At 38.0% G+C, this 122,051-nt stretch overlaps 4 protein-coding genes across 7 annotated transcripts; 1 reads left to right on the top strand and 3 right to left on the bottom strand.

The window, feature by feature from the left end:
* Nucleotides 1-1,193: 1,193 nt before the first annotated feature.
* On the bottom strand, nt 1,194-13,853 carry chkb (choline kinase beta). 3 transcript variants are annotated; one of them, XM_022679552.2, is made up of 12 exons: nt 13,663-13,853; nt 12,340-12,678; nt 10,149-10,257; nt 9,944-10,057; nt 8,825-8,958; nt 8,079-8,183; nt 7,281-7,369; nt 6,146-6,233; nt 5,910-6,018; nt 4,484-4,578; nt 4,230-4,311; nt 1,194-3,194 (listed from the first exon to the last, which is right to left on the bottom strand). In XM_022679552.2, the coding sequence occupies exons 2-12, from the start codon at nt 12,633-12,635 to the stop codon at nt 3,138-3,140; spliced, it is 1,278 nt and encodes a 425-aa protein (XP_022535273.2). In that variant the 5' UTR covers nt 12,636-12,678; nt 13,663-13,853; the 3' UTR covers nt 1,194-3,137. The 3 variants fall into 3 exon arrangements, with proteins under 3 accessions (XP_022535273.2, XP_049339485.1, XP_007233903.2); XM_049483528.1 differs by having other exon boundaries at nt 13,672-13,853; XM_007233841.4 differs by having other exon boundaries at nt 7,311-7,369; nt 13,663-13,852.
* Nucleotides 13,854-18,499: 4,646 nt separating this feature from the next.
* On the top strand, nt 18,500-77,869 carry mapk8ip2 (mitogen-activated protein kinase 8 interacting protein 2). Of its 2 annotated transcripts, none has more exons than XM_007233847.4 (13): nt 18,500-18,966; nt 47,724-47,829; nt 58,280-58,513; nt 58,763-58,841; nt 59,360-59,452; nt 59,842-62,175; nt 63,055-63,130; nt 63,510-63,682; nt 64,027-64,136; nt 64,247-64,369; nt 64,509-64,579; nt 65,358-65,456; nt 72,428-77,869. In XM_007233847.4, the coding sequence occupies exons 1-13, from the start codon at nt 18,902-18,904 to the stop codon at nt 72,498-72,500; spliced, it is 3,636 nt and encodes a 1,211-aa protein (XP_007233909.2). In that variant the 5' UTR covers nt 18,500-18,901; the 3' UTR covers nt 72,501-77,869. The 2 variants fall into 2 exon arrangements, with proteins under 2 accessions (XP_007233909.2, XP_007233908.2); XM_007233846.4 differs by having other exon boundaries at nt 59,360-59,554.
* On the bottom strand, nt 33,604-40,966 carry LOC103027414 (gastricsin). Its single transcript, XM_007233845.4, has 9 exons — nt 40,858-40,966; nt 39,042-39,186; nt 37,789-37,906; nt 37,535-37,653; nt 36,449-36,648; nt 36,065-36,181; nt 35,785-35,938; nt 34,991-35,086; nt 33,604-34,122 (listed from the first exon to the last, which is right to left on the bottom strand). Exons 1-9 carry the CDS (start codon nt 40,911-40,913, stop codon nt 33,964-33,966), a joined length of 1,164 nt encoding a protein of 387 aa, XP_007233907.3. The 5' UTR covers nt 40,914-40,966; the 3' UTR covers nt 33,604-33,963.
* Nucleotides 77,870-78,437: 568 nt separating the features above from the next.
* On the bottom strand, nt 78,438-93,574 carry arsa (arylsulfatase A). Its single transcript, XM_007233848.4, has 8 exons — nt 93,065-93,574; nt 84,215-84,455; nt 83,900-84,118; nt 82,801-82,970; nt 81,663-81,787; nt 81,408-81,535; nt 81,174-81,276; nt 78,438-79,345 (listed from the first exon to the last, which is right to left on the bottom strand). The coding sequence occupies exons 1-8, from the start codon at nt 93,343-93,345 to the stop codon at nt 79,035-79,037; spliced, it is 1,578 nt and encodes a 525-aa protein (XP_007233910.3). The 5' UTR covers nt 93,346-93,574; the 3' UTR covers nt 78,438-79,034.
* Between the last annotated feature and the right edge of the window lie 28,477 nt (nt 93,575-122,051).

Genomic DNA, 122,051 nt, shown 5'->3' with positions numbered 1-122,051 from the left:
TTGGATTCTAATAAGAAAGTTATAAGAAAACTTAGCAATGTTTAAAAATAGTTCTAAGAAGGTTACAGAAATAAAATTTCAGGAATGTTCTGAAAATAACAAAGTTATTAGAACTGGAAACACAACCTTCCCAGCTATCTAAACTAACATTCCCAAAACTAAAAAAGAAAACATTGATACAAGTGACGTTTTTTTGTTGTAAATGTTAAATAAAAACACTCTAAGAACATTAAGAAAACTTGACAGATTGAAATTGAATTGAACTGTAACATTTAACCAAAAAGTATTATCTGGGTCTATAGGTTGGTTTCCCAGACAAAGATTAAGACTAGTCTTTGACTACACAACATTTTGAAATGAGATTTTATATTGAAATGGATATGTAGTCTAGAACTAGGCTTAATCCTTGTTTAGGAGACAATTTACATTTCCAAATGGTCTATAGGTCAGGGATTAAACCTAGTCATAGACTATAGTTTCCTTTTAATGAAGAAATGCTATTCAAAATGCTGTTTGGTCCAAGACAGGGATTTATTTAATTGATTTCACATTTGGAATTCAAAGAGTGTTTAGCTCTGGGAAATTGTAAAAGATCAATAAATAAGGACAAACAAAATTACACAATTATGTATTCACCACAAGAATTGGTCTGTTCATTTTTTAGACAGGAAATAAGGCTAGTCATATACTATATTTTCTAATCAATGGAAAAATTCAATTTCAAAATGCGGGAAACTGCCTCATATGTTGAATGCATTATTAAATATTTTAAGTTGACTCCATGTGCAAATGCATGTAACAAATAAAGCTCTGATCTATGGAACACTTGAACCGTGTTCTCTGGAATGACGGTGCAAAATTTAATATTTTTGGAATGAATTGGAAATGAGGTGTGATCAAACAACATCCTAACCTCACCAATGATCTTGTTGGTATATGCATTCATATGCAATCATATTCTTACAGCAATTCTTTAATATCTAGTCAACATCTAGTAGAAAGCCTTTATTTCCTATAGATATATAAACTAACTTTGTTTAGTAGCTTGATTTCAGAAAATACTATGAATAATCAAGTGCCCCAGTAGTTTTGTCCATATAGTGTATCTTTGGAAGTATTATATCTGCATGCAATTTAATATGAACATGTGAACAAAAACATTTATACAGCAGACACATTTAATAATGACAACATTTTGCTTTCCTATTTTATTGGGGATTGAATGCCTGCTGGCAAGACACATGGATTATATGAAAAACAGAAACAAAAATGGCAAAACATTTCATTCAGACAGCAAAACAAAATATTATTAAACAGACACTATAAACACAAATAAATATCCAAAGCATATCTTCACCCACTCGACCCAAACCAATACTCACATGGTCCCTTCTCAGTATGTTTGAGATATGAATAATGGGGTCAGATCAAGCCAGTGTCATCATGAAGGTGAAGATAACGTAGACATTCAGTCATTGAGAAAAGGGACCAATCATAAGAGCATTAACAGAGCCAAATACTGTTAAATAAGCATTGTCTATTAAACTAGGTTGCTTTGTATTAGTTTCCATTCATAATTGCAAATCTTTACTGATACATCTTAACATTTTGTAGATCTTGAGTTTTAAATTTTTGGTTGTGCAACATTTAATTGACTTCACATTTGGTATTCACAAAATACTTAACTTTGGAACATTGGAAAAGATCAATAAATAAGGACAAACAAAATTACACAAAAGTATGCATTCACTTCAAGAATTGGTCTGTTCAGTTTCTAGACAGAAATTAAGGCTATACAGACATATAGTATAGTCATATAATATATTTTCTGATCAATGGATAATTTCAATTTAAAAATGCTGTGTAGTCCAAAACCAGGGTTAATCCTTCTCTGGGAAACTGACAACATAAATAAGAAGATGGCGGCTTAGGTCTACAGATGAGCTAGAAAACTAGCTGAACACATGCTTCTCACACATTAATATAGGCAAGCAAACAGGCTTTGTATTATTTAGAAGGCATTAGAGAGAAATTACTGTAAACAGCATTCATTAAAGCATTCATACTGATACATATTCTCATACAGATCTTTTTTTCAGATGTTTAGATTTCAACAAATTCTTTTTCAGATATTTGGTGGTGGTACACCTGAAAGTGTTAAAGTTGTATCTTCAGTCTAACTACAGCTCAAAGATGTTTGCTCAGTTCCACAGTTTTAGGCCCAGTATGAACTACTGCAGGCTAGAGCAAAGAGTACTGCTTAAGCAGAGACTTACTGATAATACAGTAATAAAATATTGTTCCTATTCATGTCAACATATGGATGGTGGTATACTAACCAGTATGAAACTGCAAGGATATTTTTTTTTTTTCTCAAGAATTACTTATTAGTAGGAATACAAATTAAGGTAACAGTCAAATCAGGAAGAAGATGAAGAAACTGAACATGACTAGTGACTTTGGTACTGTGGTAAAGTATTATAAAGTGTGTGCATGGTCCTCATTTTCATCTGATCAAATTCTTGCACTACACAAAACTAGCACAATTAACACAGTGTGCTTCTCAAAGCCTCTGGTTTGCAGACTAGAGGCAAAGCAGACATACCACAGCGGCTAAAACCAGGATATAAACATACCAATACCAAGTTTGGACCCTTCTGTTTATACTAAACTAAACTGAAGGATTGGACAGATGGATACAATTCGAGTACAAAGCTTAAAAGAACAAACCTTCCTCTCACATACACCTTTAACACACACACAGTTAACATGTAAGAATGTGGAGCTTTCGTTAAAAGCCCAGAACTATTAAAATAAATAAAATACAGTGACACGAATTACAAAAATATTTTAAAATACATTTTTGCATATGCTCATGACGACAAGTGCTTCATTTTGGATCATCATTAGAATGATATGCTTCAAACAGGTAAAAGAAATGTATTGAAATGAAATACTGCAGATCAGTACGAAATCATCTAATCATTTTCCATATTCTACACTGGAACCGTTTGCAGATTATTTCAATGCCAAGTGAAAACAGAAATAAAAAAAGGAAATGAATTAAGAGAAATGAGGTATCAGAGGCACTCCATTGGAGCATGATCCTTCTGGAAAGCTTTACTCTGAGAGCGGAGTTAGGCTAAGAGCTTTTTCTGCTTGAAGTAGGAGTCAAACCTGTGCTGGGCGTAATCCTAAAGAGGGAACACACACACACAGAACATGTCAATTTATGCCAGCAATGAGGGTCATTTTTTACTCATCTATATAAGTCACAATTATGTTTTTTTTTTTTTTGTTGTTTTTGCCGGTATTCACTTTTTAGTATAACGTGAATCTGGCAGTTGTATATAAAAGACTCAAAATGACTTGTAATAAAATATTTTACACTGATTTTCACTCAAAGTTTGCTTCTCCTATGAAGAAGTTGGCATTTTAAAGATACAAGTTATTTCTTATAAAGACATTGACAGCTGCACCAGTAGTTCATCTTAATAACTTTAATAAAAGAACCGATTACACAAACTAACTGAATACTGAATATCCTGAATAAGTTCTTTGTTTAGCTAACAGTACAGCTGGTCATCATAACTTTTAAGATACTGCCACATAATGCCACAAATATATTGATAATATAACAGTATAATAATCCAGTTACACCATTTTAAAAGGTCTCATTTCATTGTTTTTTCATACATTTTAAAATGTCTAGTTTGGTGTCTGTAGTATGAATGAATGCTATGTGAGCAGTTTTTCGTGGTGATCTGGTTTAACACTGCTTTAGTTCAGTGGAGAAGTAAACGGGAGAAATTATAGGATTTTTGCTCTCGCTCATGAATATTCATAAATGCAAACATATTGCCTCTGATTGGCTAACAGCACTGCAACACCAGTGAGATGGACAACAGTCCACTTTGTGTGTATAGTGGTGCCGTTATTCATGCATTAGTCACTGTGCAACTAGCTAAAATAATATGTTATATGTTTAGAGGCCTATTCATATCAAATCTAAATGCACGGTTTACTACTGTTTTTCCTATGGTTAACATTTATTTTAAAAAATAAATAGCGTTTAACCTTTCCTCAGATGCCCACGAATGTTCCACATACACTGTGTAAAAGGTGCACTTGCAATTGAAATGAGCTTGAAATGCTCTGATTTGACGAAAAAAAAAAAAAAAAAGAAAAAAAAAAAAAAGAAAAAACACCATTATTTCCTAATAACTCACCATGTATCCAAATTCAATTTTGGAGATTCTGGCTTGAACAATGGACCACAGACCCCAAAGGAAATGAGAAGCAAGGGCATACCTGTGGATGAGAGAGAGAGAGTGTGTAAAAGTGAATGTAGAGCTTAAGAGAAGGAGATTTCATTACCATCCATATTCAATGAGTGAATGAAAATGTAAGTGGAACCAGAGGATCCACCAGAGGAACACAATGTTCCAAGTCTGTTTAGGCACTGAACAAAACTCAGTCCCACCTGTTTGCCTCAATAATAATATCCTCCTCTATCTTGGCTTGGTCTTCAGGTACATTATCTTCACATTCTGACAAGTAGTTTCTGATGAAGTGCAGCTGAAATTCAGACAGACAGATAATAGTTAGAAGAACGTAAATCCACTTTAGGCTGCTCGGGGTGATGTGATTCACTGGTAATGCCTCATTTCTCCTCATAGTTCTGCTGCTCATTAGTACAGACTAGTGTCAAGATGTAACATACAATATGCTTGATAAGCACGCACACAGCAGTGATACAGGATGAGGGGTTCAAAATATCAATGCCCACGGTATTTCCCATTTACTCCAATAGATGGCATGATTTCCCAAAGATAGAATACACAGCTATATACAACGCATACTGTCCAAGCTGTTTCATATTATTTACAGTAATATTAACATAAACTAAATTTGCAAAACACAGTCTGATGCTATAAATAAGTAGTGTGCTTATAATAGAACAGTTGTACATCTTTACATCTGTTTAAATACATTTATACTTAAATTTTATACACGTTAATGTCAGGAAATTATTACAATGTCCTTGTTTTCGTCTCCACTGCATATCATATTTGTAGTTCTATATTTACAATCTGTAGTTCTGTATACTATTATTATCCTCTTTTCACCCTGTTCTTCAACAGGGTTTATACACTTTTTAACCAATACATTTCCATGATTTTTTTCATGACTTTTACATGCCTTCATGGCAAATTTTCATGATCATACAATTTTTACCATCAGTGCAGAGACATGAACAATAAAACCAAATATCAACTTATACTATAATCAAAATTATTATTATTACAGTAGGTCTAAAATGAATCTAATAAAAATGTTGAGACACCTTCTTTAATAATAAAATATGCGTCAGATCCTGAAAGCTCCATTGTGTAGGGCTAAAATACTAAATTAACTCTAAGCAGACGTATTTGTTAGCTCAAAATAGATTTTCTCTGTTGACCAAATTGCTATTTTCAAATTCCATGACTTTTCCAGGTTTTTCATGACTGTACAAACCCTGTTCAATTTATCCAAACCTCACAGGACCACCACAGAGCTGGTATTACTTGGGTGGAGCTTCTGTGTTGTAAATGGACCTGATACAGTTGTACAGTGAGTGCAGAAACAGGGAGGTGGATATATATTATTCTGTTCTAAAGTACTAATGCTGCTTTGGAATTCTTATCCACTCACAAAATCCCATCTGCGCATCATTTCTAGAGCTCCATTTCTCTCAAATGACCTGCTGAATTAGAACGGCATGGGTAGACATCAAATCCTCTAACCCTAAAAGCACTTCTGCATAATCTCAAAAGCTTAGAACGCAAATTAAACGATTTTTGGAGATTTTATGTTTTTTTTTTTTTTTTGGTTTGTTTTATGTGGTTATCATGGCAGTGACTAACCTGCTGTTGCCTGTTTGGATAGTTGTCCAGGTTCGCCTTAAAAAAGGGCCACTGATCATGAGTGTAATCATACACCCACTCACAGAAATGATTCCCAAAATCAAAACCCCTGCATGAACACAAATAAGCAAAGAAGGAGTCAACAAGGTCAGTGGTTTTACAATTATGAATTGAATAATTTATTTTTTGGTGCACAGTAGTGCATTTTGCTCTGCTAGCACAATTAAATACAATACCTGTAATTGTAGCTGCTGTACTCAAAGTCTATGAGCATCAGCTTATCGGATGAGTTCCGGTCTCGGCCATCCAGCATCAAGATGTTCCCTATATTAAGCAGTAAGACACAGCCAGAGCTTGAGCATTACTACAGAAACTGTAGGCTGGAGGGTAAAAGGTTTTGTGTGTCTGATGTGTTGTGAGACACCTGACAACTGCTATTAAGTTAATTTAATATATGAAACATTAAATATATATATATATATATATATTTATATATCTTACAACATGTATATGTATATCTTACAACTACAAATTCTTGTGTGAATTTAATGATGGTGTTATATTGATTACAATATTAAAATAAAAGGATAACATTATTGGGGCAAACTGTACCACTGAAGGAGGCTCTAGTGCTCTGTTGGATCAATTGTCAGATTCCAAACAGAACCTAGATTTGTTTTTTAGCAGTCAAAGTTTCTTATTTCACAATACCACTACAAACTAAGGCAACAGTGTTTCTGGATGACAAATGACCACCCTTCTTCTCTCAGTCCAATAATGCACCTCGGCTTAAAGTCTGTCAATTCTAGCAGTCAGTGATCTCTCACCTAGAGGTACAATGCCAAAAAGTAGCCAAAATAATAATTTACATATATTCCTGAGACATAACTGTGTGACAAGTGTTTCAGCAATTCAACAGGGTGTTTAATTGTGTTGTTAAAGAGTGTATATAGGTTTTACAGAAGTGCTATTTGAACTAGGGCTGCAATGATTAGCAGATATAATTGACAATGTTGATTTAAATTTGTTTCATTGTAGACTAATCGTTAATTTGTATCTGCATTACACAAAGTGCACACAGAAGCACAATGCGAGATGAGTAAATGGCTCACTCACACAGTTTACACTCAACTTAGTCTGAGTCTCCAAAAGTGCCCAAACATAACAGATTAAATATTTACTCACTAAACAGTAGTCTCATGTTTGTCTTTTAAATCTCTTGTTCAGTGGTTTCTATTGTTTTTGGAGATAGAGGACAAAAATAATCATTGACTAATCGAAAAAATAATCAGATTAGTCAACTACCAAAAAAAATTCATTAGTTGCAGCCCTAATTTGAATAGCCCCAAACATCTGCTTTTGCACACGTACATAAGGGTGAGTGAGTGTATATACACTCACCTTCCTGAACGTCATTGTGACAGAACACCACGGGTGAAGGAGTCGCTGCCAGCAGTGCTCTAAAATAAAAATACCAATACATTATTTTTATCATTTTATTAATATTAGATTTTAATCCATGAAATAAGTGTGTATCTCCAAATTGTCAACAAGAGAATAACTTATTAAATATCAATGCAAGTCCATATAAAAATATTTTATTTCTGTATTAAAAATTAGTATAAAGAATAACGGTCAGATTTACATGATGTCAAAAAGTAAAAAAAAAAGTTGTTACAGCATTAAAGTTCTATCCCTCATTAAAATGACACACATTCACTCAAACACAAACACAGTCATGTTTGCACACTATTCTCTCTGTCTATGAGAAAAGTCTAACACCACTGTGTGTGTGTGTGTGTGTGTGTGTGTGTGTTCAGCGTGTGATTGATTGAAAAGGCTGAGCATGTGCAGAATGCTTACGCACACACATGCCAACCTCTGATCTCTCCCATTCATAGACCTTGAACTAAAGTGTTCCGTATGCCAGAAGAGCTCACTTGGCAGTACCTGTGTGCCACTGACTCTCACACACACACACACACACACACACACACACACTTTTTATTGGAGTTCCTTAGTAAAACATTGTTAACCCCTGACCCACTTCAGTGTTGCTCAACTGGCAAAAGGGACAGTTCAGCTGCATTATTCCTAATAAATGATCCCTTTAAACAGCAAATTCAGAAAAATCAGAGAAAAAAATAGCTGTTTTTTCCCTTTTCTTACCTCAGACTTGCTAGCTCAGCAGGAAGGTCATACTTCATCAGCTTCTTGAACTTCTTGATGTGAGCCTCACGTTCAAATGTAGTATTCATTATTTTTTTCATGTACCTGAAGAGCGCGAGAGAACAAAAATAGCTTTTTACATTCCGTTCCATCCAGTAAAGCGGGAAGCTCAATACAGTTAAGTGAAAATGAAAACCAACGTGCACTGGTTAGCTGGGCACAATCACTACACCTGGTATGAGGTTTCAGCTGTAGAACATTTACAGTGCTAAAATAGCCTCACACCTCGCATGGAATTCTGATATATGACCATATATGCAAAAGACTGAGCAATGGATTTTAAAATATACACATTGTATAAATATGTTAGGGATTATAATGGACACATTCATATGTGGATCATAGACTTTTTTGATGGGTATTAATTATACATATATACAGTTTAGTACTAATTTTGATATGTATACATAGTACAGACAGACAAGGCAAGTTTTGGTTAAACAGTTCTTGTAATTATCTCTTACCCTGTAATTATTCTGGCATACATCACATGTATTTTATGGATTTTATTTGTATGTATTTGAGGGAATTATATTCTAATAAATGTATTCATTGAAAAGTGTCATATATAAAACCTATTGTCAGATATCTTATAGGCTTTTCCATTAATTTATTACTTTCATAATATAAAGACAATGTCAACAATTAAAGGGATTTTTTTTTATTCATTTCTGTGCAGATCTTACTTGTCGATAGTTGCAAAGAGCCATCTTGGTTCCTTATTGACGGGCATGACCATGCGGTGGAAGCGTGCCATCTTACAGGCTATTTCAGCGGAGATGTCTGGTACCTGCAGGTGCTCCGTGTGCAATCGCTTACTCTACAACAAAGATACGTTTAAATTACCATACAGTATGATGATAAAATGTATCGTATAGATAGGATACTGCCAGCTAAGCACAGCAATAAAAGTCTGAGTACACCACATTTCTAATAAGTTAGCAGAACAGTGGTGAACAGACAATGATGTTCTGTTCATTTGTGTGTAGGTTTTGGCTGACACTTTTTGCCAGAGTGACTTGCAGAATGAGTTACAAACAAAGAAGAATAGGTTTAGTGTTGAATCTTGCTCAATGACTTTTATTGGTGTAGCATGGTGCCCAGCCAGGGAGTTATACGCTGTTCTGCCACAGAAATGGCAGTGTATATGAGAATTGTCTTAAAACAATGCCTTATGCATTAGGAAGTATTGTAACAATCAATAGAGCTGTAAATGGAACTTCTTTTAAGAGCATAAAGGCCTTTAGATGTTTGATACTATTTACCAGCACTGGTAACTGTCAATTCTGATTCAGGGAATGGAGCCTTGTACTACATGAATTCTTGTTCTTTTAGCTTACTACTAAAATTAGGGCTATGTATTGGCAAGAACTCAACAATATAATACATAATACAATACAGGGGTTACAAGTCAACATACTTTGTAAAATATTGCACTACTATAAGAAAGAATTTTCTTACTATGAATGATTACATTTACAAAATCCATCATAGTATTAAAAAAAAACACACTTAAAAATGAGTGGATAAGTGGGACCTATTGACAGAGCAAAACACTTGCAATCTAGTGGTTGAAGTTCAAACACAACACACAAAAGGAACCACTGTGGCAACAAACTTCACAAACTATTAACCACTAAATCAATACTGTGTTTTTGAATTTCAATACAGTATTGTAAAATGAAAATATTGCAAGATTCCAATATATCAGTATTTTCTTTCACTACTAATTTAGAAGCAGAGAAGCATGTGTTGTGTCTTGTGTGTGTGTGAGAGAGAGTTTACTGGACTGCTCTCTGACTCACAGGAAGATACTCCTCCAGACGGCCCTCTGGGAAAATGCCGTAGAGACGAGGACCCAGCTTTCGCTCCGCTAGAATGGCAAACATCACGCTCTCAGACACCAAGGATTCCACTTCCTACACACACACACACGCGCACACACAATAACATTTTTTTTACTTGTCTACCTTTTTTTTTTTTATTGAAAACAGAGATGAGCAACATTACCTGTAAAATGGCTCCATAGATACGGAGCAGCACTCGTGAGGGCTCCACCCCAACCGGCTTAATGTGATCAGGCAAACTACATTTGTAGAGCAGATTGCTGAGTCCTCCACTGCCAACACACACAACATAAACAGTTACAATTTTGTAACATGGTATAAAACAGGGCAATGTGATTTGTTCAAGGTGGAAATGCTGTATTAAAGGAGAACTCTGGTGTGAAATGACAGCGCCCTGTGATCTAAACAGTGTTTTCGATAAGCTTCTTGTGCACTTTTAAAGTTATTAATTCCTCTTTTAAATGTCAGGGCTCTCCACATTCTACCAATCAGTGTGGAACTACTTTGATCCTGGATAACAGTGTAAAAAGCGATTTATCTGCAGGGGCAAAATATGTTTGGGAAAACTGCACAAAATTGATGGATTTTGGAAAGCTGCGGGAGAACCGAGGTGTGCTATTCAACAAACGTTAGTACTCTTAATCATGTTTTACTACATCAAAAGTCAATTTCACACCGGAGTTCTCCTTTAAACTTTGTCAAAATAAAATCAACTTTTTTTTGCATATACAAAAACATGGTTCATCCTGGTCTTTTTAAAATGATCCATCTCTAAATCTTGACCGAATGGAGTGCGTTAGATATGGGTTGGACTTGCAAGAAACCTGAATCTTTTAGAGTTCTCCTCCTGTGATTTTATAGTGCTTTGTAGAAATACATTCCGGTGATACATCTCCAGCGGTCAAAATAACTTGAGTTTGATCAAAATGCCCAAACTCATGGGTCTGCAGTATGTAAAATGATCATTAAGTGTTACCTCAGGGAACGGCTTGGGAACACCCTCATCTGTATAAGTTCTAAGGTGTTATCTTGTTAGTAAGGCTAAACATTAGCCAGCATGCTCAAGGTAAGGCAATGTGAGTTATCAGAGTTTGAGCGTGGCCTGACAGCAGGTTTTAGATGGATGTGACCTTCTTTTTCCAAAGTTGTACAGGCAATCCACACGGTCGTTTGTGTAATGTACACACAGTGGTGATCTTGCCTGCCAAGAATTATAGTCGGTCGCTGGTAGGGCAATGTTATTACCCACTTGTCTTAGAACAGCCATAAAATCATGTATCAAATGTAAGGAACTAATTAATCAGAAATTGTGCCTCCATAAACACAGTGTGGACTTTGACAGGTAAAAATCAGCATGCAGTTGAACCAAGAGTTAACTGACAAAGTTTAACCTTAATCGTGTGAATATTACAGATTTCTACAGGATCTGTAGTCTTCCACATTGTGTATTCAAGAGATTCTCAGATATTTGAGACCTGTATTCCAGTGAAAGGCAAACCGAAACTTCTTTTGCCTTGGACACGTGTCGCATTAGGAATCACAGACATGTAAAAACATGTAATCAGTTTTGTCATCAGTTGACATATCTGATATTAAAACACTTAACCGGTATGCTAACATTGCTTTCGTGTATCATTTATGTTGAATATTTAAACACTTTTGTATTCCAATTTCAATTTCTCAATGTTCTTACTTATCAAAAGTTAACTGCTCTTTCAAAAACGTGTGATTACATTATTAATGTTTTTAGTTTAAACTTGTAGCAGTGGCATAATACAGTCTAAAAATTACTATTATATTATTTATTTATTGGAACATTCTGGGACTGAATTTCATAGAGCAGGGCAATAAATCACATGACATGTCTCTCCAAACCACCACTGATTGTGAAAACTTCACACTAGACCTCAAGCAGCTTGGACTGTGCGCCTCTCCACTCTTCCTCCAGACTCTGGACCCTTGGTTTTTAAATGAAATGTAAAATGAACTGATGACCAGTGATGGTTGGAGATCCATCTCATCTGCTGTTGTTGGTCCACTGTGTTAAATAAAGTCCAAAGTCAGTGCGGTGTTTTCCCATGAAATCTTATAGCACTTCATGCTTCCCTCTGCTGACAACTTTTATGGAGATACGGATTTCATTTTCCAGCAGGACTTGGCACACTGCCCACTCTGCCAATAATATTCTAAGACATTGATTTTTGGGTTTTAATCATCTGCAAGCCATAATCATAAACAGTAAAAGAAACAAACCCTTTTTTAAATTAATTTCTTGAGATGCACTAGTATTTATTCACATATTTAATAAAAACAGTGAAATTCCCCTTTAAGCCCCAGTCTGCCTGTGTTATTACCTCACTATGCTGATCTGAAAGTCCGCCTCTGCGATACTTTTCCACGACCCGGAGAGAAAGTCTCGGCACCAGGCGAAAGCCCGGGCCCGGGTCTCGCGGTCCACTTCACCGGTCCGTCCGTCTCGGTACGACTCTGCCTCCGAGTCCTCGTCCCCGTTACCCTCGCGGAGAGCGGACACCCTCAGGTTCAGCTCCTCCGGCTCCTCTTCGCCGCATCTTGCACCGCATTTAGACGCGGTACTAGCGCTCGGAGCTCCATCACCGGCGCTTCTTACCAGACCGTGGACCGCCTGCATACTACCCTCCCCCGGCTTACGTTCTTACGAGAAGCGGGGACCCCTGGAAGCGAAACAGAAGCCGATAGATAGAGTTAGTTAATCCCTTGTAGCGGGTGTTACAGTTAGAATAGAAACAGCAGCAGGGAGGAAGAGTTCAGCCGGGTGTTCTGTCGGGTTGTGCTACCCATTAATATGTGCTTCCTAAACGCACTGCGCATGCGCTGACCTACACTTTTTATTTCTCGTGTTTTTTTGTGCATTAAACAACCTGGACTCACCGTCATTGCACAAAAGCGTAAATGGAAATCAATAATAATAATAATAATAATAATTCCAATAATTATTATTTAAGAAAAATACAAAATAAATGTATAAAAGGGTCAGTGTACGTTTAATTTTCTGTCTGTATCAAGCTAAATTTGAAAATAAAAAAATGGTATAAAAATTCATCATTATTATTTTTTTTTTTCAATTCAGTATATTGAAGAAGCAATAGGTTTATCATTTTTTTTTATTATTTAGTTTTTCATTTCAGTCTTTCCCAAACAGAAATTCAAGAAAAATGAAAAGATAAATCCTCTCTTGATTTTCAGGTTTGTCAATTTTTGTATCTTTTAACACAAATCTAATGGTATAATCTAATTTGAAAAAATGGAAAATCCCCCCCAAAAAAAGTTTAAAATGAAAAAACTAAAACTGAAAACATAGATTAAAACTTATTTCCTGTACACTGCACTACATAAGAATATTTTTTACATCTAATTTTCTATCTTCGCATTTAGCCTCAAAACTAAGAACATTTGCCATACATTTACCACGATACTGTAAATTATTCTATCCAAATATATTAACGCTACATCTTCTGAGATTTCTACTGATAACAAGTTCTAATATGGTTCTTCTTTTGTATTTTTACAGTAAAATATACATTGTGGTAGGCTACCATTGGTAGCACGGTTTGATAGGGTAGCATAACTCGACGGAACACCGGCACGCAGGAGAAACAGACATGTGGCAAATTAGCCGCTCATAAACCCACTCACACCTTCCTCACTTTAGCTGCGCAGAACTTCCGCACCGCCCCGTCCGGCTCTCAGCTCCGCAGACTGTCAGCTGGCTAATCTAGCAAACTAAACCCGGTCCCGGGTGGCTCTTCCGCCCTTTCTAACTAACCGACCGCTTTAACAATACGGCCTTTCTCCCGTTTCCGCCTTACGGTCCACTCGTCAGCCGCTATCATGTCGTCAGATTTTGGTGCCAATGATTGACGCGCAACCCAGCCAATCACAACACGCGAACGTTGACTCGCCAGAGCATGCTGGTGATTGATTGGATGTGATTGGAGACGCAGCTCCGCCTTCTAAGACGAGGACTGCAGATTGGCCTGTTTAAGCTGCAGCTTGTGATTTGTGGGAAATTGTGTTAAAAAAAAGCAAAAGCACAATAAATAAATAAATAAATAAATAAATAAATAAATAAATAAATAAATAAATAAAAATAATAATAATAATAATAATAATAATAATTGTTATTATTATTATTATTATTATTATTAAAATTGTTACTTTTTTGTATATTTGAATCTATATCATTTGGGCATGGAATTCCACAGGACTTAAATATAAATAAATATAAAAAAAGGACGACACATCTGGAATTTAGCGTTCTTTTTTAATGATCTGCATTGTAGAATAAAACTAAAGACATTAACACTTTAAAGAAAAACATATAGAATTATTTAGTTACCGAAAATATTTAGTAAGCAACACAGAATATATATTTTATCATTTTTATTTCTGATTATTTCCCATTTTCTCCCAATTTAGCTAGGCCAATTGTTCTACCCTTTTAACTGCTACTTAGCTATATATCCCCATCACTAGTGATGCCACAGCACAAGGAGGGTGAGACTAGCACATGCCTCCTTGCTGAGTAGCATCACAGTGCACTTGGAGAAAAGCGCAGCAACTCGATTCCCATACATCAGCTCACAGACATCTTGTGCTGATCAATATTACCCTAGGAGGGATGAGGGGAAAGAGTGCCATCTTCCCAATTAGAGAGAGCAAGTCCAATTGTGCTCTCTCTGGGCTCCGGCAACTGATGGCAAGCTGCATGACTGGGTTTCGAACCAGCGATCTCCCTATCATAGTGGCAGAACATATGTTTTATATTTTAGATTCTTCACAGTAGCTTTTCACATCTTGGCTTTATAAGGTAGAGTCACCTGGAATGGCTTTCAGTTAACAGCTGTGCTGAACTTGTCAAGAGTTAATTACTTGAATTTCTTGCTTCTTAATGTGTTTGAAAGCATCAGTTGTGAAGTGGTAGAGTTGGTGTACAGCGAATAGATCTATTTGAGAACTATTCTAATCCATATTATGGAAAAACTACTTAACTAAGTCAAGGAAAAAATCCTTAAAAAAGTAAGGTCAGTCAATTTATTACATTTCAAACAAGCAGACATGCACTCTATTCAGTATAATTATTCAATTGTATATAGGCTGGAACTAGCTGATTAAACAAGTAGAATCGAGTGTGCTTCTGATTTATTGGAATGAAAATCTGCAACCACACCAGCCCTTCATGGATAAGAATGGTGGCCCATGCTTTTGACCCTACTGTGCCCTAACTGTGCTAACTAACACACCTGCAGATTGGAAACATCAGATCCTATTACAGTTAGGCAGCAGTAAAAATTCCGGCTGTGTCCCAATTGCATATAACATACTAATAATATTGGCTATATACTGTATACTAATCTTAATAGTGTGGGTTTGGCAGGTTAGTGCACACAATATTAACATTGACAAATTTCCATGACTGATAAAAACAGTAACAGATAGCAAAAATACCTTAGATCAGCATTCAGTTTTCTAATTTATTAAAACAGTTTGGATCTCTGACATCTGAATTCACGCTCACACACACACACACACACTCAAACACACACACACACACACACACACACACAAATACTGACAAGTCTGCACATCTGAACATAAAATTGCTCACACAGGAAATACCATGGCCTCATACGACCTTCACTACATTTAAGGGAACACCTTGTTCCCCTGCCCCCTCTCACACTTGCATCATATTTCCTATTTCATGACGTCATTACTTGTCCATACAGCAGGGGGCTCCACTTTTCTACATCCCTAACATTCCTCTCCATGAGATTTCAGCACCAAACTGGTCGTGAACAGCTCCTTTCTTTATGGCTGCCTAACTGAGACTGCAGGGTTAAGGGAATAAATATTGTGTGTCTTCTTTAAGGGATAATATATGAAGGCCAAAAAGCCTGTAGACCCAGGCCCTGTACATCTACAGCTACATTATGTTGTCTGTTTGGAATCTGTGTGAATTTCCTGTGTGATATCAGCCAAAACACAAATGCCACCACATCTGTACAGTTTGTCAATTTTTGTCAAACATATTGTAGATACTATACAATATTAGTGTGCTCACCATAATTTTCTTAACCATGTAGTACACAAGGCTATGTAGGGAGCAGGGTGCTATTTGAGATGTGGCCTTACAGATGACAAATCGTATTATGTCTCCAGTGATCTGATTGGCGGTGAGATCTTCCTCTGAAACTGCAGTGCTTTTCACGCTCTGCCCACACGCAGCAGCATCTGACGCATTCGTGGTGGGGACAGAGACCCATCTGTCAGTAAATTCCAAATGGGGTATGTTTTTTTCTCACACCCATATTCAGACTAAGCCCGCCTTCTAGTCCATGGATCGGCTGTTATAGGAGCAGAGAAGCCTAAAAACCAGACTACACCAACTGGTGGACAAACAGAAACACACACACATTTGGTTGGTGTACATCTGTTTGAATTTTGAGTGTGATCTAAATGGTTAAAAAAGCCATCCCTGAATTCAAAACAATGACAAAACTGATCTACCTGTTAACCTGCCAGACCCTTATTTCAACTACTTTAGTGCTGGACAGAAATAAATACATGAAGACTTTAAGCTTTTAACCCTCCTGTCGTGTTCACCTCCTACCCCTTACTTTAGTGTTCCCGGTCAAATTTGACCGGTCAGTTTTAACTGCTCTTAAATTAGCCCATAAACCATTTTTCACCACCAAATTTTTATACAAATTTTTTTTAGCTGTGAACAATGTCTCAAAGCAGTGTTTAACCTGAATTTATAGAATTATACATAAGATAACTGCAGTGAAAGTACAAATAGGCACTGAAAATGTATTACAAAATGAACGTTATAAATAATACATTGAAAACCAAAGACAAAACTCAACATGAAGGTGTGTGTGTGTGTGTGTGTGTGTGCATGTGATCTCATGCACATGAGTGGCATGTGACACTCAGGTCAGAGTGGGCCTTGCAAACATAGGCATCATATTTGCAGCACCTCAGGCCTGTTTTGTTGTCTCTAAGGGCACAGAGCTTACATGGGTATTCCAGACATAGCTGCTCCTGGCATCACTTGGTGCCCAGATCTTTATTCCATATTTCCCTGTTTTCCATTTTGTGGCCTCATTGTATGGGAGATATACTCCTGCTAAAATCAACAGACCTATGTAGGCTTGGAGGTCTACCAGGTCGATTTCTCTTCAGGTGTCACCAAACACATGCTTCCCTGTTTGTCATCTCCAGTATAATTCCCTCAATGAACTCTGATAAAATAGTTGGAAGCTAAACTTGATGTCATCCACATGAGATGACTGAGTGAGTGAGTGTGTGAGTGAGTGAGTAAGTGAGTTGGGGTGGTATGTATGAGGATATTTTCTGTCTGATGAAAGAATATATTCTGGTTACCCACTGATTTCCTATGCCGGTCACATTTGACCGGGAACACCACAGAGTGTTGAATAAAAGGTTGAATAAAACCCTCAAAATTCAATGAAAGTGGTGATCATCACTTTTATGTGTTCAAGTGCATAGTGTGGAGGATATCATAACGCCTTGAGGCAATCAGATGTAAAACACAATATTTATGAGTGTTTTAAGTTGTAAATCGGTCAGATTTGACCCGAACACGACAGAAGGGTTAAAGGTACAGAGCTATTCACTGAATACCAACTCTTTACAATACGACTGATGCCCTCAAACACATTTAGAGGGAAAGCAATTCAAGTAAGTATCTCTTCACGATTTCAGCACAACTCTTAACTGAAAGCCATTCCAGGCTTTCCATCCAGACATTCCATTTTTACTACCTTCTTGCACTTTGAATTTTAACATTTAATTACTCTTTTATTATTGTGCTCTTTTTGTTTTGGTTGTTGTTTTTCTGGTTTTGTATTTTTTTCTTTTGTTTGTTTTGTTAATTTAGCATTTTATATGTTTAATTCTCAATGGGATGGTGTTCCCCTTATTATTACATCAACCATGTAAAGTTTTTTTTTCTCTTTCCACTAAAAGCAGGGATAAAAGTGGTTTTGACAATTTATTTTTAGGAACCAAAGCAATTGGTAAGACAATTTAATTTTTCTAAATATATTAAAACAGTGTTGCTTTGACCCAATTCCACTGCATAAAAAAATAAAACATTGATTTTGTCATTGGTATATTATTATCCCCCACAACAAAATAAAAATAGTAAAATAATAATTAATACCATAGAAGGATAAATAAAGCTTTTTTTTAGTATATATTAATTATATATTATATTTGAGTAATAATCAGTTTCATTCTACGCATAATAACTAGTAATCCACTAGTAATCCATTGCTGCGTGTAGTTAGTTAGTGACTCACAAACAGTCCGTCAACTCTGCTAGCCAATCGCAGCGGAGAAGGGGCGGGGCTTGTCTGAATGCGGGTGGGAAAACGCGCAGACACGCTTCCCAAATCGGCGCACAGCGACGTTACGCCCGCCCCGCCCTCTCCAAACACCCTCCTCATCCCTCCCATCTCCTCCTCACCGCTGGCACCAGCTCAGCCTGCGCGAGCCGCCGAGCATCCCAGCGTCCGACAGTCCGCTCTGCGCGCGCGCGTGTGGATGGCAGCATCTGAGGGACCGCAGCGGTGATCCTCGCGCGCATCCTCACTGCTGTTCGGGTGATTTGGGCATCGTTTGGGAGGGGGATCCGGTTGGATGGCAGGGAGCGCGCGCGCGTGATCCAGAGAGGTTGAGGCCACTAAGCTCTAGCATCTGCAGTGAGAGAAAGAGAGAGAGAGAGAGCGAGAGAGAGAGAGATTGAGAAAGAGCTGCTGGTGTTGATCTACCTCCCCACCGTCTGTGGATGGGCTGCGTTCAGTCCGCCCCTGCAGTCGCTGCTTAGAGAGTCCTCTGTGGAAGAAGATGGCGGACAGAGCGGAGATGTTTTCTCTCTCCACCTTCCACTCCCTCTCTCCTCCGGGCTGCAGGTAAGAAACGCAGCATCCCCCCGCTCCCTCCATCCCTCATCCCTCCCTGCATCAGCACCCAAAAGCTCCCCCTCCCTGCCCCAGCTCTGCTCCTCTAAACGCTGCTGCTACTGGAGCATTCCTCAAACCCCATGTTTGTTCTAGCCTCAAGGCTGCATGTTGCATTTTGCTGGCTTCTCCCGGCTGTCCTCACTCTGCTAGCTAGCATTTGTGAAGGTTCTAGGCTGGGTCTAAGATGGGGGAATGGAGCAGGATGGGAAGATGCGGATGAAAGGATTGATTTTCCCACTATTTTTGGTTGAACATCACATAAGTCCTTGGCGCAGGCTCAGTCAGTTTCCGTAAGGAGAGGCCCACGCCCTGCAGGGCAGTGATGCAAACTGCAAACACACATCCTCATCATACTCATGTATACCTATATCATCCTATACAGCCTTGTGTCTTAAGCTGGTTAAGATGGTTGACTAGCATTGGGTATGTTTTTGTTTTGAGTTTGTTGGTTTTAGCTCCTCTACAATCATGACAAAACCTGACAATGCTAAATAATCAGTACACAGCTTCAGTTTCTCTAGGGTTCTCTAGGTTTCTCTGAGTAAACATAACCTTGTTGTTTTATTCTATAAACTGCAGACAACATTTCTTCCTAATTCCAATAACAAAAAAAGATGCAGAGCTTTCAGACCACAAATAATGCAAAGAAAACAAATTCATATTCATAAAGTATCAAAAATCAATATTTGGTGGAATAACCCTGTTTTTTAATCACAGTTTTCATGCATCTTGGCTGGTTCTCCTCCACCAGTCTCACACACTGCTTTTGGATAATTTTATGGCACTCCTGGTGCAAAAATGCAAGCAGTTTAGCTTGGTTTGGTGGCTTGTGATCATCCATCTTCCTCTTGATAATATTCCAGAAGTTCTCAGTTTGGTAAAATCATCCTTTTTAAGTGGTCTCCTATATTTTCCAGAGATGTATATGTCCAAGCTTGACCAGGCTGGTCAAATAGCATGATCAAGCAATTATCAAAATCAAATGCAGTATACATTTTGCAGGTCAAGAGCTGGTTAATCAGCTAGCTTACATATAGGTATTTACAATGATATTGGAATTATAGTGTGAGATGTTTGTTTTTTTTAGAATGGCCAATATTTAAAAAAAACAATACTTGCTGACTTATTTATTGTATGTCAGAAAAGAACCAAGCGATGTTTCGTGCGCTACTTCAGTTGGCCGACACTGACCACACTACTTAAAAATTATTTGTTGTAAGCTAGTTTTTACAATTTTAAGTTATTCCTGGGTGTCTAGTCTCTCTGCAAGTTATAAATGTATAAATCGTCATCTGTATTGGCAGATATGAATATGTATAATATTGGTGTATCCTTACTTCCATGCATAGAGTATGTGTTGATCAGCATGACAAGCTTCCTAACCATTAAAGACCAGCAGGGAAGTAGAAACGTCTTTGTATTTTGGGTTAATATTAGATACTTATTGGAGTTCTGGAGGTGAAGTGCACTCCATTTTCATGCTCTCAAAGCTGTTTAGACCTGTGGCTCTCAGTCTTCATGTGTGTCAGAGGCCTTAAACGTGGTAGGCCTCACGTAGTCCAGAAGAGATGATTAAAAGGTTTCATTCCCCTGTTTGAGGAGGATGCTCCCTTCAGGCACTGGACATCAGACATCGGACTTCAATATATGTCCAATGCTGAATAGATGCTTCTGTGTTGGGTTGTGGTTACTTAAGGCAATAAGGCTTAAAAACTTCAACATTTTAACCTCTAATAATGTTAGAATGTCATGTCTAGTGCGAAGTAAGCTTACCTAACACCCTGAAAATATCTGTATCTGATGATGTTTGAATGCCACATCTAGAGTACGTTAAATGGCTATTTTGATAATCGTATTGGTAATGATTTTCAATGTTAATATGCCACATTTGGAAGATGTTGGATTTTGGTTGCTTGTTGTATGTTGTCAGAAATTTTGGTAACTGAAAGGAACAACATATATTCACTGAGATATTAGCATCTATTGATGCTATCTGGGCCTTTTCACTATATACTTACACAGATAGATACAAATATGATGACTATGATAGATATGAAAGTGAATATTCTCAAAGTTGTAAAATGTATAATTGTTTCCTGTACCATAATTAAGTCCAGTCATGGACTATATTGTTTGTTTTATGAATAATTCCCATTCAAAATGCTGTGCAGTCCTGGGATAAGCTTATAAAGCTCTGCATAACATTATAATACATGCAGATAAGCACAAATACAGTAAGCAGTAGGCAGATCATGTTGTTTTTTTTTTGTAAACACACTGATACAGCGTTTTAGTTGCTGACGTCTTTGTGAACTCTAGACACTTTTAGGATTAGCTCAGATCCACCTGCAGCTCACGTGACTTACTGTAATGTAGAATTGATTAGATTAACCAGGCCTTGGTCTAAATCGGCACGCTGCTTTACCACAGTTTTAAGTGTTTTAGACACGCTACATAACTATAAGAAATTGCATTAATTTTATTATTAAGTTGTATGATTTTAGATTTTGCTTATACGGTGGGGGTGGAGTTTTAAGCTTGTGTCAAATAGCACCCCACACCTTTTCGATCAGTATTTGTGTCTTCAAGGAAAGCTCTTAAGATGGGAGCAGTATGGGGATGAGCATTGTCCTGTTGTAATAGTGCACCAAAGTGTGCCATAAACAGCAAAGATTTCTAATATATACTTATTTACACAAATAAACTACACATGTAATTTGACCAGGGGTGCCTAAACCTGCTCTTAGACAGTGTAATAAGAAAACAGAGCATCTTATCTCTTTACCACGACCTTCAGTTCATCATGAAGATCTGCCAATCAATCGAGTATGACAGGCAACATACTGCATGACCAGAGTCTGCGGATCAGAGAGAAACAAATAGTAATGATTACTGCAGCATGAGTAAGTGGGTGGGAAGAGATGAGAAGACCACCCTAAAAAGGAAATGGTGTGTAATCAATATAGTGGTCTGAAAGCCTTTGTAAGCTGATGTAGGGCCTACTACTCTCTCACTCCTTCTCTTCATCATTTAATCTTTCACTCATCCTCTCCTCACTGGCTCTCCTTGATTGTAATATTTATGTTAAGTTAAAATTCTCATTTAGTTCTTCCCACTCAATCTCTTTGTCTATTTTTCTGGTGTTGTTCTTCTTTGTTTGCAGCTTTTCTATAAGTCTAGAACTTCTCTCCTTCTTTGTCAACTACCTTTTTTACGATTGAAATCCAAATCCATATCCTCATCCTCTCTCTTTCCACCAGCTCTGCATCTGAGAGGGAGAAATAAAGCTCTGCCCTGCTTTCTCTAATGCTCTAGGATATGAGTATTATAATGGATTGTGTTTGTGTGTGAGAGAGATTCAGTGTGTGTGTGTGTGTGTGTGTGTGTGTGTGTGTGTGTGTGTGTGTGGTGATGCCTTATACAATGGCTGACTTTCTGCAATATGTTTTTTTGTGCTAAATGTAGCCCAGCATTGCTTAGTTAATGCATTTGGTCAGGGTCCAGAATTGGTCTGGTGTTCCGGTGAAAAGAGAAAAAGAGAGAAAAGGAGGTGCATCAGGTGATACAGAACAATAAACAATAGAAGATAATGGGAAGACTTAAGAGGTACACTCAAGGCATTTGCTTACTTCTATTTTTTTCTTTAAATTGAAATCAGTAGTGTTCCTGGGTTGGAAGGGACAAACTATTTTTATTAATAGAATCAATGTCTTGTGATTACCAGCCCCGCAACATCTAATATATTAATTCTTAAAACAGAATGGTCTGGTAGGTGTGCTGGATGTAATTGCTCTTTACATTTTGACAGCATTTTACAAATGACCAAAAAAACAATATATTTTAATGCTATGCTTTGTGCAATAACACATTCTCTTCAAAGTGCTTTTTAAATCCCTAAATACCCAAAATGAAAGACTGTTGTTTGAAAGAGACAAAAAATATACGTTGTAATGAGTTTTATTAGAAGGTCAGTTCATTTTACTATACAGCTCTGGAAAAAAAATCACCACTTCAGTTTCTGTGTCAGTTTCTCTGATTTTGCTATACATACGTACATACGTAGGTATATGTTTGAGTAAAATAAACATTGTTGTTTTATTTTATAAACTACGGACAACATTTCTCCCAAATTCCAAATAAAAATATTGATATTTAGAGCATTTATTTGCAGAGAATGAGAAATGGCTGAAATAACAAAAAGATGCAGAGCTTTCAGACCTCAAATAATGTGAAGAAAACAAGTTCATATTCTAAAGTTTTAAGAGTGGAATAATACTTTTTTATTCACAGTTTTCATGCATCTTGGCATGTTCTTCTCCACCAGTCTTAGACACTGCTTTTGGATAACTTAATGCCACTCCTGGCAAAAATTCAAGCAGTTCAGCTTGGTTTAATGGCTTGTGATCATCCATCTTCCGCTTGATTATATTCCAGAGGTTTTCAATTTGGTAAAATCAAAGAAACTCACACTTATTTTTTTCCAGAGCTGTATATGTACAGCTCATTTTTCAGCACTATCAGGACAGACACTACCGTGATTTATTTTCCTTTTACTTTGCTTAATTTACTCTGTGCCTAGATATAATATATTTTTTGGATATAAACCATATATCTTTACAACCAATATAGTCTTAATATTGTCCAGGCCCAAAACAGTTCTCTCTCATCATGGAACTGCCTCTATGAGACCTATAAAGATGCTCTGTGGTATCTGGCACCATGTCTAACATTAGCTGCAAATTTTTTAAATTCTGTAAGTTGTGAGGTCGGACCTTCATGAGCTTCAGTGAGCCTTGAATGTCCATGAACCTGTTAAAAGCTGATTTACAGGCTGATCTTGGCCTGATTCCTACACATTTTTTCCTGCTTCCAACACACCAATTTCAAGAACTGACTGTTTACTTGCTGCCTAACATGTTAATCCATTGATAGGTGTCATTGGAGCCAGAAAATCAATGTCATTCACTTCACCTGTCGGTGGTTTTGATGTTATGGCTGATTTATGCTCTGGCAGCATAATAAATGAGTAGGTTGTAAATTGTCTGGTGGTCTATGTAAGATGACATCTCATCATAAAGGAACATAAAAGAGGTTATATTTCTTTTATTTGTGGGGCTGTTTTTCATTTACAAAACATATGTCTAATTAAATGTCTAGACAACCTTTTGAACCAGAAATCCAATGTGTACTGTACTGCAGGAGAGTTGGTTGAGTGCACTCTGAGAAAATAAAAGATGAGAAACTGAAAAAAAAAAACCCAAACACTCAAGTGTGCCTGATTTTCTTTGCAATTTTCTTTTTCTTTTCTTTTTATTGTTTTTAAACCATCTGTACTCCATGTTTCCTCCAGTAGTGGTAGTGAGAAAGGATGCTAAATTGCTGCATAGAATGAAATGAAACAAGCCTCACATGTTTGAAAAATGCTTTGGCAAACAAAATCACCAGAGCAATCTGGCAACCCTGGTATCAGAGTACTGCCATATACGATTCTGGCAGGGAACTGAAAAATGGCAGGTTTACTTCTTCTATTTTCACTCAACTCATGTAGGAATTACATCAAATTAAGCATTTAGCATCACTTATCATGCTTGGTATCATGTTACTGTGTTTTTCTTCCTGTTCACAACCTCGCTGTTTTCCAGCTGAATGATATAAGCTGTACAGGGCTAGGATAGTAACATTATCAAAAGTAGCTTAGCATTCTTAGCATTATGGTGTTATAGCATGCTGAGAAATTGAAACCGTGCCTGTAGTTTGCCTGTTGATATGTGGCATCGGTGTCTGGCATCATGATTTCCTTAACATAGCTCTCCAGCTAATGTAGCATATAACGTAGCAGATAATGTTCTCAAAATGAATCCACCTATTTCTTGTCTCTTTTCTCATTGTCTTCTTTCTGTATTCATGTTTGAAATTAAAAAACCCTCTGCAGAGCTTTATAATTGCAATTTAATTATGTTTGATAAAATTCTAAAGCAGCAATGGCATTCATTGTGCTTAAAGTAGCTAAATGCTATATGCTAATATATCTAAAATCTTAAAAACCCACCACTCACTCATTACAGTGTCCTTTGTTGTTTCATTAATGTACATTTAAAGCTAAAAACATGTTTTCCTTCTCTTGCAACTGTACTAATTTCAGAGATACGAGTGTTTGCTTTAGTAGCTAATAAATACAATCCAGATAACATTTCAGTACTTGTATTTCAGTATAATGTCATGCAAAAACATTGTATTTGTAATTTTCAAAAAAAGTCGAAATTCTTTTATTCCAGTATATTTTGGAGAATTTCTATTGGTCTATTCATATTGACCTTTTGGCACAATGTGAAGAAGAAAATCCAGAAATACCTTAGATCAATACATGAAAACGGCTAAAAAAGGGGTTAAGGTTTTTATGTTACAGCAGTGATACGCTCAAGTACAGTATGAGCACATCTTAAAAACTTAACCTCGTAATGATCTCAGAATGTCCACACTGTTGTTAGGAGCTCAAATAGGATTCCTGACCTGAAAATTGCAGGTTTTGTAATCTAATAACAGAGGTAACCGGGTGCAGTGTGCATGCTGAGTGTGTTAGGTGAAATATGAAGCTTCATCAGCGTCCCACAAGACCTTGGTGCCTTGGTGCCTCAGCTCAAAGCTACAAATCCAGGCGTATGGATTAGTGCTGCAACACACATGAAAACACACTGTATGTTGGTTCATACACTCATGGAAAGATGAAAGCTTGGTTGGGCATAATCTTCCTTACATAATTGTGTGTGTGTGTGTGTGTGTGTGTGTATTTGTGTGTGTGTATGTGTATGCAGCTGGATATTCAGTCAGCAGCACTCTGTCAGTCTTAGGCAGTCAGTTCCATTAAATTTTAATCTGTAAAGAATTTGTTTGGTGATTGATGTGGTTTGTATTGATTGACAGAAGCTGTACAATATTACGCTTTTCTTTGACTTTACCTCAGTTGTCAGTTCAATTGTCAGCGCTGTCGCCTGTGACGTAGACCCCTGTGGTTTTCTTTTTAATCCTAATATTGTATTTCATATGATTTTTTGAGGGCAGCCACAGCCCAACCCCAGTGGACTGAAGAATAAGCAGCTTAAATCAAACGCAGAAATTCATTTTGCTCAGAAGTTGATTTTCCTGTGGCCTGTTTTTGTGTTTCATGTCCTGATTTGTTTGTTTTATCATAATCTAATGAGAGAAATCCCTGATGTTGTATTTTTTTTGTTTTTTATACTTAGTATTATTTTAGTTTTTGGTTCAATGACGTGTATGTTTATGTGTTTTCTTTTCTTTTTTTAATAATTGATTTTTCTGCCCCTTTTAGTAAAAGGTATATTTCGACTGATGTAGACTTACTGAGAGTGTTGAATAAAGGGTAATGACTCATCCTCACAATACGGCACTCTGTTTAATCACATGACCTATTGTATCATCTTGAGGAATGGTGGTGTGTGAGTGTGATAGTGGTAGAGTGTGAGTGTGTATCACAGAGAGATGGAGAATAGGGTACAGTATAAAGGATGAGCATTTTAGCAAGCTGTTGAAGTTTAAACATTTCCATTAAAACTATTTTAATAAGAGATAGATATCTAAAATATAAAACATGTATATTAATTATTTTGTAGTAATAAAAGAATATCATTAACAATTGTACAATTATAAAACTAAATATAAGACTTTTTGCATATGTGAATAACCCAAACTTCTCCTGGCTCTGATCTTATTCAATATATGCCAACAACCTGGTGATCCTTGCAGCTTCTCTATAGATCTGATTGTTCGTGAACACCATTTTTAATAGCCTTGAATTTAGAAGAAACAATGAAAGATCAGATGCACCAATACTTCTGTCTAAATAGTGTTACAAGTTTCCAATATATGAAGTCCCCTACCTTGCTAAGTGGTCCCCCTGTAACTGTTCTCAGTACAGTTATAGAACTGTGTGTATAGATTTAGAGCAGTCATGCAATAATCGTCTAATACAGTTGGACTTTTTTGAAACCATTATCAGTACCACCATCATTGTAATCTGCAAATTATTGATTTTTGTTTCCGATCAATGAAGTTGCCTATTAAGAAATCTCGAAAGAGCGAATTATAGTGTCTGCAGTACATCCCCTAGAATCCAAGATTAATTAGGTAGCTATTATTTATAATGCTTATAATTGTTGTGAATTGTGGAGTTCCACAGGGTTTTGTTGTAGGGCCTATGAAACTGATGTTAAAAACGATAGTACTGTAGCTGAGAGTGAAGAACTGAAGGTTCAGGATGCAGGATGCTCTAATGTGTTTAGACAACTAAACAACACAAAAAATATAAAATTTCGAAAATTACACATGGAAACATAATAGATTTCTGTTTTTTTTTTGTTGTTTTGGACATTCAGTACATTTTCTGAGGCCATCTGGCATACCAACTTGGGATACTTTGTGTACCATCGGTGGTACCTGAACCACTGGTGTAATAAAATGCGATAAAAGCAGACCTCAGCAGTAGTTGATGTAGTGTTGTGCATTGCTGTGTGTCATTTCCATTGACAAGCGCTACTGACTTTCCTGATGGAGTAACTGACAGCATTTGTATTGCAGTGAGTGATTTGACACAAAGTCATGGTTCATACAGCTGAAGTGTAGAAATCAAACACATACTGAACATACGGTGGAAAAGCTTTGTGTTGTTTTAAATTAATTTCATGTTCTTTGGCCATTGTTACTTGTATTACACTTACAGATTAAAAAAGCATTTTGTAGAAACATTGTATTGTATTTACTAGGGGTGGGCAATATGGCTCTAAAATAATATCACAATATTTCAGGGTATTTTTGCGATAACGTTATACTTGGCGATATAGGAAAACTAAAATAATTAATTAATTTCAGGAATATAGTATAATAGTATAACAGAATAATCATAATGTGGCAAAATAAATAATATAGCATAAAATAATATAATGCAGCAAAAATATTGCAGAATATGTAGTGCATGCATATAAACTGCAAACTAAAACAATTATATAATAAATAAACCTAAAGCTTCACAGTAAATAATAGACTAGTTTTAAGACAGAACATCCCTGTTATCACGATATGGATTTTTAATATCATGATATTTGTGTGTCACAATATATTGTATACGATATAATATTGCCCACCCCTAGTATTTACAGTGTGATTTTGCAGTGAATCAGATATTCAGTGGGTTTTGCTGTTGAGATTGGACCTGGCGTCTCACCAGGCTCACACTCGCAGCTTGCTTACTGGACCTAAGTTTTGCTGTGCATTAACAAACTGCTGCAGATGCCCAAAAGCCAAATTTGTGCTGTCCTCTCATGCTGGGTTGCCAACTCTGTCAACTGCAAGCGCAGTGCTTTGAAAATTACCTTGCTGTTTTTTTGTTTAAAGCACTGCGTACACTACACAAAAAGTATTAGCCTGCTTTTAATCCAGATTTGCCTTTTGAAACTGATTTTCACCATCAGGTGATGGAAGTAGAGGTTGTCCATTATTTTTAAATATGGTTTGTTGACTCAGAATTTCAAAAAATGCTGGTGTCAAACATTTCTCTTTTCCCTCTTTCATTATCTTTTATCATCTTTCTGTCACTCACATTATCTTCCTGTCCTCTTATCTCACCTATCTTTTCACATTTAATTTAAGCAGATACACCCAGTGCATTGCATTGGTTATTTTCAGGCTGTGTGTTTGTGTGTGTTTTGATATATATTGGACACACTCTGCATTTCTTCATTACTGGTGCTGTTTTGAAATCCTTTGCTCTGTTGATTGTGCTGTTGTCAAGGGAGAGAAAGAGAGAGAGATAGAAGGAAGGAAGGAATAAAGGAGGAGTGCAGGGAGGGAGGAGGTTGGGGAAGCCCTGACCCTCTGACGTTAAACCTGTGTTAAAGCCTGGATTTAGAATCACTGCAGCATTAAAGCTACTGAACCAAATGAACACTGGTAAAACCATTCTAGAAATCTCCACAAAGCAGTTCCCATGTGTTTCTGCTCTCTCTCACTTTCTCTCTCTCTCTTTCTCTCTCTCTCTCTCTTTTTTTAACCTTTAAAAGTCAAGGCTCAATATATCTTAATTGGCATGACTGTAACAATCACAATATTGCTTCTTTGTAAAAGGATATATACATATTTAAAGGAATAAATACATATAATAAATACACACTTTTAATGCTTTTCTTTTATTTTCTCTCATGATCTCTATCAATCTTTCTTCATTTATTTCTCCCTCAGTTATTTTTTCTTTCCTTCTCCATTTTTGCATCCTTTATCTGCCCCTTCTCTATCTCTTTGTCCCATTCCCTCACTCTTTACACTTTATCTGCACGTCTCTCTCTCTACATCTCTTGACCTTTCCTTACACCTGTCTCCTTCTTCCCTCTCTCCTCATCTCTTTTTCTCTAGGGTTCTTTCTAGACTTTTCTCTCTGTCACTCCCTTTACCTTCATCTTTAATTTTCTCTCCCTTTCTCTTTCTCTCTTTTACTATACCTACCCATTATCTCTCTCTTTTTCTCTCTTGTTCTCTCACACCCTCCCTCTGTCTGTCTCTTTTTTCTGATTCTCTTAATCTCCTTTTTATCTCTTGTTATTTATTTCTGCCTCTGTTTCTGTGTATCCTTCTCACTTACTTTCCCCTATATTGCTTCTTACTTTTTTGTCTCATTCTTTCATCATTTATACCAATATTCTCTCTCTTCTCTCTCAGTTTATTGAATTCTTTTTTTGTTTTTTCTTCCCTTTTCTTTCTATCTCTCATTTTTCCTCTCTCATCGTTCTTCCATCTGTATTTCTCTTTATTTCTCTCTGCTTTCTCTCTTTATCACTTCCTTTATCTCATCTTTTCTCTTCCCTTCTCTCTCCATCACTCTCTTTTCTCTGTCCCTATATCTCCTCTATCACTTTCTATTAAGAGTAATATTTATGTAATAAAAAAAAATCTAGTTATATTCTGCCTTGATTATGTTTAATATTTGCCTTGATTATGTATTTAAATAATTAATATTTGTAATAACAGTGTATTATCAAATATAAAATAAAGCAGATACAATTTCTGATTTAAACCACAGCCTTCTGGAAACACAAGTATCATGAGTCAGAGAATCAGACTGAACTGTGTCAGGGTGACGTGGCTATGGTGGTTATGGTGCTGGTTGTGGTGGTGCTGGTGGTGATGTCAGTAAAGGTGACCTCACCCTGCTTAACCTGGCTGAACCCGCTGGGAAATGCCTGCTAATGGTGGGGCATCACACCCTCACAGCACCAGCTGCTATGGCAACAGCGTGTGAGTGGCAGCTGATGTTCCTCTCAGGAGATCTGAGCAGACACCGCCCTTTGTAATAAGGATGGATGGGATGGGGTTGCCATAGGAACCACGTGGTCAGGGTGGGGTTGGAGAGTGACATCATTCTAAATCTTACCATCTACACTGTTTTATAATACACTGTTACTGTACACCAGTATAGATTTATTATAGTGTAATTATATTGTTATTATGTCATATACATATTCACATTTATATGTGTTTGTACAAGTATATAAACAGGAGTGAAAGTAGTGTTAAATAATGTTAAATACAGATTTCTTCACTGCATTGACTGGAGGGTTGAGATCATTAGACCTGAACCACATTGACCCACATGAGTAATAGTTGTGGTGACTTATGACCAGTGACCTCATCTTTTAGCCCCATGTCCGTTCTCCTGAAGGGCTTTTTTGATTGACTTATTGATTGGTTTTAGAAGATGATACTGTCCCCCAGTGAGGCCAGTTCTTTCATTTTTGCTGTAGACTGAAAACATTAGAGTTTGACATTAAAATATATATATAAGACAAAAAAATCAACATTTAAGCTTTTATTTCCAGTTATTTTTTTTCATCTGAATCTGTTACACAGTTCAGAAAATAGCATTTGTTGTTAGTGTAAGATGTGTTTTGTTGCCCAGGTGTGTCCAGTTTCATTGACTTCTCAAACAATAAACAGTACTGAATGTCTACATTCATTAAAATCTCTAATTAATTTATAATTAGAGAAGTAAACAACACACAAACCAGAGAACTGGCCAATTGTAAAGCTAAGAGACAATGGAAAATCAGTTAGAGCCATTGCACAAATATTGGCCATAACCAGTACAACTGCTTGGAATGTCCTGAAGAAGAAAGTCATCACTGGTGTGCTAGGTAACAGATGTCGAACAGGTAGATCAAGGAAAATCACCGCAGTTGTCTGTTACAATACTTTTGCTCACCAAAAAAATGTTGATTCGGATAAAAGGTGCTATCTTTTGAATTGTGTATTAGATCCAGATGTAAATACCTAGGAAATGATCGTGAAATGTTGATCTTTGGTCTCATATTCGTATTTTAAATACTATTACACAAATGTTTTCAGTTCTGAACATAAACAAAGGTTTACGTGATATGTTTTGGCTTGTAGTAGCTGCTGTGCTTGCGCAGATCTCCACATTGAGTGGAGCTTTCCAGTATAAGCAGCAAGCTGATTGGCTCTTTTTGTTGAATGCTGGACTTTGCATTACAGGAATTCATGTTAATGTTTAAACGAGTGTCTGGTTTCTTCTTACGAATAAGGTCTCTGGGTTCATGTCAATTTGCAGTTTGAATCTTTTTAGACTGGTCTTGCTTTCCAACACACGTCTGTAGCAGATACTCTAATGGTCTTAAAAGCAGGAATGCGATAATTTATGACAACAGTTTTCCAGCCCAGCTGTGAAAGTTAAAGCTACTCTGTGTGAACCCCATTCATTATTGATGCTGCTCTGTGTGCGATATCATTGGTTACTTTCATGTGAGTAGAGTTTGCACCAGAGCTGTAGGTTAAAGATGAATGTGAATGCTGTGCTCATGGTTCAGTTCTAATGTGCTGGATTTTATGGGGATGAGGATGAGGAGGAAAGACGAAGGATGTGTTTTGTGATCCTGTAATCCTCTGTCCTGAGTTCAGGGATTTCACTGCTACATGTTCGGCATTTCACATTGAGCTGAACATGTGCAATATTAATGTGTCTGAGAAATGCACAGTTCACTGAATATTCACCCAAAAGCCAACACGAACACCCATTTACACACAAGCACATGCTTTCGTTTATTCCTCTGCTGCAAGTGAGTTTATAGAGTAAAGGGTTCATTAGAAATGCTTCCATCTTTCTACTTAGAAAGTAAGATCTCCCACCCACCAGTATTAATATTTATGGTGCTCTAAGGGTGGAAATTTCAAAACCGTGCTCTTAGCCTAAGGCTAAGAGTATGGGCATCCTTATATGGATCCAGCGGATTGGGATTGGGCCGATCCAGGCATATTATAGTATATAATAATACTGTTCCGATCCTTTGTTTTTACCACTGTGTTTTACTAGAGTGCCCTATGCCATTCTGTGTTCAGCATTAATGTACAGTATTATTCTCAGCTTACAGCAGGCAGGAGCATTCTCAGAAGGTTTAAACAAAACAGTTTACACTCTGCAGATGGGATTTATTTTACCAATACTCGGCATCAGTGTAGCGTAAAGGTATTACATTGTACATTAAGAGAGAGAAAAACATCTGGATCGGGACATCCCTATTTTATTGTAGTACCAAAAAAAGTTATATGACAGTTATATTATATGATTATATGATATATGATATTATTTTATAAAATGCTATATTAGCAATAGAGGGTGTAGAAGTTTAAGGTAAAAAATAAAATAAAATTTAGGCAGGGCCTAAAGGAGGCCAAATGGAAACAGTAGGATAGATGAGAAAAGGAGAGAGAAGGAAATACAGTTAGAAATAGTTAGTGTGTTAGAGGTGTTAGGAGAGTAAGTGCTCTTTGAAGAGCTTTGTCTTTAGGAGTTTCTTAAAGATAGTGAGAGACCCTCCTGATCCACCATTGGGGAACTAGTCTGGATTGCTTATAATATTATTACACGTACAATATTATTTAAAATTAGGCAGTCTGGCAGTTGCTTTTAAAGCTCATTATTAGTAGAGCTGCAGCAATTAGTCAATATAATAGACAATATTGATTATAAATATATGTCGCCTTTAAATTTCAACGGTGACTATGTGCTACCCTAAGTGCTGGGGACAAAAACTTACGTGCTGTTGCCAGAAGTGACCAAACCCAACAGATTACATATTGACTTTATCCAGACTTAAATGTCTTCTGTGCATTCAGATGGTGTTTTAATCCCACTTTCAGTTGGTTTGGTCATTTTGAAGCAATAGAAAAATCTAGGAGCAGGAGCTGTGCCCACAGGAAGCGGAGATCGATTGAAAGACTGTGATTAACTGACAATCAACAAATTAGTCGACTACCAAAACAATCATTGGTTGCATCTTTTATTATTAGTTTTTTCTTGATTCAGATAATTTGCATCAACCAATCAGGACTGGACTAAAAAAGCAGTATTTTGCTGTGTTCATGGTGTTTTAATCAGATCTAAAGAAGACTGGCTCGCTTCTGATGACACATACCCAGTGAAGTCTTGATGCAAATTAAGAGACAAACCTGTGGATCCAGCATGCTGAGAGTTTAATTAATCATGTGAAATCAAAACAAGAGACAGCACAGTTTGCTCTTTATTCTTATTTATTGTCTTAATGCTCCAATAAACAGTCAATGAAACATTGTTTCAACACTTTGAATGGGGAATTTGTGTTTAAATATACATTTCAATTAGAGCTCATTATTGAGTTTGTCTAAAACTAACAGCGCCAATCTGAGAAAAAAAAAACAAAAAACAGGAAGTTCATTAAACTGCCAGAGGTTGTTTTTCTGGGCTTGGCACAGCCTACGAACAAAGATGTTCCGATGTTAATGCAATTAGCTGCGAGTATTATTGATGTTGCGAGGGAGGCTGTAGCTTTTGTTAGAGAAGTGGGTGAAATGTGTGAAGTGTTTGAGCTGTTAGGAGTATGGTGCTGGTGGTGTTTATGCAGCGGTGGCAAAGCCCACTTGGTTGTTGGCGCGGTCGTACACAGAGTAGTACACCCTGAGGAACACGTCTCCGAAGATCCAGAGGGGCTGGCCGTTCTGGGAGGGCAGGTAGGTGGGGGTGATGTTCACGGTGCAGTAGCCGCTCTGGTTCTCCTGGGAAACGTAACAGGTGAAAGAATCAGGATTAGTTTTTTAGATCTCAGGTAATAAATGGGTGATATACAATAGCTATAGATCCTCCATACAGTAATAAACAGGCAAAATCATTTTGCTGTCATACAAAAATGTTGTATCTTATTTTTTTGGATCTCTATATGTTTTACTTCATTTGACAAATTTTGAATTAGGTGTTCTTCACATTGTCTAAAAAAGAAATTATTGGAGGAGCAACAGAAATGCTCCAAAATTGTAATGTGACAATATGAATAAAGTTTTTTTTCATCTCCTATGAAGTACTCACATTTTAGAGTTGCCTTCGCTGACTAATTAGTCTGTATTGTAGTGATCAGTCTATACATCCTAGGCATGTTCTGTTTTAGCTCATGTTGTGCTAATTTTATTAATTTTTTTCAGCTCAGTTTTTTTCTGCTGAAAGCTGAATTTGAAATTCTCTATAAAAATCGCATTTTTTCATTTTAGATGTATTGTATTTATTTTCAAGCATAAAGTAAACAGAAATAATGGAATAGAAAAACTGCTACTGTATCAGAATTCTGCTGTTTTGTACTTGTGAAGTATTTTTTTTCAGCCAGTTACTTTCAGGAACCATGTACATCTATTTTTGCTTTTTTTCTCCAGTTTGTGACATAATTTGAATTTGCCAGTTCTATAAATTTGGACGGATTCAAATATCATGATTAATTGACCAATGTTAATTCTCCAATGCTCTTTCTTCTGTAGAGTTGCTAAAGTATTTTGGAGATTTATATGAATTTTGCATGAAAGCAACGTTATGCTAACTATGACCAAGTACATGCAGTTCTACAGGTCAGTCTGTTAACAGCTGGGATCAGTACGTTACCTGGATGTAGGCGGAGGGAGGCAGAGGGAAGTTGGTTCCGCTGATGGTGAAGGTCAGAGTGGGGAGGTTGCTTACCTCGCTACAGGACACGTAATACTGTAAAAGAGACGATTCAGACAGACAGGCAGAGAGATGTGAAGATCAGAGGAATTCTATGTAGGCTTTAAGGTCAGTTGGCTGTAGTAAGCAGCAGCTGTTACAGTGTGTGTCTGAGCAGAAGCCAATTCTGTCTACATTCAAGAGCTTCTGATCACTGAGGAGTTGTTGGAAGTGTAGTTAAGACTAGGTTTGTCACAATACATACATTATCGATGTACCAGAAGCTTGGATACCTTTTTTGTGTCAATGTTTTTTCAATGTGAATTGAGTAGCGTTGCTGAGGTAAATTCATGATTTGAAAAGCACTTCTAAGGTATTGCAGTGCAAAAATACATTTAGGCTGTGTAGTGTAGTAATTTTGGTGAATTTAATCAAAACCAATTTACTTAATCAATCATTTTTGCTGAGCGCAGTATTTCACATTGTAGGTACTTGACAACAAGAACCTTTTCTGTATTAATGTAACCACATATTTAATCCAATTGTAAATTAGTTTTTCTAATGATTGAAAGTGCATTGCTCTATAAAAATGTATAATTGCTCTATTGCACTAGCTTTAATACTATAATTAAATCAGTGGCTTGGAATATTCTTTCTTGCTACTGTATCTACGGCATGCATATACTGTAGCTACTGGGTGATTCAGTAGTAACAGATAAGTATCAGTGTTCAGAATCTGTTGGACGGTGAATTACCCCTCCATAACTGTCCTGAGTTGCTCCAATAGACTGCATCAGACTGGCCAGGTAAGACTGGGGGGCAGTAAGAGCAGAGGTTCCAGTGTCCACAATAGCCTGGCAGCCGCTGGACTGAGAGCACCAGCCAGTCTGCTGTCCACCAATGGCAAACCTGGTACGAAGAGAGGGAGTTTTTTTAGTTGTAGTTAAAGTAATTAAACCAGTTATTCAAATCAATGAATAACACATTAAAGAAGTGGAGATTAAGACTAAGGGTACATATGTTAGTGGAGCTCACTCTTGAATGCCAATCTGCCAGTAGGTCTCAGAGGTCACTGGTGTCCAGTAGATCTGACCCTGGTACATGTTGGTGTCCACGTTACCGAAAGCAATCTCACTTCCAGACTCTTCATTCCTGAAGCATATGCAATATAATATGTTACTTTTTTTGTCCTAAACATATCAATATTTACAATATACTGCCCAGCCCTTGTATTTGCTTTACGTCGGATGTCCATGGCTAACATTTTATTAATTCTAACATTATTGTGACTATTACATAGTGTGTTTTTATTCTGAACATATCTAACATCATTTTATACATCACTTTCTGCAACCAAACTGGCTTTATTTTATTGAAAACATTTATTTCTCATGCTGATAAATAATGTATGCTGCTCACGGGCTCAGGTAGACACCGAACAAGTTGTACTCAAGGAGACCCTGATTAATCATGTTGTCCACGACGGGTGTCTGTCCGCCGGCAGCAATGGATGGGTAGGCCAGACCAAGGATTCCAGAGAACTGAGCCACCACAAAGTTCTGACCAGGCTCGTTGGTGCTCAGACCGATTTCCTGACCAGTGATGGTGACGCCAGAAATCTAGCAAAGAAAAAAGAAGGGTTGGGTTTACCATTACCAGAACCTTTTCATTTTCATAAACGCACATTTATTCAGAGAGAAACTTAAGCATTCATTGTTTTATAGCTTACTTGAATTTTTGCAATGTATATGTGCAATGTATGCAACATCATACACCTCTAAAACTTAAGGTACTACAAAGTGTTATGTAGCTAGTGCCATAGCAGAACCAATTTTTATTCCAGAAATAATAAATAATAATAAATTTTTATAAAAGAGATAGATCAGTAAAGATGCATTTACGGTTTAAACGCATAACGAAAGCTTTAGTAAGACAAACAAGGAGGATCATATTGTGATCTGAACTACCTCACCTCAAAACCTCAGCCTTCAAGCTGAAAAGCATACTTCAACCATCTTTTAATAATTGGCTCCTGGCATGGTATATTTGCATATGGGTGTGTCTACGGCCCCTAATTTACCATTTGGGTATTGTCTTTCCCCTGAACTTTCTTATGTTGGGTGTGTATTTGCATTTTATATATCGGACAGCTACCATGCTTTAGTGTTTTAGACTGTAAGAACAAGATACAGTTTCTCTGTGTTGCTCTGTGACTATGTGTTGGCCTGGCCTGACACACTGGTATATTCATTCCTGTGCTACCACAGGATCATGCTGTCAGTGTTGGCACATTTTTACAAATGTAAGAAATATAGTTTAAATTTAAAGTTTAGCTAAATTCTTTGAACACACAGTACTTGAAATACTATATAAGTTGAATAGATTTAAAATGTTGTGGAGCATCCCTAAAACTACCCATTATAACACCTTTAGCGTTAGGAGTGCTGCATATAAAACATACAACATCTTATAGAGCAGAGAATCTAACTCTTTTGGCAAACTCACAGTGACAGTGTCATAACCAAAGACGCCATCGAGAGATCCAGCTCCATAGGGCAGGTAGAAGGTAGTAGAGGTGGACTGGTAGGTGGAGGAATCGTTGGGGTTGAACTGGGTATGAGTGGCTGAAGAGAGAAAAATCACAGTAATTCAAGATCATTTTGAGACCTGTATACAACATGCCTGGGTATCTGCATTGTGTGTCTAATACTCTAAGAGGTTATTTGAGGAAATGCTGGGGTGTGTAGAGCAGGACTTACTGCAGGCCTGGGTGCTGCAGTAGACAGAGTCGACCCACAGATTGGAAGAGCCTGTGTCGAACAGAACTTGGAAGGACTGGGGAGGAGTGCCAACACTGATCACACCATAGTAGGAGCTCTGAAACAGACGTTAATCATTATCAGTGAATTATTGTTGATAACGTGTAAAAAACGATAAAGAATTACAAAGCTATGATAATATTAGCTCTAATGTTGCTGTAATACTCGTGGAACCTTTTGCAGACTACTCTGGACAACACGTATAATACAACTGTTAATAAGAAACTTTCATCTCATTTTAGTTTTTATTTTTTTTCAAATTTTTACCCCATTTTCTACCCAATTTAAGAGGCCAATTACCCAACCCACTTATTAGGACTCCCCCTATCACTAGTGATGCCCCAACACCAGGCGGGTGAAGACTAACTCATGCCTCCTCCGATACATGTGAAGTCAGCCACCGCCTCTTTTCCATCATGTCATCACACTCTGGGGATACTGAAACGGCTTTTTTCAGATATATCAGCCCACAGGTGATGTGGGGAGATAGGGCCATCTACCCACCCAAAGAGCAAAGCCAATTTTTCTCTCTCAGGGCTCCGGCAGCTGATGGCAAGCTACATGAATGGGATTCAAACCAGTAATCTCCTGATCATAGTGGCAGCGCTTAGTCCACTGGAAAACTTAGAGCCTCTTTTTTTTATGGCAGATGGATTTCATGAATAATTGAGCAATAGAAATGCTCTCCAAAATGACCGGGACAAAAGTCTTTTCACATTTACTTCCACATAGATTTTTGAAGGTTTTTGTAAACTTAACATTTTGGAGATACAAGGTTTTTGCATAATAGATAGTAAATACACTAAATGTGCAAACATGTGGAGACCCTATTTAAGGAATTTAAGCTGTCTGTTTAAGCTATTTTAAGCTTGCAGTGATGTTCAAATGAACACACTTTAGCCCCTGTACAAAAGTATTGCCAGTAAAATATGACTGATAATCATTGACAGATAATCATTCATCTAATAGCACAATTCCTTAATCCTGGACATGGAGCAGTGGAGGAACTGTGTCTATGCATTTGGGATGAGGTGAGGTGGTAAACATCCAACATTAACTCTCTATAGCATTTCTCTACATTTACTAGTAGGCCTGTAGGTCTCCAACATACAGTGTCTATTCAGGTAAATCATTTAAAAACATAAGAAGATTTACTGGGTGATTATGGAAACGAGGCCTTGGGTTTAACTTACGTCAGCGTAGTTGGTCATGGGCTCGATGGTGGAGGTGGCCAGGACCTCAGGAGGCTGGTATTTCAGGCCGGGGTCACTGTAGGGCAGATGAATTCCCTTCTCCCTCAGAGCCTGTCTGATGGACTTCATCTTCCTCAGGGGAACCCTGCAGCAAAGAACCAAGCAAACTTTGGATTAAATATCACACAAAAACATTAAAACCTGTTCTTGTGTTCTCATGACTGAGAGCAGCAGAATTATTAACTCTAAACTACAGCAGGTGGAACACATTTTAACAGCAGTATTGGAACGTGGCAGACAGATAGTGCTACAAGCTGGCTGGTGTGAAGAAAGCTGAAAATTTTAACTCTTAAAAATAGTCCTTATGTCCTGAAATGACTCTTGATGTAATTGTACTGGTGTAGTTGATGTAAAAACTTTATAATATGAGGAAGATTTAAACTTTAAATTTATATTATTAGCAAAAACAATTCTTGAATGACAATAAACAATTTCCAAATGCAAAATAACACATTTTAGTTTTCAAATAATTTTGCCCATTTTTTATTTTATTTCGAATTCTTCTTATTTTTCTTACTTAAAAGAGTACAAAGCTTGTCGCTGGGGCTGTACCTTATGTTGAGGTACAAAAAAGTACCTTTCAGTGAAAGTCCTGTTTTGTACCCATGGTTTTTGTGCCAGTATATATTATAAACATTATAAACATCATCATCAACTAAATATGGCTGAAAAACTTGATGCTCCAAAATTGTCTGGCTTTCAAATAAAAAATGTGCAATTAAATTATATATTGTTTGTTAGTACAGTGATACAGAATACTGAATGTACCCTTTGTCTGGTTAAATGGTACAAATTTGTACTTATTGCTGTTAGAAATTACTTTGTACTTCAGAGGGAACAAATCAGACCCTGTAAAGACCAATATTGTACCTTTGAGGGTACAATTATGAAGAGTGTACCTTTGAGTACAAAAAAGTACTCATATCGTACCTCTGTTTTTTAGAGTGTATTTAACTCCCCCGAATGCAAAACAGAAACTTTTCCTGAAGGATGTATACAGAATACCTAACACAGTTTTTGCAGGTTTTATTACTTTTATCACTTAATTTGTTTTATTTTTATTATTCTATTTTTCCCAATTTTTTTCACTTTTTTACACTTATTGCAACTTCGTAAACGGTCCTAATTTTAGTCCTATTTTCTCCCCAGTTACTCATTAACCTCCCCTGCCCCTAAAACTGAACCAAATGAAACATTTGCCTAAAGGTCAAATATTGAATAGCTAACTCATAATTTTGTAAATTTCTTAGATTTCTTTTTCTAATTGTACCTCTTTTTTCCTTAAATTGGAAGCCCAGTTACCCAATGATCTTCCCTGTACCTAAAACTGAGGTTTTTGTTAATTTTGTCTCTTAGTTTGTTTTATTTTTCTTAGTTTACTTCTATTTTCTCCACTTACACAATCCACAATCACATGAACACCACCTATCACTACAGATTCTTTCAACACTAGGAGTGTTTGGACAAGCACATGTCTCCTTAGATATATGCAAAGTCAGCTACAGCCTCCTTTCAACTGCCGCTGATGCAGCATCACTGGGTAGCCAGCTTCTACCCACCCAGAGAGAGCAAGGCCAATTGTGCTCTCTCAGACTCCAGCTGCTGATGCAGGAGCAGCATGATTTGGGATTTGAATGTGCAATACTACAATAATTTTGTTTGCCTCCCACATGCATTTAAAACAGTGTAACTATTCTGGCATCTGCCTCCACACTGGCATACAGTCACTGTGAAAACCAAAGAAAGAGTTTGTTACCTGATGGCGGCCTCAGAGAGGACCAGGCATGCCACGAGTAGAACCAGACACTTCATTGTGCTTCCTGTGCTCCGTCTAGCTGAATGAACACATCGGCCCTTCAGACAGCATGGCCTTTATATACCCAAGCCAAGAGCTTCATATCTCTCTGTTAGAAACATGCACACACAGACGCTTTTACCTGAGCCAGCACTTTATTCTCTGATGGCTGTAAGCCTATAAAAACATTTGCCACGCTCCCTTACTTTCTTCTGATAACACCGATAAGGCACAATGCTGATAGATGGACTTCAAAAGAGGAATTAAACAATGTATTCTAATTTGACAATCAAATATTGTATTTCCTATCCATACACAAAAGTTTAAAGGCCCACCTCTATAAAAGTGTCTATAATAACTGTGTAGTTACATAGTAACAATACAAATAAAAACAAAAAAGTATTCATTGGTACAGATTTATTACAGATTTACAGGTTATGTAATTGCACAAGTGTGATAAAGTAATTTTTTTACAAATTGTATTATTGCAAGTGTTTTTTTTTCTTTACAAATTTTAATATTGCAAGTGCTATGTCTAACTGGCTGATACACATGTGTATCAATTACATAACCCATAGGACTGTAATAGGATTGAAATATTGTGAACTTTCCCAGTAGTTATTTTATGTATTGTTAATGTGTTACTAGAAAGTTACTGAAGACATTTATCATAAAGTGGGACAGTTCATAAAGTTGTAATAAGAACACAAATTTCTTCATAGTAATGGGACCGTAACTTGCCCTTTAACACTTGACAAAACTTTATTTTTATTTATATATGAGCACTTATCTTTAAAATTCAGCTGCGTACACTATATGTGCAGTGGTCACCTGTCTTTGAATAAAGATCTATACTGTCCAGACAAGGCTTTTTACTAGATTTTCAAACATGTGAGCATTTTATTAAATGTATTTATTATTAGCAATGCAGTTAAGCTTTTGAGAAGGGTAGAGGCACAGTGAATATTATCATTTATATTACGTTGATGGTTTACACAGATATTTTTGTCATTTCTCTAAGTTAGAGCTGCAACTAATGATTGCTATGGTAGTCGACTAATCGGATGATTATTTTTACGATTTGTCGATTAGTCAATGGTTATGTCTGCCATGTCTTCCATCTCTAAACACAATAGACACAGCTGAACATGAGCTTTAAATGAGATTTAAATGTCAGGATGTTGTTTAAAAGTGGAAAGTGTTAATATTTATTGAGTAAATACGTAATCTGTTGTGTTTTAGCACTTTTGGAGACACAGACCATACCCATCTCCCATTGCATTTCTGTCCCCAGCACTTTGTGTAATGCTGTACCGTTACAAATGAACAATTAATCAGTTATGAAATTTAAAGTCGACAAATGTATATAATCAGCATTGACGATTATATCGACTAACCGTTTTAGCCCTACTGTGAACCAGCTTTATTAGTGCATTTGACACTCTAATGTTTATGGTCAGCCAGTTTCTTTATGTAGTCATGTATTTTATGTAGTGCCCATTTGAGTAGAGTGTAAATAATAGACAGGATAAACAGTAGACAGGCTGATTTCTATGACAAGAAAATGAACAGATGTCAAAATGGGTTGATGGGTTTTGTGGATGTTGGTGACATTAATGTGTCACATAATTATTGTGTCATTCTGCAGATTCAGACTCAGATACAGGCAGAGATATGGGAGTCTCTATTCCTGCTGGCATTATAGAAACACACTCTAAAAAATTACCTGATTGAAGGAGCAGCTTTGCTTTTTTCACCGAAACTGTTTGTAAATTTTGTTTAGCTTTAATTCTGTCAAATTGAACAGTATTCTTTACATAAAACTACTTCAGACGATTGATGCCGTATGAACATTATTTTGTTTTACCTTGAAATAATTAATTGTTTTCTGGAGCATAGAGTAGATTCAGTGGTTGCAAATACAGCATAAATTTCTGAACCGTTAAATATCTTGGTGGAAAATAATTGCATGTTAATCTTGCTGGTGTTATCACAAGAGCTTTGTCAAGGTTACACCTATCTCAGTATCATTGGATAACTGTGGAAAGAAAAGGAAATATAAATATGTTTTACTTATCTAAAGTGTGCAGCCATCATCACAAACAACGCAAACCTAGGAAACCCAAGGTTATTAATGTATTGTTATGGTATGTGTATTTGTATTTCTGTTATGAATAAGAACAGCCTTACAATTCTGAATTTAAGACTAATACACCCACAATACAAATGTAGCAATACTGTAGTAAAATATAAAGTCTTTTAAATGAAATAAGGTGAAAATGCCTCATAATATCAGTTAAACAAATCATTTTAACACAAGATATTCAAGTTCTATTCACTTGAAATCATTTTATTATTTCCCAGATTCTAATAAGAAATCTGAACACTTAAAAATGGTACTCAATTAATTTATGATTTCAAAAGCACAGACAATTCATGTATGACTTCTTATATATATATATATATATATATATATATATATATATACACATTATACACAATATAGTTAATTATTAAATTTCAGAAAATAATAAAACAGCTATGTTGCTGTCACACAAATAAGTCATATTCCCTAAATCAGAAAGTTTACAGAAGCAGAAAAACCTACTTAATGTTCAAGAATGTAGTCTAATGCATTTTAAAGCATTTCTATTAGTCCATTCTACATGAAATTTTAATATAATGTAAGGAAGTGCCAGAAGCACACTCACACTCACAGCTTGTAAATAAGTATTGCCAATAAAATAGGACAGTCTTGAGCTAAAAAAAGAGATGAACCCTCTGGTACCATGTCTAATGCAGAGCGTGGGCTTGAGGGGTATAAAGACCCCCGCATTGATCTGGAAAGAAGTGGAAATATGTTTTCTGAAATGCAATCAGATCCTCGCAGCAATGCTTTAAAATCTATGAGAAGGTCTTCCCTTTCTGTAATACACCTAATTTCTGAAAATAGCAACTAATAAACAGGTGCCCCAATACTTTTGTCCATAAAGTGTAGTTTTTATTTCACATAGGAGAGTTAACGTAGTGCTGTGAACAGTGCTATGAAGCTCTCTCTCACTCTCTCTCTCTCTCTCCTCTTGTATAGATTGCAGGGATTTGTGACTGACTTCTTCTGGCTCTGAAAAGCTGCATTGCAGCACTCCTTTGGAGTGGGGCAAGGCAGAACTGGTGCCATCTCTGTGATAGCTGTTAATGTAGCTCAGGCTTAGGGTGCTGTGTTCTGCTGCTGCTGCTGCTGCTGAGCCGTACCAGACTCTGTCCCCATTTAGCTGCATGCTAACCCACATATCTGTCAGCTAACAGGGACAGTGGAAGATGAGTCCCTGCTACTGTAAATGCTGCTGGTGGATATCTGATGAGGCGAGAGAGAGGATATCAGCTCAGTCGAGGGCAGACCAGTTGATTACCGTGGGTCTGTCATGGGGCTGCACAATATTGGAAAAATTTTACATTGCAAATGTTCTTTTTTTCTGTGATATATATCGCGATATTAAACAATGCAGGCTCATGACGTCACCAGCCCCGCCCCCACTCACACGCTGTCTCTTGTCTGGAACGATCAAGAGCTGAGTCAGCACCGAGCACTCAAAACTCAAAACATGCCGTAATCAGCCCTTTAATCAGGCATTTAAATAGCTTTTTAAAAGGTAAATAAAAGCGTTTTTTCTGAGATTAAAAGAGTGAAATCAGCTGTAACTGGAAATATTTGCACCAAACTGTACTAGACTGAGGTGTACAACTTTCGACACATGCGTTTACAAGCACATGAAGCGAAGTAACTGCATGGAAAGGGAGGTAACCGCATGGCCTTCGCCCACATGGCTGGACATGTACGTTTACAAGCAGGTGCCCAGCCATGTGGATGGAGGCCATGCGGTTACCTCGTGTTTACTCCTGCCTCACCCAGCACCCCCCCCCCTCACGCTCCCCCTCCCCCTCGCGCTTCACGCGCAGGCAGCAGCAGCCTGTCACTCACACAGACACAGAGACAACACTGTGTATCTACTTCTTGTGTCAAGAATCAAAATATTGCAGCATAACGTGTTTGATTTTATTGCTTTAAGTGACATTGCACGTGCTACTATATGACTATTGCGCATGGCACATCACGATGGCAATGCTTAAACAATATATTGTGCAGCCATAATCTGTCAAATAAAGTCTCAGTCATGGCATTGTTTGGTTGTAAACCTGGTGTACAGCGTACAGAATGTGTATACAATTGAAAAAGTATGTGTGTGCTTTTCATTGGCCCTGGGATGTTGCTAGTTTGCTGGAACATCATCTGATAGATCATGACAGCTCGTATTTCAGCTCGGGTCTTCCTGAGACATGAACAGAGACACAGACGTACACTCTCTCTCTGCGCATTTTAGGAATTTGCCAGCCCACTGAACAGTGACTTAAAACTAGAGATTAACTGAAATGAAAATGTTTGGCTGAAATTGAAACAAAGCATTGATTGCATTATAATAACACTTGGCGAAGGCCCAATATCCAACACATTTTTTGCAGGATTTTATTTCTCACCCTTTAATAAATGAAACACTTAACCTTTTTAATCTCTCAGCAGATGTTTCAACAGAGCATTTACCTCAGAACTGCTGTTATAATCATGAATGTACTTCATCAGTGCCATTCCAGTCAGAAATGACCTTATTAGTGATATTCTAATCATGAATGTATTTCATCAGATCTATTCCAGTCATAAACTACTTTAGTAGTGCTATTCTAATCATTAATTTATTTTAGCATGTTCATTACAGTCATAAATGACCTTATTAGTGATATTCTAATCATTAATTTATTTCAGTACTGCCATTCCAGTCATAAATGACCTTATTAGTACTATTCTAATCATGAGTTTATTTAACAGTTACGTTCCAATCATAAATGATCTTTTTAGTACTATTCTAATCATGCATTTACTTCAGCAGTGCCATTCCAGTCATAAATGACCTTATTAGAACGATTCTAATCATGAATTTACTTCAGCAGTTCCATTCCAGTCATAAATGTCCTTATTAGTACTATTTTAATCATGAGTTTATTTCAATAGTTCCATTCCAGCCATAAATGACCTTATTAGTCCTATTCTTATCATGTATTTACTTCAGCAGTGCCATTCCAGTCATAAACTACTTTAAAATTTACATTCAGCTAGATGTTTGATAAATAAGCAGACACTAAGGCTAAATTATTTAGCTAATGTTAGCTACTATCCTAGCTAGCCCTGTAAAACTTGCATATCACTAATAAAAAATGTGATAAATGATACTAAATGCTTTATTTGGTTGAATTTATGCAAATTGAGCATAAACATGAACTTAAGCCTGCAGTTTTTTTTACTCTCCCTGCCAGCACTGCCAGGTGCTGGAGAGGAGGGGTGGGGTTGGAGTGTTTTATTCAGTGCTTTTTTGCCATTTTATGCTGAATATTTTGGTTGCCAAATATTTAATGCACCCCTGCTTTAAAAAAAAACACGGTGTGTTAATATATTGTGTCTCATTTAGTGACATAATGTAAGTCTTGTTTCTTGTTTCCCAATATGACTTGCAGTTGAAATATTTATGCGTTCACTATGACTTTAACTGAAAGTCTTTTTACCCCATAGCATATACCAAAACAATGGCCAATAACTAAAAATGCACTAAATATAATTATTGTGTGACCCTGATTTGATAAGTGTGACTTTTTCCTTTAGTTGAGTGGATGCCAGAAAGCAGGTAAACTGTTTGTAATGTGATACAGGCAGCTGATAATGGGAAACAAGTGGTGTAAGTGGTGCTATTCAGGACCATTATTGCAGCTGATAGGCAGTGATTAAACAAGTGAACAGACACAACAGCTTTATTTGAAGTCTGGAAAAAGCAGTGATTATTAAATATGCTATACTTATTAAAATAACCGTTTATGAGCATAGCACACATTTAAACACCACATAAATGTTTAAATAACAGCATCTGTTTTTGCAAATGAGCTCTTTATCTATGTTCAGATGTATGTACATATATTTACTAAAATGCATTAGTTAAAATTATCTGGAAAAGGTCCCCAACTTTCCCGTGTAATTCCCTTTTTCTGAGCCCAGTGATCCAAAGGGTTTGGGAATCATAGGGCATCATGTTACGATGTACGATACACTGCCCACGATAATGATGATACCACAATACTGTAATTCTGTGATACTTAATATATATAAGTAGACAGTTCTCTATAATACTTCACAACTTCCATCTGTGTTACTGAAGAGGATAAAATACTCCTAAATGAGCAAATACCAGAAATTATTTGTGCGGCACATGTTTACCTTATTATTTAATTAGCACCACCATGTGGAGTATTAAACCAATATCTTCAAGTCAAATTGGGGATAGAGTCTTAGGGAGTTTAATTTGTCTATGTTTTAATAATAATATTGATATTTTGATGCCACGTAATGATGTGTTACGAATGAAAGGATACATTATATATTGCAGTGTATGTACTGTATAAATACAGTGTAACTACTGTAGGGTTCAGAATGTAGATTAAATTATATTTATGTTGAAATATGTATTAAATCACACACAACACACACACACACACAGCTGATGCTGCTCTTTTGTAGCATGTTTCATCTTCTATCTGGCTTAATCCATCCATTAATCTGTATGACCAAAACACATAATTGCTTGAAACCTCAAATACATTTTTGGTAAACACAGATGCAGTTAGGAACAGATGTGTATCTGGAAATGCTTTACAATTATTTGGAATAAAATGGGAATTTGAAAGTTTTATGTCACAAACTTAATATGTTTTTTCTTTTCCTTTGTCTGCAGGCCAGCTCATGATATCAGTCTGGAGGAGTTTGATGATGAAGACCTGTCTGAGATCACAGACGACTGTGGCATCGGCCTCAACTACGACTCTGACCCTTACGAAAAGGTACCCCCCACCACACACGCTCACACACACACACACACGCACACATGCACATGCAGGCACACATCAAGTGTTTTCCATTCTGTATCCTCTAGATAAGAGGTGGCAGTCTGTACTATTTAGCCTTTTAGACTGTAAGACTTCTCTTCTTGTTATAGTAAAACTTAAAGACAAAGTAAGAAATGTGCCTTATGTTAATATGTGGATGTTATATCAATTTTACATTTATATAACATTTTACAAAAATTAAGGCTGTCAGAATGTGTTACAGGCATTTAAAAGGCATTTTGAAGCAATAGAGAAACGTAAGATCAGGAGTCCCACAGGAAGCAGAAACACTCTTCAACCAATTGGAAAATTAATTGGACAGATTAGTTTGCAGCCCTAATAATAATATTTATATCCTGACTAAACTAAGCTAATAAGCTAACATACAAGTCACGAAACACCAAACTGTAAGACAATTTGTCTTCCCTCTTGTCTTGCTTCTTTTCTATTTGGTTCTGCTCTTTTTTCTCCCTTCTCTTGTTTTTTTCTCTTCTCTTTATCAGTAGTAAACACATTATGTGTCAGTTGTAATAATGCACTAAAACCAGCCTGTTAAGTTATTAACAAAATGTATGTTGTTATTGTGTGACTAGCAGCGCTTTGATTTATGTGGCCAGTTTCAGTACGTAAGTACGTTAGTATGTAAGTTAATTTAATTAATGAGAGTTTAATAATATATACACCAAAATTGTTCTGAATTCTAATTACAGAATAAGAAGCAGTAGTCTATTTAAATCAGATTCAGTCTGCTGCATCATTCTGGGTGTTTCAATATTATTGTTTTTTAATAAAAATGGCTTAATACAATTTTATGCCACTGCTCAAATGATAATGATAATGTTGTCTACACACGATGCTGACGAAACAGCATTAATTCTACATGACTGGGTGGTAATTTTTTTATTGAGTGTTACAGATTATAATGCAGACCTCCAAAATATGTAATACTAATAATACTAGGTATTAGTAAAAGTAATAATAAATAAAGCTTAAATTAATAAAATACATTTGTTTAATTCAGACTATAATATGTCTCAATAATCACCTAATTTGTATTCCTTCAAACATTTAAAGTATAGTCTTATAGCAGCTTCAGCATACAGTACTTTGGGACTCATGGCTGAATAATCAGTCTGCACTATAAAGGGTTAAGTGCTTGGTTTCTATTTTCTGTTCTGTGTCCCACTGTGTGCTTCTTCGCTCATCGCTGCATCACACACTTGCATCTCAGTCATCTCATTTACATCTTAATGATCTGTTGATATGAGGCTCTGAGATATTCGCATATGTGTGTGTGTCCTCCAGCGTACAGAACAGGAGAGATGTTGGGGGGCTTCAGGAACGTGTGTGTGCTTTGTGGTGTGCTGTGGTGGGCTGATTCAGATCTGATAGCTCAACTCTTCATTTCCTGTCATTTCCTCGAGAGCTGACTAAGCCTGTAATGTGTTAAACACTGCTTTATGCAGCACGAGTGTGTGTGCTGTGTGTGAGGGTGTGTATAATATGAGTGTGTGTGTGTGTGTGTGTGTGTGTGTGTACTGTATATAGAGGGTAGGAAAATGGTTGGGTGGTTAAATCCATGGGGTTTGCTTGTGCAGGGTTTCGTGTCTGTGTGTGTATGTGTGTGTGTGTGTGCATGTGAGTGTGTGTGTGTGTGTAGCTAGGGGTTGTAAATGTTTTATTGCGGTGGCTGTGTGCCATGGCTGCAGTGGAGAGGGATGGTGACCCAGTGAGGTCTCTTCTCTTCTCTTCTCTTCTCTTCTCTTCTCTTCTCTTCTCTTCTCTTCTCTTCTCTTCTCTTCTCTTCTCTTCTCTTTTACTTGTTGTTTCCTGTCATTTCCCTTTTCCCTTCCCTGTCTTAATGTCTCTCCAGTTCTCTTTACTTCTCTTTTTGTCTTCTCATCACATTTCTTTTCTTTGCATCTGCTCTTCTTTCTTCTCATTTCTTCTCTTCTGCTCTCCTTCTTCTCATTCCTTCTCTTCTGCTGTTATTCATCTGTTCTACCATTTCTCTTATCATCTCATGTCTTTATTATCTAGTGTCCTTTACTTTTCTCATCTTTTCTTATTATCTGTTTTTTTCATCTCCTCTCTTAAAGTCTCTTCTCTTTTATCGTAAGTATTATATTATCTTTTCTTCTCTTTTGTTCTTCTAGTCTCTTGTCTTTTTATTATATGTTCTTCTCTTTTCTTCTGTCATTGTCTCTTCTTTCTTTTTGTCCATTTTTCTTTTCTCATTTCGCGTTCCTTCTCTTCTGTTTTATTATAATATTTACTCTTCTCCCCTGTTATTTATTCTTCTCATCTCATTTTATTTCTCCTACAGTCTTTTTTTCTGTTTTCTTTGCTTATCTGGTCTTCTTTTATCCTATATTTTCTTCTTCTATTTTTTCTCCTCTTCATTCTTTTAATTCCCCCTATTCTGTTTTGTTATCTTTTTCACCCTTCTCTTCAGTTCATCTCATTTCTCCTTTAGTTTTCGCTTTGATTTCTTATATTCCCACTTCTTATTCCATATCTTTTCTTCTGCTCTGGTATCTTCTTTAATGTTTTCCTCTGTTATTTTGTCCTCTCGTCTAGTCTTACTATCTCTTCTCTTCTCTTCTCTTCTCTTCTAAATATTATGAATACACTCAGATTTCACTCAAATGTTTCACTTAACCATTGAACATCATATAAGATCCAGTTAGCACAGATTTGACATGACTGAGAACATTGCAATAAAATTTTGTAGTCCATCTATCCATCCGTCCATCCATCCATCCATCCATCCATCCATCCGTCCATCCATCCATCCATCCATCCATCCATCCATCCATCCATCCATCATCCATTCATCCATCCATCCATCCATCCATCCATTCATCATCCATTCATCCATCCATCCATTCATCCTTCCATTCATCCATCATCCATCCATCCATCCATCCATCCATCCATCCATCCATCCATCCATCCATCCATCTATCCATGTATCCATCCATCATCAAAGCCATTTTGCAGTCCTTGAGTATATTTGACTGTATTTGATCACTTTTACATATCAAACCAACCATATGACATCAGCCCTGACCGCTGATTGTATAAAATACGATACATTTTTTCATGAAATAAAAACATGTTTTAAGGGCAGAAGCTGCAGCTTATTTGATTTTCTGAAATATTCAGATCAAAATGAATATTTATAACTCCCAGAGACCAGCAGACCTGAGTCAGCCTCAATCTGTATGTTTATTCACGCGCTAACGGACTGGAAAACGCTTTGCCTCATTTTCTGCCCTCAAGGTTAGTGTATTTCTGCTTAAGTGAGATGATTCAATCCTCCTGGTTGCTCTGGCTGTGGGCTTTAAACTTCACTGTGGTGACCTGACCCTAGTGATTGTCCACTTCGTAGGCAGAAACAGTAGGTTTGTTGATTCCGGCAGTTGATTGGTCGGTTCGCAGACTGGGTGTTTGATTGGTTGGATGGTCTGTGCAGTGCGTCAGAATTGATATTCCGCTAAAGGCAGTTATACCCCCTCCTAACATATACTCATGCACACACACACACACACACAGACCTCTGCTGCTCCAGCTGATACATCCTGGAAGAACTGCTGCTACAGTAGGGCTTTATTCACAGTTCACCTCAACCCTCTGACTGTTTAGGTTTTGAAGGTTTGCTTCAGTAGTCTGATCTACTATTGTAGATCAGACTACATAGCCAGCATCGTTCTCTTTATTTTAACATTAATAGGCTAATCAGTAAAACACAGCTACATGTCTGCTTTAATTAATAGGAATGTTAAACTCTGGGGTGCACATGTACATAGACACAAGTGTTAGCCTAGCAATATGTTATTTATATGATTTAAAAGGTTAAGACTATGTTTGAGTGTAGCGCGCAACGATTAGCTAACACACAGTCTCATATAAAGTATTGGAACAGGGAGGCCAATCCATTTATTTCTGCTGTAGATTGAAAACATTTGGGTTTGACAATAAAAAATGAATATGAAGGGCTTTGAGTGGTTCAGCAGACTAAGGCGTTCCCGCTATAATCAGGAGATTTTCCTGTTCGAATCCTGTTTATGTAGCTTGCTATCGGCTACCAGAGCCCTGAGAGAGCACAATTGGCCTTGCTCTCTCTGGGTGGGTAGATGGCGCTCCCTCTAGCTTAAACTGATCTGAGCAGGGTGAGCATTACAGTTTCTATGAAATAATACTTAAATCAGTCATATTCAGATACCACAGAGTCAGGGACACACATCTCCCTGCACTGGGTTTACAATAAATTTCAAAAAGCTATTCCTTTCTTCCCTCCTCCTCCTTCTCCTCCTCTTCATATCGCTCCCTCTCTTTCTCTCCCACTGTCTCCCTCATCTTTGTCAGTGCTTTCATGATTTATTCATTCAGTCTGTCAGATCTAACACCTACTGAGCTGCGGTTCAGGGCTGCATTTAGAAACTTTACAAATGTGTTGGTGGTTGGAGGGAGCCATGGGTGGCTGATTTGGTCGTTAATGGTAAAGCGGCTTTATGAGAGCGGTGGTGTGTGCTGGTGAGTAAATCTGTTTTTAAAGTGTGTGTTTTGGCGTGTAAGTGTGGAATAGGCTTTGCAGTGTGTAATCTGGGGTATTAGTATCCATCCAAGACAGAGTCATAACAAGAGATCAAAGACTGGGGCTGAGCTGTCTTCACTCTAAATCTCTACCCTAAGAGAAAGAGAGAGAGAGAGAGAGAGAGAGGGAGGGAGAGATGGGTGAAAGCAGATGTTTTAAGCATTTTGTAGCCATGTTTCAGGCATAAATGAGATGCCCAAATTCCCAAAAATGAGACATTACCTGTCTCATTTTGCATGCATGGACTCTACAAGGCCTATGGAGATGTCCTGTAGTATCTTATCTGTACAGATCACCCCTGATGGTTCAGCACGCATGTTCATCAGAATACTAAAAGAAGCTGTTACCAACTGGAAACTGGAGGAACCCAATACAAACCTAATTTTTAGGGCTGGGTATCGTTTTTTTTTATTTTCTATACCAGTACCAATACAATACTTTGAATTCAGTACAGATACCCAAACAATACTTTTTTTTCAACACCAAAAAAATACAAAAAACGAAAATTATAATTGCACAATGTATTTATTTAACAGCAGACTCCATTTAACAACAGACTCCATCTCTCTTGATCTTGTTGGAACAAACAGTGTGGCACTATATTAAGAACAAAAATCATTGCTTCTGCTTAAACTACAAATATTTTCCCAACACATATTGTTTTATGCATTTCAGATTTAAAAATATTTTTTTTCGAAAATATCAGAACATTTAATTACACAATTAAATTCAAATATATTAGTGGTGTTAATCACTTAAAAATTAATTAAAATCTTAAAAAAAAATTATGCTACTAATTCCCTGTGTCTTTGAGAGCGGGCAGTAGTAATAGTGTAGTGTGGTTTAGGTCAGGCAGACCTAAAGTGTTTTTTTTACTGTGTTATAAAATGTAATTACCGCGAACATGCTCACCGTGTTTCTGCATGCACTCTCCCCTTGTGTGCATCAGGGTGCCTTATGGGTTGTTTTTACCTTGCTTTGTGTCCTCTCTGCATTTGGCATTACTCCATATGGTGGCGCTAATCATATGAAGAGGGTAAACCTGCAGTGAAGAATATTGGTTGCCAAATTATGTAAAACTGACTCCGATAAATTCACCCATAATTCCTGGTATTTGCATATTTAGCAGTATTTTATTTTCTTCAGTAACACAGATGACGTGAAGTGTCAAAGAGGATTGTCTTGAGATATATCAAGTATCACAGAATCACAGGTATTTTATATCATTATCATGGGTAATGTATTGTGTTAATATCATATTGTGAGATGCCTTGTGATTCCAAAACCCTAGTAGGCACTCATCACTACATTACATACCTGAAACACCACACAAGACCTGCCTGATGGTCGGCGAAAATAAGTCCTAAATGCATTCTCTGCCTCATGCATATGCATTTGCAGGAGAATCCCATGAAACCTGAAGGAGATGGTTGAAAAAATGGATAAAAGCATCTCCTGGCAGACAGTTTCGCTGCCACATGGATTCTCTGCTCACTAAAACCAGGCATAAATTAGCCGCGGTGTTAAAAAAAGGCACGTTATTAAGAGACTTCCATTAAGAATGCAGCAGACACAGCGACTAGATAGAAACACAGGCCTGTACACGTGCTGAACACATGCTGATAGTTATATAATATTAACAGAATTACACGGCATCAAATCCCATGCATGATAACATCACAATATGTTTTGCTGCTTGATACAAAAGCAAATTTCACACTATTCTCATTTTACCTTACAAATCTAGATGGAGGCAGATGATGAAGAGTGCTTTCTTCTGAACGGTGTATCAGATGCATATATAAAACATCAAAGCTGATATGTTGATCTTTTGTCTCATTTTCATCTTTTAATGTCACACCCAAATGTTCTCAGTCTATATCAGTCTATATCAGACGTATATCAGATCAGACGTATATCAGACGTATATCAGATGATCCAGAACGCAGCAGCACGTCTGGTCTTCAACCAGCCAAAACGGGCACATGTCACCCCGCTGCTCATTGAGCTCCATTGGCTACCAGTTGATGCTCGCATCAAATTCAAAGCTCTTACAATCGCCTACAAGGTGATGACAGAACAGGCTCCTTCCTACCTGCACTCACTCCTGAAGGCTTACGCTACCTCCCGGCCGCTGCGCTCCTCCAGTGAACGTCGCCTCGCTTTGCCAAACAAACATTCAGACAAAGCAATCCAGACTGTTCTCATACAGAGTTCCCCAATGGTGGAACAAACTACCTTCCACTACCAGATCAGGAGAATCTCTCGCTATCTTTAAGAAACTCCTGAAGACAGAGCTCTTCAAAGAGCACTTACTCTCCTAACACCTCTAACACACTAACTACTTCTAACCTCATTTCCTTCTTCCCCTCCTTCACTCCTCTATCCTATTATTCCCCTTTGACCTCCTTTTATCCCTATCCAAAGATGTTTTACCTTTAAACTTATTTTACATTGTACTTGACTATTGTAAGTCGCTTTGGACAAAAGCGTCTGCCAAATGTAATGTAATGTAATGTAATTTAATATAAAGGGATTGGCTTCTCTGTTTCAATACTTTTAAAGTGTATATGTGGTTTTAAAAACCACAGAAACTTTCACCTGATTTATCCAGAAATCAATGATCCAGCACAATATCATACAGTACATTGTTAATGCCCTCTGTGTGTCAAAGAGTAAAATCCATAATTTTGGGATAATAAAGTCTCTAGTGCATATCTGGTAGATATGTCAACGTGAATTTTCATTTTGTATCAAGCAGGAAAAAAAGCATTATGAGTTTTGACAGTAAACAACATTGCATGTCCTGTAAATCGACTATTGCATATGTGCACATTGTGCTGACTTGGCTAAAATGATATATTGTGCAGCCCCATTCTTAACAATTGTGTAGATTTACTGAAAGGCTTCAGTGTGAGTGTAACAGGCTTTCCTTACCCAGTTGAGTTATTTGCCAAAACACTTTTGAGAGTGTAGATGCAGCTGAGCATCTATATAAGCTCTGGAACTTCTCTGAAACTTCTGAATTTAAAACATTGCACATTTAAGCCTGTAATTTATAATGGAGATATTTTAGAGATATTTTAGTATCTAAACCGTTAGTGTACTGAAATATTCAGCAGGGCTGTGTGTGTGTGTGTGTGTGTGTGTGAGTGGACCGTGTGAATGTGTGAGCAGTGATGTTTTATCACTGCCAGTGCTGCACATCCTCTCTGCCCCCACTGCAGCATTCTGCTGTCATCTGATACTGCTTTAGTGTGCTGTGTGTGTGTGTGTGTGTGTGTTTGTGTGTGTGTGTGTTTGAGTGTGTGTTTGTGTGTGTGTGTGTTTATATATACAAGTTTATTAAATCTTCCTGCAGATCTTGCTCCTCCTCTCATCTTGAGGTCAGAGAGAAGATTAGAAGGCTCATGTTTGTGTGTGTGTGTGTATGTATGTGTGTATTTGTGTGTATGTGTGTTAAATACAAATACCTATAAATAAGAATACGAACACCAGAGCTAGCCACTATAATTTATTAATAATTAATCATTAATAATTAATTGTCTGTTTACACGGTGATATATAACAGATATTTAAAACAGAAGCTTTTAGCCAAAGAATTTGATTTTGACCCAAAATTAGCAGATACTTTTTCAAGCATTTTAAAACTTAAGCATTTTCTCAGTCCTTTTGATTTCTTAACATTTTATTCCTTTCTCTAGTACCTTCATTCTTTCCTTTTCTCCATACACTTTTTAAGTTTTTTTAGCCCTTCCACTTGTCTTCTCTCTTTCTGCTGCTTTTCTCTCTTTTCTCCTGGTCTGATCTGCTGCTATTTCTTGTATGCGGGCCGTGTCGAAGAGGCCGCATTCATTCATGAGTTCTCTGGTGAGTTGGGCCGTGTCAGCAGAACAGTTCTGCTGGCGTAAGGCTGACTCGTTCTCAGCAGAGCAGTGGAGGCAGGTCCGGTCAGGATGCTCAGGCCTCGTCCTTGAATATGAGAACACCCAGGCAGAAATCCTTCATCACACACCAACCTCTGCACTGATACACACAGTGTGTAGGCAGCAGTGTGTGGTATCTTTCTGCTTTTTGCTCTGTCTGATGTGTAAGCAGTGTCAGTAGTGTGAGTGGAGGGATGGTGATTGGACGGCTAGATTGCTGGTGGTTAGTGGTATTGATTGGGTCATGGAAGCACATTGATTATGGATTCGGGCTCTGGCTGTGCTGCTGGTGAAAGGGCTGTGTGCGTCGGCCGCACTGTGGGACTCGTTTCAGCTCCTCGTTTGCAGCATAATGAAACTGCAGTGCAATCCTGAATAGGCATAAATTAGCATTCTTAACTATCGATTAACTGAGACACACTTTTATGCTGTAGGCTTTTGTTTTTGTAGTACTTTTTATTATTATCCAGTCAGGGGGAATCGACAGCATTTCTCTTCATGTAAATAGATGTTGTATTTAAGCAATAATACACTCGAGGTCCGTGCTATAACATGTAATATTTGCACTGCTGTGCTGATCTACAAACCACCGCACAGCAGTGCAAATATTACATCCAATATTACACATTATAGCACAAACCTTGAGTGTATTATTGCACATAATACCACAGTTCCATTATTGCTGTTTATTAAAAGATTTTGAGTTAAAGAGGACGAGAAAATACGATCTGTTTGGTTTTAAACACTCCGCGAGTTAAAATAATTCCATTGCTGCTCTATTTGTAGCTGTGCTGTTTGGTTTGTAAGCGCTGCATCATTGCTAGGTTACCTGTATGTGGCGAAGTAATACATAGAGAGCTTTGGTTACAGTGCATTACCGGCTGATAACGGCGCTCATAGAACGCCTCTCAGCCAATCACATTGCAGAGTTGGAACTAACTGTGGTAAAATAAAAAAAAAAACACACACACACAGAATTAAGACAATGTGCTTGTGCAACAACAGGCAGTAAGGCCTCACTGGTACTACTGTTCACTTACTGGAATCTTGTGCATGGAAACCTGAGAAGCTTTACTATTGATTTCCCTCTTCCTTTAAGTTTCTCTCTCTCTCTTTCTCTCTCTATCTGCCTATTTATTCACTTGCACTTTCCTCACTTTTTTATTTTATTTTTTTTTGTCTTTTCTAGTTGGAGTCTATGTATAGACGAAACTTGGTGTCAGTCCAGATATAGATTTAATTCAGAATTTATATACAGTAGTGTGAAAAAGTTTTAGACACCTAATCACATTATTTAAAAGCTTTTCTCTTATTAAAAATTGAACATATTGATCGGGAGATTGCTGGTTTGAATCCTGTTCATGTAGCTGAGGGAGCACAATTGGCCTTGCTCTCTCTCTGGGTGGGTAGATGGCGCTCTCTCTCCCCACATCACTCCAAAGGATGATGTCGCTTAGCACAATGCGTCTGTGAGCTAATGTATCGAAACCGAGTCGCTGCTCTTTCCTCCGAGCGCGCTGTGATGCTACACAAAGCTTCACATGTATCGGAGGAGGCATGTGTTAATCTTCACCCTCCTGGTGTTGGGGCATTACTAGTAAAAGTGGGAGTTCTAATGAGTGGGTTGGGTAATTGGCCTTGTAAATTGGGGAGAAAATGTAAAAATTCCATTTTACTGTAAAAATTTCACATCACATTATTATAACAGGGATATCTTGTTTTATATATTACTCTCCACAACATATTCCTGAACTGATACATTTGGCATATTATCGGGGTGTATCACAGGCAACATTTAGTTTTCACGCATTGATCGAGGAGGTCTGAGCTCTGCTACGTGCCCTACTGTACTTAAACAAGAACCTTTCTGTGTCTTCAGGACTCCCTCATTCTGGAGAAGAATGATTTCCACCACCCAGTGTGTTCATTCCAAGATGATTTCCAGGAGTTTGAGATGATTGATGATGAAGATGAGGAAGAGGATGAGGAAGAGGATGGAGAAGCAGATCCTGATGCCCCGCCTTCTCCGTCTGCATCTCCTCCTCCATCCCCTAGTCTGGGCTCCCTTAAAAGCCGTCCCACAACTCTCAACCTGACCACGACAGTTTCACAGGTACATCATCACACTTATATATAGGTTGTAATGTTTCACTGAAAACCTTGTATGTCCGATTTTCCCAGTTTTGACTTTCTGATACAGTGTGAATCTGACAGTTGTTTCTCCATTTAATGTCAAATAATAACTTTTAATGACATTGAATTCCATTAAAAGTTAATATTTAACATTTTGGAGATTTACAAGGATTTTGCATATTTATAAATGTAAGACACTTATATCTTTGATTATTCTTTGATATTGCAGGACTCCCTGAACAACAACAGTAGTGTGTCTCCCCGAAAATCAAGCTGGCAGGATTCTCTCCGCAATCCCACTTCACAAGGTGACTATTGCTATCACTTAATTTAGCTTAAGACTTAGCATTAAGCTAACACTGTCCCAAAATCAAGTAAAGTAAAGTAAAGCCCTACTTGAATTGTAGAAACAGTTAGTCCAACAAAGACAGGATTAACTATTTTTATTACCCTTTTTCATTTAGGAAAAATTATGAGTGAGTATGCACTCTTTTGTCCATATAGTGTACTTTTAGCTGATAAATTGACTACCTGTGTTTCAGAATAAGTAAAATTCACACTTTGCTGCACTCTGCTATGAATCAATGTATTGCCGCTAGTTACAATAGCCCTTAAATGTAGGGCATACTATGTATGTAAAATGTATGTCACGTTTTTAGACATTTTTAAATATAAAACGCTGGAATAAACATTGAAACTTCAAACTTTTAGGCACACATTGTACTCAAGAATAAAGAACATATTCTCAGGTCCTTTTCTTTTCAATTTCCTTTTTTTAACGCATCTGTGATGGATGACTTGTTCCTGACTTTCCTGTTTGTCTCAGGCCGTTTATCTCCTACCCACACTTGCCTTGAGGATGGTTCCCACGTAACTGGCACATGCCCAGGGGCTCCTGGCACCGCAGTCTCTGCCAAAGGTACACCCCCTAACCCACCTGGGCATTGTGGTCTCAATCAGTCACCCGGCAGGCCGCTGCTGTACGACTTTGAGGGGAACAGACGCGAACGGCCCGAATACGGTAAAAAATGTCTGACCCGGTTGCTAGAGGCCCATCAACATGAACATACAGTCATAACCCTAAACGTGAAGTTGTCAACTTACTCTTCTCAGTGTTTTCACCATCATTATCACTCTGTCCGTCTGTAAAAAGTTTTGTTTTACTAACCGTAGAAATCAGTAGCTTACAATAAATACCTTTCAGTGTATGCATCTTTCTTTTTATCTTTCTTCCTATCTTTTTCTAATATCAGTCTCTCTCCTCTGTCTTTTTCTGTTTCTTCCTATGTTCTCCCTTTCTCTAATTAGGTTCTTTTGGTCAGCATAACTCCTCTGGTGGCCACGAAATCACTGAGGTAAAGTCCACTGTTGAGGTGACTATTGAGGAACACGTACCCTCAGGAGACGACTGCATCTCCCAGTGCTCTGACACTGAAGTCGACCACGACCTCAATGGCCACGCCAAACACCGATTGTGCCATCCTAGACCTAATGATACATACACTATCACCACAGAAACTGTTGATGACCCCGAGCTCGAGAACGACATTACTCTGGATGGCACCAGTAAGTGCCTGTCCTCTACGGCACCACTTGGCAATGATGCAGAGACCCCGCTGTCAGACGAGGAGCTGGACAAGGAGTTTGATATTGACTTCATGACTAAGGAGAGCTACGATCTAACCTGCAGGGATGCAGAGAGCTCATCCTATGTGGAGTTTCCCAAAATAGAACTTGCAGAGTTGGCCTCCGCCTCTAGTCACATGTTGTCTAGGCGGTCAGATGTTGATGCGGCAGAGGAGGCTGGTGACTTTCCTCATAATCAACCTGCTGCTGCTGCCGCAAATGACACAACATCTCCTTCCTCTGATCCTGGCATTGCCGACATGAATGCCAAGCGCTATACAGAGTCAGATCAGCACAGCGATGACCTCAGCTCTCCTGGATCTGACTCAGATATTGAGGGTGAACTAGAGGCAGCATTCACCTGTGATGGACCACTGGCCAGTAATATGATATCATCTATTTCGGAGACAGAGCTGGACTTGACTAGTGAGTCCAGCAGTGGAAGGTCCTCACACTTGACCAACTCTATTGAAGAGGCAAGCTCCCCAACATCTGACCAAGAGCTGGACCAGGAGCTTGATGCTGAGCAGGACAGTGGCATTGTTGGTCTGAAGGCATCTCTTCTTCTAGGCCAGCCTGAGCCCATCAAACAAGACCGTTCCCCAACACCTCTCGATGATGGACAGGCTCTGATGGGGCTACAGAATGTGGATGATGAGCAGGATTACGAGCACCAAGCTGATCCAGATGAGACTCTACCTCCTGCTGTACCTTGCGAGGATAGTGAAACCCAGCAACTACTGCTGAAGATTGAACCAGACCACAGCCTGGAGAGCTTCAAACGGTCTTTCTACCTACCTGTCGGGCCAAGGCTCATGCCTTCAGTAGATGACTATGATGGGAACAGTGAGGGAGAATCCGAGTCAGAGTCGGAGGATGAGCTTAGCGAGAACTCTGATTCGCCATGGCTGCTCAGCAATCTAGTCAACAAGATGATCTCAGAAGGATCCTACCCAATCAGCTGCCCAGAGGAGTGTCTCAAGCGCTCTGCCTCCATCTCCGACACCATATCACCCTCTTCTGACCTGGAGACGGACGCCTTCCAAGAAAGTGAAGACCACAAGACACAAACACCGAAAGCTGAGGAAGTCATGGTGGAACAGTTACCCGAAGGCTCAGAAGTACAGCTAGGTGGAGACGAAGAAGACCGGAAATCCAGCTGTGGATCAGGAAAAGATCAAGGAGATAACACAAGATTCAGCTCTTGTCTGTATATGAGCAACCCCACCAATGATACCATCACCCCTGTCTACTTGGAGAGATATCACCCCAAGAACACTAAGGAGGATGCCGCTACATGCCAGAGACTGCAGAAAAATCAACGGAAAGAAGAAGAGGAGGAGCCAAATAACGACTTGACAATGGAAAGGATGAAGGACCTGGACTCACCCAGCTTAACTGAAAGCATCATCAGTGACAAGGATGAGGGAAGGGAGACAAAGGTGGATCCTATGTCTCTGGAGAAAATCACAGAGGTCAAGAACAGTCTGACGCTCGACATCCCCACGGCACAGACCAATCGTTGCTTCAGCCTCACCTACTCAACAGACAATGACGAGGAAGATCAGGATGTTTCACCTTTCCTAGAGGACCTCGACAAGCCGCCCTCACCTTATGGAAACGACACTTACCTGGACAGCTCCCCGCCAATTGATGAGAGTGTTCAGCAGCTTCGAGGCTCTTTCGACTCTGTGGGTAGCAAACCAATGGATGACTCTTTGGCGTATGACTCAATGAAATACACTCTTGTGGTGGATGAGAACACTACTCTGGAACTGGTGAGCCTGAAGCGCTGTACCTCAGTGCTCAGCGAGGACAGCGATGGGCTCTCTACTGTCTGTGATGAAGAGGCAGCGGATGAAGAAGATGATGTGTATGCACGGAACCAGACCATGGGGGTACGGCCTAATCTGTTGTTAAGCTCCTCTTCCGAAGAAGATTCTTCACCTGAGGCAGATCTACCTTTCTCTAAGAAGTTCCTCAACGTGTTTGTCAACAGTACATCGCGATCCTCCAGTGAGTCATCTACCCACATAGAGATGCACACACTTGCACAATTCACATAGCAGAATGAAATGCAGGGATAAATTCAACATGCGATATGGTGCTCTTCCAACCAGAGGTTAAAATGGATATTCTTAAAATGAAGGAATTTGTAAGTGCTTTGTAATAATTGTATTATTTAATTCCTGCCACAACCATTGAAGGAGATATTTAAAGGTTGTAGTAGATACTGTAGAAAATGTACTGGAAAGTTTGTTTAAATAAGAACCAATGACTGTAGAAAACAATATCTCTCAAAAGTGAATCAACCACAGGTCTTGCACCTCTGTTGGCTGGTTGCAGTATGATGTTTAGCTCCATCCATCCCAATATATTTCAGTTATGAACTTGGTCATTTACCCAATCGTTTTTTTCTCCTGTAAATTGTCTATTCATCTATAGTGTCTTATTTCAACAGTGTCCTTGTGCTAATATTGACCCAGTTTTATTTTCAAGTAATCAGTTTTGAAAAATTATTCTGCTATATCATATAAAGGTAGTATTACACCTAGAAAATTAAGTGAATGTCAGCCTTGGCTAAAGCAGACTATCTTCAGGACCTTTCTGTTTATGACATGGAGTAGCTGAGTTGTAGTGGAACCTGACCTGAACATGAACTTCACAGTTACTATCGAGACATTACACTACCTGGATAAACTAGGTATCCAGGGGAATAATACAAGTAAAACAGTTTGATATATGTTTGGTCTGGGAGAAGGGGGTGGGTTTACCAAATGAGTAGGGCAGTCTGACTCTGCCTCTAGTATCTACTGCACAGACCCTAGTTGCATATTGTTTTTTATTTCTGTAGAAATCATTACAGTGACTTATGTGACTTTGTACATGTTTTAGGCACGGAATCATTTGGGCTGTTTTCCTGTACTATAAATGGAGAAGAGCGAGACCAGACTCACAGAGCAGTCTTCAGGTAAGTCCAGTCTCCTGGACCCCAGTTAATTTTACTAGTTTTTTAGTTTGTTAGTTTCTAGAAGGTCTGAGAGATACTGCCAATGTTCAGTCTGAAGAACCTCCACAGTGACATACATACTGTAAAAAAAAAAAATTTGAGAAAACTTCAAATATTAATTCTCACCAACTTGGGTTTTTAGTTGGCCTGATTTATGTTTACAAAATATGCATTGTATAAGTTTTGCTGGATATCCTTTAGGATCAATTTAAAAATTAAGTAATCGTCTAGTGGGTGCAACACTATATTTTGGTTAATTTAACAAAGCAAATAGGGACTTTTTATTTATTAAAAATTAAGTTTTGTTTTTTACAGTGCACTCTGTTAATTCCTGCTCCAGGTTTATTCCACGCCACTCAGATGAACTGGAACTGGATGTTGATGACCCACTCTTTGTAGAGGAAGAGGAAGATGACTACTGGTACCGTGGGTACAACATGCGCACAGGAGCTAGGGGCATCTTCCCAGCCTACTATGCCCATGAAGTCATTGGGCAGACCAAAGACCTGATGGGTGAGAACCAGAACAGTGTCCATTTGGGTTATTTGGGTTGAGAGCCAAGTAGGTCTGAGGGTCATCTGCATATTTATAGTAGGATTGTATTAGTATATATATAGCATTGTATAGTCAAGATTTTTATTTCACAGTGTGGAAGCATATATTAAAAAAATAGGAGTGGCCCAATAATCAAGCCCTGGGGGACACCGCACGTCACCAATACAATTTAAGAAACATTATTCTCTGTTATAACAATGTAGATCCTTCCTAAATGTTTATGTAACAAGTTCTTGTTGGCAAAGATGAGAATGTTTATCATCTCACAGTGAGTGAGGAACCCCTGCTTACTCTTCCCACAGCAATGAAGAGAAACCCAGCCTGGATGGAGAGCTTCACTGTGCAGTTCTTGGGCTCAGTGGAGGTGCCTTATCACCAGGGCAATGGCATTCTGTGTGCTGCCATGCAGAAGGTGCGGTAAACAGGATAAAACTTCATGCTGCTGAATATATCTCATTACTCAGATGTTGTTCAGTGATCATGTAGTGCGTTTGTTTTTTGTTTTGTTTTTTTTTGACACAGATTGCGATGGCGAGGAAGAGGACGGTGCATCTCCGTCCCCCGTCTCTGTGCGAACTGGAGATTAGCTTACAGGGAGTCAAGCTGGTGATGAGCCTGGAGGATGAGTATGACCTCTCAGAGGAGGTGAGAGAAAAAGAGGAAGGGAGGGGGATGGATGGGGTGAGAGAGAGATAAGAGATGAGACAGAGGAAATGAATGAGTGAGTATTTCAGTGGTGTGTAATGCCTCTTCTTTCTCTCTGTCTCTCTCTCTATTTTTTCAGTTTGACAGATGTAGTCACTTTTTCCAGATGAAGAACATCTCCTTCTGTGGATGTCACCCCAAAAACAACTGGTAAAAATAATGTCTTTCTCTGTAATTTAGGGATTTTAAGAGGAGACAGAACGTGTATAGGTCCCTAGCTTGAAAATGCTCTTAATAAACATACTAATAACATATCATATTAAAATAATGGCTCATTAGCATATTAGCATATTTTTTGCTAAATCTAAAACGTACTAAACTAATGGTTCAGTTGGAAAAGATACTACCACAGAAATCATTTAGATTTTTCTATTTATTTTACTTTATTTGTACATAATCTATTCTATTTTTTTACCTAATACCCATATTTTCGTACCTTATATTCATATTCTAAAATGTTTTATTTTACTTTAATACAATAAATGAAGAAATGCAATTTTCTAGTGAGGAAAACAATAGAAAACTTTAATTTATTACTACCTACAATTTGTAAAATGAGAATTGGATGCAGCACATTAGCTGCATTTTAATAGAACATGGTTAGAGAGGTTGTTGGAGGAGCCTGTTTTATTTAAACCTCAGATAAATAACAAATAAACTTGTAAAATAATCATAATGGTTTGATGTGAATTTAAAAGAGCCACTTTTTAAGGTACATTCATTAGCACTCATCAACATTCAAATCCTGCAAGTGTTAGACGCACATTTGGGACTTTTTTCCTTAGATAATTAAAGTTATCATAGCTTAGAAACTGTAATAAGTAGGAAAAGTGTCCCCAAATCCCTAATAAGCAGCATAATTGTGAGCTAACTGAGCTTTGAAGCTTTGCTAACTCCAGTTTTTCTTGATTTTTCTTCTGTTCTGCAGTTACTTTGGCTTCATTACTAAACACCCAATGCTGAACAGGTTTGCTTGTCACGTATTTGTCTCTCAGGAGTCTATGAGACGTGTGGCTGAGTGCGTGGGGTGAGTCAAAGACTTCTAATGCTTTCTTGGAACACGTCTGCCACATATCAGTCACTTAAAGCCTAGTGCTGGGTAAAGAAATTCAAAAGTGCTGTGGTACTGAGCTTTTTTTAAATACTGCAGAGTATAGTAATTATCTGTACTGTTGAAAGGGGCAGTAGTCAAAATGCAAAAAACACAACTATTAGAAGTTAAAATGTAGTGATCACAACAACACACTGGAACCAAATCTGGAATCTGGAAAATGTCTTTTTCACTATTTTTGGTGAGAGATTTTAAAGGCATGCTGATGGACATGGTGGTGCTTGCATGCCTTGGTATGTTCACTTGATATTTTGTGTGGCCCACAATGACGTTTAGCTTCTTGACAGTGAAATTATTTATCTATGGACTCTGCGAGTAACCAAGCATATTCACTGTCTTATATTTTCTTTGTGCTAAGTGTCAATGAGTCTATCAGTCACTACCTGTGTTAGAATGTCCATACTGTTAGCAGCAGCTGACCAGAAAAAAAATACATATGTTTCTCTAAAGGAGGTTCACCAAAAACTTTACTTTACTTCACTTTTAGTTCTCTAAGTCATTAAGATGTACAGCATCTACTCATCAATTCAGTGAACTGAAAAATAGATTTGCAGCATTTAGAATTGCCTGTTACATTGTTAATTTTGTGTCCATCTTTGCACACATTGCGTGTAATAATTATCTATATTTGGGCAGAAAAGCAGTTCCAATTTTAACTCTTGTACAACACATTTATTATCATGAGGATTTTGAGGTAGCACATCATGTTGTTTTGCCCGCAGCAGTGCAGGGCACTGACAGGAGATTTGTGTAAACACAGACAAGGTTCAGGCTGGGGCACTGTCTGTTTTTTTTTAAACAGGCATTCACAGATGCCTACTAAAACATGTGTTAATGCTGTTAATAAAATAATAATAATTATTATTTTAGTTATGTTACACATTTTACAGTTTTAAATTAGTAAGAAAATTCTGAAAAAAATGCTGCTTACATTTCCTACATTTCCTACGATTCTTTTATCTAAATATTCAAGCTGTCAGTAAGCATGTTTTTTTTTTCTTAATCTAAACTGATAAATACAGAATTTTTAATTAGAATTAAAACCTAAAAGAGAACAAAAGTCCCCAATATTGGGAATATTGTGACATGACAGAGGGATGAAAAATGGTATTATGGGAGAGGCAGAACAGGGGGGATGGATGACAGGATGCTAATTAGAGTAGTGGTCCTGTACTCCATCACAGGCCCGTGGAGCAGACTGCGCTGTGAATAATTAAAGAATCCCTTGAATTCCTGAACACAGGGAATAGACACAGAAGATGAGTGATGACCCCTCATCATGAGCGCAAGACACGCAGCCCCGTCACATTAATATGACCTCATTAGCAGAGACATCACTTACTTACTCTCAAAGTGTCGAGAGAGAGGGAAGAGAACAGTTTTTAACAGATTTTTGAAAGACTTGAGAAGCTTCTTTTATATAATTTTTATCATACTTACAACTTTGAATCATGTTTGAATCATGTTATCCAGTAGGTTAGTGTATTATTAGAAGTCTAGACCAAGAACTCTTATATAAACAACACACTCCGGATTGCTGAAAAGCTCAGCATGCAGATATATGTAAATGATTATAGTTGGGATCTGATAAGACAATGGGTCTCTGTCTCTCAGAGGGTAATTATGGGTAGGGTACCTCTTGGTGAGAGGTTGTTGACTTCTAGAAATGCCCCTATGATGCAACTAAAGACCTAGTTGACAAAATTTGACTTGAAGAAGCATAATAATCATTTTTTTAAACATATTTATTAACTTATTTATTTATTTATTTTACATAGTACAATATAATGTAATACAAATACAATTCTATATATTCCTTTTTCCAGTATTTTGCATTATTCACATCAATTTTACAGCAGTATATAAAAAAGTACAAAGATAAATGCAATAAAAAGTTTTTTTTTTAAATAAAAATCCACTCCCGAATAGTTCACAGTCACATACACACTGAGCATTCAAAAAGAAATGTACAAATAAGAGATGGACCACAAAGACCACCAATAAGTACCACTAATACACAGTAAAATTCCTTATTGTATGATTAGATGCTCAACAGGGCACCACCAGCTGAACAAGAAATATTAAACTGCACCATAAACTATAGCGAACAAATTGCCTCAATTAACAGTTTCTTGTTAAAAGTTGGTCCAAATAAATCACTTGTGTTGGCAAAATTTACAAATTGTAGTTGAAACCTAGTTGAGGCCAAAACAACTACTCTGCACTACTGCACATGCTCAGTTTGACTTTTTAGTTAAATGGGGTCTACTGAGGAATTATGCATGTTTTTTCACCTGATGTTGGTCAAGCTATTTGCATATTGAACGTGTCCTCCTATCTCTCACTCACCATCAGTGTGTAGTCATTCTCCACAGGCTGCTGCTGCCTTCTCCTGAGATTTTTTAATTATGTTTTTATAATGGTTAACTGTGTGGCCTCAGTGTTGTAGGCTATAAGAGTAAGTTACTGTGTTTGGTGAGGCTCATTGTGTTTATATGCTGGCTGGGTCCAGCTTGTCATATTTGCATTACCGCATGCTTATACGTATGACAATAAGTCATATATATGTTATAGTCATACATTCTCAGTTGCTAAATTCATTTAACAAAACATATAGGGTTGTGCTCATTATGTGTTTCATTTTTATGTAAATCACGTGATTGACACAAGAGAATTTTTTTAGTTGATCTTGAAGGATAGTCAAGTCAATTTACAAAACACATTTTATAGAAACTCAATAAGCCTAACAACTAACAACACAGATGAAAAATGCATTTATTAAAAAGTATGTTTAATTTTCAGTGTTTCCTTTATACCAGGGGTGTCAAACTCATTTTGGCCGAGGGCCACGTTGGCATATTGGCTGTCCTCTGAGGGCCAGATGTAACTTATAAATGTAATAAAATGTAACCAAACGTAATATAAAATGAATGTAATTACTCCTTAATGTTAAAAATTGTTTGCTTGTTGCTCTATTAACATAAATCCTTTTAATTTGTCACTTTATGAAATCCAAAAACTCCATCAATCAAGAACCAAACTATTCAAGTGAATAGAAATGACATAAAATACAAGTTATATTAACTTTGATCAAAACATCTGATACTGAAATAAGGCTTAATAAATATAAAATCTAAAATTGTGAGCTGTTAAGAACATGATAGATTTAGCAGTTCCTCAGATTTAGCAGTTCCTCATACAACCACTAGTAGGAGCTGCAGCATCAGCACAAGCCCGCAGTCTTTACTGAGTCAGAGCTACAGCCCAGCCACGGGCTACAGGGCTCAGCTGAGCCAGTCTGGAGCGTTTTTAAAAAAATTTAAGTTCTTCTGTGTAGGAAATAAAGGTTTTAACCCCACTAACCGGATAATACAGCTCTCTACAGTTCATCTTTCAGCCCAAGCAGCTAACAGCAGCAGGTTAGAACAGAGTCACGGAGTCACTGCTCGGATTACATTATGAACAGGTCAGTTAGCGCGCTGCTAACCTCAGGATGTTTATAACTACGGAGTTTAGAACACACCACAGCAGCAAGGTTAGACTGTTGAAGGCTACTGAAGACTATTAAAGGTTATTGGAGGTTATTGAAAGAGTTATTGGGGGCAGAAATCAGTAGTACAGGCTGGTTAGATAAGTGATTCACGTCTTCGTCCTTTGCTGCGGTGAAACTGCGACTAGCGCTGACACAGTGATGTTTATTAACGTCATTAAAACAGATTTTGTCAGCTATTGTCTTATTAATATTTACACAGAACTTATATCTCTCCTAAAAAGCGTTTATTTTGGTCAGTAACACTCTTCGTAAAACAAAAGGCATACCGTTCTTTCGCCTTGAAGCACAGCCGTCCGTCTGAATCAGCTTCTCTTTTTCTGGACATTATGGGATAAACATTTCACCCGCGAAGTTACACCTTCCCTCCGGCAGGGTTTCCACATCAATGACTACACTGCCGTGTAGTGGCAGTAAGCCGTAACTTCGCGGGTAATACAATCGACAAGCATTGTGGGAAATGTAGTTTTTGGTCAAAGCACGCTTCTGATCTATTTATTATAGACACTAAGATCTTACAAGCTCTCGCGTGCCACATTTGGCCCGCGGGCCTTGTGTTTGACACATGTGCTTTATACTGTGTGGCGTGAGGAGGCGGGGGAGTTGTGGGTCCGCCCCACGCCAGAGCGCAAAGCCATGCCTGTCTCAGCTGGCCCGCATGAGGGCTGATTGAGCCGCCAGTTGAGACAGGCATATATACTCAGCCTCCGCCATCATTTGAGGACTTTGACTGGGGAGCGGAGGGCTGAGGCTGCGCGGACTCGTAGTCAGCACTTTAAAAAGAGACTATGAAACTCTAGAGCCCCATTGGGCCATAGTATGTTCTTTTGAGTTGTTTTTGGGTGTGGTGGAGGGCGTTAAAAGCCAATAAAGGTATGTTTTGAGTTCATTTAATCCCCGTGTCTGTGTATCTCTGTGTGCTTCCTCCTTCCGGGTCACAGTGGTCACGCCCCTAACCCCAGGGGCCTACCACACCTGGTTGGAAGGAAGCCGCGGAGTGGAGCACGACACGGGGCTGTGGTGGACTCAAAGCGTGCCTTTGTTTGGCCGCCCGAAGCCACACCTGAGTTTCGTTTTGCCTTTTTTTTCTAAAAAAAAAAAAATTATAAATGCCTCGCGGGAGGAAAAAGGAGAGGCCCGCCCCCGGCTACTCACCGCCTCTCTGGTGTGACGCCGGGGAATTCCCCTTCGCCGCACTACAGCTCGAGCCAGAGCCCGCCCCCAGCTTCTCTCCACCGCTCTGCAGCGGTGACGCTGGGGATTTCCCCTTCTCCTCTCTCCTGCTGGAGAGGTTCCGTCAGCGGTGGGAGGACGCCAGCGAGAGGCGGCTGCAGCAGCAGTGGACGCCTCGCCCCGAGCTCGGCTGGTGCGAGTGGTGTCCGGAGCCCAGACACCGCGAGGCGGACTGCGCTCACACCGGCCCGGACTTCTGCTGCTGCTGCGTCTTCCCGGAGGAGGAGGATGAGTTCCGCGCCTCTCTGCCCGGGCTAAAGTCCGACTCCGCCCCGCCTCTCCCGCGAAACTCTTCGGCGGCCGAGTCGGAGTCGTGGAGGGGGGAGAACGGCCCTGACAAGAGCGAGGCCGAGCCAGCCCCGGCGCTACCGAGAGCCGCCGCTCATCCAGCCCCGGAGCTACCGAGAGCCGGCGCTCCACAAGCCCCGGCGCTAACGAGAGCCGCCGCTCCACAAGCCCCAGCGCTACCGAGAACCGCCGCTCCACAAGCCCCGGCGCTACCGAGAGCCGCCGCTCCACAAGCCCCGGCGCTAAGGAGAGCAGCCGCTCCACCTGTCCCGGTGCCGAGAGCAGCCGCTCCGCCTGTCCCGGTGCCCCGAGCAGCCGCTCCACCTGTCGCGGTGCTGCCGAGAGCCGTCGCACCTCCCGCCACGGTGCTGCCGAGAGCCGCCGCACCTCCCGACACGGTGCTGCCGAGAGCCGCCGCACCTCCCGCCACGGTGCTGCCGAGAGCCGCCGCACCTCCCGCCACGGCGCTGCCAAGAGCCGCCGCTGCGCGAGGCTGGGGGACTGAGGCTGGGAGGTGGGCTGCCATCTCCACGGGTCTCTCTCTGGAGGGGAGGGCCCAAGCGAACGAACTGCATCCCCCGCTCTCCTCACCCCGCCTCTCTTCGTTCGCTCCAGTCACCAGGTCACGCCTCACCTTCGACCCTGGTGGCTGCAAGCTTAGGGGGAGGGACTGTGGCGTGAGGAGGCGGGGGAGTTGTGGGTCCGCCCCACGCCAGAGCGCAAAGCCATGCCTGTCTCAGCTGGCCCGCATGAGGGCTGATTGAGCCGCCAGTTGAGACAGGCATATATACTCAGCCTCCGCCATCATTTGAGGACTTTGACTGGGGAGCGGAGGGCTGAGGCTGCGTGGACTCGTAGTCAGCACTTTAAAAAGAGACTATGAAACTCTAGAGCCCCACTGGGCCATAGTATGTTCTTTTGAGTTGTTTTTGGGTGTGGTGGAGGGCGTTAAAAGCCAATAAAGGTATGTTTTGAGTTCATTTAATCCCCGTGTCTGTGTATCTCTGTGTGCTTCCTCCTTCCGGGTCACAGTGGTCACGCCCCTAACCCCAGGGGCCTACCACAACTGACATTCAGTATATTTTACATTACATTACATTTTACATTGGCAGTTTGGTCAACTTTGATACTGCTTAATAATTAACTGAACAAAACAAATATAGCTAACACAATGCAAAATATGTAGTTGGACCAATTTAGGTGTATTTAGTTTACAGATAATATTTCTTTGACTCAACTTACCAAATTTGCACCAAATTTCTAGGGTTGTCAGCAGAACTTAAAATATGCATCTCACAGAACTTAAATTAGACCAACTAAAAAAAATTGTAGGCTGGTTTGTAACTGTGTTATCTATTGTCTGTTTGGCATCTTACGACAGTAATATTTCAGCAGCATAATGGTCACCCACACAGAGCTAGACTTTTCCAGGGTTGACCCTGCCAGATTGTCCTACTTGGTTGCCAGATTGATTGCAAATCGATCCTTTTTGGAATTAGCTGGAACACCATCCTCAGGAACCTACAAGTTTTGCAGAATCTGCAGGCGTTTCTCACTGTGTGATATCAAGATTTTTAGCTGTTTCATTTACACTGAATGTTTGAGTCTGAGTAGTTTAAGTATTAAGTGTGATTAAAGTACTCATTAAATTAATGAGCTCATTTTAAAGCTTATAAAAACAGATAATGGTATCAGAACTGGCCCATACAGCCATACTGATACTGTATCATTTTGAAAAGCCAGTATCCAGTATTTGTCCTAATGAGTGTATGTATATATGTGTGTGTGTGTGTGTGTGTGTGTGTGTGTATTGCAGACGGGCGTTTCAGGAGTATTATCAGGAGCATCTGGAGTACGCCTGTCCCACAGAGGATATCTACCTGGAGTAGAGCTGGAGAGAAGTTACCATGGCAACCGCTGTCCATAACGACAGACGTCTGTTTCCAGATTTGGCCACGTGGGGGCGACTGGTGGCCTTTACTGGATGTAACATAGGCCTCGACTATTCTCTCTCTCCTTTTCTCTCTCTCCCTGTATTTCTCTATACCTCTATTTCTCGATCTATCTATCTATCTATCTCTCTGTCTGTCTGTCTCTACATGAACTGAGCAGAACACGTAGGCTCGACCTTGATGCGTCCGTTTATTTAATTCCTTGTTTGTTTTTTTCTTTACTCTTGTTTTATTGATTCTACATCCTTGAAATGGCTTGCCTGTTTCTTTAACTTTTGTATGATGTAGGTCCTAGGGACATGGCTTGGTTGAGATACTACCAATGCGTTTCTTTTTTTTAAATATGTTTTTTCTCTATTTCTTTCCTTCTCCAGAAGTTTAGAAATGACAAAATATGACTTCACATGTTTTAATGCATGGCTTTGAGGGTTATGCTCACAGAATACACACATATTACACATACAGGAAATACGTAAAACGATAAGTCATGAGTTTGACGTTTGTTTTAGAAGGACGGGTTTCGTTTGTAAATATGTATTCGTTTGACTCTGAAATACGCTGAATTAGGTTTGTACTGAAACGGACAACTGGAAGGGCGTCTGTACTGAACAGGGATTTAGTCATTTCATGACTGTCTGCTCGCTGTAGTGGAAGGTTCAGTGTGCATTCTTACTCTACCATGGTGTAAATACTGTATATTTAGAGACAGTAGGTGACTACTACGGACGCTTCGTTACATTACTGTATGTAAGTAGCACCCTCCATCAGCGAACGGGAGCGTGGAGAGGATTGCAGGTGACCAGGAAGGCCTGTGTGTTAGCCTGAGAATGGAGAGCCAGGTAGCATCGGCCGTGCACGGTTCTGTAGATACTAAACTGTACTAAACTGAAAATCTCGGCTAAAGCTTCGGTAGGCTAATTCTCAGGCTGTGCTTCAGTGCTTAATGCTGCTGAGTTGCTTAGGCCCCATCCCCGCTCCATGCATTGAAGGCTAACAGGTAGAGATGTTTTGTGTGTAAGTAGCCAGAGGGGTGCAGCGTTCATCCGACAGATCATTTCACAAACCGCAAACAGCAAAACATCTACAACATCTACTAGGTTTACATCAGTTCAGAATGGAAACAAACATTTGTCAGCTATATTAGATTAGATACAGTATGTCACACATATTCATTGAGCTGATCACAAGAATACAAGAAGGCCACAACAGCAGGTATGCATCAGAATTATTAAAATTGAAAAAAAAATAGTCATTTTTGTTTATAATATATATTCATATTATTCATTTTTTCACACTCTGTCCAACAGTGCCTGTGCAGCAAACAGCAAAGGCCTAGTTTACCATCAGACCAAAGTAAAGGAACAGTCAAGTTTAATTATAGTATAATTAGGCCTGTGCAAACTTTAAGCAATTTTTTTATCATCAGTACAGAAAAAAAAAGAAAATATTTGACAGCTTATATTAGTTTTACAGATTATACATACAGATATGACAAACATGATGATGCTAGGCCACAACAGCAGGTATGTCTCAGAATTAATAAAATAAAAATAAAACATAAATCAAATACAGTCATTTTTCTCATTATAGATTATTTCACACTCTGTCCAATAGTGCCAGTGCAGCAAACAGCAACGGCCAAGTTTACCATCAGACTAAATTAAAGGAATAGTAAACTCTAATTTTTGTATAATTAAGGCCATGCTATCGCCAAGCAAATTGTTCTTAATGTCAATACAGACAAAAAGAAAACATTTTACAGCTTATATTAGTTATACAGCTTATACATACAGGTATGTCACACATATTCATTGTGCGGACCACAGGGATGCTAGGCCACAACAGCAGGTGTGCCTCAGAATTAATAAAATTAAAATAAAAACAAAAATATAGTCTTTTTTCTCATTATGAATTATTTCACACTTCGTCCAACATTGCAAGTTTACCATCAGACTAAAATAATGAAGTAAATACTAAATAGACCCTTACAAATTTTGAGTGAATTTTTAACATCCATTCGGAATGAAACCACACATTTTCTAGCTTATATTAGTTCTACAGTGCATATTCATTGTGCTGACCACAGGAATAGTAGGTCACAACAGCAGGTATAAAGGTATAAAAAGGTATAAAAGACTTGAATATAGTGCTTTATGATGGATTTTTCACATTCCGTCCAACAGTGCCAGTGAGCAATTGTAACCGGTTGATGGAACCTGCTATTATAATGCAATATAAAACATAATAGCCCACTACGGAGAACATATTCCACCAAATGGGCTACTCTACTGGATATCTCTCTATATCTGATTAATATGCGCAGTACAATAGCAGTGCTTTCCATTCCTCCTTATCAGTCTGATCAGACAGACAGACACAGTATGTGTTTTTCTGTTCGTTATGGTGTTATCTCTAGTCCTTGCCCTAACCTTGACTCGAATATCACTCCACCACACACAAACACACAGTCATCATTTTTCTCAGAGAAGGGAGCCCCCTACTGGTCTGATACAGGTTTTACAATTCAATTCAAATTCATTTTGTATTTATTTATATATAATATATTATTTAACATATTATTTATTTATGTATATGTTGTCACAAAGCAGCTTTACAAAGATACAGGTCCAAGCCTCTTATGAGTAAATAAGCACCACAGTGATAGTGCCAACATTGGCACATACTAGGAGGAAGAAACCTTGGAAGGACCCAGTAAGACCAGTAGGAGGAACCCATCCTCCTCTGGTCGACCCAGACAGCGAAAACAAATAACATATCTGTTAATTTACAGTTAATATCTGACATTAATTTCATCAAATCACCAAATACTGTTTGTGGAAATAAATGAGTTACCAATCACACCATTTTAACTGATGATATGTGAATGAATCACTTACTAAAACTATGCTAATCTTAATAGTGCTGGTTTGCCATGAACACAAAGTGATAAAGCAATGCTATGCCAAAATATGTCACTCTAGGTTCTTGAACTGCCGTTGCTGCTGCAGCACTTGCATTGTTTGTAGGGGTGGGCATTATGGCTCTAAAATAATATCACGATATTTCATGGTATTTTCACCAGAACAATATTCTTGGCGATATGACAAAACACTGAATAAAAAAAAAAAGATTTCAAGAATGCACTACTGAAACAAAATGAAAATTAAATTTTATGATAGCATATGACATGATATGGCACTCCCCTAATTGATATATATATGAAAAATTAATATTAGATTTGTAACACAATTCAATGATTCAGAATTCCATGATACATGATGATACAGAGATCCATGATAATAATGCACTCCATATATCTTCATATATATCCAGGATTAAAGTAAAATAAATCATACTGGGCAGATATAATATACGATATTCAAAAATGTTGGCGATATTATTGCGTACGATACGATATGGCACACCCCTAATTGTTTGCATCCACCAATTTTTTTTTATACTATTTTCCAGTCTTTATAGTGCAGGTTGGGCAGGTTAGTACACAAAATATTAACATACTAACTCCTGTTTGTTTTGTACTTACGGAAAGTCATCAAGCGATGCTATGCCAAAATACGTTACTGTAAGTTATAAGCTGCACTTGAGTGAGTAGCTTTTCCCTTTCCTTTTCACAATGCATTGTGGGAAAATAGAGATAGTAGTTTCCACTGTAACCAAACTTAAACATCAACTGGTTCTGACGTTTTGATAAATCTGTACTACATACTTTATACTCAAAATCTGGTTAGTATTAGTAATAAGTGCATAATTACATAAATAAGATGCACCCACAGTCTAGATCAGGGGTTCTTAACACTGCATTCTGCACATTTTAGTGTTCCCACCAGCTCTCAACATTCTTGATTCAGCTAAAAAGCTTCTTTGTTTAAGCTAATTAGCCAGCCCATCCTGAGTCCTGAGTTGACAGTAGTGGTGGTGGAAGGTTATAGCAGAAAACACTTAAAATGTGCAGGTAAGAGGTCTTCAATCACTCACCAGGATGGTCATAAATATAAAAAAAATCAATATACATGGACATAAATGCTTCTCAAATATGTGCTTCTCAGTGTGCTACAGCTTGGCATTTCCCTGTTGTTCGCTATTTACTTGGATCCCAGCATACAGCAGACTGGCTTCATTATCCCAATAACTATGTAAACTAGTATCTAGGCTGGACTAAATCCATCACAGCTGTAGATGAAAACACTTGAGGCCGCTCCCGTCCCGCTCACCCCAGTCACCTGACTACCTACCTGACTGCCCCTGCAATCCGATTCCATCGTTGCGTGTTCATTCGTGCTGATGATACATGTAGGGGAGGGCTGCGAGTTTTATGACTTTTTGATGTGATTTGCTGTCAGCTAGGTTGCTGTAAATACTCTAGAGTTGAGATGACCATGCCGTGTCCTTTCTGTTGAGTATGTTATTGAAATAAATATGTAAATTTAAAAAGAAATAACAATAATAACGGTTACGATGATAATTCACCACGATGAAAAGGCAACCGCAAAAGGGGGGTAAAACAAAAAATTGTAAATTGATTGAAATTATAGATACATTTGTATATTATTTTTTTCTTTCCAAGCGCTTCGACAAACAAATTCGCTGTACATCTGTGGTTGGCTGTGTTGTCACAGTGTGCTGAGTAACATGTGAGTGCTAAGACACATGCCTGTGAATCAGCTGTGTTATACTGTCATCCATACAAACACACACACACACACACACCAGTCCATGTGCCATGCAGTCATTCACATTTAATGCTACCTGTCCCATCCATACCGCTATCCGTCCAATCAGCTCATCTGGCTCATCAATGAGGTGAGCACAGGCAGTTCAGATTCTTCAGGTTCAGGATTCTCATCAGGATCCCACATTTCCAATATTCTGCTGTTTTCCATTCAGGCATCACGTCATAAACGTCGTCCAGAGACAAAAACGAATCCCTCGACACGTTTTGTCCGCGTTTTAGCATTCTAGCACTCTAGCATTTTACACTCCTCTATTGGCCATTAAAAACTGTACCCTTCTGTATTATCGTGGCAGAACAGCTCATAAACTCCTGGACTACATACAGCTTGGGTAGATGAAGGAATACAATAAATACAAAACCTCTGGACTTCAAGTACATAATGCAGTCCCTCACTGTATACCAAGACCAACAGCAGCAGTATGACAAACTATCTATCTTGTATCTTTAAAAATGAAACTTGTAAAAACCAAAAATAAAAAAAACAACAAAAAAAAAATTCACTGCCTTGTCATGGGTTTGGTCTTATGAATAAAATACTATATGCTTGATGTCATCAAGGTGTGTGTGTGTTTCTGTATACGAGTATAGAGGTATATCCACTGAAAATGTGCATTGAAATGTAGCACTTTTTCATCTAAATCCATAATTAATTTTTGCATGTCTTGATTGCTGAAACCACATGAAATTGGATTTTTTTTTTAAAAAACTGAATACAGACCACATTTGGATACGTTTTTAAACGCGATCTGATTTGTACAGATGCGTCTCAGTCTATGTTCAGACTGTCAGCCAAATCTTATCTTGTTTTCCATATCTAAATTGTATCCTGATTATTTTTTTGATAGTTTTTTTGTATAGCAATCTATTTTTTGCATATGTAGATTGCACCCAGACAGATATGCTAATAATCACAGGGTTGTGAGTTATATACCCAGATCCACTGAGTACATGAGCAAGGTCCTTGTCCCTCTCTGCTCCAGAATTCTAAGTAACTTTCAAAGCTGGGAAATGTGAAGAGAACATTTTCATTTTACTGCACAAGATATTTGGTGTGATTGTACCAGTTTAGTATTTCCCTTGTTAGAAAATAAAGTTTAGAAATTAATTACCATACAACACCATACAGATTGCACCAGTGCATAGCTTTCAATGAGCATTCAAGACAAAATGTGTATGAGGCAGCAACTGCATTACTTAATATAAAGGAGAGCGAGACATCAAAGAACGTGGGTTAAGGCACCATTAAAAACACATTAAATTAGTGATACTGAATTAAATGTTAAAAGTCAATTTAATTGATTTTTTAGGGAACATTAGCCACAAAAAACAAAAGCCATTTGTTTCAATTAACCCCCACTAAGGGGTTGTAACATTCGCACACAACTTGCTTACTGCTGAATTGTTTGGAATGGATCGTTCTGGAAATAAACTTTTTTTTTATTATTTTATTCTATTATACCAGTATTGTATGAGTTACTTGTATAAACAATATTAAAATATGATCAAATGATTTTAACATAATTTAACAAAACAAAAATGGTGTTAGAATGTGCCTCGCCTTCCCAAGTGAGATTGTCTCTGATCTCACTCCCTTGTACAGAAATCCTGAGGACATTAAGTGCTGATCAAAGACCACAGCAGACATTTTTCACAGTGTCCAGCATGAAGATTAAAAAAAGATTAAAATACTGTAATGTTAATCACAAAGCAAAACATGATCAGTACCCCTGACTTCCACACTGGCAGCACTCGGGTTTGGGAGAGCACTGTGGGGTACAGCAGGGCTCCAGTGCAGGGTCTGTTCCTTTACCGATCTCACTCTCCCCAAACACCATGGAGGCCTCAAACTGGTCCTTCAGGTCCTGGATTTTCTGCAGCACGTCAACCAACTCTGGGTAATCCTTAGGGCTCAAGTTATAATTCTCAGAAGGGTCTGACTCCAGGTCGAACAGCAGAGGAGGATCATGCTGCTTCAGGGTAGAGATCATGTGACAGTCCTGGTCTGGAGTGGTGTCACTGTGTGCTGCTCCTGGAGATAAGAGAAGACAGGGGGATAAAAGAAAAAGCTCAATAAGGATGTCATTTTCACTGAGAAGAATACATGGCATGTTGAAGAAGGAGCATATTCTTTTTGTGCGAATCCCTGTAGATTAGTGGTTCCCAACACTGGTTCTGGAGGACCTTCTACCTTCTGTCAGCAGTACTATTAGGAAAAATGCTTCGTAATTAACATTTTTGGCTAAACCAAACAAAATTTAAACCTTTTGCATTTTTTCACTGGATTTTATTAAATTTAGATTTCATTAAATGTAATTAAATCTTTTTTTTAATACCAATTAAAATTAAATAGCCTACTGGTGTATATATATATATATATATATATATATATATATATATATATATTCATCTTGCTTTTCAAATCAAAAGCAATAACAAAACTAGAATTTACAAATATGTATTAAAGGTTTAATATGTATAAATAATATATATAATAAAGCACAATACATTTATTTTAACTATGCCATGCCTATTAATTAATGTACCTTAGCATTGCAATTTTAGCCATTCATTTAGCTCAGAAGTGCTATTCTAATCATACATTTACCTTAGTAGTACCGTTCTAATCCTAAATTCACTTATCTAAGCTGTGCTGTTCTAGTCACACTAGTTAGCTAGCAAGATACAGCTCTGAAAAAAAAATAATTCTGGAAAAAAATCTGTTGATTTTGCTATTTATAGGTATATGTTTGAATAAAATGAACATTGTTGTTTTATTCTATAAACTAGCGTCAACGTTTCTCCCAAATTCCAAATAAAAATATTGTCATTTAGAGCATTTATTTGCAGAAAATGAGAAATGGCTGAAATAACAAAAAAGATGCAGAGCTTTCAGACCTCAAATAATGCAAAGAAAACAAGTTCATATTCATAAAGTTTTTAGAAAAGAGTTCAGAAATCAATATTTGGTGGAGTAACCCTGGTTTTTATTTACAGTTTTAATGCATCTTGGCATGTTCTCCACCAGTCTTACACACTGCTTTTGGGTAACTTTATGCCACTCCTGGTGTAAAAATTCAAGCAGTTCAGCTTGGTTTGATGGCTTGTGATCATCCATCTTCCTCTTGATTATATTTCAGAGGTTTTCAATTTTTTTTGTAAAAATCAAAGAAATCTATCATTTTTAAATGGTATCTTGTTTTTTTTCCACAGCTGTGCCTCCCCAAATACCTCAAGAGTGCTATTTTAGTCATACATTTACTTGAGCAGTGCAATTTTAGTCATAAATTTACTGAAACAGTGCAACTCAAGTTACATGTAGCTTGCTAACTTTAAATATACACAGAGAAACACAATCAGCTTTTGTAAGCATAGTTAACTCGCTAGCCACTGTATGTCAGCTTAGCTAACTTTGCTAACTACTGTCCTAGCCCCATACAGCTTGTATCCTTCAGCTGGAAAACAGCCAGTTTGTAAGTAGAGATAATAAACTGATACTGAGCCTGATACGTGATGTATCTTATTTACCGTAATGTAATCTATGTGAGTAGGAAGTAAAAATGAACTTAAACCTAGTCTAGCATTGGATGTAGTGTGGGTCTGCCTCTGCTGCCTAAGAAAAGTCCTAACATGATACTGTCTGCAATGTAACATCAAATACATATATCCATTGTCCGATATAAACTATTCTCTATTTCTACTTATTTAGTTGCCAAATATTTAGTGCATCCCTACTTTTTAGTGTTTACTCTGCACTCAACACACCTAAAGCAACCAATGAATGTATTGTCTTAGAGCAGGGAACTTATAAAATATATTCTGGATATTGATTTAAGTCACAAAAGCAAGCAAGAACTTACCCCGTGTGTAATAGTGAGCTTTGTATTTCCCCAGTCTCACTGCAAACACACTATACTTCTCACTGGGGTCAGTAGGGTAGTAAAACATGGCATCCCTGTTTCCCTGAAAACACACAGAATAAAATAAACAAATAAATAAATATGCATGGTAAATCTTTATTGGAATGAAATTAATTAATAATAGAAAAAAAATAATTAGTCTAATAATCAGAAGCTAAAATAATGTCTTCTTACTAGTCCATGGTTGAACAATATATCAGTCATGTCCACACCATCTAGATGCACTTTGGGTAATGAGGCTCCAGACAGTTTGGCAAAAGTTGGCAGGACGTCCAGAGTGCTGGATAGACTGTGAGTGACACCTGACAGATATGAGCAGAGATATGGATCATTTTTATTGGTTCATTTATCATGACATTTTGATACAATGTAAAGAACATGTCAAAAAGTAAAAAAGTGAAAAAACATGATGATGATATGATTGTGTACCAGGCTGGATGACTCCAGGCCAGAATGCAATGGCAGGTTCTCTCATTCCTCCTTCATATGTAGTGCCTTTACCACACTTTAGCAAACCAGAATTTCCTCCATGAGACATGCGCATAAGCTCTGGCCTGAGAAAGCAAAATAGACATCAACATACACTTAACATGCAAAAACACATGTAAAAACATGGCATAAAGGTGGTTTTAATAAGGTTCTCATTGTACACTACAAGTATCTTCTCAGGAGTTCCCAATAACGTCTGTGAGCATTTTAAAAGCGCTAGACTGTCATGTGATTCAACAAATATATAAAAATATAGCTAAAAGTGGTTTAACAATGTTACTAATACATTACACATTTATACAAAATAATACATTTATGAATCTGTTACTTCAAATTGCAGTAAGATGTGATATGGTAAAAAATACTTTAATATAGTTTTTAAACATATAATCAGTTAACTTAAGAGACTGAGAACCTTGGGCCAAAAAAATGAAAAGAAATACCCCTGGTCTCTATTAAAATTTTAATTTTGTAATAATATAAAATTTGCTAGTTAATTAGGTTTAGAATTTTAAAACGGTTTTGTCGGAAAATGTTAAATATGCTGCGTTCTCTTGATCTTGATGTAAATCAAATGTGTTATTTCTGTTATGTATGAAAATTCATTTATAAAGATTATTTCAAAAAGCTTTAAAAATACTAGGCAAACCTACCAGACACTAAAAACTATGCATGTTGAAAAAGAGTGTAAGCTGCAGTGGGCTGTGATAAAGTAACTAAATGACACTTCTGATCTGAGATCAAAGATATAGTGGTCTAATGTGGGATGAATGATTAGAGGTTAAAAAAAATAATAATAATAATAAATAAATAAATAAATAAAATAAAGACAATCTTCTGACATTTAAGATTTGTTATTGGTTCTTAGAAACTGTGTGAAAGTGTGTTTTCAGAAACATAATTGATTAAGAATTTAAGTATTACCTTTTAATAATAATGTTTAATAAGAAGTAAACATCTTTCAAAATCAATCTTAAGGACAGAAATAAAATACATTTTTCTACACCTGCTAGCAACAAAAATAAATTGCCAGAGGAGACTGACATTACCTTATTATGAAATAAACAGTAACTCTTACCCATTATCAGCGGTAAAGAAGATGAGGGTGTTGTTAAGGACGCCAGTGTCCTCTAGAGTCTGCAGAATGTTTCCTACAGTGGAGTCGAACTCCAGCAGGGAGTCTCCAAACGGCCCTCTGAGAGACCTGCCCACCGCCTTCCACCCCGCAAACTGAGGGTAGTGAGTGTGCTGCAGGAACACAGAGAGCATCAGAGATTTAAAACTTAGCAGTTATTAGTAGTTAAAGGTAAATGCAGCTGAGAAAAAAATATTTTTTTTAAACCATTGATTTTTTTTAAGTTTTTTATGTTGCTTCTTACTGCATCAGCTGCATAACACAATCAGCTTGTAATATTCCCTACTGTATTCAATGTAATAAAAACATGAAAGATTGAAACTAGAATTTTGTACAGTACATTAACTAATTTACATGTATCACACATTTTACACAGAGCATCATATAATGCATGTACAGTAATGTACACTGTAATTTAAAAAAAAAGTTGGGAAACTGATCTAAAAAAACAAATATCAAATGTATTTTAATTCTGAAAATGTATTTTGTATTGAATCAAAATATAGAAAATGTAGAAAATAATTAAAATCACTTGCCATATTTAACAATATATAGATTTTAAATAATAATATTATATATGATGTTTTTGATATGTGTATTAAATTTGGCAGTAAAAGAGTCAAGGGCAAAACCTATTGTTTGATTTTTTTATTGTAACATCATAATGTTGTAAAATTACTTTCTCCATTTTTGTTTTATATCACATTTAATGTGAATCGGGCAGTGTTTATTTACATTTTGTCAAAATTTCATGATGAACAGACCAATACAAATGCTGTAAAATCTTGTTTTCTTGTTTGACAAGTTTTCTTTTCTCTTCTCTAATAAACCTGAGAATTTGGAGATAAGTATGTATGACAGTACAGAATTGCAACCGGAGAAATATCAGTCTAGTTAAAAGTCATATAAGTCAATCTTTAACTTTATAGTCTAAAGTGTGATTAGTGTATTGTAAGGCGTTTGAGAAATACTGCATATACTGGAATACACTATTTATTATATTTAATACAGAAGATCTGTGTAGCTGTGTGCTGGGACTCACGTGAGAGGGATAATAGAGAAAAAAGGGCTGCTTGTTCTGAGCTGCTGTACGGATGAACTTAGTGGCAAAGTCACTGTAGGAATTCTCCAGGTTGATGAAATCTACAGGCTGCTGCAGGATGGTTTCCCCAGACATCAAGGGCACTGTTACCACACCTCGATCACAGAACCCAAAACACTTCACATCAGGAGGGAAGCACGTCAGATTATGACAGGGTCCCTTTAAAACATACAAATGTATCAATTACATTGTACTGTGTGCATGTGCATTCACCATCATCTCAGAACACATTATAATAATGTTACAGTACGATACCATATCATGCGAGTACGGGATGCCAAGGTAGTGGTCAAAGCCTTGTCGGGTGGGCAGGTAGGTACCATTTGCCCCAAGGCCCAGGTGCCATTTCCCCATCATGGCTGTGGTGTAGCCCAGTGGCTTCAAGACTTCTGCAATGGTGGTCTCATTCAACGGTAACCCACCCTTGGAGCCCGGGTACAGGACCCCAGGGTAGATCCCAGAGCGTGTCTGATAGCGACCCGTCAACAGAGAAGCTCTATAAAAGAATCATAAAGAGTTTTAGTCAGTTTAGGGTTTGGAGCCACCTACTGGTTGTAAGACTGTTGGACGTCTGGAAATACTACAAACAGCAGGTACTGAAATCTGATCGTCCATTTAAAATGTACTTAAAGCACATAAAAATATTCCTGGCATTGTGCATGACATTCTTAAATTATGTGACAACACCTACAAGCTGGAGTTAAGTTTAGATAAAGAAAATATCTACTGGATGAAAGGTACATGGATCAAAAAGTAATAAATAAAAAAATAAATACATTTCTGTACATACAATAAAACAAACTGTAAAAATTGCAAAAAAGGTAGTGTTGTTAGCACCATTATAGGAGCAACACAGCAAAGTCTAAAACGGTATTTTAAATAAAAATAAATGTATTACCTCTGCAATAAAACAAACTATATATATATATTTTTTAAATGTTGCACAACGAAAGTTTTAACAAATTCGTTTTCAGTCTTTTACAAAATATCAAAATATCCCACACCATTTTGATACTGTGGAACAAGTATATAGGTTTTCTGGTTCACAATGTAGCCACCCAGATAGAATGGAATCAATGTTTATATCACTAATGCACTGAAACAACGCTGATCTCAGTTGTCAGAATTGATTTATTTTTGCACATCAATTTTAGGTTGACTCAACCTGGATTCAACAATATGATTTTATTTCCCAGCAAACATGCCCACACTGGGCCAATGAGGGCCCAATGTGGGCCAACACATCGGCCCCGTATGGGCAGCCCACATCGGGCCATTGGGGATTTGCACATCGGTGCGGTATCGGCCCCACGCCATCGGCCCCATATGGGCAGCCCACATCGGGCCATTGGGGACTTGCACGTTGGTGCGGTATCGGCCCCACGCCATCGGCCCCATATGGGCAGCCCACATCGGGCCATTGGGGATTTGCACATCGGTGCAGTATCGGCCCCACGCCATCGGCCCCATATGGGCAGCCCAAATCGGACCATTGGGGATTTGCACGTCGGTGCAGTATCGCCCCCATATGGGCAGCCCACTTAGGGCCAACGGAGATTTGCTCATCGGGACGGCACCAGCACCATGGCGTCGGCCCATTTCAGGCAGCCCACATTGGGCCAATGGAGATTTGCTCACCAGTATAGCGTCGGCCCCACGGCGTGGGCCCTTTTCAGGCAGCCCACATTTGGCCAGCGAAGATTTACTCCTCTATACAAAATCAACACCAAAGCATTGGCCCATTGGGCCAACAGAGATTTGCAGAGCTCTAACACACACACACACTGACTCATGCCCTCAGTGGAAAACCAATTGTGGCCCCAAATTTTTAGAACTGTGCAATATTGAACAGAGAACACTTTTCAAGGAAGAAAATTTAAAGCTGTGCTATTGGCACTTTGACATTTTTTGCAACTGGCTGTAAAACAATTAAATAAATAACACAATTTAAAGTGTATAGTAAATTAATTAATTTATTACAAAGTATCATGTATGAAATATAAACAACACACAACATTATTTAAGTAAATTACTTAATAATAAATCCCAAATTTATATTTTAGCATGTAGATAAACATGTACTGCATAAATATCTCCATTTGCAAAAACAGTATTTATAATAAACAGTATGATATAAATATCAAACATAATACAAAATAACAAAGAATTATACAACTTAAATTAATATATATATATATATATATATATATATATATATATATATATATATATATATATTATATATATATATATATATATATAAACATCAATAAAAACAGCAAATCATATTCTTGAATAAATACTTAAATGCACTAGACTGATGTAGTAGATGAATAATAAACTGATACTATTATTGCTACTGGAACAAAGCCTCTGGGGTGGGTTTCCCGAAAACAGTCAACCTTAGCCAATAACAAATGACGTGAGTAAAGAACGAGCCAGTTCTGCGAGTGTTTCCCAAAGAGCTTCGCAACGTGAAAATTAACAAAGGAGGTTAAAGAACATCTTTGTTGACTCCTCCCCCGAAACAGCGCGCTCAATCGATCCACAAATATCGATTATTATGCAGTATTTATTCAGTATTACACCCTAAAAATGTAAAAAAGTGTTGTAATCATCAATATTATACATATTTTGAAATTTAAATTACAAAAGGATGTACTTTGGCATTAATAAAATACTCCTAAAGATACATATGACTAAATAAATAAGTCATATGTTTATATATAAATGTTTAATAAAAATTAAACTTTTTTTACTTTTTTAAAACTATTATTGTTAATATATATATATATATATTATATTAATAGATATTGTACTAATATTATTAATAGTAATATTGATAATATTAATTTATTATTATTATAATTATTAATAATATAAAAATAATATAATAATACATATACGTATGTTCCGGTGTGTGTGTATATATATATATATATATATACACACACACACACACACACACACACACACACACACACACACACACACACACACTCTGTAAAGCTCCAGCTCATCCTAAATCACCATCTCAGTTGGGTTTAGGTCAGGGGATTGTAAAGGCCATGCACCTTTTTGTTAACTTTTGTTAATTCCATATGCGTCAATTAATTATTTTCATAGTTTTAATATTAATCGACAATGTAAAAAAAAAAAAACATTAAATGAGACGTGTCAACTGACTGGTATTTATATATTTGCGAGCTGACACACCCCAGAGTTTGCCCAGATGAACGGCCACAATCTTGGTTAGAAGCATCTAAATAAAGAATAATATTAAATATTACCTGCACATTCACCGATACCCTTTACAATACGTGTAGGTGTGATTAAAGACACCGCAGGCGTCCCCTGCACCGGACCTACAGTACCAGGGATTTTCCCAATAGCATGGAAATATATTGTATTGTGCTGTAATTCCCGGGCTGGTGGGAAGTGTATATAAGTGTGTATTCCACAGTAACAGCCTGATTACAGAATCCACGGACTTGGTGACTTTGCAGCTTTGCTTAGACCGTGAGCATCATCTACAGGAATCTGGATTTTAATAATTTATGGGTTTGATTGGTCAATTCCAGTATGCCCAGTCAGACTACAAGCCACAGACAAAGTTGGCATTATAATATAATATAATATAATATAATATAACTCATTCACTCACTGGCTGGAGTCTATACCAGCCGGGATCGGGCTGAAGGCAGAATACACCCTGGACAGGCCGCCAATCCATCGCAGGGCAGACAGACACACAGACACATCCACTCACACCTAAGGGGCAATTTTTATCCGACATCCAATTAGTTTTGGACTGTGGGAGGAAACCGGAGCACCCGCAGACACGTCAAATAATATAATATAATATAATATAATATAAATTATTATAATAATTATATATATATATATATATATATATATATATATATATATATATATATATATATATATATATATATATATATATATATATAATTTGTTATAATTAATAGTAACAAAATATAATTGCTTCAACAAGGGAAATTATAATTTTTCTCCCTCAAAATTGGCGGTCCCTGGTGTTTAAGGTGCTGAACTGCAAGTAGAGATCCCTTAAAGAAGCTCTTAAGAATAACGACTGGGTGAGGGCACTCGTTAATCTGCGATCGAGTTTACGTAGTACTTTAGTTACGCACGGGTTTGGGAAACACTCTTTAATTAACGATCAATCTTAAGTACGAGTTAACAAAGTTCTTAGCGTTACGAAGCTTTCAGGAAACCCACCCCTGATCTCTATTATTAATTTTATTCCTCTTGCTTGTAGACTTGGAACCAAAATGTCATCCCAATCAAACCAGTAAAAAAAAATTCTAATTGAATATAACATTAGTTTTTGCATTAAGTTTTTTATCTCACAGCAATAATAATGAAGGAGAAAATAGACACATGTATTTTACATAAATAGAACAGATATAGTTAATCATAATATCAAAAATGAATATTGTTTATGCATTAATATAGCATAGATCATAAATTAACTATTTTTTTGAAGAGACTGCATGAGACGATGCTTCCGTCCACCTGAACGGTCCCGTGAATTCCAAAGCCAAACCTTTGCAACCTGCTCGATCTCTGCATCCTTTGGTGGTGGCATGATTGATCTTCTCACGGCCTCTTAAAATAATAATATAGAGATATGAGAATGCAGTCAGGTAAATACTACATCTGTTAGTGTCTTTTCATGTACAATGCTTAATTTTAGAGAAATTTGCAGACTGTATTTGATTACAGTGATTCTTATATAGTGATAGTTATTTGAATTTGAATTTCTTCAGGCTATTCATGGTGAAACATAAATAGCCTTTACAGTCACTGTGTGTGACTGGTAGTTACATTCTATAAACATGTGAGGTGGCCGATATCAGGATATCAGGTTCACAAAAATACCAAAACTTTTTAAAATGATATCTTTGCCTTAGCTTAACTGGCTATCTTTCCCTTAGCTTAGCTGGATATCTTTCCCTTAGCTTAACTGGCTATATTTCCGTTAGCTTAGCTGGATATCTTTCCCTTAGCTTAACTGGCTATATTTCCGTTAGCTTAGCTGGCTAGCTTTCCGTTAGCTTAACTGGCTATCTTTCCCTTAGCTTAACTGGCTATCTTTCCCTTAGCTTAAGTGGATATCTTTCCATTTTCCATTTCCCTTAATATTTCCCTTAGCAAGCCATTGTTCCCTTAGCTGGTTATTGTTGACATACTTGGATATAAAGTTAACTTACTTAACAGCAGTCTTTCTCCAAGAGCCGAGATAAGCTGCCAACTTGGGAGCCCCTTGTGTTATTTAAATGTGAGGTAAATTCTCATTCTAACTTAGCACAATGCTAACTTTTTTTAGCACAATGCTAACTTCGACATAGCTACCCTTATAATGCTACAATAACCTGAGAGTGGTAACTGCATTAGCACCACATTAGCATACATTAGCAAAAAATAGAAAAGCGGATAGTAGAACAGAAATTATAACTTACCTTTTAGTCACTTTGACAGACCAAAGTCACTCACTGACTTTGCCTTTAAGCTTGATCGTTGCTCTGTGGTAAAGGCACGTGCAGGGAGGGGGGAGGGGGAGGGGGGTGGATTCGTCGGTCACATGATCCACATTGACATGCCCTCACTGCCCTGTCGCGCCCACACGAATACACACAAATTAAATATCACATGCAAAAATAAAAAAATATGTAACTTTTATAACCTTGCTTGCTGGCTTACACAAAGTGTATAGTCAAGCACAAATACATTTATAATTTAATATTTTTATTTATTTATTATCAGCACTACCAATAATAAAGGTGAGATTATGAATCAGCACCATGGAGCAAATTCGTAGCTATCCAAAATATTAAATAAAAATATTTTTATAAATAAAAATGTATAGCTATACAGTATATGTCTTGACAAATATGAGATGTTACTGGGTGTGTGTGTGTGTGTGTTTTATGTGCATCAGAGTTTATCAATGATATTGCAGGTGTTTCAAATTTTTGCTCCATGTGCACCCTTTTGACTTTGAGCACCTGCCCCTCCAAAGGTCTCTGCACAACTCTGCTGTGGTACCTTGATTTTTCTCCACTTTTGGTTTAGAAAATATTTCAGAGCTGATGCTACATTTCACACAGTGTTGCTCCTATCCACTAAGCTAGCTAATCTACCTAGCTCTCACAGACAAAAACAATAAAAAATATTCAGATACCCTTCATATGAACTTGTTATGACACAAACTTTCAGATTGTAAAATATTGAATGGTAAATTTGGGCTGACCCAGAGTAACCTAGCATAGGATTTGTGTGGGCATGCTCACATATGTGTGCGTGCTGCCCACATATAACCCACAATGCCTACAGTGTGTAAATGGTGCAGGCTGAATTTGGGCTGACCCACAGTGTCCCTGCATGACATTTGTGTGCACATGCCAAAGTGCAGGTTGCAGACATATAACCCATACCGGCCCTTCAGGGTATGAAATGGTGCAGGCTGAATTTGGGCTGACCACACTGGCTCTGCATGGGAATTGTATGGGCATGCTAAACTGTGCTTTGCCCACATATATCCTACACTGGCCCTTCAGGATGTAAAATGGTGCAGGCTGAATTTGGGCTGACCCACACTGGCTCTGCATGGGATTTGTGTAGGCATGCTAAAGTGTTTTGCCCACATATATCCTACACTGGCCCTTCAGGGTGTGAAATGGTGCAGTGCACTGGCTCTGCATGGGATTTGTGTGGGCATGCCAGAGTGTGGGTTGCCCACATTTAACCCACACTGGCCCTTCAGGGTGTGAAATAGTGCAGGCTGAATTTGGGCTGACCCACACTGGCTCTGCATGGGATTTGTGTAGGCATGCTAAAGTGCAGGTTGCCCACATATATCCCACACTGGCCCTTCAGGGTGTAAAATGGTGCAGGCTGAATTTGGGCTGACCCACACTGGCTCTGCATGGGATTTGTGTGGGCATGCCAGAGTGCGGGTTGCCCACATATAACCCACACTGGCCCTTCAGGGTGTGAAATGGTGCAGGCTGAATGTGGGCTGACCCACACTGGCTCTGCATGGGATTTGTGTAGGCATGCTAAAGTGCAGGTTGCCCACATATATCCCACACTGGCCCTTCAGGGTGTAAAATGGTGCAGGCTGAATTTGGGCTGACCCACACTGGCTCTGCATGGGATTTGTGTGGGCATGCCAGAGTGCGGGTTGCCCACATATAACCCACACTGGCCCTTCAGGGTGTGAAATGGTGCAGGCTGAATGTGGGCTGACCCACAGTGGGCCTGCCTGGGATTTGTGTGGGCATGCCAGAGTGCGGGTTGCCCACATATAACCCACACTGGCCCTTCAGGGTGTGAAATAGTGCAGGCTGAATTTGGGCTGACCCACACTGGCTCTGCATGGGATTTATGTGGGCATGCCAGAGTGCGGGTTGCCCACATATAACCCACACTGGCCCTTCAGGGTGTGAAATGGTGCAGGCTGAATGTGGGCTGACCCACAGTGGGCCTGCCTGGCATTTGTGTGGGCATGCCAGAGTGCGGGTTGCCCACATATAACCCACACTGGCCCTTCAGGGTGTGAAATGGTGCAGGCTGAATGTGGGCTGACCCACAAGTGGGCCTGCCTGGGATTTGTGTGGGCATGCCAGAGTGCGGGTTGCCCACATATAACCCACACTGGCCCTTCAGGGTGTGAAATGGTGCAGGCTGAATGTGGGCTGACCCACAGTGGGCCTGCCTGGGATTTGTGTGGGCGCATCAAAGTGTTGGCTGTCCAAATAATTCCCACACTGGGCCTACAGGGGCATTAATGCACTGGACCAGTTCAGGCTAGCCCACAGCGGCCTTTTATAGGATTTGAGTGGGCCAGCCAATGAACAGGCTGCCCACAGAAAACCCATGTTGGGCCTGTTTGGAATTTTAATGGGCTAGCCCCTGCCCACAGTGCCCACACTTAGCCCACGAAGGGCCGATGTGTAGCTTTTTGCTGGGTTGTATGCTTTGCACTGTATTCTCATAGCCCATACTGGGTTTTGCTGTGTAGAAAGCAACATTTAAATACTAATTATTAGTATGAAAATTATTATTTGTGGAAAGCACCTTTCGCCTACAAGCATTGTGAGTGTAGATTCAGAGCCCCGCCCATTCAAATCCTTTGAATAAATATTGATTGAATGTCAGAATCTCACCATTAGGAAATGTTAAATAAAGGTTGTTTTTCCATTATCAACATTAAGTGCTCTCACCTGCAGAGTTAAATTCTTGTTAGAGGGATCTGGATTTCTCATAGATTCAAATCTATTCATTTTGAAAAGTGATCTGGTCTTTTGAAAAGTAATTGAAGGCTATTGAAAGGTATTATATATTTTAATAAAAAAAAAATGATTAAAAGGATTTAAATATTTTGAAAAGAAGTTTAAATCCGTAAAAAAAAATAATTTTGAAAAAAAAAAACGTAGTTTGAATCCGCGTTTCATAAGGTTTAATACTTTTACAAAGTAATTTAAATTAGTGTCAAAAATCGAAGCCATCTGAGTTTAAAGTTTATACGATAGTTTAAATCGTTTTGAAAAAGATTTTAAACTTTTAAAGAATAATTCGAATTAGCGAATACATCTGGAAAGTAGTTTAAATTAGTTTTGAAAAAGATTCGATTTTTTTTACAATGTAGTTTGAATTAGTTTTTTTTTTAAGATTTAAAAAAAAATTGAGGCGGTTGAACGCATTTTTAAAAACTTTTCCAAAACTTTTTCCAAACTTTTTTTGAAAAGAAGTTTAAATTAGTTTAGATTTTTTAAAGTAGTTTTTTCAAAGTAAATTTTAACAAATATTTAAATGTATCTAAAAAGGAATTTGAATTAGTTTTTAAAAAGATTCAAACATTTTTTGAAAAGTTGTTCGAATCCGTTAGAAAAGTTTTTCGAATCATTTTTTGGAAGATTCGAATCATTTTAATGAATCATTTCTGTGCTGAGACGCTCTGGGAGAAGGCAGCTGTGTGCAGCGGTGTCAGGTTTAGGAACAGGCTGGTGTTAAACTGCAGTAAAGCTCTATCTATAAACACATTAATACATATTATACCTGGAGGGGCTGCACACCGGGCTCGTGGCGTAGAAGTCGGTGAAGCGCAGTCCGCGCGCGGCCAGTCGGTCCAGGTTGGGGGTGAGTGAGGAGGGGTGCCCCCCAAACCCCAGATCTCCATAACCCAGATCATCCGCGAACAGCAGCACGAAGTTCGGCAGATCTGCAGCCCCACAGCCCGGGCAGAGCAGCGCCAGCAGAGCCGCGGTCACCCACCGCCCCGTCCACTGACCCATCTCCTGCCTGCAGAACTTCCTGCTCCTGCTGCTGCTGAAGTTCATTAAATCATCATCATCATCATCATCATAAGGTTATAATACACAGATCCTCATGACCTCCTCATAAACACACACACACACAGTGCTGCTGCGGGTCTGAGTAACCCGCCTCCCTGCACTAAACTAGCTAATCGAACTCCACAGATAAATAAATTCCCTATACACACATTGAATCATCTCAATAGCACTAATAATCCGAAATAAAAGCGAATAGAAATTACTTCCCTATTTACAATCACGTGAACAAAGTCATGTGATCAAACCCTAAACGCTGCGTCATTCGCATGGGTTAATGGGAAATGTAGTTTCTATGTGTCTATATATTTCTGTATATGTGTATATACCCTATGTCATGTAGAAGTGTTCTGAAGTGTTCTGACATATAGGTTTTCTTTTGTATAAACAAACAAAAAAGTAAATGACATAAATCTATAAATGATCAAGTCTATTGTATTGTTTTATTTATTAGATTGTTCTCAGCTTATCTAATTTTAAGAATTGTGTAAAAATCTAATACATTTTAGGTCAAATATATTTAAAAATATATGAAAAATAAATGAATCAATGAATGAATGAATCAATTAATCAATTAATCAATCAACCTTTATTTTGACTCGGAAGTACATTGAGGGCAACCCTCATTTTAAATGTAGCCAAGCATTTACAAATACAGGGAATGACATGCCAATGAAAATGATAATTAGATTGATTCATTTTAGATTAAAAGAAAATTTAAATAACAGTTAGATACAGAAAGATAGTAACAGATAAAAATAAAACTTGATGTTTAATTGCTAAGAAATTAAGAAAAAAGATACAAGATAAATAAAGATACAAGATAAATAAAATACAAAATACAAACGTACATAATACTAAAATAATATTTTAATAAAATTATTATTAGTAAAAATAATAAAAAAGAAATATGATTAGTTAAAAAAGTAATAATACAAAACTATTACAAATAAAATAATGAAAAAAAAAAAAAACGAAATAAAGAACTAAGAGAAGAACTAAAATTAGCAGCTCCAACCACTAGAACGAGTCTGATAATTTACAACATTTCAAGCACTACTGTGCTGCTATATGAATTAACTCAAATGTATATGTTACATGAATTCTGGATTTTTATGGGTTGGTTTCCTGGACAGGGATTAGGCCTTGTCCTTGACTGAACAGCACTCTCAAAAGAGATTCTCTATTGAAAAGGTTCCCTGTCCCTGTCTGGGAAACCAACCATGTTGTATATAAAGAGACCCAGACATGAGTAAAAGTACAAGTTCTCTTTCAAAAAAGACATTTGAGTAGAAGTTAAAGTGTTTTTAAGTTAATACTAAAGTGTTGGACATTTTTGTACTTATGTATTGCATGTAGTTTATTCAAAAATGTATTTAAAAAAGTTACTTGAATTTACTAAAAGTAAAAGTACAGTGTGGTATGTAGTTATTAAAGAAAGCAGTGGAAAGTAGAGTGAAAGGCAGAACGGGAGCAGAGGGTCTTCTTATAAGATAGGCTTGATCGCTTGATTTTCCCTCAGTGATGAGGAGCCTCATCAAACCCTCATAAAACAATAGGCTTGTTCGAGATGCGGCTGCGCCTCGCCTTGCTGGTCAGCGAGAGCAGCCGCGTGCAGGTGGGCGGGGTGGAGGAGCGGAGAAGTCAGGTCAGACAGTCTCCACCTGCAGCCCACGTGAACAACACAGGATCTCGCGATGAATGCGCTGTTTGTTTACTTCTGGTGTGAATAAAATCGCAAAAGTGAAACAGAGATAACATGAGTGTTATTAAATTGAGATAAAAACTTGTTATAAATATTCACAAAACATACTGTCATGTTACAGATGTATTGTGTAGCACTAAATTAATAATGGGATTAAATTTTTATTTGCAGACCAGCTTTTCTGTCCTTTGTTCTTGGAAATAAATACATCATGCTCATTTACACAGCTTTAATTGTTTAGCGCATTTCACAACACAAAAACAATAGAAGAAAAGAAAAGTAGATCTCAGTATAATAGTTATGTAGGTTTAAAGATAATTAATAAGAGCAGTTCAGGGCGCTTTATAAAACAGTAAAAATGATAGCAGTTGAGCTTTAATATGATATAAAATGCAGATTATGAACAAATAAATATTTTTGAATACTGCATGAAAATGAACTGTCTTGCTACTAGATATGACAGTGTAAATACTGTGTTTTTTAAGGGGTTTTAGAGGAGATATATATTTTAAAATAAAAAGATTCACACGTGATAGGTATCGTTGGATCTTCTAACCAATGGGGATTAAGCTCTGTCGTCATCAGGGTGGCTCTAGGCTCCCGCAGTTGGTGGGAAGCAACTGCAGCGCCTGGGTCAGACGGCTGCAGGCAGATTTCACTCGCGGGACTATAACGCCGGAAGTCATCGTCACGTGATGAAGGCGCAGACGCAAGTCGGACAAAAAAACTAACCAGCATGCACCATACCGAGCCAGGCGGCGATCGGACTGCGCAGCGCCGGGTTAAGTCGAACAAGCCTACTCAGTGCCCATAGGCTCCTCTGAACAGCTGCCTAACACTCTAAAATACAATAACTGGGGGGGCACAAAGCAGGAAGAAACTATACAAAGAAAGAAAAGCATTTTTAGATTAGCCAAATTCATGAAAAAAAAGATAATTGAAGAACAAAGGGGTGCGTTCTAATATCGTCAAGGGGGGGGGGGGGCGGAGGATTGGGGGTTGTTGGGCGTGCGTTGCGGATGTGTTTTTAATCCGTGGGGGGGGGGGGGACGTGGGGTGTAGATGTGTCGTCAGCGTCCTGTCATTGAATTCCGGGAGATTATATGTGACTCGCGGGCATCAGGGAGCCAATGTCAGATGTCCAAGACATACATTTCCATTTGTGAGTTGTAAGGCCTACTTGTGAGAAAGTAAAATTACTGGGCTCACATCTTCTGAATTCACTTTTTTTTTGATGGCAAACATATCTGAGTCTGTCATCATTTGATTCAATAATTACAGAATGAATTAAAAATGTATCAAGAGATAGCTTTGATGTTCATCGCGCACTAGACAATTAGCATTTTCCGCTCTCTGCAAGCCCTGTGGTCTCACAGTAACAGTGGTTTGATGTTCTCTGTGTGGGTTTGGCAGATTTGTGGCTTCACCACTGCAGGTCACTATTTCACTGACTGTGGCGTGTCCAGGCCGTGTGGGCTGATATGTTCAGTCACAGATGGTGGAATGATCTGTGGTTCAATCATTAATATCTAATTAGGGTGAACGCTCATGCCTCTACAGCAGCTCTGTGATGTCCTCTACCCTCGCTTGCCTTGCTGGTGATGCAATGTGACAAGCAGTCAATTAAACAAGCAGGAAAGGCAATAGACTGCTGATTGGGGAGCGTATCCACCAGCACGGGGAAGTGAACGTCAGGGCACATTTTCCACAGAGCTGTTTGGGAGGAGATGTGGGATAGGAACTGAAGGCGGGAGGAGTAATGAGGAATATACTCTGCATCTGAATCAACTTCTAGCTTTCTTAGAGAGCTTTCAGGTGGATACAGGTCTATTCATCTGTGCCACAAACTGATTGATCATACTGCAATCTGCATCTGTTGATGATCAAATGGCATTCAGTAATTCAAATTGAGATGTATTAATTAACACTTTAAACTCAACACAAGGAACCATGTAGCAATAGATTTATTTCATTTACTCCTCCAATAACAAAAAAAACAAACATATATATGACTTCTACATTTATAACATGATTAATAAGACATAAGATCAGATGTGTCCAGTCTGATGTAAAAAGTGATGGCTTGGCAACAGATTTTCATTCCAGCAAAGGAAGTGTTATAAAGCCACACTGGTTCTTTGGGTAAGATTGGACACCTCATAAGCATAAGATTAGATAAGATTAAATATTAAAGAAAATTAAGCCTAGAGTCGAAGGTTACATGGAGTTTATCACCTCAATTCTGTTATAAATAGCTATAAATGAACCACAAGCAAACAATAAAAGTATTATAAATGATTAAGCCAAGCAGCAACAACATAGATATTAAATAAATAAAGGTGTGGATCATAAAATTAAACATAATAATACATTTTATTTTTATAGCGCTTTTCAGGAAACTCAAAGACGCTTTACATTGCATTAAATTTGAAACATAGCAGTACAATATTTTAAACAAGGCTAAACAAATAATTAAAGAAATAAAAAAAAAAATAAAGCGTTCAGAACTATAAGCAAAGGTACATTTTGATCATTTTTTATGTCCTTTTTTTTAAGTCCTTTTCTTCGTATAAAACCTGTGAAAAATAACCTCCATTTATATCTGTAAGAGATATGTCATGTTTTTTTTGTATTTTCTTTTAATCTTATGTTTAATCTATATCTTGAGAATTTGTCTGGGTTTCGTGATTTATTTTATCTTAATAGTATTCTTCTCGTTCGAAAAGTGTTTTCTATTCACGGGTTTATTGTGCACTGTCCTCGGGTACCTTGAAAGGTGCTTCTAAATAAAATTATATTTATTTTAATTATTATTATTATTATTATTATTATTATTATTATTATTATTATTATTATTATTATTATTATTATTATTATTATAGTGTAGGTTTCCCTCATTCCACCAAAACAGCCCTGAAATGTTACCACAAGATTAGCAGCAGATACTTTGGGTCCTGTATGTTGTGACAGGACCTTTTGCATCTGAGCTATTTTCTTTGACAAGGTCCAAACTGTAATGGCTAGACAACTGAATTACAACCTTTTTTTTAGAACATCAGGCAGGTCTTGTTGGGTGTTCCTGTTATGCTGTATGTTCATGAGAACCTTTAGCATCTAAACACTCTACATCTTGAGGCTCTGAGAACAAGACTGAGGCCAGGCTCAAGTTCTTTACCAGACAGAGTCACATGAATTAAATCATATTTTATGACAGATCGACTTTCTCAAAATAAAGCGCATCCCCATTCTTGCGATGCCATTGATGATCCTGTGCAGCCAATGGTGGTGCAACAAAACTAGACTTGCCTGTTTTTTTTTTTCCTGTTAGTACTTGCATATCATAAGCCTGAGTATAACCCTCCTGTCAGAGTTCAATTTATTAGGATACAACTTGTAGACATCTACTTTTGAGTATTGGTTGACGTAGTGGAACTGAGGTCCTGGGGTGAAGGCCATATCTGGGTGGAGTTTTCTGGTTTCATCTTCTCCGTAAGTCTGCGTAAGTTTCCTCCACTTACTCTAGAAAGCTCTATGTGTGTTTAAGTGTGAATATGTGTGTGTAGTTGTGAATGTGACTATGTCTATATGGCCAGATATGGATTGGCACCATCCTTAGTGCTTGATGTAGTTCTCCAGGTGGACGGTTGTTTCCGGTTGAGAGTATGTTGCGTGCACTTGGCTGCTGCTTCTTTCTAGTGTGTGTTTGTTTTTTTGCTAAGTGTATAGAATTGTGTAGAACATTATTGTAACGTGTACTTAAGTGTTTATAATATGTAATTTGTACTAATTTGTGGTAGAATCTGTGAATGGCAGAGATTTGAATCACACATATATATATATATATATATTTTTTATATTCTGATTTGTTGGTACTATACACATTGTATTGGATCTGGTCATCTGCATGAGTAATCTGCATTTTGTGTTATGGAGGAATAAACCCCTCCCCTTCACATCAGCTGCTTGGTTGGGTTGTTGGTTTCCTCCTGCAGGCATCCACAAGCCGATAGATTGTTTTGATTTACCATTCACTTTCACATCCCTCTGCAGAGCTGACCTACATTCAGCACATTGTGTGTGTGCGTGTGTGTGTGTGTGAGTGTGTGTGTGTATGCATGTAGTAAGAGTAATGAAGGGAGGCAGAGAGAGAATGAGAGAGGGGAAAGGCAGAGGAGAGAAGATGAAAAAGCAAAAGCAAGATGTTCTAAAACGTCTCCCTTATGCCCTCTGGTAAAATTTCAGCCCCTACCCTCCTCCCCATCCTCTTCCTCATCCTTACACACGCACACACACACACACACACACACACACACACACACACACACACACACACACACACACACACACACACACACCACCCTGCTGTCCTGTCCCAGTCCTCTCTCTCTCTCTCCTCTCGCTGTTTTTCTCTTTGTGGCTTATTTATCACAACTTGAAAAGACAATTATCTGTGGCCTTGTGGCCAGCGGGTACGTTAGATGGTTTTTGCCCCGGCTGGCCGAGCTCCTGTTGGCTGGAGATGAGCTGGAGTGGGCCTGACATCACGTCTGCACGGTCACGCAGACATTTGGCGCAAGGCTCCGACACTGCCGGGGCATTCGATTCTGGCCTCTGCTCACAGTCCATTTGGACACCTGAGGGAAAAGATGGCAGATTTACTGTTGCTTGGCTCTCCAGAAGATGAAGAAATAAATAAATAAGCAAATAAACCAAGCCTTTATCACACGCTGAATACCGGCTATTGTTCTGCCTCCTGCCGAGCAGACTCCGTAGACTCCGAGTCTTAAAAACTAGGTTGTTAACTTCCTCCCGACAAGGGTAACGTGTGTGTCCTTCTTCGACTCGTTGAGGTTCTTAAAGATGAAAGTTGCCGAGCACTTCTCTGAATCTTAAGTCGAGACCTGGAGAAGATCAAAGATCAGCTGATGCTAATTTGCGGTAATAAATCCGTCCCTGGGAGAAGCGTTAAGTGATATTTTGCTATTCTAAACGGGCAGTGCTTCTGAACATTCTGGCGGTGCGATGCTGCTGATTACCACGCTGAAGGAATCCCTCTGATCATTCCCGGCTGCTGACTGCGTTCGCAGTCTTCAGTCCTGTGCTTTTGTTCTGGATCTGAATGTGGTGTTGTTTTGATTGGTTTCTCAGAAGAACTCACTGAGCTTACTGATCCCATAGGCTTAGGAAAGATGGTGGTGAGCTCATAGGATTTTACATTTTTTTATCTTCTAACAATAAAGAGGAGTTCCGCAGATTACAGATCTATATTTCTGCATAATTTAGAAGCTGAGATATAAACAGTAATTTTTTCAAGTGGTTTGATGTGAAATTTTGATTCATTGTGGGGAAACTTACAGACTCAGATACCTTTTGGGCTGTGTATTCTTTAGAAGAAGAACCTTTTGATACAGTACATATCATGATAAGGAAAACATTTTTTCCTGATAAATACAACACCCTATGTGTAAAATCAGGGGCTGAATTCACATTACCAGGCTGAAGTGACTCAAATCCAAATCCAAATTTTTTTAATGTGGCTTAGATCTGATTTTTTTCAAATCAGATTTGAGTCACTTTCTTATGTGGTCCTAAATCGGATACATATCCGGGCCATGGACATGCAACATGAATGTAAACGGTCCAATCAGAATTTCTTCATCTTTTTGCTTTTACGCATGCGCTACGTGCTTCACTCTCGTACCCACACTAGGGTTGTCACAATACCAAAATTTTGACTTCGATACCGATACCAACTGTAGTATCACGATTCTCGATACCAAAACGATACTTGGAAGAAAAAAAAACAATAAAAATATCTGAACATAAAATGTTTATTTTTGACTGAACTGGATTGAACACTGAACAATCGGTGCAAACGTTTTTATTCTAAAATGAAACATTTGTACAAAAAACAAGTTTCGTTATTATAACCTTAACTATAACATAATTATCTAAACACTTCCTAAAAACTAAAACTAAAACCAGAGGTAATGGTAGCCTGACTATGTGAACCTGACGGGCGGGCAGAAGTTAAGTTCTGAATAAGGAAAATAAAGAGACAGAAGAACATTACAATGTTATGTTCATTTTAACACTCACTGCTCCGTTTTATTAATCAACCGTTTACCGTTTTTAATAAGCCCATGTTCAGTGTAACGAGCAAGCAGGCTACGTGCCTGACCACAGATTTGCGATGGAAACGCGAAAACGTGAACATCTTGAGTTCATGTTTCACAGCCAATGGGATAATGGAGAAATAGAGAAAACCACGGGTCCAAAACAAAACTCCTGCACACCCCTCTCCATGTTAACGTGATTTACTAGCAGTCGCTAGTAAATCTTAGTAAAGCTACAGACAGAGTGTATCTTGACTAACTCCACTAACCTGTCGACTTCTCACCTCTTTGTAGAGATCAGGGTGCTTGTCTGCTAAATGAGCGAAATATGATCAGAATTATGTTAAATAACACTGTAACATAGAAGCATAGAACTATTATTTAATTAAAATGATTTTTAAGAACAGCTAAACACACTGCTGCAGGTCAAACGCGGAGGCGTTCACGTGCGAGAGAGAGACACAGAGAAAGAGTGAGAGAGCGAGAGTGAGAGAGAGAGAGATTTGCGTGTTCTGATGTGAGCTACTCACAGGTAAAGGTTCTCTTTGATCTCCTCGTGCTCATATTCTAGTCCCATACATAATTCTGCAGCTCCCTCAGTGTTTTCTGTCATATTTTGCGGCTAGCGCGAGCGCTTACAACTAACACCGCGGAGCGCGAGGTGCCGCCGCCCTTGTGCCGAATCCGCTACTGAATCCGACTCCCGCTTCGCGGACAGAATCGGCACAACACCCCCCGCTGTACAACTGCGGGAGTGAAAACAGCGCTAATAAAGTAGTTTAGTTTCACTTTCAGTTTTCGTTATTTTATTTAAAAATAAAAATATCAATAAAAAACAGATGCCTACATCTCAGACTATTTTCCCACACTTCACTCCTCGCGCCCGTTTTGTCCACAAGTCGCGGACGAGAGACATCTGTTATTTTAGCCGTCGCCATTCTACACTCGCTGCTGCTCTGCTGGCTTGCGCGTGAATCGATTCATTTGTTCAGAACACTAAGTTTATCTGAATCCTGCCACACCGACTGCTGCGGTGTGAATCAGTTTTCTTATGAACTGAATCAAATTGCGCCTACTAATTTGACTCATTTGAAGCTAGTGACTGGGCTATATACAGTATCGAAAGCATCGAACGCTAAAGAACCGAATCGTTTGTGATGACGTAGTATCGAAAAAGAATTGAACCTTCGGTACACCGTGCAACTCTAACCCACACTCTATCTCTTGGTTCAAAAACAGCAAAAGCAAACCGTCTGGACTTTTTTCTTCTCCTCTAACTGAGCAGCTGTTTATTCTCCACTCCAGCAAAAGATGCTTCACATATGAGCTGCTAACACATCCATTTCCCTTTATAAAGCTACGAGTCGTCTCTCAAATATGACATTTTTTGTTGTTGGTGAAGAAGGGGACGTTTATATACAGATCAGTGTGTGCATGTGAGGCGTCACATGTCTCACATCGTCCAATCACAAACTGTTCACTAGATCCCAAGAGCCTAGTTTTTAGGATTGCCCTTGTTTGCCATCTAGCCTCTCTATAAATACACCTTTAGTTTGTACTTACCATTGCAAAGTATTGCCAACACACCTGTAGACAAATGGCAATTGTTTTCTGTTTGACTAGCCTTCCTTCCTTTTTTAAAGGGCTTTATACATCCTGCATTAGATCATCTAAATTACATCCTAAACTAAAGGGTGGAAAGTTTAGCCATTTAAAGACCAGACTGCTTTTAATTGGAATACCTGACACGTACACTTATTTTCAGAAGTGTCTTGAGGGTCGTGCTAATGAGGGTCTTTTTGCTAATGGAGAATTAAACATCATTAGCACCTTTTGACTGAAGTGGAAGATCACACAGTTTGTTTAATCTCAGTGGAAAAACATTGCCAAAGGATTAGGACATTCTGGAGCAGCTACACATATAGGTCTTGCAAATAAGTCACATATACGTCACTGTCATTGGGCCCAATCTATGCTTTAATTTGTTCTACAGATTTTTTATACAGTTCGTATATCAGTTCCTATATCTGCATCTAATGCTGCGTAACGTTTGAATTCAGATATCTAGCAAAAGCAGTAGTGTAGTGCACTAAATTATAATTTTTATTGACTACACAGAATTTTGATTGGAGATTTTCCAATCTATATAGTTTATGTCTGACCCATATACTGACCCATAATGTGCAGACTGGTATATTTTTGCCTAGTATTAGTATCTGACATATATAACCAGAAACAATGCTAATTGGCAAGCATGCCAGGTCCAATAAAAATATCCAGCCCAAAGTCTGTCTAAAATCGCACTTCAGAAGCTTAAACTAGCCCAAAATATATGTCTGTCATATGTTTGAAGCAGATATCAAAACAACTATGAGTGTACGACTTAGTATTTTGTTTTTAAGAGATTTATTATCAGTACTGCTATTTATTAATAATATTGTAACATGTAGTGTTTAAGTAGTTATTTTATAACAGTTTTATATCCCAGTCAAGAACATTTAATAGTAACATAATTAGCAAACATTTTTTTTATTTACTCATTTCTGTTCTTTCCCCTCCTGAACTTTCTTCTCTCCTCTTTAACATTTTTTTTCATCGCTTGATTTCTGGTTACACTGTAATTTCTCTCTCTTTCTTTTTTTTTTTCAGAAAACACCAGTTAATAATCACTTAACCAGTTGTGATATACCTTAGGGTCTTTAGTTAAATATTTAAAAATAGCGTAAAATTATCTAAATGTTTACCCTGATGCATTTTCTAGCTCTAATATCCGACCTCTCAAGGTACAGGGGTTGGACAATGAAACTGAAACACCTGGTTTTAGATCACGATAATTTACTGTCCTGACGGACAGTTCTGGTGGAAACAGGAGAGTTAAGGTGCACATTGAATTCTGCCGTGATTTGAGCAGCCGTGGTTTTATGTTTTGTTTGGATACAATACGAGTTAGCACCCGAACATCCCTTTCAGACAGCTTCCTCTTAGAGCGTCCACAGTTAATCCTGTTGGATGTGGTTCGTCCTTCTTGTTGGTATGCTGACATTAACCTGGATACCGTGGGTCTTGATACATCACAAAGACTTACTGTCTTGGACGTGCGCCAACAATTTGTCCTCTTTTGAACTCTGGTATGTCACCCATAATATTGCGTGCATTGCAATATTTTGAGCAAAACTGTGCTCTTACCCTGCTAATTGAACCTTCACACTCTGCTCCTACTTTTGCAATGTGCAATTAATGAAGATTTTAGCCATGAAACCTCCCACACTAAAATGACAGGTGTTTCAGTTTCATTGCCCAACCCCTGTAAATAAACTGCAGCATAATCAACACAAATATACAACAGCATTGTGTTTTATTGAATTCATTGACCATAGACGTGTGAGAGGTTCCAAATATTTGGAACGGTAGAGTAAATTATACCTTTTAGGCCTGTCAGGCCTGAGTCAGTAGTGGCGTGGTGCTGAGTGGATATGACAGGGAAGCAGAGGGTTTTGAGTGTGGGTGCCACACGGTGACATTTATTACTGCAGGACTGTCTCCCTGTGGGCTAACCGACTGTCACAGGATGATCAATCCGTATTACGGAGCGTGGCTGCTGGCCGCACAGTGGCAAAGCTCCAGTCGCCTGAGGACAGCTCAGAAAAGAAAGTCCAGTGTGGCAGTGATACGCGCAAATTCCAGTTATTAGAGTGACACGCTCAGAGAGAAAGTCTCTCAATATGACAGGCTAGTTTAGAACTACAGTAAAGATCTGAAATGATTCTGTTAGGAGGTACTGTACTTTATGCATGGTGCAGCTAAGGTGTAGCTAGCTATACAGCAGCTAAATGCAGCTGGGCTTTGTAGGGTATACAGTACAGAATCTGCACCTAGGACTGAGGTGTATGAGTCTACTGATTGATACATTGTTACTGAAGAAACAACAGCAGCAGCAGCAGTAGAGGGAGGGACTGCAGTAGAAGATACTGCAAGAATTACAGTGATGCTGCTCTTGTGTCTAAGTGATCATCTTTGCATCAGAACAGCAAAATGTTAAAGGAGAACTCTGGTGTAAAATTGACTTTGGGTGTAGTAAAACATGATAAAAAGCACTACCCTTTGATTAATAGCCTACCTCTGTTTTCCCACAGCTTACCGAGATCCAGCTATTTTGTTCAGTTTGTCCAAACAGGGTAAAATTGATTTTAGCAGGGCATATTTTGTTAAATCACTTTTAACACCCTTATCCAGGATCAAAGTAGCTCCACACCTTATTGGTAGAATTGGTAGAAGAGCCCTGACATTTAAAACACGGCATTAAGAACTTTAACAGTGTGTAAGAAGTTTATTAAAAAACACATGATAAAAAAAAGTCATGATCAGTAGAGAGACGGATTGAAATAAATTGTTAAAGAGAATCTGTATTAAGATATCATTCAATAAGCATTATATTGTTTTTTCAAGAATTACAGGAAATGATAATAAGAAAGTAAATAAGAAATAAAGTGTAAATAAGAAAGTGTTCTTAATGTCTTGCCTGGTTAAATAAAGAATAATAAAATAATTGATAGTTGATCAGAATAAACAAAAAAATGGATCCCATAGTTTGTTAAGGTTTTTCATGGAGCCTCCTAAGGTGCATCTAATTTTTTCTAGTTTATCGTAAAAATATCTCTGATCCAGGCATGGTGTGTGGGAGGAACAGGTGATTTCCAGAGATATATCAGCAGGTAGAACACCAAAAATAGCTGTAATTGGAGCAGGTTTAATGTGCATTTGGAATTTGCATTGTCTGAAATTGTGCAGAAAATATTAGACCAATAATTGTGCAGGGCTGTACATTGCCAGAACATATGAATCAATGACGCAGGGGCTTTCCAACACCTTTTACACATAGGATCTGTGTCTTCATATATTTTGGAAAGTCTAAGCTTTGTTATATGTGTACGATGTAGATTTTTGCACTGGATTAGTCCATGCCGAGCACAAGTAGAGGAAGAATGTACACATATGGGTTGAAAAAAAATCTTGTGACATTACAGAAGCTTATCGAAACAATGCCACAGTGGATGAGTGCAGCAATCAAAGCTAAAGGTTGTCCAATTAAATGTTAGAGTGTTTGACCTTTTGTGTGTGTATACAGTGTCAACGGTTGCACTCGTCCTTTCACACAGGATTCATATAATCTAAAATTTTATTTTTATGCCTCATGTTACAAAAGCTTGTAGGTGGCACAATTTTTTTTCGGACACAGAAGCAGACAGTCTGTAAAAATATTGGTTATATAGTGCATTTTAATGGGAATAAAATCACAAAGAAACAAATAGACTATTCACGCTTTTCAAGCTTAACATACATTGTAGACCTACACGTGTACCCCTGTAATGGGCAAATCAACATCTGTGTATGTTCAGGTCTTACAAATCAGAGCCCTCGAAGAAAAAACTCAAAAGTTGTCCAAAGACCTGCATGGGCAAAGACTCCTATGTGTCAGAAGTGTGTGTGGAGAGAGGTATGGGATCTGACGGACTGCGTAAGTGTAACCTGGCATGCTTTTGTATTCAGGCTGTGTTGTCCCGCTGTGCCTGACTGATTCGTAGATAAATGCAGGAGTTGGAGGGGTGCAGGAGTGTTAGCTGGATGCCTGCAGTGTTGCCTGCTCTCACTCAGGTAGCAGCGCTACGGCAGTGTGGCGTATTAAGACATGATCGGCGTATTACATAATACAATGCGGCCTGATATTTAAATACCAGGCCAGGCTGTAATGATGTGGGTAGTTCACTAGTGCGTTGTCGTGTCGTTGTAAATATCTCGTTTTTCACCTTTAAAATATCAGTCTCTTTTCATTGTTGACGAAAAAACACACACTTGTGCTCTGCCCAACCAGCTGTGGATGTACGTGGATGAACAAGTGGGTGAGGGAGAAAGGGAGGAGAGGGCGAGATTAGGAACACCTTTCCTATCTCTCTTTCTCTCCCTCCCTCTCTCTCTCTCTCTCTCTCTCTCTCTCTCTCTCCGTGTGTGTGTTGTGGGACGGCAGATAAGGCTGTTGAATAATTCAGGCGCTGTATTGAGTGTTTCCTCTTGGCTGTGTCTGGCTGTTTGCTGCTCCTTTGCATGGAAGCGGCCGTACTGTACCGTAGAAAAAGTGAAAACTTAATCAGGAGCATGAGTATTCAGAGATAGTGGAAATGTAAAGAAGTTTTTGGCTTTGTCTATGATAAAGTTATAGAAATCTCCATAGTGTGGAAATATGTGTTTGTGTTGTAATTAGGGCTGCTTTGGCCGTTATGCTATTTCTTGAGGAATTAGACAGGACTGCAATCTTTTATGGTGTTTTACATAACTGCTTTAGAGACATTTTTTTTGGTATTCTTGTGTTAAAAAACTATTTTTTTAACATGCCCATGTATAATGTGAGAATAATATTAAATCAACTATAACCTGAAGTAATGAATTATTGAAGAAATATTTTGAAATCCTGTATGTGTGTTTTCTCGTGCTCTACTTGTCTTATACTATATTTTATATGAGGACCCAAAGTTACTTTCACCAAAGCAGGCTAAAGCAGTGTTTTGTGGTGTTCATTAGTTGGATAAAATCTGAGAGAGATATGTATGTTTTAAGCTTCAGAGAGTCTTTATATTCACTGTAAAAAGTGGTGGTTCAACCTAAAAACTTTTTTAAAAGCAATTAAACTATGTTTATTCAACTCAAACAAATATTTTCAATAAACTGTTATTTAATTTAGAGTATTTATTTGAGTAGACTAAACCCACATGCATTTTTGGGGGGGTTTCTTTACAATGAGAATCTTTTGAGTACTTTCTAAGCATTTAGAACAGTTTCACTGTAGCCTCCTTCTAACAATACGCACAAATCCATGCTGATTATCAGATTATCTCGTTATTAAAAGACATTGTCATACAAAGATCTAGTCATAGTTTAGCTAATGAAGGAATCCATGGGTGTCATGATTGATTTGCTAAAGTAAAGGCAGTTTTCATAGTGTTTCTGTCTCCCTCATTAGATGCCAGTGTGGGTGGATGCTAATCAGATGAGACACTCTTTGATTTTCTAAATGACACAGCTGCTTTGTGCAATTTGTCCGACCTGTGAAAAACCCTTTTTACTTTTGATGTGGTCCGTTCTTTTTATCCATTTATCCTAATAAGATATTCTACTGAGAAGATCATTAGGTTGAAGTTAGGTTCCTGTACAGTTATGTGCAAAAATGATGGCAGTTAATTCACCTCTTGCCAAATTACATATTTATTCCTTGTAGAGTCTCAGACTTTAAATAAGGATGTGGGCTAAAACTGACTTGTTAGGACTGACCCATATCTAACCTTAACTAGTCATGGATGTGGTGAATCCAGGGTGCCAGTCCATTACAGGCAGCATTTTAGGCAAGTCATTTTACCTTTGGCCATATTTTCAGTGCAGGTGAGAAGTTATCTTAAGTCTGTTACCGTTTCAACAACATATTTTAAATCCCTGAAAAAAAAAAAACAAAAAAAAAAACAAGAACAATTCATTGAGTTTGGCTCAATAAAGCAGTAATGCTCAATGGTTGATTGTTCTAGCTGCTGTGTGTCTCCAAATCGTAGGGAGATTGCTGATTGGCTCTTCCCTAAACAGAAGCAAAATCATTCTTTTACATGTCTATGTATAATGTGAGGAGAACCATTAAACCAACTAAAACCTGAGGTAATGAATTATTGAAGAAATATTTTGAAATTAAATCCTCCTTTTGTGTGTGTGTGTATGTTTCGTGCTTTCCTTGTGTTATATTACAGTTTATATGAGGATCTAAAGCTATTAAATGACACCAATTACAGGTAATAAGACGCTCATAAATCGCTAATATAAAATCGTAAATATAAAAAAAAAACTCTATTACGAATTTGTAGAGTTTGGCTCAATAATTCAGTAATACTCAATTTTTGGATTGCTCCATCTGCTGCACTTGCGCAGATCTCCAAATCGAGCAGAGCTTTTCCCTCTAGCATGCCAACCCTCCTCTTTTCACATTGTAAGCAGCAAGCTGATTGGTTCTTCCCTAAACAGATCAAATGCCAGGATGGGTGTTTTTTGAACTCCTATTCATATCTTTATATATTTAGATTTTTTAATCTGTAAATTTTTAATCTTTATAAAATTGTAATTTAATGATTCTTTTATATAAGTGTGTGTTTTCATGCTTCTCCTCTTATATTACAGTTTATATGAGGATCTGAAGCCATTAAATGACACCAATACAGGTAATAAGAAAGTTTTAAATCACTAATAATATCTGACAAAAAAAATACGCAATGAACAATTTGTAGAGTTTGGCTCAATAATTGCGCAGATCTACAAATCGAGGTGAGATTTTCATTCTAGCATGCCAACCCTCCTCTGCTCACATTGTACGCAGCAAGCTGATTGGCTCTTCCCTAAACAGACATCATAATGAGTGTGTAATGAGACAGCTGCCCTAAAGGTAAGATCCAGATAGCTGTCTCAGATTGTATTTAACCTGGTGAAATATAGCACCAGGATGAACTCAAAAGCAAATATGGCAGAATTGCATTGAGCTGGATTTGAACCCAGACCGTTTGTGTGAAGGGCCAATGAGTAGACCACAACACTATAGAGGGATATGAGTGATTAGTGACTGTAGGTGCTTTAACACTGGGGGCAGGGTATAGAACACCAAATAATTAAACAAACTAAAGTGTAAGAGTAGAAAGAACTGTTTTACTGTGGCGAAATGAAAGAAATGAAGACACAAAGCGACAGTATAAGGTTTGAAAAAGTCAAAATAAAAATCGCGGAGAGCGGGGTTTGAACACCCGCGAGAATGGGTTCTGAGGCGCAGCGACCGCTGCCTACACACTGCGCCACCGGGGACGAGCCGATGACGTCAGCGCTGGAAAGAACTAAATGACTCGTGGCAAGCGGGAGCGCGAGCAAAGTAAACGAAGTGAAAGAAAATAATAATAATAATTATAGCAGGATTAATGATTTGTAAACTGTGAGAACCAACCAATAAAGGCTAGATAAAAAAGATAAGCGAAGTTAGAAGGGAAAAGGTTTCCCCCTCTGGTCGCTAGAAACGATAGAAAGTTTTTTTTTTTTTTTTTTTTTTTTTTTGTGACGAAAGTGAGAGAGAGAAAAGAAGAAAGACAGCCTCGTGGTGACACGACCAACGAGGTGGAGGGATTAAAGCGAAGCAGGTAGCTCCGAAAGGAATAAAGAGAACCTCTCTGAACTGAGCCCAGTATACACTGTTCCCATAGAGGTGAAGAGAAAAAGAAGGAATAAAGAGAACCTCTCTGAACTGAGCCCAGTATACACTGTTCTCATAGAGGTGAAGAGAAAAAGAGAGCCACTTGGCAACTCTAAGGAGATCGCTAGGAAAACCGGCGTGGTCTTGCTTTCTCACAGGAATACTCAAGACTCTGCGCCGAGGAACCGGAAGGAAGCCCTTATAAGGTAGTGACACCAGCTGTTGTTAATCGCGCTGATTACCACTTGGCTTAGAGCGTGGCCTCCCTCTAGTGGTGGGAAGACCACGGCGCGGGCGGCCCCTTACAGAGTGTTTTTTGAATTCCCTTTCATATTTTTATATATTTTTATTTTTAAGTCTTTAAATATTCTTTTAATCTTTATTACATTTTACTTAAATCATTCTTTTTTGTGTGTGTGTTTGTTTGTTTTCGTTTTCATGCTCTCTTTGTCTTATTTTACAGTTTATATGAGGATCTGAAGCTATTAAATGAACCTAATACTTGTAATAAGACAGTTTTAAATCAATGATCAATTTATAGAGTTTGGCTCAATAATGCAGTAAGCGCCAGCTGCTGCACTTGCGCTGATCTCCAAATCGAAAGCTGATTGGCTCTTCTCTAAACAGATCAAATGCCAGGATGAATATTTTTTTTTTTTTACTCCCATTCATATTTCTAACAATGAATGGTCTCCTTACTACTAATGTCTCTAAAATCACTCTATTTCACTTTATTTCTTAATTTGTGCACACTAAAGTGTCCTATTTGTGTCAGGTATTACTTCCCACTGCAGAATCTATGAAATCTGTTTGTGTATAGATCATACTTCGGTCAGCTGAACCTCCTTATCTTCTTTGACATTAAAGCTACGGCACCAGAACGACACTGGGCGACCCTGTCATATTAAAATGTCAGTTGTGCTTGTGCTTGAGAAAACACTCTCAGATTACACACAAGACATGAAGAAACACAGCGCAGTGACTGTAAACTGAATGCTGGAGATGAGATAAGGCAGTCTCGGGACGTTGTTTTCAGCAGATATGAGAGGGTCAGCAGCAGAGGGCTTCAGGGTTATTGGCTGGAGTCCACTTTAGTGACCTTTTTATGATGTAGATATGGAAAACCTGCCAGTGAGCTCCTCTGTTAAATTCATTGGACGGGGGATGCCTGGGGATCTGGCTCTGCATTTACAGCAAGGTCATTTACACTAAACTCATTTAACTAATTTACTGAAGCTCAGTCTCCATACTGAGTCTATTTCAATTGGCCTTGCCTCCGTGTAAGAGTGTGTGAGGGTGTGAGAGTGTGTGAGGGTGTGAGGGTGTCTGAGGCAACACGCTGCCATATTTTAGGCCCAAAGCTCAGCTTCCACCTTAACTAATGTCTACAGGCTTTCACAGCTGTGCAGTGATCGTGTGTCAAATTGCTATGGCAGGGATTGCCTTCTTTCTTTCCTTTTGCATTTGTTATACTATTGTATTCAATATAATGCCCACAACTCTGTCACAGACTACACAATAGCTTGTGTAATGGTTTCTGAGTTGAGGAAGGATCAGTTATATGTGACAGGCGTATCTGCAGAGCTTTATTTCTATCCTTAGCCAAAAGTCAGCTAAACCTGATATGCATATCCTGAAGGAATTCTTTAAAAAAAGGGGAAAAAAGTAAAACATTAAAAAGAAATGTTAAGGAAATTAAAATAAAGAAAGCCAGATTGTTAAAGAAAGGTAGAAAATAGGAATATGAGGTTGAACATCAGCACTGTGACAGTACATAACTAGTTGAGGGCAGATGAAGCTGGTTTAAATCTGATGCTAAGGTAAAAAATGTCCCATTAATATTTTGTATTTTTATTATTGAACCTATGTGGTCAAAATTGTTGGTACACATTGTTTAATGAAAGAAAAAACTCACAATGGTCACAGAAATAACTTGAATCTGACAAAAGTAATAATAAATAAAGATTCTATGAAAATCCGACATTGATTTAGAACCGTGGTTCAACAGAATTATTTTAAAAATAAACTTATTAAACAGGCCTGGACAAAAATGATGGTACCCTTGAAAATAATGTGACCAAAGGGACATGTTAAATCAAGATGTGTCCACTAATTAGCATCACATGTGTCTACAATCTTGTAATCAGTCAGTGGGCCTTATGTAGGGCTACAGATGATCACTATGCTGTTTCATGAGTTTATTTTTTATAATAATTCTGTTAAAGCATAGTTTAAAAGCAATGTCTGATTTTCATTTGTTCATATTCATAGCATTTTTATTTATTATTACTTTTGTCAGATTCAAGTTATTTCTGTGACCATTGTGGGTGTTTCTTTAATTAACCGAGGGGTACCAACAATTTTGTCCATGTGTGTATGCATATATAAAACATGAGTTTTTATACCTGTAAAATTTACAAGCCCTACAAAATGTTATACTATGGCTATGAAAAAGAAAAAGGTTAAAAAAGGTTAATTTTGTTCTATTGCTTTGCTATTACTATTGTGTTATTGCAATGTTATTACAATATTATTACAATATAACTACAAATGATTGAGTACAATGCTATTTATCTCTCAGTCTTGGGTGTTTCTGTTTTGTCCATATTTGGCTCTTCCCGTTGCTTATGGATAAACTAAAACATATAAAATTTATCTTTATTAAAATCTGAGAATGTTTAGCCTCTCTTTAGTTAAAATAGTTATATTTAATATTGCTTTTATACTTGTCTGCCAGAAGGTTGACAAATTTCCTTTAGTATTTTGAACATATTAAAACATATTAAGGGAACAGCAATGGTATTTAATTCTTTATTCTGTTTATTTTTGAGTTAAAATCAGGTTTGCACTCTGCAGTGCATGCACAGCTCACATGGCACAACTATAGGAATAGACTCTGATGATTGACTGTTGTTTAGGTTAATTTCAGTCAGTGGAGCACCTGTGTTTTCTGCTTTTAAAATAGCAACACACCAAAAAATTACCTGAACACACCTCACTTCCAGACCACCACACCCATCAAAGTAGATTTATTCCTAAACTCTGACTTTATTTCAAAGGCGTGGACACAAAGTGTAAAAATAGACTGTTGATGGCATGTAAGGTAGCAAAGTGCATTGTAAAGCACCTTGCGTAGCCCTCCCTCTCTTTAAACACACACACGGACAAGCTGCCGAGCGCAAACCCAACTCTTAACTCGACAATAAACAGAATAAAGAAAAAAATAACATTGCTGTTCTATTAAATAAGCTGGTGGCATACCTTCACAGCGTGAACACACAGGTCAGTATCCTCTGCTAAGACACGCAAAAGCACCTCTCTGTTAAGATATCAACGTTCCAAAGTCAGAGCTCACCTGCTTCTTAATGGAAAAGCAAATGACACACTGATTGGTTTATTTCACGTTATGCCCAAAACACACCCATGATTAATTAAGAGAATTACTTCATGCCTTTCATACATTTCGAGACACGCAAGGCATATTTTTTGAGCACTCACGATACCAATCCAGCTGCGCGATCTGCAGTTGACCGGTGCACTGTAGATCACTAGGGGTGTCACGATCTCGATATTTTATCGAAATCGAATCGAAATGAGGTCACGATCTCGAGTATCGAAGTCAAAAAGAGGATCGACGATCCCTCCCGCGCGCGCTACGCAAATAGCGCAGCGCGCTACGCAAATGGCGCGGCACCAACACAGCGCATCCTATTCATTTAAATAGAGATAGCCACTGCATGAGCGCAGTCGGCGGGAGTGTGATCACTGTTTTTATCTGTCCAACGGGGGAGGGGGGGCGGGGGTTGGGCGCGCAGGTTTTGTATCTGTATCTAACGGAGGGGTGGGTGCGCGCAGGTGAGAGCGTGTGAACTCGCTGAAATGCGTGTGTCAGTGTGACTTGAGAACACTGACTATAGATCACAGTGAGGTGGATTAAAAATCTTAAACTTATAATTGACTACACCTGTTGCTTTCCATTGAATTAAAAAAACATCTTTCTCTCAGATAAAGTAAACACAAGCGTGTTTCTGACTAAAATAAAAGCTTTTCAGGAGAGATATAAGTTATGTGTAAATATTTATAAGACAATACCCACATCACTTATCTAACCAGCCTGTACTGATTTCTGCCCCCCAATAATGCTTTCAATAACCTCTTGTAACCCCTGGGAGCCAGGGGTTACACTCTAATAGCCTTTAATAGTCTTCAGTAGCCTTTAAAAGACTTACCTGGCGGCCGTGGTGTGTCCACTAAACTCCGTAGTTATAAACATCCTGAGGTTAGCAGCGCGCTAACTGACCTGTTTATAATGTAATCCGAGCAGTGCCTCCGTGTCGGCTGTTCTAACCTGCTGCTGTTAGCTGCTTGGGCTGAAAGATGAACTGTAGTGAGCTGTATTATCCGGTTAGTGGGGTTAAAACCTTTATTTGTTTACAGAAACAGTAAAAACGGACTGGCTGAGCTCTGTAGCCCGTGGCTGGGCTGTACTGAAGTAGTGACTGAGTGAAGAGAGCGGGGCTTGTGCTGCTGCTGCTAGTGGTTGGATGAAGAACTGCAGCTTCATGTAATGAGCAGTTTCACCAGCCATCCACACACAGCTCTGATAAACTGCTTGTTTTAATAGTGCACACTGTTGCTACCAAAAAAAGTCACTAGATGGCATTACCATATATATCTTAATAAATAATAATAATAATATTTATAATATTTATAATAATAATAATAATAATAATAATAAATATATTATTTAAATTTTATGAGGCATAAAATAATAACAAGAAAAAAAAAACAAGAAAATCGAGAATCGAATCGAATCGTGACCCTCAAATCGAAAATGAAATCGAATCGAGGATTTAGAGAATCGTGACACCCCTATAGATCACTGAAATATGGTCCATAGTGTTTCTCCACACACAAATCAGGGAAATACAAAAGCACAAAAAGAATAATGAGCTGCCAGCATGGCTTCAAGCTCTCCAGGGTGCTATGCTTAGGACTCCCACAGCTTCTCCCACAGTCTTTACTTTTTATATGAGTTTGACCCTTAGCCCACCGCTAACATTACACTTTGGCACCCCAAGACAAATCGTTTGATCACCCATGACCTAGATTCTTGAGAACACGTTTTGTGCATTTGTCAGAATCAGTGAAGCCTAGGATCACAGTTTTAGAGCACACACTGTGCATGGTGGGGAATAGTGAGAGAAATTGTACAGCTCTTACAGATGTGTCTGACCTCCATATGTATATCAAAATAAATCATAATAAATAATGATAATAAAAGGCTATTAAAAAAACATGTTTCCAGAACAGAGCATGCTATTAACTGAAGATTTTGGGCAGAATCCCATGACCTTCAGCTCCAGACATTTCATAATAATTTTTTCAGACTGAGCTGTCGGGTATGAGGTGATTGTGCTGTACAGAGTTATTGACAGTGAAAAATGAACTATAATGAGTTGCTGATTTAAATGACTAAAATGCTTTAAAATACTTTCAGCATGCCTTGAAAACACATTTAACCTTACTGTGATCTCATTTGTTAGAGTAAAAATATTCCAAATTCCTCTCGAGACAAATTTCTCTAGTAGCTGTAAAATTATATGAGAATATCACAGTTTCACAGCTGGGCCTTTAAACCTTAAAGGAAACAAAATGTTAATGTTGTTAGAGTAGGTATATGGGCTACTTGACACGTGTTTGTTAAATTCTTTGCATCTTAACAGCTCTATTTTTTGCCAGTTTCTGTCCTTTTCAGAACAAGCCTTTTAAAAGTTCTGTCACTTTTAAGCAAATAAACTGTTATTACAACACATTAATGTTAGCTTGTGCTAAATGGCAAAACATACGCGATCTAGTTTATGTTTAACTGCATTAGAAGCACAAAATTCATTGTTTAAAAGTACTTACAACTCCCTCATCTGCAAACTTGCCACAGACTCACCCCGACTTGCCACAGATCCCTCCCTCAGACGAAGTCTGCTAGCTATTCCTGCTGTGTTTAGCCAGCTTCCTTTTGTCTAATAGCCACCAAACTGCTTGTAATACTTCAGGACAGGTCCCCAAACTCTTACTGTTTAATCCACAGTCATTCTGACCAGCACTCATCTATTTGGTGTTTTAATTCTTTTCTTTTAACTCATGCCCAAGCCATAGATCTTCTGTGTCCACCGAATGTCATGTCCTCCCTCAGGGCAGGTAGCTAAGCTATGATCAGCAGCTATAGTGACCCACATAAATCTCTGTTTGTTTATTTTTCGTTCTGTTTCTCCCATTTTCTCTTATTTATTTTAAGCTTAGAGTTTTAATTGTGCATCAGCTACCAAACCAGCTAACAATATATATATATATATATATATATATATTGTGGCGTGAGGAGGCGGGGGAACCGTGGGTCCGCCCCACGCCGGAACTCACAGCCATGTCTGTCCCAGCCGGTTTGCATTCAGGACTGATTAAGCAGCCGGCTGGGACAGGTATAAAAACTCAGCCTCAGCTCACTGAGGGGGACTCTTGACTGGGGAGCTGAGGGCTGAGGCTGCACGGACCTTTAAATGGAACTGAAAGTCATTATACAGACTCTAGAGCCCCATTAGGGCTGAGTATGGTTATTTAAGTTGTTTTGGGTGTGGTGGAGGGCATTTTTAAGCCGAAATAAAGGTACGTTTTGAGTTTATTTACTCCCCGTGTCTGTGTTATCTGTGCGCTTCCTCCTTCCGGGTCACAGTGGGTACGCCCCTAACCCCAGGGGCCTACCACAGTGGTGGAGAATGTTAAAAGCCAAATAAAAGGTACGTTTTGAGTTTATTTACTCCCCGTGTCTGTGTTCTCTGTGTGCTTCCTCCGTCCGGGTCACAGTGGGTACGCCCCTAACCCCAGGGGCCTACCACAATATATATATATATATATATATATATATATATCTTTTTTTTTTAAGTTCTGCTGCAGCATGTGGTGTTGTTTTTAAATTTGTAGTTAAGAGAATGTTACTTTTAACTAGGGGTGGGCCATAGTGTTTCGTACGCAATAACATCGCCAACATTTTAAATATTGTATTGAACGATATTATGCCCTAAAAAATTTCGTGCCATATCACCCACCCCTAATTATCACATCAGGGTACTACTTTTTTTTTTTAGCTGTTTTTAGCAAAATAAAAACTCACACTGTTTTTATTTCCTATTATATACCTACTAGAGACAGAGTATATCTGTCCAGTATCATTTATTTTACTTTAATCCTGGATTTATGGAGATATTTGGAGTGCATTATTATTAGCATCATGACATTCTGGATCATTGACTTATATTACATATCTGATCAAATTCTTATATATTTTTTATATCTTAATTAGGGGGGGTGCAATATCATATTGTATGCAATAAAAAAAACATTTTTATTTTTCTTTGCAGTAGTGTATTCTTGAAAATATTTTTTTGCAATTTAGTGTTTTGTCATATCGCCAAGAGTATCGAAATATGAAAAAACTATGAAATATCGCCCACCTCTACTTTTTTGATAATGGTAATATTTGTCTACCTTGGAACGTTACGTGAGAAACATTACCAGAATCATATGCGATGCTTATTTCAAGTAAAAACACTCATATTCACTCATATCACTTAGCTTCACTATACTCATGTTGTTTTCAGTGCTGCTGTCTTAGAGTAGTGTATCAGTTGGTCGCTCTGACTCATGTCTCAGGCTGGGCTCAGTCCAGGGGGGCCCAATCTGTTCTCTCTGCCCTAGGGGGGGGGGGTTCACTCTCTCTCTCTCTCTCTCTCTCTCTCTCTCTTACTCTACCTCTCTCATTCTCTTTTCCAGCAGTGTGTTGCCCCTGTAGGCAGAGTAATGGATGAGTTTACATGGCCAGACACATTTTCGCTCTCTCAAGGAACATCTGGGAACATGTCCCTCCTCAGCAGCCCACAGGAGAGGGTTTTGATTTCTTTCAAAGAAACCGATGTAAACAGTGATATGAATGCTTTCTCTTTCTCTCTCTCTCTCTCTCTCTCTCTCTCTCTCTATCTCTCTCTCTTTCTTTCTCTCTCGACCGATGTCTCATGAGCGGACATGCCTGTTCACTTGTTCATTGACAGACAGTGTGTGTGTGTGTGTGTGTAGTATATCTATCTCCTCTATTACTGCAGACGGCTGCACACTAGGTGGAGCTGCTTGCTCAGATCCAGGTCGTTGGACGTGTGCCAAGTGATGTTGCATATATGCAGCCACTGTGTTCTGAATTCAGTGTGCACAGTACAGTAAATTATGCTAATAAAGGCATTAAAATTGAATTTTATATTAAAATCTATTAATTCAGAATTGAACCATTAATGTTTTAATGCACAATACCCAATACATTCAATATGTATTATGATTTTTGTATAATAAATGATCCGCTATTAAATGTTCAGAGCATAAGTGAATACGTGTAAATCACCAATTGACTTTTATAATATCACTTAATTTAAGGTATTTATAGTCCGTTCTAATATGGCATTTATGAATATAAAATGTTAAATAGGTCAATTTACCTTTATTCACATTTAAATTACACTAATTTACATAAGCCATTCAATTCCCTTGCTTATAGACAAGCTGCATTATGCCAGTCAGTTATTCACTAGAATAGAAGCCATAATTTGGTTTAACAATAGATTTTATTAGGGTTTTTATACCAGTACAAAGCATATAAATCCAAGCACAGAAATCACACCGTTTGGGGATAAGATAATATAAGATCATATAAAATATTTAAGAATATTTGACTAATCCCTGAAGACAAATTTAAATGTTCACACAACTTATAAACAGATACACACACATTTACAAAAAAGATGTAAAAAAAGAAAGAAATTATTTATTCCAATATATACATTATGTATATGCAATCTAATAATAATAATAATATAGACATTGCATATTAGAGCAATGACACATACGCTGCCTTCATTAAGTCTTCTTAAAGCTTAAGACTACATATTATTCTTTTTTTGAAAAATAATAGAGGCTGTAAAACTGTAAGTCTAGAAAAGCCTGTTTTTACACTAAATAGTTGAAGTGATTTAACACTGATGTCTGCTTTACTCAGCCTTAACTGGTTTCTGTGCACAAATAAAAATGTAAAACTGTAAAAAATTGTTTTGCAGCACCCTTTGTCAAAACTGCATCAATTTTTCTAGCATGAAATATTTGCTTTTCGTCATAAAACCTTAAGTGAAATTATGATGTTGTCATCATTGTGTGCAATTCGTGTTAATTAGATAACAAGATTTAAAAACGAGTAGCATAAAACAATTTCTAGAGAATATTACACAGTAACCAATGCCTGTGCTAGTTTAATTGATAATTTAGCTTTTATGGTCTAATATGTATTGTTGTATTTTTGGTAGGGTAAAGCTATTAAGTGGCTGTAACCAAAGCCTATAGCTTTAGGATATAAGATAGTGTTCTGTGTCAGATCTCACCTTAAATTCCTATTACTCTGCACTAAAATCTACAACCTAGGTAGCATTTTACCAACTTTAAAAGTTAATATGAGTTTGAAATAATGTCACTTGCTAGATATATATATATATATATATATATATATATATATATATATATATATATATATATATATATATATATATATATATATATATATTTAAATACATATGGTTTAAAAAAAGACTTATAAATAATGTTTTACTTGAAACCAATGTAATGTTTTTGTCTTCTAATTCTGATCTATGTTAACATTATTTTATTATATATTTACGACTAAACATGCATCAAACTATAACATTTAATTTGTGAATAAACCTTGAGTTGTGCTTTTTAGCTCCAGATGGTTTAGGGTGTACCTGGTTCTATTGAGAAAAGTAAGAAAAGCTGATACAAAATCAAAATGAATGCAAAATGCATGTTAATAAAGTTGATTTAACCATGAATAACTGTTAAAATGCTGGCTTAAGACACTGAGGCATTATGGGAAACGTAGTGCCTGTAATTTTCATGGCATGTCCTGTAGTTCGGCTCAGCAGTCCACAATAAAATTGTATTAAAATTTAATAAAACGTTTTACCGCCTTGATTTTAGTGAGGCACATCAACATTTTACTGCGGCACGTTCTCTAATAAACTGGGTCTTATAACACGCCGAATAATAGCTATAAAATATAATATCTTACATGCTAGACTTTAAACGCTTTATTAAAATTTATTCTGCAATAAAGAAATCGTTGCAAAAATATTTCCACCCAGAAGAAAGTGTGGGATTGCTGTGCTGTTCATCTCTCAACTCCTTCCATTCCATTCCAAGCTACATATATAGTCAAGTCAAGTGATCTTTATTTCTGTAGCACATTTAACAGACAACAGGTGCTGACCCAAGTGCTGTACAGTGAGATCATATAATACAAACCTAATTTAAAATAACACAAAAAACAGACATAAAAGAAGTGGTGAAAAAAAAGAAAATACTAGCAATAAAACAATCATATGAAACAACCTGATGATGCAGCATTGCCGAGTAGCATCACAGTGCGTTTGGAGGTGAAGTGATGTGGGGAGAGAGCGCCATCTACCCACCCAGAGAGAGAGCAAGGCCAATTGTGCTCTCTCAGGGCTCCGGTAGCTGATGGCAAGCTACATGAACAGGATTCGAATCCGCTATCTCCTGATTATAGTGGCAGTGCTGTAGACCACTTGGCCACTCAGAGCCCAAACAGTATATTTTTTTATTAATATTTTTTTTGGCGAGGAGTGAATATTTAAATTTATACAATATTTACAGTGAGTGTTATTTAATATTCTGCTTTACAAGATTACCAAATAACATTTGCAATAATGTTGAACCTACTTATTTTAGTAGAATTTTAAAATGTTTGAAGTGGATGTGAACTTGGTTGCATCACACCAGCACAGGCTCATATTGACCACAGCTCAGTCTGTTCCTTTATCTTCATCCCTGTTCCACGTAACCGCGCTCTGATCACTGCACACAGTCTCATTAGCCATGCAAAGGAGCACACCAGCGAAACGAGGAGAGGCCAGCTAACTAAGAAATTTCACTGAAGCGCACTTTAGCATCATTACAGAGCGCTTTCTTTTTACTCAGTCTGATTTAGTGGAGACAGGCTCCTGTATCTCAGTGCAGCGTGAGTTATGTGTAGAGGGAGATGTTTCTCCCCCCACGGTGCGATGAGCACTACATATCCTCATATTGTGGCTCTGATCCATTAGGCTAATCTCCTGCTGTAATTGGCTGGTTCTAGCACTCAGAGCAGGCTTATGCAACTAGGCCCAGCAGCACACTCTCGTTAATGTTTAAAGAGTCGTTTGGGTAACGAGTGCAATTCCAGCCAACTACAGGCCTCGCTACTTAACACAGCCATTCACATGAAAGCAACCCCCCCTTGACCTGCTCAGGCACGCGCCTGTGTGTGTCTGTGTATGTGTGTGTGTATCTGTGTGCAGCCTATGTGTGTGTGTGTGTGTGTGTGTTTAAGCATCATGTTTTGTGCTTGACTAGCTTGTCATTCAGCAGAATCAGCTAGAGAATCAGCTAATTATAAGCTAATAAGCAATAATTACAATTGCAACTGAATGTCGGGATTGTTTTTAATTGCTTGCTG

The sequence above is a fragment of the Astyanax mexicanus genome, chromosome 9, assembly GCF_023375975.1.
Source record: "Astyanax mexicanus isolate ESR-SI-001 chromosome 9, AstMex3_surface, whole genome shotgun sequence".
Lineage (NCBI taxonomy): Eukaryota > Metazoa > Chordata > Actinopteri > Characiformes > Acestrorhamphidae > Astyanax > Astyanax mexicanus.
This window is presented reverse-complemented; position numbering and strand designations above follow the sequence as displayed.

Coding starts and splice junctions, on each gene's coding strand:
- arsa (XM_007233848.4), bottom strand. CDS start 93,345: ATGAACTTCAGCAGCAGCAGGAGCAGGAAGTTCTGCAGGCAGGAGATG. Junction 81,788..82,800: donor TTCTTTACCGCTGATAATGG/GTAAGAGTTACT, acceptor TTGCTTTCTCAG/GCCAGAGCTTATGCGCATGT. Junction 81,277..81,407: donor TATTGTTCAACCATGGACTA/GTAAGAAGACAT, acceptor GTGTGTTTTCAG/GGAAACAGGGATGCCATGTT.
- LOC103027414 (XM_007233845.4), bottom strand. CDS start 40,913: ATGAAGTGTCTGGTTCTACTCGTGGCATGCCTGGTCCTCTCTGAGGCC. Junction 36,182..36,448: donor TTCGGTGTCTACCTGAGCCC/GTGAGCAGCATA, acceptor CATATGCTTCAG/GAATGAAGAGTCTGGAAGTG. Junction 35,939..36,064: donor TGGCAGATTGGCATTCAAGA/GTGAGCTCCACT, acceptor TCTTCGTACCAG/GTTTGCCATTGGTGGACAGC.
- mapk8ip2 (XM_007233846.4), top strand. CDS start 18,902: ATGGCGGACAGAGCGGAGATGTTTTCTCTCTCCACCTTCCACTCCCTC. Junction 59,555..59,841: donor ACGCGAACGGCCCGAATACG/GTAAAAAATGTC, acceptor TTCTCTAATTAG/GTTCTTTTGGTCAGCATAAC. Junction 64,580..65,357: donor TGTCACCCCAAAAACAACTG/GTAAAAATAATG, acceptor TCTGTTCTGCAG/TTACTTTGGCTTCATTACTA.
- chkb (XM_022679552.2), bottom strand. CDS start 12,635: ATGCAGGCGGTCCACGGTCTGGTAAGAAGCGCCGGTGATGGAGCTCCG. Junction 10,058..10,148: donor TCTATGGAGCCATTTTACAG/GTAATGTTGCTC, acceptor GTGTGTGTGTAG/GAAGTGGAATCCTTGGTGTC. Junction 6,019..6,145: donor TACAGCAGCTACAATTACAG/GTATTGTATTTA, acceptor GTGTTCATGCAG/GGGTTTTGATTTTGGGAATC.